The 144179-nt window shown below is 43.2% G+C and overlaps 1 protein-coding gene across 1 annotated transcript; it reads left to right on the top strand.

Moving 5' to 3' along the window:
* The first annotated feature begins 59021 nt into the window (after positions 1-59021).
* TRABD2A (TraB domain containing 2A) lies at positions 59022-140727 on the top strand. The gene is made up of 7 exons (XM_058044250.1): positions 59022-59153; positions 67009-67569; positions 114155-114301; positions 116459-116633; positions 129813-129903; positions 136814-137065; positions 140547-140727. Exons 1-7 carry the CDS (start codon positions 59022-59024, stop codon positions 140725-140727), a joined length of 1539 nt encoding a protein of 512 aa, XP_057900233.1.
* The last annotated feature ends 3452 nt before the right edge of the window (positions 140728-144179 follow it).

Here is a 144179-nt window from a genome sequence, read left to right as displayed (position 1 = left end):
AATGTGTAGGTTTCCTCTATTTGCTTTGGACAATCTCAGCTAAGATAATTTGGGAAGCAGTGAAATAATTACTCATCAGCTGAAGGACATTCACTTCTTGTTGGGTTACTCTGTAATGATTAGGTGAGCGCAGTGAGTGCAGTGATCCATGGAGGAGTCTCTGCCTTCAAGGCAGAGGCAAATGTATGGCAAATGTATGGCAGGTATTTGTTTCCTCTGTCTAGCACTGAGCTACTTTCACAGGGTGGATTGCTGTCCTCTCAGTACTTTGCTTTTATATATTCCTAATAGCAGCACTCTGACACAAAGGAGGACAAGTGTATGCACAATGAGATAACTTCTGGGGCTTAGGCAGGACTATAGACAGGCGTTTAAGAGTTACACCCAGAAAAAAAAACACAGCAGGCAAACGTTCTTAAAGTAGTAACAAGCTCCTTGGCTAGTAATATGAGATAGATTGTTGTGTGTAGTACAGAAGAGGCAGAATTGTCCTTTCTGCTCAGTTTTAGCTGGATTATAATTTCAAGGCTTGGCCTCTGTACATAGAATCTTAGAATGGTTTAGGTTGGAAGGGCCTTAAAGATCATCTCATTCCAACCTCCCTGCTATGGTCAGGGACACCTTCCACCAGACCAGGATTCTCAGAGGCCCCATCCACCACGGCTTTGAACACTTCCAGGAGCATCCACAGCTTCTCTGAGTAACCAGTTCCAGTGCCTTACCATCCTCACAGCAAAGAACTTTTACCTCATATATAATATAAAAATGTCCCTGTAAAAATTCCCCCTCTGGCTTTGCTGTAGGCTTCCTTCAGGTACTGAAAGGCCACAGCCTTCTCTTTTCTAGGCTGAACAAACCCAATTCTCTCAGCTGTTCTTTATATGAGAGATGTTCCATCCCTCTGATGATTTTGGCGTCCCTCCTCTGGACTCACTCCAGCAGTTCCATGTCCTCCCTGTGCTGGGAGCCCAGAGCTGGATGCAGGTTCCAGGTGGGCTCTCCCCAGAGCAGAGCAGAGGGGCAGAATCCCCTCCCTGCCCTGCTGCCCACGCTGCTCTGGATGCAGCCCAGGACACGTTTGGCTCTCTGGGCTGGGAGTGCCCATGGCTGGCTCATGTCCAGCCTCTCACCCACCAGCACCCCCAAGTCCTTCTCACAGGGCTGCTCTCCATCTGCTCATGCCCAGCCTGTGTTGCTTCTAGGTGTTGGCATAATGAAAGATAAATAACTGAGTCTACATAAAAGGTACCAGGGAGACAAGTGATGTATAAAACACAAGGGATTTGGGATTTTTTGTTTTGATGTGGGGCAAGTAAAATTTAAAAAAAAAGCATAAAGAAGGAAGATCAATATGCTGGACATTTCTAAAAGAGAGTTAGAAAAATACATGTCGAAGTTGAATTGATATTCCTAAGAAATAAATTACATTACCTCAAGAGGGATCTTCAAGCCTTTCCCTGAAAGAAAGCTCCATCCTTGAAGAGTTTGTGTGGGAGCAAGTTACCTGGGCCAACATTAAAATTCAACTCCCAAAACCAAACCAAGTCTGTACTGCCCCTGCACCAGCCTCTCCTTCTCATCACAGAAGGACAAGCACATAGAATGACAAAGCTAATCTTCACACTGACAACATCAAGGCTTTAATACTGCTTTTATGAAAGCAAAAGATAGATACTAGATTTTGCTCTCATCCAGATCTATCTCCTTCTCTGTATCCACTTTCCTGCAGACACAGTGCTGCAACTGGTAGCCCATCCAAACTCACTGTGCAGGCAGGACTTTGGCTCGAGTGAGTGAGGCCATCCATCACATCCCAAAGAGTCAGCACTGGGTCATTCATCCCCACCACAAGCATGTTACACCTGCCTCTGGGTACAGAGCAGAGATTCCTGTGTAGGGGATGTGTTTGTGGACAGGTAGTGAAGCAAGCCAAGTTTTCTCCTTGTGTTTTCTCTTCCAGGAAGGTGTTTAGGTGCTATTTTTCATTTGCCCAAGCATTTCTTCTGAAAGGTTTCCTGGAGAGGATGATGCATCAGGAAGGTCCTGGAGATGTCACTCTGAATCCTGGGATGACACAACGGGAAGGCAGTGCTTTATGATAAGCACACACCTTTCCCTTTGATCTTCATTGGGACTTCCATTTCAAAGACTCAAATCAAATAGATAAGTGAAATAGTAATTAAAAAGCAAGACCCAGTCCTTCTCACATTCACAGCTGTGCAAATCTGGTGGAATTCTGGCACAATTATTCCCATTTAATTGCTATGGCAATGAACTAAGAATTAAGTCTACTGTATCTATGCCTTTTTGCATTTGCAAAGAAGCAGTCTAACACTTTTAGAGGCTTTTATGGCTCTATGAAGTCTTTAACAAAACTACAGAATCACAGAAATTGGAGACTGTGATAGCCACAATAAAGTTTCAGAATCAGAGAACATTCCAACATCCAGTGATACAACTGTAGTTTTCAAATGGCTGATAGAGGTGCCAGTAATGTTTAAAATGGGAAGACCTGGAATCACTGCACATGCATTTTTATACACACACAATGCCTGTCCTAAGCAAGTTTTGAGGTGTAGGAAGGGGAAGTAATTTTTCATTTTTACATCAGATTTGTCCAAATTTCTAGGGTTTTAGCCGAACCATTTCTTGGGAGAAAATATTTTTTGCTTATTTGGCAATAACAGCAAATTTCTTCAATTCTTTTTTTTACTTTTCTCTCTGTACAGTGACACATACACACATTTCAAATTCTGCTCTTCTGTGCGAAGAAAGATACCCAGTTTCTACTATAAATAGACAATGACTGTATTTATCCCTTGTGCTGATGTGACACTTCATAAACACAGTGCTGTATTTGCACTGTGCGATAAGAGTGGACAAGCACTTAAAAATTAGCAATTTTGGAGGTTTTTTTCAATTCAGATTATATCAACTACTACTACATTTAATCATAAGCATGGATTAAAAAAAATAAAACACAGGGGAAATAGAATGCTTTTGAAATATTTTCATTGATATTTAAATTCTGTGCGCTTAAGCTAGAGTTCAGTATATTGAAAGGAAAATCCGACCAGCTTGTCTCCAAAGACGCATCAGTAACTGGGGACTGCAATGAGAGTGAGCAGCTGGGAAACAAGAAAAACAACATGAGTAAGGATGTTTAAAAAAATCAAATGTGTCATTGCCAACATCTCTGTGATTTTCTTCTAGAGTTTAATATAGGATCATGGCACTTAGGGACATGGTATAGTGGTGAACTTGGCAGTGTCAGGTTAATAGTTGAATTTGATGATCTAAAAGGTCTTCTCCAGCCTAAACAATTCCAAGATTTTATGATTTTATGATCATGTTGAAGTTACATCAGCCTTTCAGCCAGATTGCTTGTGTGTTGTATCCAAGAAAGAAAACAGCAAAGGTCTTCAGGAGAAACATCAGTGATTTAATTCAAGGAAAATCTACTTTGTGCATGACAGGCATAAGGAGGAGGTGAAGGACATCCCTTCTGTGGTTTCCTAACATTCAGTCATAGCAAGCTCTCAGCAGCTCTGGTACGTGTTGAAATTCAGACTGTGCTCCTGAAGTGCAGACAAAACACAGTTATCAAGAGGACTAGTGCAGAAGTCAACCAAGAGCTTCCAAAGGCTGAAAGAGTACCCCAAGGCTGGGATGAGCAAGGTTACTGTGCAACTATATGTGTTCACTTTGTTAACACTCACACATATTAAAGACAACATATTTTAATTTTCTAACAGAAATTCTGAATCTGATCAACAGTATAATTCTTCACTGAAAGGGAAAACTCTAATGTGAGCTAAATACTAGATGTTAATAAATGATGAAAATGAAATATTGTCATTTCAATCAACAGGCACAACAGGCACATCTCTATTTTCACAGCAATAATAGGTTTTCATGGCGATATAAGTGGTTTGCTTCAAAGAAGTGATTGTGCATTTTAAGAGTAGGTAGGTCAGACCTGCAGAGAGCAAGAGAATGGTAAGTAAGCCTGAGTCAGAAATGGCTTTTCTTGAGAAGAATGACTCTGATTTAAAGTCAAAGTAAAAGCTGAAGAGAATCAAAATAATTGTGGCAACTTGGCTTCTTCATCAGGAAAATCTTATTAAAAAAAAAATCCTGGAACTTGCTAGAGCAGATTGTACCTGTCTGGGAGGTATTTGCCATGGAACAGCTCCTACAAAAACAAGAGCTCTCCTGTCAGTGTGCATGCAGCAAAACCCATACCTATTAAGCAAATAACATATGTTTCTAACTATGTGTTGGTACTTGAAAGTAAAAACAAAGCTTACATATTTCTACAAGAGTTTCTTTTAAACTGAAAGATATATTGCAATTTATACTACATCTGCATTCAGATAGGCATAAGAAAAGTTGGTGAGCAGTGCAAGGACTTATAGGACTTGGCATTCTGGTCAAGTGACACATAGGAGTTATGTCCTTGGCTCCTGGAAAGATACAGTTTTGTTAAATTATTTTAGTTATTTCAAATGCCTCTCCAAATCTTTGGTCCCTGTTGTGCCCATTATATATTTATACTGCAAGCTGTTGAGAGATGTGATGAACATCATCTGCTAACCACAGGTTCTCCCTGCTGACTGGATGATCTTCAGTGGCAGGGAGTTCAGGAGGGAGCTTGGTGCTTTGCCTTGTTTTGTGTGTGCTTACTGCCTCTCAGTACACCCATGACTTAAGTTACATTATTCCAACTAGTTCAGCTAAGTGCACTGAATTGCCAATTCTAGTCAAAGCCTTTCCAGGAAATGCAAAGCACAGTTGCTAGTCCATTCAAATTCTTGATTTTGTAAAATGCTTTAAAGTGTGAGGATGGCAGCCAAAGTGGTGCTCCTGCTGTTAATAAGATAGCTCTTGCAGAAAGCAGTTGTTCTCATACTTTTTTGCTGGGAGAACTTTTGGGCAGTTCTTTACCTGATCTGAAAAAGCTAAACAGCTTTGATTAAGACAAAACTGGAGCAAAATACCTTCAGTAAGGTCTCATCCTAACTGAGAAATTTAAAAGGGAAAGATGGAGCCAGAGGCCCACAAACCCCTTGCAGCTGGGGGCAGAGCCTGCATTCACTGCCCAGGGCCTGCAACATAGCCTTCTGCTGAATAAACATAGTATACTTCACATGCATGGGAAGCATTCTTGGGTGGGTTCTGTCACATTTAGCAGAGGAGGGGACAGCTATTGCTCACTCTTCCTTATAAATAGTGTGCAGTGCAGACCTGCATGGTTTCAGGACACAGCACAAACCATCATTCCCTCCTTCTAAAAAAGGAAAGACACAAACATGCCCTGGTCCCTTGTATCCTGCCCCCACTCTCCCCAGAAGGGAGGAAGCACTCTACTTTTTTGGAAGAGCTAATTGGTAGCGAGGCAAGTTTCTGTCTGAGGGGGCAGAGGGGTAAATGCAGCAAAACTCTAGCCTTAAGATTGTGTGAAATGGTCCTGGCTAAGGGATGCAGCAAAAACAGTGAATGTCAACACTATCTGTGCCCAAACGGACCCTGTGTGTGAATAACATAATCCTACTGCCTTGAAACATCAACAGCCTTTTTTCCAAGGTCTCATTGTCAAAGGACTCCAGGAGGCTGGTGCAGCTCCTTGAAGGGCAGTGCTTTCCAAGGTATAATAAAACCTTTGCTCAAGGGGTAGGCAATCTGTCCAGAGATCAGAGAAAACAGCTGAGTGAAGCAGTGGGAACTGGATGTCAACCCACCATGCAGAGAGCAAAATATTTGGCTGGAGCCAACTTTTCTATAGTTGTACACCATTGGTGAACAGACATTCTTCCTTTTCTATTTCTGCAGTGTGGGCGCCTCTGAGGCTTCCTGGAAGGGCTTCAGGCCCCTCTGTGGACATGTGTCATCAGTTCTTGTGCTGCTGCCAGTATCCCAATGTAAGCAGGGAGGTGCCCAGGAGCCCCCCTAATACCAGGTGACAGAATTCAAGGGTGGTGACTGTCTGAAATTACATGAATTGCAATGTCTCTGCCTGGTCTTTGTTGCCATAAATGGCTGTTACTTCAGGGGTGTTCACCCAGTGTTTAAGTGATGTCCCAATGGACACTTCCCTGCGCCAGAGGGCAAGGACTAGATCCCAAATTTGCTCACAGCTCTTCTTTTATAGAGGCAGGTGAGTAAAATGAAAGAGGCAGTTTACTTTCTTCCATTTCTTTGTACTTGCAAATTCCCACAGTAAAGCAAAGATGCATTTTTCTGAGGTCAGCACATTAGTTTTGTGTGGAAACACACTCTCTCTGCCTTTGCTTTGCTGTTGTTAGCAGACTAATTTCAGGGAGCAGCAGGAGTATCTCTCCTTGAAGTGGGTCAGCTCTGGATGTTACATTGTACTCACTGCAAACAATTCCTTCTATGTCTCTTCAGCTTGTGAAATTCCTATGTAAGTAAGGGATAGACCAGCACTTTATCACATCATAATAACTGGCTTATCCCAAGAGGGAGACCAAAAAAAACATTTAGATTAATGTAAGGCATGATGGCAGGAGAATATGCAAGAATTATTTACCATCTCTTCCCCATACATACTTCAGCTTTAGAGGACTCATCCTAATTATTTCACATATTCATGAGTTTTTCTAAATGAATCTTTGGTATTATTTCTGAGTGATGCATGCTAAAACAATTCACTTGGACTGTGGGTACAAGAGGTCTACGAACTGTCTGTAAATATAGTAAACCAACTTGCTTATACTAGAAATAGTCCATTATGAGTGGGTATCTTTTTATATGCACAGCTGGAAAAAAAATTGGAAGTCTGATATTTTTAGAGGCAAAAGTTCAACAATCACATCTTTAAGCTGAGCTCAGCATATCATTTCAAACAAGGTAAAATGGTGAGGGGCAGGAATTAAGATCCCACACTGGATTCCATGCAATTCCTTAAACTTTGTGCCTTGTTTTTAGAAGGGAATCTAGTGAATGGTTTGAATGACAGAAGGGAAAAGGTTGGTCTCTCCAGAGGGCTACTTGGGTAAGCTGCCCACACGTGTTCTCCATGCAGACAAAAGGAGAAACCCAAAGGGACCCTTGATACCTTTTCCTGTCATGCCTGTGGACAGCAGGACATGCCCATCGTACCCACAGCTTACCTTTGTATATGATAATTCATTCTGTGGGGAGACTGAAGGTGACATGGTGCACTTACAGGGTGGGGAAAATTGTGTTCTTCTGCCATTTGCACACACACAGTGGCTCCAGAAATGCAGTTACACGCGCAGCAGATGTCTGCTTCCTCAGCACTTTGTGCTCAGCACTGAGGAGCAGTCATGCAAGACTGCTGTAGCTCTCTGTCAAGGATCTGGAAAGCAAAAATTTCCAAGCTTGCTGTCAACAGTCAGTCCAGCTTGCCTTGGATTTTCATGGCATCAGCTGTCCCTGCTGTAAGATGTGAAGAGTGTAGGGCTTTGCCCTGTGACATTCTTGGATAGTCTGCCTGGCACAGGCTCACCTTAACCACTTGTGGTGAGATGTTTAAGTATTAAAGCATGGCATTTAGTATCCCTCTGCTCACCATGGTCATTAGCTGCAACAACTACAGATGATAAAATTATACACAATTTACAATCTTTTTGCATGCTCAGCACCAGTAATGACATAATTATGCTGTTATTCATTCAAATATTTTGAAATGCACTATACATCACTGCTATATAGAAATTTATCATACAGAAATAAGTTTTTATGGTATGACTTTGTCTACATGTAGAGGAATGAATATATCTTCTTAAAATAGATGACAAATGATGTTAAGTACTTAAAAGTATTCTTTCTTCATATTTTCCTAATCTTTTATGATCTCAGATGTATAGCTCACTACAGTACCAATATCCTTGTGAGACTTTTTTGGGATCTGCACGACATTCAAGGTTCAGGGTGTGATACAAATCTTCCATCAATAGAAAACCGCATTCAATTTGAAGACTTATTTCTCATAGTGTTTGATATGTATTTCTGAACAGGCAAAATGAGTCTTAATTAGGAAGCTGCGTTGCTGCTTCGTGTTTGGTACTCACTAATCTAGAGCAATGGTGGAGGATATCTACTTCTAGTCTTCTAAAAGACAAAAAAAAAAAAAAAAAAGAAAAGAAAAAAGAAAAAAATCACATCCTCAGGAGCTGACTGTTAATCAGAAGCTGAGAAAGTTGGCTTGGAGATCTTCCTCTCTCTCTCTCCATGTCTCACATGACCTAATGTAATTGGAGCTGTCATTCACTGCATCATGTTTTTGAGCTATGATACATTTCTCTGTACCCAGTGGTGGCTTTAATGTTGATCCCAAAAAAATTGTCCATGTCTGAAAGCTTTAGACTTTGGATATCTGGTATGAGGAACATTAGGTCAAGAACACCTTTGGACAGCTATCTTTTCCTCTAGGGAGGAAAATTCAGAAGATATTTTATTCCTTAGTCACAAAAGATTTTTAAGTTACCAAAGACCAAATTCTGCACCTCTTTGAGGAACGTTGGGGCAGAATGTTAACTGTCCAGTTAACAATGTTACTGCATAGATAATACAGTAAAAGTGAAACAACCCTTGAGGGAATTGACATTGAATTTTTTAAAAACTTTTTTTCTTTTCTTTTTTTTTAAGAGTAGAAAGAACATCAAAAGCACCTTAAAAAACTCCTGAAGCATTTGACTTGTGGGATGGCTCCAAGGACAGGCTGCAACAGCAACAGTTGGCCATTACTACAGTGGCCAGAAATCAAAATAGACTTTGTAAAAAGCTTTCTTTCTACTCAGGAAAAAACTCAAAATAAGTAATTTACTTGCAACGAAGAAGACTGCCATGTGGTACAGGTAGCTCTGGTAAGTCCTGGGAAGTAATTTTTCTGTGTGGAAAGGCCTGTTGCCAATGACAGCCCAGACAAGGGAGTTTTTACAGCACTGAGAGTGTGACCACCAGTTAGTCTGTTGATGGTATATCCATAGGTCAGCCCCGTTGGCTGGTTAGCAGTGAAACAGGTAAGAAACACTGTCACAAAGGACACTTCAGTACAGCAACTAAAATCCTGCTGTCAGCTGAGAGGTCAGAAGAGGTCACAATGAACAGTGCATGCCAGTAGATTGCTGAAGCTGTTTGGACTGTAAAATCTATGAGTTCCAGAAAAGGGAACTATAGGATGGAGCCAAACTTTGTAAAAAGGCTTGGAAGGTCTGGCCTAGAGAAATCTCAGGTAGGAAATGGTTTCCAGCTCGTACAGAGGTGACCTTGCAAGAGGGGAAGTGAAATTGCTGTGACCAAGGAGTGAGGATGTAAATCACCAGCCATTAACCAGGGAAGAGAGAAACACTGTCCTTTTTTCCTAGCCCCCACCCTGTGAGGCTGAGGGAGGGAGAAGAAATGCAATTTGTCATGTCTGGAGACAGATGACAGAGGGTTGTCTGACAGGCCAAGTCTCCTGACTCTGATTTAAATGCAATTGTATGCTTTGTGCATGCTAAGCACAGCTCTCTTTCCTATAGCTTAAGCCTCTCCACCCCCGACAGACACCAAGCACAAGCAGCCACTGCTGGAGAGGATGCAAGCAGCAGCACAGATGAGGGATGGAGTCTGGATCCACATGAGAGGCTGGCATTTGCAAGCTGTCATTGAGCCCTGCTGTGAAACTGAAGTCTGCATCTCATTGATCAGGTATGGCTCTCAGTGTGCATTTCTGAGAGCACAGCTGAGATATCGTGCCAGCACAATGTTAGCAGCAGCAGCAGTAACAGGAGGATGCTCTGGGGTAACTGGAAGTGAGACTTAGAATATCACAGTATCTCACTGGACTGTCTCTCCTGTTATGTAGCAGATAGTTATGCTACTACTGTGTACCGCTTTGTTTTCTAATCCCGTTCTCTGGAGGTCTTTCTGTGACTCTATGCCTGAAACAAGAGCATGATAAAGATATCTGTCTCCTTCTTCCTAATCTGGCTTGCCCCTGCAAGCTGCATAAAGTGCTTAAAGTTTGGAAAACCCTGGTCTATAGCCATGATGAAAGAGGAAGCATTAAATATAGCAAGGTTCAGAAGCATTTATCTCAGGTGACTTAAAGGTTGCAAATCTACCCTAATTTAATCCCTTCAGTTTGCTACATTTAAGACCCACTCCCGTAAGGTTTTGTGGACATTGTCTATTTATTGGAAATTGCTGAAAACAGTAAGGTAGGGCTCCTGAGAAAGAACGGCTTCCTCTTGCTAAGAAGACAGTATAATAATGTTACACGGTGTTTTACATTCTTATACAGTGTCAAGATTTACTGCTTGAATGTCTCTTTCACTTCTGCTTAACCAACAGTGACATTCACTGAGAAACTCTAGAAATCCATGCTGAGTCCAAACTTCGAAAATTTTGGTCAGATTGATAACACACAACTTTGGTATGATCCCATGGTCTTCATGTGGAATTTGAGACCACATCGGCTTGAGTTCAGCTCCTAGTCAGCTCTCATAAGCTTGAATGTAGGTGAGATGTATTATTTTTGAAAATTTCCTGTCTGTCTGTTTACCCATATACAAATATGTGTTTATGTCCCCATATGAGTTACATTTTGGCAGAAGGAGTAAACTGTCTGACAAGGCTCTTTGTACTTCAAGGACTTTCCTTAAGGAGTAGGACATGCCCTCAGCTACTATAAATCAGTGCCCATCCCCTGCAGTCTGGCTGAGCAGCTCTGGAGAAGGCATGGGTCAAACCCTGCTTGAACCCAGTGCCAGGCCAGTGACGGTGGTGCTGGCTGAGGACTGGACACGACAGCTCTGCTGGAGAAGCTCTGTAACTTTACACCAGCTGGGCACACAGCCCAGGGCCCTGTCTCTTCCCAGTGCCCAGGGAAACACATCTCAATGTGGAGACATGCCAGAGACCAGGGGCCTTGTGACATGCAGAATACGCTCTCAACTTGAGAATGTATGTTCTCCCCTTATTTTTTTGAGGTAAAAAGCTGAGAGCTGAAAAGCTTTGTTACTTTGCTATGGGTTCAGCACTCTCCTCTACTCATCAGTATCCCACTGGGAGCAAGAGGAGTTTTCAAAAATGTTTCTGTCTCTGGGAACCACACAGAATTCACTAGATTTTTTTTCCTGCATTGTCCCTAATTGTGCTCACACTGAAGGTGTCTGGCAGACTGTCTTTGTTCACAGGAGCAGGCAGGGGTGCACCTGCTGAGGTGGTCCATCCACTGTATGCAGAGAGTGAGAGAGCAGCCTCACCATGCACCGCACACTGTTTTGGAGGTCAGAAAGTGGGTGTTGCTTGCAAGCTGGTGGCATGATTTATTCAAGGTCTCCATACTCTCACAACAGGATAGCAAACGTGTCTGGAGTTGAAAGAAGGAGTTCCTGGTCTAATCCAGTCCAGCAGAGCTCTTGTGGCCCTGGCCCTGAACCATGTAAGGCTGACAGACGATCTGACCTGCATCCCTTCTCTGTCTGAGAAACTGATTTTGAGCATCACATTGCAGGTGCAGGAAGATTTTAGCCATGTAGAAAATGTTCCCTCTTCACTTGATTTCTTTCTTCTGTGTCTTTGTTTCTCTTTTTAACACAAGATATGATCAATATTTAATTTTTCTCCTTATTATACTCTGCACTGCAGTTCTGGCTTTGCTGCAAGTGTTACTATCTGTTACTCTTGGCCAAAAGTTAAGGGATATTTTGCAAAGGGCATTTTTCAAAAGATGCTTTCCTGTTTTTCTTCCTCTCTTGAATGTTTTGAAAAGCTCCTGCTCTCCTGTCATAATCCTCTTGCCTGCACCTCAGTGAGCTGGGCTGTTTTTTCTCACAGCAAAGCCTAGACAATGAATACACAATGGTGAGAACTGACTGAACAAAAACATTGACTTCAGTTTATGTCAATTGCAGATAGAGTCTGATAAAGTGAAAGTGCTTCCCAGATGAGGGGACAGTGGGTAGAAACATGTTTGACATAAGCCAGGCAACCATCTGCATGTTGAGCTAATAATCTGGGTCGCTGTACGATGATCATTATTTATAAGAACAGCATAACACTGTGAAAAGAGAGTAGCCTGTCACAGTTTGTACATTTCCAGGTGGCCTGCTGAGTGTCAGTCTCTGCCTTCTGCTCTGGCAAAGCATCCTGCTGCCTAAAGATGGTCCTGACTTACTTTTTTTTCCTCCACTAAGTAACACAAGTGAGAGGTGAAGTCTTTTTTCTCCCACCCACTTTTGACCTCTTTGGCCCTTGCTATAGATAGTTTCTTCAGTTGAGCTCTGCAAGTACATATTCATAAACATGTGTGCTTATAAAAGTGTGTGCTTTCGCTCCATCATACACAGGTTATTTCCATACTGGGCTTTCAGGGACTTTCACCCACTAGGTGGAAAAACAAGTGTTTTTCCATAGCTTACTTCTGGATGAAATGAGCTATGGGGAGATAAATAGTTTATTTTGATATAGCTTAAAAGAGTTCCATTAATCTTCCTGTAGGGTTTTAAAAGCATTTTTGAATCATTGTAGTGATTTAACTATGCAGCTAATCCCCATGTAATTCTTTGTCAGTTCTGAAATGTATAAAATTTCTTTATTTAATACAGAAAAATTCATATTAGCAATATGGGATAATAGATAAGGTATTTTGGTCTGCAGGAGGTACAAATCAGAAGGCAGACTGATTTCCACCAGCTAAATTACTTGCTCCACTGACTGTCTTTTTCTAATAGGCTAAGCTGAAGGCTCAGAAGCACAAATTGACAAAACTCAGAAAATAACAAGAAAAGGGGAATGCAAAACCTGACCGAAGAGAAAAGGTTTAGGAAAAATGATTCTGGGACATTGAGAAAGATCTGGAGTCAAAAGAGTGTCACTACTTTCCAAGCAGCATTAATGGGGGTGGAGGCAATGATGATGATGATGATAACAGAATGCAGGGCTAGTGGAGAAAACTACCATCAAAGGACCTGCAGACCACACCAGAGCCCTGGTTCTAGCCAGAATAGGCCAGTAGCTGGGAGAAGGCATGGCTGGGGCATTGAGGTTATCTACACCACTTCACATCATTACTGGGGCAAAAGGAATCTTTTCTGGGGAGAGGCAGTTCTATCTGGTGGAGAAAAAGTGGTGACGGGAGCTGTCTGGCTTTGCCTATTATCAGGATTTTTTGTATCTTTCCTTATACATTTTGTTATTGATATTGTTGCTGTTGTTCTTATTGTCATTGCTATTGTCCTTATGTCATTGCTATTTTAAGTAAATAGTCTTATCTCAACATGTTCATTAGTGGTAATACTAAACTGGAGAATACCATTCCTGAAGTACAACCACCACTTGCCTTCAAAGTTTTGTCTCAGCTTTCTCAAGTTGCCAATGCAGACTTCACTTCTTAGTGCACAGCAAACAGAGGAAAGAAATGGGGGACAGGCCTTTCCTTCTCCCTTGCTCCAGGCAATATGGCCATGAAGAATGGGGAGAAAATTGTGAAATGTGTGATAGAAACATTTCAAAGGCATGCAACAATGTTGACACAAACTCCCTCATCACCTTTCTCAACAGTAAATCTCCTCTCAGCTTCTGTTCTCCATAGTCTTAACATAATTTTCTAGTTGTCTCCCTTCTTGCAAAGGTATCTCTTTTCATTTTTTTCAGGCTTTTCAAGCACCCATTTTATTTTATTTTGTTGGAGGACTCATTTGTCAGTTTACTCCTTGGTATGCATTAGCAGACATTTATTTCAGTTGGAATTAAATGTCAAAACCTTCTAAGTCACTTTTCTGTTTTTCCCTTTTGTTTCCCAAAGCTCTCACTTTCCAGTGAAAGTTAGCACTTTTTGAAATTTCATGTCTTTCAACCAACTTCAATCTCTTGATGATATAAATTCCCAGTAATTGTCCTGAATTTAAATGTTTGGTATTTTTGGATTTTGTTTGTCAAAAAAATGGCTGAGATTGCTTTTCTGAAATTCCCTGAGTTGCCTTACAGACAGTTTCAGTCACTGGTTGTCTTCAGGATCCGTAACAGGACTCTCCATTAGATAGAGAGGCTGAAAGTTAACATTCAGAGAAGCATGTTTGGATTATGAATTCAAGATTGAATCCCTCATCACTGGATCACTGAAACAATTGCTCAGCTGTCAGTTTGGAGCCAGAATTGTCATCTCCACTAATGGTTTCCATAGGTAGCCATTCCTGTTGCTTATTTCAGGAAAGTGCTTGTGAAGGTGACATTTGAGTTCTGACAGGCATCCCTTTATTTTTCTTGTTGCAAGCTTCAGGATCTGACAGCTCATTTTCAGCCATTAACTGGTCCTGGGCTTCCGCTGTGTCCAGATCTTTTATTACCCGAGAAACAAAGTTAGAGGGTGTTGAGGAAAGCCTCAGTTTCGACATGTTTGCTGGAAGCTGTTACGTTCATTCCAAACCATTAAGTAACGCATGGTAAACCTAGGGAAATAAAATAGTTCTGCACCTGCATTTCCAGGTGACACACAGCTTTTAGTGTCCGAGAAAACAGAACCAAGCTAAATCAAACCACCCTGCTCAAAAACATTGTGGTGGCAGTTGAGGAAAAAGGTAATTTGCCTGTTCCTCAGCAGGAATGAACTCACTTTGTTACTTCATTTTTAATTGTCAAACGAAAAAATATGTACATGTCTACACATGATGTGCTTTAATAAAGTTATTAATTTATGAAGCAATGTCTAAACAGTAAACCTTAATCATTTATGTGTGCAAGGAACACCAACACATTGAAGCCTTTTCTAACTCACTTTCTAATGAGCCTCCAAAGCTCTTTTCCCTGGTGTATTTTTCCCAGTTACACTAGCTGTGCAAATCCTGAACTCATTTGTATTACCTTCCTGAAGGAAGCAATGCATTGAATATATAATCATTTGAATACCTTCTACTATTTTTTCAATTCCAAAGCATGTGTTAGGTCAAGTTTTGTGACTATATTTCCTTTCAGTGTTACTCTTATTGTGATTCTCATTGCAGGAAGCAGAAAAATGTCAGCCGTTGATGGAGGTTTTGCAGCCTTAGTAATCCAGTTGATTATTCTGAAAGATGTGGGCTAGCATTCACAACGATAAATGAATGGATGACTGTCACGGTTTGACACTGACACAAAGCCAGTGCCCCCACGAGAATACCCTCTCCCTGGTGTCTGCTGTGAGATGTGACCAGGAATAAGCAAAGCGGGCTCCTGCTTAGAAATAAAGAAGAATTTATTAACTAAACTACAAGGGAAAGAAAAAAAAGAAACACACAAGGAAAATGAAAACTTCACAAATACATCTCCTCCTCCTCCCCACCAAATTCCCAATACAACACATTCCCCCAAATCACTGACTCTCAGTCCAGCACCACATTTCAAACAATCAATCCTCAGTTCAACAACAGGAGAAGGAGTCCTTTTTGTGCCAATGGTGACCTCTTCCTTCATGTCCAGTGCTCTCATCACCGTGCATGGACCAGAGCTGCTTCTAGGGCTGTCTTTTAAGGATGCCTTGTCTCATTCCAGAAAAGGGCACAGTCTCTCCTTTGGGACACCTGCCCCCCCCCCCCACACACACACATTTTTTGCACCCCCTGGGCCGAGGGGCACCCACACTGAGCCCTCCTGGTTCTGAGGTACTGCCTCCCCCTAAATGCAGTCTCTGTATCACAAGGAAACAGTCCACAGCTATACAAAAAAAGTCCAGAAAAATGCCACTCCATCTTCTCTATTCCTCCAACATCTCTCTCTCTCTGGGCCAGACCTTCATCACTTGCCCATTTCCTTCTTCATTCTCTACCCTTATCTCTCTTCTAAGAAGCTGGTATTTCTTTCTTCCACCCCTCCACCCTCAGGGCCAGGCCTACGTCTCCGGGCCGCATGGCTTTCCTCTCCCCCACCCAGCAGTGGAGAGCTGGGCAGGGGAGGTCTGACCTGCTTCCCTCGCTGGAAATCCAAAGGGGGCCTCCCACCGGGAGCCCTGCTTTTAACCCTGTGTTCTCACAGGCGGATCCAATGCCCCAGTGGCCAAACCAGGTGCCAATATTAAAATCTGAGCACCCATTGGCCCGACCACAGCATCCCAGAAGACCCATTTCCTGGCAAACCACGGCAATGACTTTCACAGTTGTTGTGATATACATATCAAACATCAAAAGTTTTGTCTTTGAAGCAAGAGTTATTTGATTTGGGATGGCAGGAAACATTGTCTGGTTTCACTGATTTGTTAGTTATGTCTTTCCAAAAAAACAGGATGAGATGACTGGTGATCGGGTCCCAGCGAACTGTTCTGCGTGCCACTCGAGTTGTGCCTTTGTGCTTTCCTTTGAGTCTGTGTACCGTGGCCCCAGGGGCATTCTTTTGACACACGCTTCTGCTAACTGGAAGTTCAAGTAATTTTCTGACCTATTTCGAGATTTCTAAACCACATAATCAACTAAACATGAAACCCCTTGCAGTTACAAGTTTTGGCATTGTGCTCCTGCTTTTAGAAATGCTTGCAATAGATTTTAAACACTAGGAACACAGGGAAGAAAAGTAATTTAAAGATTAATTTGTTTTGAGAAAGAGTGAATGTGACTGGGATTACTTTAGAAAATGAGGAGGCCAGCACAACAGCACTGCAGCAGTAATGTGGTATCAGCGTCCAGACTGTCACTGGTGGTGGCCGAAAAAGTCTTGGATGGCTTTGAATGTCCAAGTCTAATTGTTTCTGCACTTTTTACCTGCCAAGGCAGGGAAAATGCTGCTGTTAGACAAGGTGGAAAGACAGCCAAAGGAGGAGAAGAAGATGTAGATACCTTAATGATATTGGCTTTCACTAGCATTGCTACCATTTGACCACTTTTGCCTTCATGAGGAAGTAACTTTGAATAGCAGAGATATTCAGGAGTGTGAGGTGCCATGGGACTCTTTAGTGTCAGAGAGAACTTCTACTAAAATAGGTGTGAGGGATTCTATGTACTTAGAGCCGTAAACATATGAGACACAGGATCTCCTGTAGTTTGGGTTTTGTTACAAAGTTCAACTTCTGTTTTCTGCTGGTTTCCCACGTTCTTTTAAAGTCCCCTGTGTTCTATAGCCTACAGCAGAATAAAATGTGGGTGAAGAACATGTTAGGTAACTTGTGTCTTTACTGCTCTGTACCAGCAGAGGTGCACCCAGAGCAGCTTAGGCCCAGCCTTGGTGCTGTGGACCAGAAGTTTTCTGATGGGATGGCCACTCTGCACGGGCTTTTCTGTGAAGAGTGCTGACTGCCATGGTTCACCCAGTGTTGGTCTGAACTGACTATGGGTTTCAAAGGTCTGAATTCTTCTGCAATCAGTTCTTCTTTCAAGAGCTTTCCAAACATCCGAGCCTTCAGCTACAGTATGACAGTACTATTGACTGTCTCATGCTCCCGTCTCTGTGGCCCCTTCTCCATGTCATATGGCCAGGTTGTGCACATATTCACTGTTGTGCTTTGTGGAGGTTTTCAGGTACCTCTGACCTATTCAGTGACCTCGGCTTCTCCTTCTTCCTATCTTGGACTTCCTTCACAGGTCTGTATTTATCCACAGGCCTTTGCCTATCCAGCAGAGAACAGTGCAGCATTTCCATGTACATCATATTACCTAGCCAGCTGAGATACAAGTGCCTCTGTTTTAGCAAAGCTGGGGATGAAACTTGTGTTTCTGCTAAAAGCAGGGTGGTTTATGTTTCCAGACATCCACACAGTCCATTATGAAGGTTTCTACGTCTTTGCTTCTAGATTTTTCTTCATTATCTGATAGCACTGTCACCCTGAAAAGTTAGTTACCTTAGAACTGCAAATATGGTACAGATGTGTTTTAAATCTCACTACAGATACATGGGGTATTTGTCTTCCTGTATCTCTTCATGGCAAAATCTGATCTTCACTCTGTGGGAAACCCTCAGCAGAAACAACTATAATCAGCCATAGACAACTGGGAAGGACAGAGGAGAAACTCTGCTCTGACACATGCATGTTCCAGGTCTGGTTTGGACTGTATCCTCAGGGAAGCAGCCTGAGGATCCTTGCATTTCTAAAGCCTGTGCTGTTTCACTGCTAACGAATAAAGACTTTTATCCCTTGAGTCTGCATTTTTTTCCCTTGAGACTGTATCAGCAAGTGGAATTTCAAAAGCACAGGAAATTGCTTTACCCTTCTGCCACTGAAATCACTGAGTGTTTTACCCTTGGGATCAGTATAAGGAGAATTAGGCCCATACTGAGCTCTTCTGAAAATCCCATTCTTTAATAAAAAGAAAAATGGGATGGTGATGGCTGTGTTCTAAAACCTTTTCATGAAGATGGAATTTTAAAAGCATGGACGGGTGCTGCAATTGCCTGTGTGACCTGCTATTTCATCCCCAGATGATAGTTTTTCCTTTGTAAATGATACTTTTAATTGCTTGTGAGATACTATGCCTCAGCTAGCGAACATTAACGTGACAGAGCAGATTCTATGAAAGAACTGGTAATCTATAGTAACAGAATTTGGGTGTTCTGAAGTTGACTTTGTGTTGCAGCATGATAACAGAGAAAAAATAGGCCTATTTTTTGATTAGCACTGAGACAGACTAAATGCCCTTTTTTTTTTCTTTGTGAATACAGTGGTCAAGTGAACAGTCGTAGCTCCCATAACAACAGAAAACAATTTTGAAAGAGCATATGTTTTCTCTTAAAATATTCTCTGACAAAGCACACGTTATACATTAATTGAGAAAACATCTGTCTGAAACCATCTGTAGGTGAAAATGTTTGGCTTCATTTCTGCAGTAATATAAGCTAAGCAATTACACGAGTTGAAAAATTGATATCCTATTCTTCTGTTATGAAATGGAACAAAATGAATGGCATCCACCCTTTGAGAATCCAAGACAGTCAAGGACAACACAGCCCCCAAACCCAGAAGTTTTGCTGAGAGTATCTGCAGAGTGAAAGATACAAAGTCTCAAGTTTACAACAGTTCATAAATGTTTTGGGACCCTTCCTTCATGATGAGTTGGAATTTTGCTCTTTTCCCCCTTCCTCAGTGGACTTTTGCTCAGTAATGTGGCCACTTATAGTTTTGTTCAGACTGCCTCTCCCTTCTTCCCTCATCTTCTTTGTTCTCAGTACTGATCTGAGTGTCAGGGTTCTGTAATGCATTACTTAGGCAGCAAGGCTGCATCTAGCACATGTGCAACCCTTTCAGTGGTTGTTTGATCATCTTTTTTCATTTCCAGCTAAAAAGCAATGAGAAGGAAGTTCCATCTCAGTGAAGGTAACCAAGAACTTCCTGTTATCTACACTTTTGCATTCACTCCCAGTGGATAGAGGAAAGAGTTACGAAAATTCTGTGCCTGACTTCTGACTCTTTTTCAGACAGGTGAGCAGCTGACCTGGAGAAAGGTTCATTAATGCTGGTAACATTGAAACAAGACTCCAAGTCTTAAATACGCACCTTGGCCCATCTCTGCCTGATCCTTGACTCTATTTGGTAGAAGACAGCATGTGAATAATCTTTGCCATACATATGTGCTTTGAATGCATTATGGGTCAAGGCTAGCTCATTAATTTTTTCTGCATGTTCCATCTTACTCTTAGCCTGACCTGTCACATGTCCCTTTCTATTTGCTTGAAGACAACCAACTAAATCCCCACTGCACAATTACACAAATTCATGAAAGCTGTACAGTGCAGGTAAGACTCAGTCAGAAAACCAACCCAAACCAAACCAAACCAAACCAAACCAAACCAAACCAAACTAAACAAATGCCCCCCCCCCCAAAAAAAAACCAAAAAAAAAACCAAAAGAAACAACCAAAACCCAGAGAAACTTTGATAAACTATAACAATTTCTTCCTTTTTGTAATTTGTTACTCACTTAGGATGTCCCCATCTATGCCCTAGCTCACTGGGACATGCAGGGAGCAACAGGGGCTGACTATGAGTGGGTCACACAAGAAAAGGCTACACAGTCCATTACAAGTGCTCTGCTAATTTTTTTTTTTTTTTTTTTTTTTTGGCAATAGCATTTTTCCAATGAATTTCCTGCACTGTTCTTGGTTTGTACAACTTCGCTCTCTTAAACTCCGCTGTGCCATACTGTTCCAGCAAGCCAACATCAAAACAAAGAAACATTTTAACAAAGTTCTGTCAGGGTGGTCTCTGCTGACCTCAAGGTGACAGATAATCCACTTTATGCATAAACTCTGATGTACCAGCCACTGGGTAGCCCAAAGGCTTCTTCCTGGGCTGAGCAAAATAAATACAGGCAGGAAGTAAAGTCTGTGACCATTTGTTTCTACATACACGTAGTACTGCAAAAACTTTGACCTCTGGGAAGAGATCACTGTGGTGCCAAGTTTTGACGAACACAAGGTTAGCTTGTGAAGCCAAGGAGAGCCCTTCCCTTCCCTTCCCTTCCCTTCCCTTCCCTTCCCTTCCCTTCCCTTCCCTTCCCTTCCCTTCCCTTCCCTTCCCTTCCCTTCCCTTCCCTTCCCTTCCCTTCCCTTCCCTTCCCTTCCCTTCCCTTCCCTTCCCTTCCCTTCCCTTCCCTTCCCTTCCCTTCCCTTCCCTTCCCTTCCCTTCCCTTCCCTTCCCTTCCCTTCCCTTCCCTTCCCTTCCCTTCCCTTCCCTTCCCTTCCCTTCCCTTCCCTTCCCTTCCCTTCCCTTCCCTTCCCTTCCCTTCCCTTCCCTTCCCTTCCCTTCCCTTCCCTTCCCTTCCCTTCCCTTCCCTTCCCTTCCCTTCCCTTCCCTTCCCTTCCCTTCCCTTCCCTTCCCTTCCCTTCCCTTCCCTTCCCTTCCCTTCCCTTCCCTTCCCTTCCCTTCCCAGCCGCGCTGTGGTTTTTCCCTCCGGGCACTCGAGGGCGGTCTTGTTTCACTTTTGCAGCAGCCGCGCCGGTCCCTCTCGGTTCTGAGCCCGTCTCTCCGAATCGTCCCGGCAAGAGCCCGGCCTCCCCTAGCACGTGCAGTTTTTGGCCTTTTCCAGGTAAAGAAATCCCAGTGCGGTGCTGCTCTTCAGTCCAGCCTCTTGACACTTGTGGAGGTAAAAGTGGTGATTGCAAAAGGAGGAACAAAAGCTTCTGCACGTCTTCGAGGACTTTAAATGTTGGCAGGTTTGAAGCAGCTAGATTTGCATATAACAAAGGCTTTATTATGGAGATCACTGCTGCAGGAAAAACAGGGGATTTTGAAAATACAGAAGTTTGTGTTGAACAGAACAAACACTTAGGAGCAATTATTACACGTTTGGACAACTTAAATTAATTTAAACAATCTTACTACATTTCCCTGGCTACCATGTAATAAGGTAGACTATGTACATGAGAAAATGACAGCCTTGAAATCTTACAGGCCCTTGAAAAGACACTCAGGACCTATGGGCACCCTGGATGTCTTCAGGAGCACATTGTGTTTTGCCTTAAACTTACCTCAGCACCTTAACAAGGGGTAAATTGCTACAGACTCCCAACACCAGGAAGTGCTTGCTGCCCTCATTGCTTCTGGACGAGCCACGCTACAAACCTTCAGTCTGGCAAGAGACATGCATAGGTACAACTGGTCAGCGTTCTCCACTTAGTCTTGCATTATTTAGTGGGGTCTGAAGAAAAGCTGTGTTACCAAATCTGCTTCCACCTGTCAGAAGGATAATTGAGATGCTGAATAACACAGTTTTTTGGCTGAAATAGGAACAGAATCCACGCAGATGTGCACAATCTGATTTTCCCCTGATATCCACACTCTAGTCACTTTTTCTGTGCTTGGATATTTGCTTCTATTCATGCATAGATGCAGGTGGTGACTTTAGCACTAAGTGGCAAAACCCATTCTCTGTAACATTTGCTGGGCATCAGGACCACACAATTATTTCAGCCTTTTTTACTTTTCATGAGCCCTGGTTTGTGTTTGAAATCATCCATGTGGCTTTATGACATTACACCAGATTATCTAATTTTATTCACAGAGATGGAACAAAATATTTCTAACAGTCAAGGAGGCCATCAAAAAAAGGGGTAACTGGTGTATTTATTGATGACTTAGCACAGGAACCACAGGACCACACATATGCATCTCTGCTACAGCTAAACTAGGCTGAATAGACTAGAATAGATCACAGATCAGTCAGATGTTCATATGATGTTCAACATGCCAAAAAGATAGCACTATTGAAAGCACCTCACACTGTACTCCGTCCTAAAGCTGTTTTAAAAATAATAAAAACTCATACAGTTAAAATGGGATCAAAATAAAAATTATGAGGTTAAGTAGACCTGCTGTTTTGAGTCTTGAAGGCTGAATTTCCAGACTTCCTAAAAGCTTGGGAGTTTTCATCAGTAGGAAACAGTCAGACAGTATTCACTTTAAGTGCATGTAGAAGCTCTCATATTTTTCAGGCAATGACTAAACTTGTTGTTTTTTGTTTTTTGTTTTTTTTTTTAATAAATCAAATCCTTACTCTTGATAATTTCTAAAAGCAGATACGGACAATACCACCTATTGTTCATTAGGTATGGAAGTGTGTTACCCTAGTAGCACCAGCATGAATCCAAAAATCTAGCATTTTTTCACAACTCTTCAGAAGGAAACATAAGTATTTTGTTCTTCAAAAGAATTCAGGGCTCTACTGTTTTGAAGTTTTTAGAAGATGTTTGTTCAGACTTTGTGTATATTACAGGCAATAGACTCACTCCTCATGACTCCAAAAGGTAGGAACTGGATGATTTTGTTGCAAAGGCTTTTTGATTTGTCCACAGCTGCTGGAATTGTAATACAATTTGGACTTGCTGACACTTTTGAAGGAACAGGGACCTGAAGCTCCTTTGCCTGGTGCCTGGCTCAATGAATAAACCTTCCCCTGAATCACTTCATGCAGCTTACTCTCTGCAATGATATCATTCCTCCTTTGAAGCACAAAGACTTTTTGCACAAGTTCATCCAACTTTTACTGATGACATTGATTTTCAGACATTGGAATTTATTTTTACCATCACCAAGCTACTCCATGGGCTGAAATGAGTACCAGTCTCCACGAGTTCCGAATCTCACAGCACTCTGACTGTGTCCCTGCTGAGAGTCTTCCTCATCTTTTGGGAGCCTTGTCATGCATTCTCTGTCTTCCAGGGGTTTGGGAAGATGTGACAGATTCAATCCCACTGCAGTCAGATGTACCTGTGTGTAAGGGGTAGGGGCCTGGGGGTAGGGTTAGGGGAAGGAGCAGCCTGGGTGGCCTTCAGGGCTCTGGTCATGCTGCAGCACAGAAAAACTTGCCCAGCATCAGCCCTGAGGATGTAAAATCTGGGGGTTAAGGCCTCCTAGGAGACATGACTCAGTAGACTATGCCATAGAAACAGGAAATCTTATCAACTCTCACACTTTTGTGTCATGCATCTCACTACCCTCAATAATTCTGCTCAGTGTATCATCCACTAATAAAGTAACTTCCAGGCATCTTGAAGAAACACATATACTACTATACAAGTGACAGGTGAAGTATCATCCGTAAAGTACATCAAACTCAGCATTTGGAAAAGCTGACTTTTCCTGCTGCATTTTTTTGGAAGTATCTATCAAGGAATGCTTGGCTTGCCCTACCCAACAAGATGAAGTCTCAGAGAAAGCATGGGAAATATGCAGAGGAGAAAGTGCTGTTCAACCCAAACAACATACCACCAGTGAAAAAGGTGTATGCTATCCTAGGATATAAAAAGAGTGACAGAAGCATAGGCTTTTGGTCTTAGATGAAAGAACAGTGGCAGGTGGGAGGATGAGACATTTCTGCACTGCTAAGATGGGAATTGATCCTTCAAAAAGCAAGCATGCCACATGTTAGTCTGAAAAACAAGCTGCTGGAGTTCTATCCTAGATGTTCTGCTAATCTCCTTTCCTGTGTTGACCAAGTGATTTAGCGCATCCTTGCTGTGCGCAAGAACAGTGCCTGGAGCACTGAAAGCGGTGCAAACCTAAGGCTTGTCCAGTGTGAGTAGCTTGAAGACACTTCTGCAGTCCATACAGTTGTGCAAGTTTCCTGATGCAAGTGTTATTTCACACAAAAAAAAAAAAAAAAAAAAAAAAAAAAAAAAAAAAAAATCAGGCAGTGCACATTGTGAAGTGTTGGGGTGTTTTTGTGAAAATCATTTTGTTACAGTGAAAATTGGATGGCAATCCCGGAGCACTAATGAACTGTCAAATCTGTGGTGTCACCCAGCCTACTAGCTGGCAAAGACTGATAAAGATCACAGAATCGTACCAGGGTGCTCATCATACTGCTGCTCCAGCTGTGTCCTGCAGACATGCACCCCAGTCCTTCCCTCCGCCTCTGCTCATGTGACTTAGAGCAGCTGACTAGATGAGGGGCAGGCCTCTATCAAACACCACGAGTCACACCTCTGGAAGTCCATGTATATTGGATACATCACAAGATTCAGACACATCATAATTCAGGTCTTTTAGGCAAAATACAGTTTCATGCTCAAGGTTAAAGATGTATGTCCAACTAACCCTTAGTGACTGAAGTCTTCTCCTGTGCAATTCTGGAATTTCCACTTCGCCTGAGGATGTTTGGTCCATTTTGTCTTAATTTGTTAAGTCAATTTATCATGGCCTACTGAGATGCAAGATATGCCTGAGGAAGTCTATGGACTGCTTCCATGAAAACGTCAACATTCTTCATGTTAGTTGGTGTGATTTCATGCCTTTCTGCATGGTGGTGGCTGTATGTCACACTGCCCATAGTGACAATACTCTGGAAATGAGAAAGATGAAGAAGCCCAGAGCCATTTGTTTTTCTTCTTTTTCCCTACTGTTGATAGCAGGTGCATTACAAAAGCAACTCTAATACACCGCAGGATAAGATCTTTTGATAGGTCACCACAGCACTGCTGCAATCAGTTCATAAAAGCCTTTTTCTGAGTATCCATCTGTTTTAGGCAATTTGTCTCAAGTTGAACAGGGCTGGCCTGCAAGTTCATAAAACTGCAGAGAGTTCTTGGACTTCTGAAGATCTCCTTGGACATCTGCTTCCTCACATTCTGAATTCCTGCTGATAACACTGACTTGGGATACCTGCTCACCCTTTCATCTTAGATTTTGCCTCACATTTTATGTGAATGGTCTTCAACAGACCTGCCTGCTCTAGCTGAAAATTCTACTTCATCAGAACTAAGCAATTCTAACAAAGTTCATTGGGGAAAAAGAGAAGGCAAAAGAGATAAACATTTTTTTTAGTGTTGAAAATATGACCGAGCGAAATGCTTCAATGGAAATCCATATCCTCTAAAGTAACTTTTCAGGCATCAAGGTTCATTAGGTGTGTCAGTATAAGATTGGCTCTTCCAGAAAGTGGCATTAAAGAAACTAATTTCGCAGTTTAACTGAAAAACATAACCACTGGTACACTGTTACTTTCACCTGCCAGTAAACAAGCAGTTTAGAGCCGGCTCAAGGTAACACAGGGAAAAGTTAGCCTTGGTAGGAACTCCAGTGTTATTAGGGAACACTTGAAATGAAAAACAATGGTCAGAATACCAGCTTTACATCTCTAGTCTCATGGAAGAAAAAGAGCTGCAAATATATTTTGTCTGTGTTGAACAGTGAAAAAAGGTCGCTTGATTTTATTTGTCATACCAGGCCTTACCTGATTTCATTCCTGCCTGCAGTACCTTTGCTTAAACAATAGCACATGCTTTTCTGGGCCTTCCTAATGACTGTGATATCTGTTCTCTATTGAAACTGCATCACATTTCTGGTTCAAATTTATCTCAATTCAGCTTGCACTGCCCAAGGGACCTCTATGTCTATGCTGCTGCCAGCTCAGTGACCCTGCTGTGATCAAATTTCCCATGGATGAATTTTGAGTGTGTAGATCAATCTCTGCCTCCCTTTATGCCTCAGGAGCCTCTTATGTTAATGCTTCTAAATTTCTAATTGTTCTGAGATTTCTTATTTCTGAGAAATCTCTACAGCTAAATGTTGTTCTTCTGGAAACAGTGCTTCCTGAATTTGTTCCTGTGCTCTTTTCACTTGTACCCTTTTGCACTTAAGACAGATTACAGGCTCTTTTTGCACAAGACTGGAAGAGCAACATGAATATTGTAATTGTTTCGTTGGAGAAGACAGACTCTGGAAATCAAGATTTTTTTTTTTTTTTTTTTTTTTTTTTTTTTGCTATACTCTTAATATTTTTTTTTGATGGGAGAGGGGGTGGAGTGTGGGCAGGGATACCTTTGACAAGTCTTATTTTCTCTCTTCCTTTGTCAGACAGGAAATAATCTTCCTCTCACAGCAGAGATTATACTCCTTATACAAGTATTTATTTTGCACTTAATACCCCCTACAAATGCAGACAAAGTAATATTCCCTATGCTGCAACTTCACTACAACGCATCAGTCTTTGAGGATGGTTGAAAACATGTGACTAGTCTCCTGAGGAAAAGTCATGCCTGTAGCTGTAACTTCAATGGCAGTGCTTTCTTTTGGGACAGAAGCTGGAATAAATTCCAGAAGTCCACAACTCCTGCTCGTGGAATAACATTGGCTGAGTCTATGTGCCTCAAACTTCTAAGCACACTACTCAGCTTTGAGAGTAACATGGTTTCCTCATGCCAGTCTTTTCCAAGCATCAGGTAACTTTTCTAGAGCATCCATGAATTTTCAATTTTGTTGACATGAGTGATATTATTGAGAGCCACAGAGAAGTTGTGGATGTCCCATACCTGTCAGAATTCCCTGTCAGAGGCCAGATTGGATGGAGCTTTGAGTAATCTGGTCTAGAGGAGAGTGTCCCTGCCCATGGTGGGGCAGGTTGAAACAAGATGATCTTTAAGGTCCCTACCAAGCCAAGCCATTCTATGATTCTGTGAAAATTCACTCTCTGCACCACAAAGGTGGGGATTCTTCCAGTTAATTGGAGCACTATCCTTTCCTGCCTCAAGGCCATGCTTCCCATACCTGGCCCTTGCGACCAGCTGCCTTCACAGGTAAACCTTTTTGCCATCACTAGTTTAATGCACAGAATGGTTGTTTTGCAACTTCAGAGTCCTTGCATGTCTTGTACTTTTCCTCCTCTTGTCAGGCCCTCTCACTGCATTGCTGACACCAAGAGAAACATACACACAGCTGCTGTATTCAGCCACTTTGCTGTGGTGCCCAGTGACAGGACAAGAGACAGCCCTGAAACGTGGGAGGTTCCTTCTGAACCCCTTTCCACCGTGAGGGTGACTAAGCACTGCACAGGTTGCTCAGATAGATGGTGGAGTTTCCCTCATTGCAGGTATTCAAAAGCTGTCTAGACATTGTCCTGGGCAAGTGGGTCCTGATGGTCATGCTGGAGTAGATGCTCTCCAAGGGTCCCTTCCAGTTTCAGCCAGACTCTGATTCTGCATGACTCAGTGTCACTGAAATCACCATTTCTCTTCTGGAAATATTTACCTTTTGATAACTGTGTTACAATGATGTTAAGGAAAATTCTGCCTGAAAGGTTCAGACGCTGTATTATGAGCACACCACGCAAGTAATATATATATATATTGCTTTGAAGTACATGATGAAATTCATACCAAGTAGGGGACAGCAAAGAAACCACTCTTCATATTTCATGCTCTAAATATATTAATGAAGCAATGCTACTGTCCTGAAAATAGATAGAGAAGAACCCAGACATTGCCAATGTCTCTCAAAAGTTATCTTTAGCAAAAAGTTACAATTTTCTAATCTTAAATATGTATAGGCATATGGGAATACCAGTACTGCTCATCATCAAGATGCCTTTGAAATAGGTTATTTGAGATGGCAAATCTATATGACAGGACTCAGGAAAACAAAATAACTAAATGAGGTGAAGTCATTTAAAAGTGTAGAAAGAATTTACTGCAGCGTGTAATGGAGCTGTCAGGCAGACTAGATCCCTCACTTGTTGTTACTGTTGCTTCACTGCACTTTCATATGACAAGGCTCTGCTTTCTCTAAGGAGGCTGACTGCTGAGTTCGACTGTGTTGGATTCTGTAACACACATGCTTCCTCCAGTGCAAGAAACAGCTAGATGGTGGCAGGAATAGTCTGCATCTTGGTTAACTTGAGAGACCTGTCAGAAATGGATGCAACTGTTTAAATTATCCTTTCAATGTAAGTAGTCTCATCTAGTGCAGCAAGATGATGGAGCAGTCTCCTGGTGCAAACAGGAGGTTGGGCTCCTATTTCATAAACCTGTGTCTTCAGGTGAGATATTGAGCTTTTTTAGCTGTCTAGGACTGTTGAAATGGTTCAACCATGATGCACAGAACATGAGTTGTCAGTCACCAAATACCATCTAAATCACTATTTCTCCTTGTGGAGAGACTATTTGGGACTAACCTACAAAGACTCGAGGACCACAGGATGTAGGAGAAACAGAGATTCAGGCCAGACAGCAGCTGCTGTAAATGCAATCAGTAAACTGTTGGGCTAGTAACCAAATGAAAGCCACAGTAGGCAGCCATTCACAGTGCATAGACTTTACTAGTTTTGAATGACCTGATGAAGGTGCTGCTATCCCTTCCTGACATTCATCTATCAGGATTAAGTATTTGGAAGCAAAGCGTATTCCTGTAACAATGCCATTTTTCACTGTTGAGAGATCTTGTCACAGAATGGATTTTCTTGTACTGTAAAGCAGTTGGATACAATGGGGTTAAGCATAGTGTAAATGCCAAGAGAGATTACAGCAAAACCAGAAAATTTAGAATGGGCTGGACCTTGGCGAGGCACTGCATAGATGTGATAGGAAGCAGTGAGGGAAACCCATAGCTCCTGACTCTTTTCACACCCATCAGTGCCCCAGGGCAGGCTGCAGCCAGGGTGGACTTGCTGTGCTTTGCCTTTGCAGTGGTCTTCCACACCAGTGTACTGGCCCCCAGGGCAATGTTGCATGTAGCTGGGTTCCGCTCTTCCCACACAATTCAGCACGGAGCCAGGCATTCAGCTCTGTCTCTGCAGAATGCAGAGATGCAGAGAGCAAAGCAGCAGTCAAAATTTTCATTCCATTAAGAATTCACACTTTCTTCTCCTGTCTTGCTGTTGTTGTCTCTAAACATGACAGACAATAATCAGAAAACAAAAGCATTTACATTCTCTCCACTGGCAAAGCAGCACATTCACAGCAACATCAGAGGTGGGTTTAGTGATCATTCGTGCAATACTGCACTTCAACATGATCAAAGCAATCAGTGCCCAAACACAATAAAGAAGATGGAGCTCTGATTCAACTCTTCCATAAAAGGCAATGATGAAGTGATCTGGGGAGAAGGTGAAAGCACAGTAAGTATATGAAGGCATGCGGCTGAGATATTCTTTTACATCAAAACAATTTCTCATTCAATATCCAATTATAACTCTGAGCTGTTCAGACCAACATTTCTGTCATCTCTGGCTTTCAATTGACATTGAAAATTGAGGAATAAAAAAACTACAATAAAACATGTCTCAGTTGAAATTCCTTCTGAAGTGTGTAACTGCAGATGGGTAACTGTTTGAGAGCTGGGATACTTGTGCTGGCCTTACTGATGCTGTCAGCCACCTTCAATCAATCACATTCGGGTGAGGGACACTTTAGTTACCACCTAGTCAACAAAAAAGCCTTTTTGCTTTACTCTCTGAATCACAGAATGGTCTAGGTTGGATGGGACCTTAAAGATTGCCTGCTTCCAACACCTCTGCCATGGACAGCGACACCTTTCAATACACCGCATTGCTCAGAGCCTCATACAACCTGGTCTTACACACTTCCAGGGATGGGACATCCACAACTTCTCTGGGCAACCTGTTCCTGTGCCTCACTATTCTCACAGGAAAGAATTTCTTCCAAATATCTAATCTAAACCTACTATCTCTCAGGTTGAAAACATTCCCCTTTGTCCGCTCCATCTTTTTTGTAGGCTCCCTCCATGTACTGGAAGGCTGCAATTAGATCACCCCAAAGCCTTCTCTTTTCCAGGCTGAAAAAAACCTTTCTCTCAGCCTTTCCTCAGAGAAGAGGTGCTCCATCCCCCTAGTCAACGTGGTGGTCTCCCAATGTCCCTCCTGTGCTGGGAGCCCAGAGCTGGATGCAGGTTCCAGGTGGGCTCTCCCCAGAGCAGAGCAGAGGGGCAGAATCCCCTCCCTCCCCTGCTGCCCACGCTGCTCTGGATGCAGCCCAGGACACGTTTGGCTCTCTGGGCTGGGAGTGCCCATGGCTGGCTCATGTCCAGCCTCTCACCCACCAGCACCACCAAGTCCTTCTCACAGGGCTGCTCTCCATCTGCTCATGCCCAGCCTGTGCTGATAACAGGAGCTGCCTGCACCAAGGGAGAAGGTTCAAAGTGGAAAGCTCTAAGTGCAAAGACAGTGGACTTTGTGATGTTGGGTCTCCACAGCCAGAGTAACAAATGTCATTGAAGGCAAAAGTGTAGATATGACATTAATCAAGCCACTGTAATGGACTGATCTTTTTGTCTCTTGGACTTGTGCAGGTCACAAAAGTGCATCTTGGAAATCCCAGAGGAAGGCCTCATCTCCTGCCCGATTGGGTGCAAATTGAAATTCTGAACTCCAATTTTTCTTAAAATCATTGAAACAGTCTCTTCTATGTCAGAGAGGCATCATTTTAATGGCTTGGCACAGCAGTTATGAATTTTCCCTGAATCCATATTCAAAATTACCGCAGGGGGCTGGGAAAAGAGAGGCTGTGAGAACTTGTGGTTTGGAGTTTGGAGATGGGAGGGGCTTTGTAGGGGGCCGGTTGGATTAACAAGACCTCAGATCCAGGAGTCTGGTCCCTAAGTATGTTGCCTGTGACTGCAACTGAGTCACTCTGTCTTCTCTTGTGTAAGCTAAACCACAAGAGCTTCTTAAGCCTTTCTCTGGAAGACGGATTTTCCACACTCGGAATGGCTTGTAAAGAAGATGCTTTAAAGAGGCATCTCAGGGGAAGAATACAAACAAAAGACATAGGAAAAAGAAAGGCATTCAGCGATACTTAGCATGGCAGGGCAGTGGTTTGGAAGTGGCAAAGCATCAAGAAATATCGGCGTCTTGTGTTGATAGCAAATGAAGCCAGAAAGAAAGGGAAGCAACTGAGTGGTGTGTTCAAAGAAGGAGCCATGGCAAGCCAGAGAGGATACAGGGCAACTCAGTAAGAGAGCAGGGGTGTTCTGCAGGGGTAGAAGATTATTTTTTTTTTGAAGAATGAGACGAGTAATAAAGTTTGAGATAAAGAGGTGCTTAACTGTGTTGGCAGTGGGTGTGAAACTGGTGCTGTTGCACTCGCTCTCACAAAGTTTCATCAGTGAGCTCTTTGTTAGTATCAAGAAATGGCTTCAACTGGGTAGCATTCCCATTTTTGCTTTATAAATACTCACTGTCCTCTGGGTAACAGCAGCATAAGCATGACTTCTACCTAGTGGAACTTTTTAAAATTAGCTTACCTCCTCTTTCAGAAATAAAATAAATTTTCTTTACCAAAAACTTCAAGGTCACACAATGGAGGAGCATAATGATCTCTGGCTCTTCAGCACTGAGTCAAACACGTATGTAATTCTTGAAAAGAGCACAATATGCAGGTATGGAAGCTTTGAGGGCTGTCCCGCAGAACAGAGGGTGCGAACCAGCAAGCAGAGAGCACTGGGAGAATTACAGTCTGACCTGAAAGATACCTGGGCACTTTTTGCTTCTCTGGATTTCCACTGTGAGTGGGATTCTGACCAAGCACTGCCTTTGTCCATTAGTTACTGCTCAGTCCTATTCCTGCTCTTCCCATAAGGAGCTCATGTATTTGGTGTGCACTTGGGGGAGAGAAGTGAAGAATTTTGATCTATAAGGGTAAATAAAGGCATAGAATTGCTGTTTTAAGTTGTTCTAGTTCTTCATTTAATACAGAGTCTTCTTTCCAGACTTTCCTGTAGAAAAGTGACTCTCCCCTGGGCATGTTGCCTGCCAGTACTGGGGAAGCAGGCTGCAGCTCAGGTAATGTGTAGTTCCAGAAAATACTTTGCTCACATTGTTCATTAGGAATCATCTTCTTAATTCTGTTACCCTCTGCAGGAAATACTCAGTTAATAATTTTAAAATTATCACCTATGAGAGCCCCTCGGCATTTGTGGCATGGTGGGACTGTGCACAGGACTTGGCTTCTGTGCAAAACAGTAACATGTCCCCGCCCCGATCAGCCCCACCGTCTTTTATGCTCAGATCCCACATCCAGGCAAAGGCTATATAGGGAAGATTCCTGTCTCCTTGCTGCATGTGGGGAGGAAGAGATGGCACAGACAGAGGCACAGAGAGTGGCTTGGCTCCTCTTTGTCTTCCTGAATTGTCAGAGTAGCAGAGGCCAAGTGCATTGGATTTTTGCTGCAGAACAGTGAAGCAATACAACAGACAAGAAAGGACCAGCAATTACCCATTTTCCAAGAAGTCACTGCTTACCAGCTGCTGTATGTTTATAAATTTCCCTAAAGCTACCTTTAAATTCAGACTTTCTGTGTATAATCTGTTCTGTGCTCAGAAGAAATATAGAAAGTTTCCTTTTCTGCTGCTCATTTTTGTGAATCTAACTGCCATATGAAAAAAGGTGCAATAGCTATGGGACAGATCACCCTTGAAAAGTCTGTATATACAGAAGAAACATTTGGTATGGTCATGCAAATACAATAAAGGGCTCATATCTCAAGGCTTAGTTCACACATGATTCTAACTTTCTTATCTTGTTGTGATAACAAATTGGTCCTGCCCCTCAACAGCAAGGGAATTTGAATAGTACAGGCAGTTTTACACAGCAAGGGTGTGCAGAGCTTGTCTTCAGGCTTATATTGGTGTGATACCTGAGGTAGTGTGACTGCTATGGTCAGAGGTCTGAGATCTGTCTGGTGAAGCCTTGAGGGAACCCATTCCATCCTACACATTTTCCCAAGCAGATTTTCATGTTCTCTGTGAGCACCAGGTTATCTAAATATACTGTTCTTTATTTACATTGATAAACAGAGGTATAATGCACCCAAAACTATCTCACACAGGCTGAATCCCTGTCCTGAGGGCACCCTCATGAGCTGAGCTGACACTGTAACTCTGCTCTAAGTACACAGCTGTATACACTGAGGAAAAAAGGCAGCTCCCATGCCAGCTCTGGCTTTCCAGTTTGCCTTTCTGATCTCCCTCAGCTAGGGAGACTCCACTCTGCCAGGAAGGGTATCTGCCTGTCGTCTGACGGGCAGCTGGAGGGAGTGACCTGGCCTTTGCACGCAGGGTTGGAGTGAGGATGTGCTCAAGTGTCACCTCTGCACCATGGTGGGGAGAAGGCCACGTGGAGGTGTGTGTGGGTGGCACCCATAGCACACCCACGTGTGCCAAGCAACCCCACCACAAGGAGCAGATGTGCATAAGCAGCAGAGATTCTGCTGGAGAAGGAGAGTGCCCTCCCCACTGACGAAACAGGCACCAGCTGGGAGTTCCTGGGAGTCAGATGCACTGTGATGGAAGGGTGACACCACCAACAGAAATTGTACATTATCTTTCAGAGCAGTGGTTTATTTGAAACCTGTTTCCAAGTGACCTGACAAATTCATTTCCAAAGTAACAACAGATGGCAGCAGACAGATGGCTTAGTGATTTCAAAGCCTCTCCAGAGAAAGGAAGTGTCACTATAAGCCTGCACAATCTTAACATTAAGAAATAATGGGATCTTAACATCTGCATTAGCTGAAAATAGTGTGAGGACACAAGTTGTACTCTGGTGTTTTGCAGTTATTTTCATGGCTTCCATTTGCATAGCTTCACAATTCTCAAACCTTCTCTTTATCTCAAAACAGCATTTTGAACATTTAAACATTTAAATGATTTATTTTATGACCATAGATGTTTTCTCTGCATCATCTTGGTCCAATCACATAGTTCCTCAATGCTTCAGTTCCTTGTCTGCAAAACACAGATAAAAATCCCATATTGATCCTCAGCTTTTAGACAGCAGACTCCTTGACAGAGTATTTTTCCATATTTCCATATGTCCCTTCTTTTTCTTTTTTGTTGGTGCTGGACTCTCCTTTGCTGGAACCTTATTCCCTGCAAGAAACAATGCTAAGAGGGCTGTATTCCTTTGATGAGTAAGGGAGCCTCAATTTTGACTGATTTTTTTTTTTTCTTAATTTATGCTAAAGGTTTGCTTTTCTTTGTTGCAATTTTACTGCTGCCTGTCCCACCCCAAAACGGAACTCTTTTGATAGTTTTTATAATTTCATTTTCCCCTTCCCTTATATATTTTACTGCAGCAATTTTTGGAAAGAATTAAATTTGTCCTCCCTTCTGCATCCTCATCACATGACAGAAGGCCCATTAAATGCTAGAACTAATAATTAAAACATAAGGAGTGACCTCTTCTTTCGGAAGCCAAGTTCCATACAATCTCAGCTCTGACCTATCCTCCAGAGTACGTGTAACTTCCTCATCTTCTGAGAAGGTAATCAAACATAATCAAAAGGAATGAAAGAGATGACTCTGTCTTGTCATCTGGGGCATACCCATTAAGCAAAATCAGGAGACAGGAGGCTTGTGGCACAGCATAATTGATCTTTGGAGAGATGAAGTCATGGGCATGGATAAGACTCTTATTTCTCTCACTTGAGACAATTCATAGCTAAACCCAGTGGAATTATATACTTACAAAGTTTATGTAACTAAAAAGAAGCACCAGACCAGTTTTTCTTGTTCCAGGAAGCCCAGTCCTTCTCTACCACTGTGGTTGTACTTCTGCCCTTTGCTACCCTGAATTTTCCTTTCTCCTTTTCTAGTGAGAGCAGGCTTGGCCACTTAGACCTGCTGTAGTTGCAGAGGAGGTAAGGCTTTGCCTGGTGGTGATGGGGCTATAGCAAGCTCAAGCCCAGAACTCCATGAGGGTTTAAAAATTAGGAAGGGTAGAAGTGATAGCATGTGGGTACTGTGCAGTCAGAAGGAAAGATATAATAAGTGTATTGACTAAACAGACACGAAAAGATCCTCTCTGTCATCAAGTAGAAGATGACCATGGGGGCAGAAGGAGAAAGGAAGATGTAAATGAGGAGGAAAAGAACCAGTCCTTAGTATGAAGCCCATGAGAGTGACATAATCTTAGCAAAGCAAGGCATAAACTGAGGAGCAAGAAATGGCAATGTCTGCTGGAACTAGCATGCAACAAGCAAACTTCAGCAGCTGCCACAGGGCTGTCTGCTGTTCACTCTTTAGACAGCCCTTGTTAGGTGGTGTGATACAGATCACCTGTACAAAAGGACAGATCACCCCGAAATGGAGCATGGCTAGTGAAGGTTGGTCTGAAACAGCTGTGATACAAAGGGGCAGAGGTGCATTAGGATGGAAATTGTAGGCCACTCCCATAACAGGGAAGGGGTTAAATCTGCCTCTTGAAACACACAGGTCTGGGAAAACTCTGGTTCTGCTAGCTGCTGCAGAGATGATATACAAGCTTAGAAGACAGAAGATGCTGGGAACAATTTCATTCCCAGCTTTTACCAAAATGTTCTTACCATCCTCTTGCCTCTCATTTTTTCCTCATCAGAGCTGAGTCAGTAAAAGCTGTCCTGTTTACAGAATGTACCCTAAGATCAAATAGGATCTGGGGACTGACCATGTTCCTCTAGCAGAGATCTGGGCTCAGGCCTATCATTGTTCATCCAAGTCAAAATTTTGATGCTCAGTTGGTAGCTAGATGAGATGGGTGGATTTCCACTAGAGAGCAATGGTCTCCTACAAAAAGGGGTCTGCCTTGCCAGTTGAAGGAAGGATATTTAAAAAAGCATATGAGTAACCATGGGGATTGGCACCAGCTAATGTAAATGGAAAAGACACCAGTCCCTGAGCAGACATAAATACAAAACTAAAAGTACAAGGACTGAATTCACTGTTTCTGGACCAGGGGAAAGCAGGTGGAAAAGCACAGCAGTCTTACTTTCTGTGAAGCCAGCACTGCATAAATTGCCATCTCAGCTCCAGCAAACGTTCATCTGTCTCCACACAAGCTGTGAAAATAGAGAATTAACTGCTGGGTACATGAGAAGGATTCTGAGTACATCAGAGACATCTGCAAATATTCAATAAACCCAAATGTGGACTGTTGATACCAATATAGCTTCCACCTTTAGAAAGAAAGTGGGGGGAGCCCAATCACTGCTCCAATGACTTCAGCAAAAATGATGCAAATAAAGCCAGGTTATTTTTCAAAAATGTGTTTTTGACTTGTTTCCTGAAAATTACATTTCTGCCAGAAGTCTTTCCCCAGTCAGGATCCTTTCCTCAGCTGACAGGAAGCAGGCACTGGTCTCAGTGGCATCTGGCTGTGAGGGTAATTGAATAGTACAGCAGAGCAGGTTTGGGACTCATCAACTCTCATGGGCATTAAAATGAGATTACACGGTTCTTGAAATAAATCAGCTATATTCTAGCCTCTAAGAAAAATGCTGTTGCTGAATGAAACTCTTCTGGGTTTTTACAGCAATAAAATAGAACAATCATGTGTGTACATCTGCTGCCCAGTATGGTACTCACTAGTCTTGACCATGTGCTTGGAGGTCCTGTGATCACCACAGGTGAGAAAGGGAATTACTTCATGTCATGTTGTCCTGTTAGAGCTTCCTAAGAGAGGCTTTAAAGTTTCCAAGTTCGAGAGAGAAAGTCAGACAAGAGCTCGACTTGACAAGATACACTTCTGTACTTACAGAAATCAACAGTTGTTCTGCCACAGCAAAATTAAACACTAATTCTTTCCAGTCAATCAAGGTGACTTTTTAGTCATAAAACATGTATTTTGCATGTTTGTCCAGAACTTGCCATCAGTTTTGCTGCCTTTTATTTCTGGTAAGCCAGGATTGCAAAATTTATTGGAAAAGGAATTAGCATGGTAGATGATAGGGAATTTTTAAGGTATATTTTGAGGTAAATTAAACAGACATTTTTTTAAAGATAAAAGAAAAGCTTAATGAACAGTGCCCTGAGCAAAATCCTCCAGCAACAAAAAGTTCTGCATAGACTCTGAAAAGTTTAATCTCAAGTAAACTTTTTACATATGCTCGCAGCAGCACTGATCCCAAGAGCATGGGACATCTCAGCCCAGCTGTGAGTCTATTCCCCAGCCTTGTTCTGCTGTCCATGGGCATTCCCTGAGTTTGGGCTCCTCTTGGATCCCATTCTAGGATGGCTACAAGAAAGTGCTGAGGCTGTTGATTTTCTCATCGCTTTGTGAAGGGAAACTTCACAGCCTTCACAAAATCTGTCATTCCTGCTTCCAGTCAGATTAACACCTCCTTCCAGATGGGCCTCTTTCCCTCCATGCCACATCATACTTTGGTCACAAATTTTCACTACTAAGCAGTTACAATTAGGCTTTCCCCTTCACAGATCAAACTGGCTGATGAAGGGAGCTTTTTAGTCTCTTAAAAATTAATTTTGAGGAGCATTTTAAGTAGGGGGACAGAGATTCTGACTTGGATTTTGTGTCAAGAGAAGAGCCAATGTATAATTACTTTGCCCAGTTCTGTTAAGGAGATGGTCTCCAGCCATTCACAATTTTAGGCCTGCTTAAAGAAAAGGGAAGCTGAGGCCAGGCTGTTGGAACTGCTTGGGAGGCACCATACACAGCATATGGGAATCGGCTCATGCAGAGACAGGCTTTGGCATGCCATGTACCCCACTTCTGACCCCTGTGCTGTAAAATGGCTCTGACAGAAGTCTCAGAGAGGCTGTGTGCTTTGCCCAAGGTCACATGTGTGTCTGAGCAGAAAATGGTGCCCTAGTCCCCTGGGACACCACATCCCCACAGTACCAGCCTTCCTGCCATCCTTAACCTGGCTTTTCTCTGCTTTAACAGTAAGGCACGTTCCCATTCCCCTATAGTTAATTATCAAGGAATAATTTATTCTCTGAGAGAAAATTCATATTTCTCAGCCTGCTGTGTGTTTTGACAACTATAAATCTCTTGAATAAATTGCTGGAACAACTATGCTGAACTTCTAAATCCTTATGAAAAATAACCATTACAGTTTTTATGTGTTTTACATACTATTAACTCAACACCTCCTCAGGGAAGATGAGACGTGGCAGCTCTGAATGGGCACTGGAGTTCCAGAAGTGAGAAACAGGGCTGCAAGTGCCTTGCTGGCATCACTCATTTCTCCACCACCTTGCAGGAGAGATGATGTCTTGTGCTGCCTGGGGCTGTAATGTCATTCCCTCATAGGCAGGGGCGATCCAGCGCACGGTGCCCCCGGGCAAGGAACAGATGTGAAGGGAACGGGTTTGGAGGGCGCAGGACGGAGCCCTGCGCACGCCGCGATCCCCGCGGCGCACAGAGCACAGCAGCCGCCACTCGCTGTCATCTCCTTCATGGCTGTGCTGACTTCAAAGCTGCTGCAGCTTCATTCTTTCAGCGGTGGGGTGTCCCTGTGCTGACCACGGGTGGTTTGTGCTCTCACGCTGGTTTCTGGGATCACTGAACTCTCCCTCTGAAGGCTCAGAGTCTGTTGCACGAACCAGGAGAAAAACATCAGTGAAACGGATGGTGCCATCTACTGGGAATTGAGATTTTTACAGACAAGACCGTGGACTGATCTGATGCAATCAGTTAGACTCTCTCCAGGCTTATCTGATTCTTTTGCAGCATGATGTTTATGGACACCCCATTGGCACGGCTGAAACTCAGAATCCAAATCTGTCTGTTTAGAAATTTCTATGGGGCACTTCCCTCCCACAAAATACTAGTGTAAGAGCACATGGAAGGGCCAAGAAAACTGCTCCTGGCTTTTGCACCTGGGAGGAGAATATGTTCATGCTGTTGTGGTAAAGTGGAGATTAAATGTCCTGCAGCTGTGACAGACAGATATGGGTTGTCTGGGAGGTCTCATAGGAGAGGAAAGTATTGAGCTTTCAAAAGAGTCTTGGAGAGATTCTCTCTTCTGCTTTTGCCAAAGCTGTTTCCCAAAAATTTATATAGAACACCCTTGTAAAACAGGATATAAGTTTGTCACTAACCTTTGCCTCAGTACCTAAAGTATCCAAGAACCAGAGAACTCTGGGGCCTGGGAAGGGATGTTTTGCAGCCCCCTTTTCTAGACACTTGTATTACTGGATTTGGCCAGAGCTTTGATTACGAAATAGCATGGGGTTCAGACTGCTCAGCAACTCCTGTTTCATTTGGAGCAGCAGTTTCTCTTTGCTGCTCAGTAAAACACCTTCTTGTTCATAGCAGTCATAGCCAAACACTGAGTCAGGTTTTGCTGTGGCGTGGTGTCATTTTGTCACATCCCAAAGCAGAGCTAAACCATCAATAAGCATTTGCTGCTGGCCTAAGACTGTCCACATTTGATTCAGTGGGTGTTTCATCTCTGATTTCTATAGGGAAATTATCATTTCTGTCTCAGAAAAATCCCTTCTGAAGTGCAAATTTCTTTTTGTAACGTTTGAAGCCTCCCTCCTTGTCTCAATTTATTACTAATATATATTGTTTAACAAGCAAAAGCCAATTTAGTACTAATACTTTAAATGCTGTATCCAGCAGTTATTTTAGATGAGCTATTTAGTGTACTAGAGCTGCAGGCCCGTGTTTTGCTTTCTAAAATCATCAGAAATTCATTATGTTGGCCTAGGAACAGAAATTCATCAATGCTTTAATGCCCTGAGAAGCAGACCTGAGACATTTTCAGAGAAACAGGTTTACACATGGTTTGGATCCTGACTTGGACTGCAAGGCAGATGACTGCATGAAGGTTCACTCCAAATCCTAATCTAGCAAATCTCTCTTTAAATGAAACACACTTAGTGGAGGTACTTGAGAGCAGCCCTTTTCAACGTGCTCTGCTGTGAGCTAGGATGGGCAGGCTGCAAGAGAACAGGACTTTGAAGCTGGCTTTCCTCACTGATGGGCTCCTGTTTAGAGATGGATCATCCACCCTTCTCCTCTCTGTTTTGCAGGATTTGCTAGGCTTTTATTTTTTTTTTAATCCAACTACTCTATCCTTGGTGCTCTAATACGTGCCCAGAATAGAGGCTGTCTTGTATTTGGGTAGGAAAAAAAAAAAACAACCAAACCCCAAGAGATTTTAATTCTATCGGAGATATACCACAATAAAAACTGAGCAGCTCCCTGGTCTGTAAATCTTTCAGTGTTGTAACTTTTTAATGTGTAGGGGAGAGAAAAGCCCTTTCAAGAGCCCTAATCTCAAAATCCCAACCTGAAGTACTTGTATTCCTGGGAGAAGTCAAAAGAATGTGTAGGGAAATTGCCTTTGGATCTCTTGTGCTACTGTTTGATGTGAATGGCAATATTCTCCCAATTACTGTGCTGCAAGGGTGTTCTGAGAGCTTCAAGGGTTTTTATACCTCAGACTGGTTTTCCTCAAATCCTGAAAGGGAGACTTGTAGCCTATCTCTTGAAAGAAACCAAATGCACAGCTCCATGTGGACAAACACCTTAATGTTCTCCATTTCTTAATCCTTGTCTTTGAGAGGGTTTCAGTGTATCCTTAAAAGTAAGAGCTGGGAAAAATCTTTATTTGGGAGAGAAATATAATGCTAAAAGCCTTAGTAAGTGGAAATATAGTGCTCTTCTGAAAGTAATGTGTAAGAGAGAGAGGGAACAGGGGTGAGTGAAAGTTAACAGGCTGAGAAGGCTGGGGAGGGCAAGTGGGGACAGGGCACTTTAAATTATTTGCTGCTTAACCATGATGTTAATCTGTGTGTCACAAATCCTCTTCAGATAGAATTTTAAGTGAAAACATGTCTGAATAGTATGTGTGCTTCCTTTCAAGAGGAGAAGCAGTCTCAGAAAAAAAAAAAAAAAAGTTGTTGGGTTGTTGCCTGCTAGAAGAGGTTTATTTTCAAACTCTGAGGCCTGATGCCATTCTTGTTTACGCAGCTTTCACATGCTTTAATGTAAAAATGCTTTCACTGGCTCTAACAGCTTTGCTCCTGATTTGCACCCATGTCCAGCATTCCAGCCAAAGAACAGTAAAAAGATTTAGAGGGGAGGAGCAGGAGTAAACCCAGTGGTGAACAAAAATGTCTCCACAAACTTCAGAGCTGGAGCTTAAAGCAGTGTAAAGCATATGTCACATCCCTTGCCCTGTAAGCCAGTGACCTCAGAAACTCCAGTTTATACACCTTCACCCTTCATTTGCTAAAAGGAAAGGAAAAAGATTGTCATGGTGCATTAACATGAAGGCTATGCGTGCGAGAGGCTCAAGGGAGATTTATAACCTTGGAGCTTTCTTTACAAATAGTCCTTGAAATAGTGCTTTGGGAGGGGAAAGTCAAACTTTCCTCTAGCACCAGATGGAATAAGCAGCTTAGAGTTTTTTTTCTTCTTCTTGTGATCCAAGGAGAGTAGAGCAGGTCCTGTCTGAGCTGCCTCACAGAGGCAGTGGTAATATTGATATTGATTTGTTCCAATGCACCCCTGGAGTACTTGCTTGGGGCAAGGGGGAATGTTGTCTCCTTGGCCCCTGTGAGGAACAACTTTTACTAAAAATTGCCAGGCGGGAGTGGATCTGTTCTGAAAAACATGGTAGGGAATATTAGGAGCAAAGAAGAGACTCCTACTGCTTTGAAGTGCTTTTGGGACAAGCACATAATCCAGCCCAGTTCAGGCTGAATTGTGCACATGTGCTGAAGCCCTGCCAGCACAGCTGGCAACACCACTTTTCAGCAACAGCCTGGTTATCAGTATGTGCTAACAAAGACCTTGTGCTCTGACTCCAGTGAATGATTAACTCTGTTTCTCTGGTGGCCATGTGGACCATGTGCCTTCACAGGCTAGTGCTGCCTGCTCTGGGAGCACAGTATTCATTTCCCTTACCTCTCCTGACTCTGCCTGAGATGCGACTCATGTCCTTTCGAGAAGGATTTTGCTAAAGGTGGCATTGTTGAAGAGTGAGGTTTGCTCCAACATGCATGGGAGTCACCAAGAGGCACTGAGGCCTTCACACGTGGTGGACAAGTGTTATCAAGTGGAGACCTGTGAGTGAATGACCCTCTATTTCAACAATGTGCTTTGTCATGGCAAATGATGTCACAGGTTGCACACAATCCCTCCTGCTTATGACTCTGAGTGGTGCCTGTACCCCCTTTGACAGACAAGGCTTCTCTGGAACAGGCTTACTGCTGGCAAAACTCTGGGGAGCGTGTGATGCAGAGAGAGTACAACAGCAACAACAACAACATGACTGCTATATTTGAGTCACACAGAAAAGGACATGCAGGACTTGAGGGATCACAGGAGCAGTAACATAATACACTCCTCGGAAGTGATCTGCTTTCAGGGGGTGAGTAACTCTTCTGGATATGGCACAGCCTCGGGGTAGGGAGGCTGCTGACATATATCTGCTTTCCTTCTCCAGTAGGAAACACCTTAATGTTCTCCTTAATGTTTCCTGTAACCACCAAACACCATTCAGCAAGCCTATGTAAAGCTGTGTCAGACTAGCAACATTTTCATGTTGTACCTGAAAATTTTGCTTTGACTTCTAGTACCTTCGCACAGTAAATATTTGCATAATGTAAAGGAAAGTGGGGAGATCCCAGCCTAAAACCTTCCCTGCCCCTTCTTCTGCGCATGATACTTTTTGGTGTAGCCACACATAGTGGTGCCCACTCTCCAGATGGCCATGCTCAGGGTATTCTAGAGACCATGGAATGTGATTTCTGGTAGAAATCAATGAACTGAGACTGGAATTCAGGTTAGCAACATTGTAGGACACATTTGTGAATATTGTATTTAAGCGACAAACAAGCTGTGTTTTGAATGCAGTGGCTTATAGTCTCCTTCAGCTGTGAAGATGCCCAGCTATGAAACTGCCCCTTCACGTGAAGCCTCTCCTCTTCCACTGGGTGCTTGATCCTGGTCGTTCTCCCTATGCACCAATGTCTCTGCCACTTGTCCCATCTTCAGGCCAGCTGGTGGTCCACCAGTGTCACTGGGGCCTAGGGGGAGCTAGACGCAGCTGTAAGGATGAAGTAACTTCCTTTTGTAATTGCAAAATGGCTTCCAAGGGTCTTTCCCAGACTCTTTCTTTGGAAGTGAGAGTAGCCTGCCTGTCTCTGCACACCCAGCTGTGTGCTGCCAATGTGTTGATTGCGCTGTGAGGGGCCCAGGCCCTGACATGTTCCATGTCTCCTTCCTGCAGATATTAGCACCTACCAGCATCTGTATTTTCTGGGAAAGAGTTTCCCTGTGTGCACTGTGTCTTAAACATGGCAAAAGAGGTGCTTGCCCTTGTTCCCTTGCTCTCCCTATGGGGTTTAGAAGCCTAGGTTGGTTGAAGGAGTCCTGAGCAATCCAGAAATGTGAGACTGCAGTATCAGAGGGCTAGGCTTCCAGCTCCGCCTCAACAAAGCAATGGTGCCCATGTCTAGACTTTCTAGATGTCTAGATCTCTAGATTTTCAGCATGTGAGAACTCTTGTTAGCTACTCTGTATATTTAAGGACTGCAGGGAATGAGGGCAAGGCCAGATCAAGCCAAAAGGGTTATCTGTACTTTCCAGTGTGATGGATAGCATCCATTTCCCTTTCTGGGATGACAGTGTCATGCCTGTTAGATGCATTAATGCCACCAACTTTTTGCTACCAGGCACAACATCTTGGAAACAGGTCTATTTTAACACCTACTGTGGAGGTAACGTTCATCAGACAGTAAAACTTACTTTGTGACTTCTGTAGAGGTCTGCAGAAGTGGCATAAGACGGAAGGACCTGGAGGGGATAACACTGCAGGCATGCACTGTCATGAGTTTGTCAAGCTGAGAGCACCACACAGTGCATGCATGGCTCTGGTGTTTTCACCTCCTGCTCTGACACCCTAGGTGTGTATGGAAACCACTGGAACTATGAGATCTCTTCTTTAAGTCCCTGTCCACTCTGGCCCCAAGTGCCTTCACTTCCTCATTTTTGTGATCTTTATCTCTGTGGGTACATTGTCACAGCCAGGACTTGGGGAGCATGTCCAAGGGGCTTTGTAGTGGAGGTGCAGATACACTCAGGACTGAGACATATCATCAGCCTGGCAGCTGGGGCAGCTCTAAACACAAATCACTAAGCAGGAATTGCATGGAAGGGACCAGTGTTGGAGGCCTGGCTGCACAACACCATGCATTGATTGTGTTTTCTAAGGAAGGAATTTGAGTACTTTAGCTGATTGTCTGGAGCATCTTTATGATAAACATGTGGTTTCTGATGATCAGAAAGTGTTCAAATACTATGAAGAAGTCCAGGAAAAAGACATCAGATGACTTGGTCCTTGATGAAAGTTCTCTGCAATATTTAATTTCATGGTGGCATGAATGGTTGTACGGGGCAGACTAGTGTAACTTTGTCAGTGGTAACCTTTGGCTATGCCTGGTTGTGTCAGGGAGGGCAGGTTTGTCTTGGATATCTGTCTAAAATCTATATACTGCATGTTTCAAGGAGAAAGTGCAAGATAGATCACTTCTCTGAGTAACACACTGGCCATCACAGGGAGGACCTGTGCTGTCTGCTTTCAACCCTTACGAGTCAGGAAGGGCAAGAGTTGAATTTACATTGTCTGGTTCTGCTGTGGGATTGTTGTGGGTGTGGCGAAGGCCATCAGCCTAGCACTTGGATACTGCATGTGGTGTAGGACACTTGCTCTTTGGGGCTGCTGTAGCTAGTATCACAGTTGCCTGCCACAGATAAATAGTTTAGATTAAGTTTTTTCTGTCTTTGGAAGTTTTTTTGGTGCAGGATTTTTTAACTCCTGTGGAGGTAAATAAGTAACTGGTGAAAAGTCCAGAACTCTTGGTGACAACCAGTTTTCATAGAGCAGGCTCTGATAAGAGTTGTGATCATGAAGAAAAATGTGAAAACTTGATTCATCAAGTGCTAAAAAAACATAGAAAACAAATTCCACCTGTATTTATTTTCTATTTGATATTTTCAGGTCTACTTCATGATTTCTCAGGAACTAGATTGATGGCACAGATATTTTTGGTGCTGAGCTAAAGACTTCATCACTGCTGATGTTTGTCACACCTCAGCGACATCCCTGGCTGTAGCTGTACCAGGCCCACATAGCCCCACAGACATGCTCCTCAACAGGCTGGCTGAACCTCCCCACTGAAAGAACAAGCCAGTTAAGCAGCTGTGACTCTGATTTCAAACACAGCTCTCACTATTGGCTAATACTCGAAAGTGCCTTTTGAACAGCTATAACAGTTTCATGTGCTTAAGCATTGTCTTTAGAGATCTTCCTTTCATAGGAGCAACACCTACAATGCAGCCAACTGCAAAATCTCACCATCCTAGCTGAGAGTCCCACTTTAGTTTTCACAAGAAACTGCTGCACTGGCTGACCAAAAGCAAACTGCATAAATTATTACATTTATTTACAGCAGACATTTATTTACAGCAGACAGATGAGTTTCTGTCTTTTTTTTGCAACATCTGTGAATGATCAGGATTCTGTCTGATTGCTGGATAGCTAGCAAATCCAAGTTGAAACATCTGTGCATGAGATATGCATCATTGCTGATCCATCTGCAAAACACATCAGACATCAGTTGATTGATTTGAGCTTGATAGGGCTAGATAACCAAGCAGTAGGAAAAGAGAAACTACATGGCATGGTGAGAGTTGTTCCCCCTGCCCTTCCTTCTTTTCAACTCTATATAGTTCCACTGTTTATGTCTTTGCAGTTGTTTTTCTTACGAGGTGAAGTTATTGGGTTGAGATAAGGGAATGAAAGCCCACATCTCAAAAATGTGGGAACACATCTGTTCTTGGCAAAAATAACTTTATCTGTGACAGCCATCACCAAAACCATAAATTAATATCACGAAATCTTCCAGAAACTGCTTTGGGATCTCAGTGGGAATACGGAGGGTAGCATTCAGATTCTGTTACAGGGATTTTAACATTTTTGGGTGTCTTCTCTTTTAGTTTTTAAATCAGGTGTATTCAAATGCAGTTGTGACACTGGAGATTGTTATTTAAAGCTGAAGTCTTATTTCCTGTCTTCCTAATCCCTGATTGCTACCACCATTCCTCATTGCTTCATACTGCCTGCTTCCTATAGCACATGGACATGCAGTTCTTGCTCTTCTGTCTGCTTCTTTATTAACTTCTGGAACTGCAGACATGCATGGTGATGATTAAGAAGAGTTTCATTTTTAGTTTTTTAATGTGGTGTGCAGGGGGATGTGGCCTGGTTTATGACTGTTGCAGCAAATACAATATCCCTCAGGGCCGCAAACTCAGCCTAGACCTGGGGCTTGTACTCCCCTTCCAGCAATTAGTGAAGGATTCAGCAATTATCACTTGAGTAGCAGGGCTCTGAACAGTGCCTGAGAGGAGAAAATGAAACTCTGTCTCACTTAGCCCTACATTGCACCGTCATGGGAAGTGATAGCAGCATGAAGCTGCGAGGTTTGCAGGGAGATGTGACCACACAGACATGATACACGCAGCAGGTACAGAGTTAGAAAGTGACTCCTTTTTACAGACATCTTTCTGATTCTAACTGCTGTTGATGTGCCACATCTGGATAGCCAGCAACCAGATCCTGTGCTGAGATCATGTCATGCTCTAGTTTTTTTATGCTGCTCTCAGAGCAATGAGTGTAGAGTGTCTGTGTGCAGGCAGTACTGGTAAAACCCTATTTCTGAGACAGGCAGAGATGAAGGCGCGCTTTAGCAGCCTTGTGGGACTCTGTGACTATTATAGCTGACAGAGGGGATCTGCCACACCGTTTAAAATCACAGCCATCAGCCAGCCTGTTAAATGATCTTCCCTCTGCCATTCAAGGGTAGCTTGTTAGCACAGTAGTTCAAACTTCCCAGTTTGATGTGATGCCTGGGTAAGTGCTTTGCAGATGTATTTTATTCCTGGTAGGAGCAGAGCAGTCATTGAGCAGCTGACTGGCCTAGCAGAAAAATCCCCTCTTCTGTAGGCATCCCTGTGTGAGATTACAGATGTCTACACGAGAAAAGATATCTTCTCCTTGAAGACTGTGCCTTGGGTGTTCTTCATGAGCTGTTCTATTTGTACCATGCCATCTGGAGGAAAGGTCTTTCTGCATGAAAAGAAACAAGCAGAAAATCACAAATGGGGAGAAAAGCATGGATCTTATAAACGTGTAAATACCTGAAAAAGTTTGCAAACATGTTTCAGCTACTCTATTTTCAGTGATGCTGGACAATGGGACCAGAGGCAATGGGCACAAGAGGTTTTCTCTGAACACCAGGAAACATTTTTTTACTGTGAGGGTGACCAAGCAATGGTGCAGATTGACCAGAGACGTGGTAGATCTCTGTCCTTGAGATATTCAAAAGTCAACTGGACTCAGTCCTGAGCAACTGGCTCTAAGTGGCTTTGCTGGACTTTGGGAGTGATTCTGTGACAATGAGTCAGGGCATCTCTTCAGATTAGTCTAATGTGAGCATGGTCTTCACCCAGGTAGCGGGAGTCCACCAGCTCAGCGGCACATGGCAGTGAAATGCCTTAGCCATGGTCATCTGTTAGTAGCAGTGCTTCCTCTGGTGCAGCTTCTTTCTGTTGCAGACACAGAAGCACATTAACAAGGACCCACATTTCACAACCATTTCCCACATTTCAGGGAAAATGAGGCTCTGGAAAGTTGATATGGGGTTGTTTAAGTGTAAGACAGATCCAGAGGCCAATGCACTAGGCAACACCCGTTAGTGTGTGAGGTGGTTACACAATGTTGTCCTAGGGCATAAAAGAAGCAATGCATTCCAGCTTTTTCTCCTACAAAAACTCTGTGACATTTCCTTTTGCTTCTGTCCATTATGCTCAATGGGGGCAATTTAACTGGTAACTGACAAAAGTGAGTTTGCATCAAGTGTGCCCTGCTCAGATCTAATAAACCACATAAGAGTAGAAGAGGAACAGAACTGGAAGTGTCTCTGAATAATCAGCAGACGCAAAACATTTTACAATCTACTAAACTTGAAACACAGGCAAAGATTTGGTCAGTTTTGTTTCAGAACTAAGTAATTCTGTGGTATAAATTAAATAAAAGCCAGCAAGAACATTTCTCTTCCACTGTGTGGGGGAAATATGCTCCAGATGCTTGCAGTCCATTGGTAACAAGCAGCAGTGTCATGGACTCGATGGATTTTTAAATTATGCCTCTAACTGATCTTAAGAAAAAATAGTGACAAAATGTTCATAGACTGGCTAGGTGGAAATAATAAATGGAATGCTGTAACCCAGACCTCAGAGATGCCTCTTACTGTGCTTCTTTTGGGGCAATTTTCAGAGACAAGACCCAAAATCAGCCCTAATGTTGAGTGATGTATTCTCTGAAGGTACTGGTAGATATATTGAAAATTTTCCAGTGACTGCCTGGTTTAAGACCTAAACCATGGTTCTGAGCATGCAGCACTGGAAATGCAGAAGAGCAACATTACTGCTGAGATAGTTTGCTGTCTGTGGAAATCAGCCTTGACTCTGAGAATTTTTGGGATCTTTGCCACAGCAATAATCTTCTCTTGAGGAAGAACACAAGCACTGGAAAAAAACATAGTTAAGCATTTAAAACATGAAGCTTCTGAAGCTGATACAAAAGGTATTTTTGTCTCAGAGCACCAGCTATGTGAGATATCAATGCCATTTTGCAGGGGGCTTTGCCCTTCTGATATTATGGCAGAGTTAGTTTGGAATTCTGGTGCCAGGACCAACCTAGCCTGTGCGTAATCAGTGGCATAATAAGACACTGGGACCTATGTTCTTACTGGTTCTTACTTACAGAGTACCTTTAATATAACTGTGCTCAGAGTTAGCAGAGGTTTTATGGCTAGAAGACAAGCAAATGTGCTCATGGATTGGTGTGGTGACTTTGAAGAAAAGCCCTTTTACTGCTCAGCATACTACTGCAGCATGGATGTCCCATTTTCCAGTGGCTTCTGTGGCAATTGATATCTGCTGAACTCATCTGTGCTATTCACACTAGCAAAGGTGCAGCCACAGTTTTTTGTGAGACTGAAAACTTTTTCTTATTATAGATATCACATATAACTATATATTAGAGTTATAGAGTTATGGTTATCTAATCAGCCATTTTTTTTCTATTAAAAATGTATTTTCTAAACTCTTGGTTTTGCTTACATCAGCAGTAGATAATGACCATCACAGTGCTGGCTGCCACAGATGTATCAAGAGGTTTGACTACAATGCTTCCCTTTGGGACACTTTTCATCCTCACTCAGGATGCTCCAGGACCATGTCCACTACAACAGGTGCCTGGCCCCTGCATATTGCTGCCCTATAGAATTGTGCAACCCTACCAGCCATTGAACTAGCTTTGTTATCTCAGCACAACACTATGTGTTTATTTGACATTCATCCCACTGTCTATCAAGGAGCTTTGACCCCTATATAGTTCTAAGCAAACTTGAACACCTGGCTGTCAAACTGTATTCCTCAAATTTTCTGAAATACAAACTGTAAAAATATGAGCTTTTCTTTCACAGGGCGTCTTCTATTGGTTAGAGTGAGGTGACCAATCCCAAAAGTTAGACTCTTCTAGCACAGCAGAGAGACTCTTCTGACACAGCAGGCAGTTTGTAAATATGAATTCTCCCAGCATTTCCATATATGCAACAAGATCTGCCTATGGAGGTGTGTGAGAACAGACAGGCAGGAAAAGTTATTGCGAAAATGTTTTGGAGGCCAGACCCTGTTCTGGGGTGACAAACACTGCCTTAAAATTAGACAATAAGGGGCAAACGCACACTAGGTCTCCATCCCTCCATTGCAAATTTTCTTGAATGGAATCAGAGCAATCTCGTAGAAATCTGCTGGAGTCTGTCAATAAACTGACCTCTTGGTATGTGCTGGTGAGCAAAAAGGGTGCATTAAAGCCAAAAGGATTTGAATCCCAGGCAAGGAGTGACAAGTTTTCATTGTGTGTCCAGGAGTGATGGGGAGAATCCTAGGAAGTCAGGTGTAAATGATCTGGTTTCCTCCACTGGGGTCTAGACAAGAATTTAACACCTTTGTTTGCCTAGGAGAGGTCCTGCAGTGCTTTTAGTGTCTGTAAGGGCCCCCACACTGCTGCTGTCTCATGCAAATGTGCTGAAAGAGCACTTCTGAGCAAGTGTCATGAATCAACACTGGCCCAGGCTCTCCAGGAAAAAAATAGTCCATCCTTCAGTCTTTACTGGGAGTCTCTCTGTAATTTATGGATATCTGGAGGCATACTTTTTGAGGAAGTGCAATCTCCTCCTTCCGTTTAGGGTTACAGCCTGAAGGCCATTTTTAGAACTGACAGGGACATGTCCTGTGCCAGCACAGGAAGAAAGTGTCCTGGCACACTGCATCTCATCATGGTCTCCACTATAGGCATATTAGCTGGTCCTGATGAGCAACTGAAGTGTTCTTCCAGGATGACATTTGCACAGCCACAGAATTGTTACCACAGAGTTCTATTCTTTAAGTGATGATGATTTTTAAAGTGATTATCTCAGGTGGAAAGGCTGGTTTGATGTAAGCTTACTGTAAAGAAAATCCCTTTCATATTTCACCATATCATAACTGATGCTCTGGTATCCACTTCCATTCATTCAGCCATTTATTCATTTATCAGCAGCTAAGCCCTATCACGCCATAGTCACTTCAGGAGGCCCCATGCCTGGGACTAGTTATTTTGCCTGTGTCCAAGACACTGAGCCCAAAATCACAAGCCAAGTCTGAAGTGTTATTCTGGCAGCAGTGCCAAACAGAATGAAGGAGCAAGAGGTTGGGGAAAAGAAATCCCTACTAGCAGAGCACCTTGAGGATGTGCTAAGTGCAAAAAGGCAGAAAACTTCTCCTTTCCTTGGCAAGGCCAGGAAAGCAATCTTATGGGTGATGCAAAAGATAAAAAGGCAATGCAAAGACTGAATGAGCAGTAGATGCAGCAAGGCTGCTGAGCTGGTGTGCAGTGTTCTGGGGGTAAAACAGGTGGTGAACAAAGCCAAGCTCTGGCACCACAGGTTTTGTAACAAGAAGAAAAATTCTTGTGCCCTAATCCCAAAATACACAATGACAATGAAAATTTTGTTCTAGTAATAATAGTAATGAAAATTTTGTTCCATTTTAACAATTAATTCACTGTCAAACATTTTGAGAAACAACCCTGTATCTTCCTGCCTTAACTTCCACATCTATCCATTCTTCTGACCTGACAGTGACCAGGATATATCCTATAAGACTTTGTATTCATCTGACAAAGCTTTAATATGTTTTTAGACAGAAAATGCTATTGTCGTTGATATCACTTCTCCCCCAGATTTTCATATCTTTAGGACACAGTCTCTGGATTGTTGATGTTAAAACATTTTCTGTCCACTTCAGTTGTTTGACTGCCACTCCATCTCACTGCTGCATCTGTGCAAAGACAGACTGACACATCTAGACACTGATTTTTCTTAGTTTATTGTCCTACTGCTTGATAATAGAAAGAGGCACAATCAAGAAGACAGCAGAGGAAAGAAACATTCTAACATTCTTTAACTGGATTTAAAAATGTTAAATAGGAACAAGAAGATAGATTACAGAAAAAAATAGGACCTCCCTTATTTCTTGTAGTAGAACTAGTCAAAGTTGTTTCCTGTGCTGAACCTAGATGATTTTATTCGAGCATATGGTCCTCTTGACTTCTATGCAGAGTTGTGAGTGCTGGTTTGCAATGGCACTGGATGCTTGGCAGCATCCAGTCTGCACTCTCTGTGTGGAGTCTAGACATTGCCCTGCCCTTGGGCTGTGATGTTGGCAGCTGTTGAGCAGAAGGACCCAAAGGCAGATGGTTCATAATGTCTAACAGGTATTGAGGCCTGAAGCCTTCCACAGTGAAGAGAATCTCTAGAAGATGGGTAAGGGGAAAGAGAGCATCCTAGGAAATGTACTGTGCTACGCTTTAGGATGAATCCATAGAAATCATAATGCCATCTTATGGTCAGAATGTCTTCGTGAACCAGAAGAAGAGGAGAAAAAAACAACAATACATCCCAAATCCCTTCATCTGCAGAGAAAAAAGATTGCAGTCAATGATGAGTGCTGCTCAAAACCCTGTCTGCACAGTATCTGGTGCAGATCCTATCTGTGAATGGGTGTGCACTTGGGCTGCAATCCTGTGCAGTCTGGGCTGGGAAAGCAGCCCTGGTCCTTTGTGTGCAGATTCAAAAAAGCAGCTGAGATGAGCCTATGAGCTTCTGTTACTGATAAAAGTTAACCCCATGGCCTCAGGAGAACATACCAAGCAGCTGGCTTGACTGCTTCTCAGGTGTGGAGATGAAGTGACCTGAGAGATTCACACAAGTCCTGTTTTGGATCTTGCATTTTCACTAGAAAATCCAAGATCCAAAGCAGGACTTCTAGTGAAAATTCAGGCTTAGGTGCCACTGTCTGTCTGAAGAAAGGCTACAGGCCTCATGAGATGTCAAAGCTAATTCTAGCAAATGCCTCTAAAGCTTAAAAAATGAGACTTTGGTTTAAAATAGTTGCAGATAGTCACAGTAAGTAGGAGCGTTGTCCACTACCAGACTGTGCATGTGCCTGAATCAGGGAAGAATGGGTTGTCTTGCTAATGGTTTGGCACATATGGCTCAGTACTAGCTCTTTAATCTTCACATGGTGAGGAGATATCCTTAGGAGAGAACTGCCCTCCTAAATGTTTTTACAAGTATTCATTACTAAACACACAGACCAGTGGAGGGTTGCATTTCTTTGATTGTTCTGCTTTGGGTTTGTTTTCTGCACAACAGAGCATTTGACCAGATTTCAGTCTCAAGTGGAGATCCAGTTCAGCTGTGGTATTGTCCATCTGCATCAAGTTAAGCGTGCTTCCAAGAACCCTCCTGGTTTGGATGAACATGGTCCTGCTGCTTTCATGTCCCTAGCAACTCACTCACTTGAAAGACACCATAATGATGAAAATAATTTGCTTTAAGTCATCATAGTGGGCGCAGAGGAGGTAATTTAGCCTGTTTGTGTAGCACATCTTTAACTCAGGATTTAGGGAGTAATCCTGTGGTCACTGAAATCCTGGACAGAGCTGTCAGTGGAGAGAGTGAAAATCAGATCCAGACTGGCTAAAAAAGTTACACAGCATTTCCAGTAGAAATGTTCATCGTGCCTGATAAAAGTTTGGACAATGTTTCAGCTCTTCAAGATCACCTGCTTGGCAAAGTGAGATGCAACAGCTGCGGCTAAAGGCAGACATTAGTCCCCTCCCCATCCAAAAATGCTGTTTCAGCAAATAAATTCAGCATTTAGAATGGTCAGGCTGGAGTTGTGCCATTTCTTGGAATAAGTAGAAAGCACATTTATTGGCTCTTTTAAATTTATCTTCTTTAATCCTGAGGAAGAAGTGAAGGCATTTTCTTCAGTATTTAGTGAGGAGAAAGAAAATTCCCAACTGACAGAAAGCAAAGCAAGTGCTGACTAAAAGAAAATTACCCATTAAAGTAGACCTAGAATAAAAACTTAATTTCAGCTCTGCTACACTTGATGGGCTGACAAGAAACAAGAATCTTTACAGTCAAGTAAAGGATAATCACTGACAGGCTCATATCCAGCTATGTGGTCTTATGAAAGAGCTCAAGGCTAATCCAGAATTCCATGAAACTTTCTCAGTATGCTGTTTCTTTAATTTTCCTGGGACATTTTGCAGTCAGTGAAGCAAACTGTCTATGTAACTCTTCACAAGACCTGAGCTTTAAATGCTTTGAGGTAGGGATGGCCATTAGCTGTGCAAGCCTGCATAGCAAATAACCCAGCAGGATAAGCAGTGGCTCGCTGCCGAGCAAGGACACATTCAAGTGCTTCTCAGAAGGCAGGTCTGAAAGGGTTGGAAAACACATGGCAACTCTTTGGTGCCACAAATGACTGATCTGACCTTCACCACCCCAAAGAAAAATTCCACCCCACTGATGTCAGTATCCTGAAAAACGCCAAAACTGTTTTCCCTTGTGCTGGAGCTGCACTCCCATTATGCACTCTGTGGCTCTCTCACTGCCTCAGTAAATGCAAGCAGTATTCACAGTGTATTTATATGATTAAAAAAAAAAAAGGCACCTTATATACTGTTAAGATAACGTTTTGTAACAAGTTACTGTTGCTTACATATTGTCTTCAACTCTGACATGCTTGCTCATATTTTTAGAGCAAGTTACAAAAACAGAGAGAAAATAAGTTTATCTCTTGGAAAACCTCTCTCTGCTTTGTAGAAAACCCTTAATTACAGTTGCTAAAATATGAGGATGTATTTTCTCCCCAAAAGACGTCCTGAAAAAATAAAAAGCTAATTTCATGGATAAACTGAATTCGACGATATCTAAGTGGTTTAAATTTCCTTCAGTTGTTCCAAAGCAAAGCTGTCCTGATATTTTCTAGATGACATCACAAATATACCTATGTGAACTAAAGATTTTACAAATTTTGGAGCCTTCTGGAGGGTCCCAGTCTTTCCAGCTGCTTCTCAGATGGATGCTTATGTGGACAGCACTAGGGTTTGCTGGAGTTTTCAGGACTGATTTCTCTTGTATCTTCCCCAGCTCAGTGAAGGGCTCGAGAAGGGAGTGCAAAGAGAAGAGGGGCTGCTGCACCCCTCCTTTCCAAGGTCTAAGCAGCTGTTTTTCTGCCAGGAGGGCTGAGGGCTATATATGGGCTAGCAGTGGGGCTACAGTTCCCACAAAGAGAGAGGGACTAAAGCCCTATTTATGGAATTTAATAAAATCATGCATTAATCACATTCATTTTTTCCAATACTTTGCATTTTTCCTTCCAACATTATGAAATACTAACTGACTTACACTACTTTTTACTATTTTGTTAGAACTTTATTCTCACATTTAAATAGTTTGGGTTTTATTGTACTCTTATAAAAATACTTTCAGATTGGGAAAGCAGTTTGTAAACTGTCATTTAACATCTTCCAGCCTGGCTTCAAATGATCCTCTCCTTAATTTCAAGATTGCCTGGGTCTAGCACAATTCAGAGCTCCCTGTTATGGTCATGTACTTTCTCTTCGCCTCCTTTTAATGTCGAAGAGATTTATTTTTGTTTAGTTTTCTATCTCCATTCAAATTGAGATTACTATTATTAAGATGCATGTGGAGAGCAGAATTCTGCTCTCTTACTCTTTCCTGTTTATTTTTGGCTTTTAGCTAACTATGCCTGATAATTACATGTAACCACTTCACTTTGTAATATATTCCCCATACTTCCCTTCCAGCTGACCTAACACTTTCATACAGTAACATACTACAAAGTTCACTAACCTTTTTTTATCTGGAGGCATAATTGGGATTCTGTGTTCATGAATCTCTGAAGTCCACATCAATCCTTCTAAGCAAACTTCCTTTCAAATGCAGATAGAGTGCTTTTTCTCAACTCGATGAAAAAAGCTCCTTTGCTCCTTTTATATGTGCTTTATGATATGTTTCATAATTTTAAATGGTGAGAAATACTCATGCTTAAATTTCATGGTCTTTAAAATCAGTTTTGCATTCATGTTCAACAGTGGGTGAATCAGAGCTGACCTGCCTGTTAAAGGACTGTGAATATAATTCTGTCCTGAACTCTGTGCAAACCTCTTTTGTGGCAGCTTCTTTCACTCAAGGTCTACTGTGTTTGGCTGTACGGGGTGGCTTTCTTTCCCTCTGCAGGTTAATGTTAGGTAACAAAGGCACATGCATAATTGAGAGTTCTCCCGAGCATGTGTGTCACATGTACACATGGATGCACGCCATCCCAGTTAGCAAGTGCAGGAGTTTTGGACTGTGATGCTCTGCAGATCTGTCACCAGTAACACCCACTTGAGGAGACTTGTGCCTCTGACAGCCTGTCAGGCATTTCCACATAAATGCTCTTATGGCCTGCGAAACTAACTGAAGTAAGGCAACTGAGGTAAGCTGAGGTACACAAAAAAAAAAAAAAAAAAAAAAAAAAAAGAGAAAGACACAGTTTGTTTTTGCACACAGCCCAGGTGATCTCCTGGCCCCACCTAGCAGGCATACCTAAAGTGCTTTTGCATGCCAGCTGCTTCAATTAGCTGCTCAAACTGTGCTGCTGTAGCAGACACAGCTCCTCCAATTACCTTGAATTAAGAACCATCTAGTGACAACTCAGGGCACAGACACTCTGTGGTCTAAGGCCCTGATCCAGAAAAGCATTTAAGTGTGTGCTTGTTTACCTTTTCTGTACAATGTTCATAAGCATATGCTTAGATGTAAGGACATTTTGAAGGCCTATTGAAATAATTTTGCAGGCGACTGGGATAAACAAATCCAATTTCTCCAGAGAGAAATTTGTTAAATAAAAATGTTGTGTTTATCTCTATGATTTCTGATAATAGAGCTAGGGTGTGGCTTTCTACTGAAATGTCACAGTGCAAGTAAAAATTACTTTGGAAGTCTTTTTAAGACACGGCCTTTGTCTTTCCTCATTCCCTATTTTTCATTAGCAATTCACCACAAATAATGCATTTCCCAATAATGTGAAAAAAAGGCCAAGCAGCATGTTAATCTGCATAGCCTGCAATTGCCATGTGCTGTATTTCAGAAAGCACTGTTACATATTTGGCTACTTTAAAACAAAAAGCAAACCAAATGGTCACACAGAAGATACCTAATTGGTCTGCCAGCACATGTCTCTGCCATGAAAAAATTATTCTCTCTAGATTGATCAGGGTATTGTATGAATGGTTGACTATCTGTGACTGGTGGGAAAACTCACTATTTGATGCTCCAGTGTTGAATCACGGCTCCTTTTTGGAGGGCAGATAAAGAAAGAGGTACCACCTGCACTTCTTGCTCTGATGGTTACAGGAGTACCTGAATGGCTGGCAAAATGCTAGTTGTATTTTTCCCTGCTGAAAGAAAAACAAAAAGTAATAATTAAAATATCCTTGGTCATATAATGCTCTTTGCTCTGAATGGTTGGTATGACCTAACAAAAGAAGATGCATTTCATATATTACTCCAGAAAAATTTGCATCATCAAAATCCACAAGATTCAGATATATAGCAATGCACAGAACAGAAGGAAAAACAATTAAGGGTTTTGGCTCTGCCTACTTTCTTCTGGCAGCAGTTAATTTGCACCAAAAAAACCAGACAAAAGTAAAGAATGGTACCTTTTCTTTCTTTGAGCTGATGGGAAATTTGTCATCAACTCTAAACCAGAATTTTACTTTGGGACAGATATCTGGATCTTGGGGGTAGAAAAAGATGTGCTTAGAAGTAAAAACACAGGAAAGCTAAAGAGACAGTGACTATCTGAGTCCACAAACAGCCAGAAATGCTTTCTTGTGTTGCTTTGTGCATTGCTTTTTCACATACACAGCTTTGGAAGGAAGGGCCCACATTAATAAAGAAATTATAGTGGTCTTTTAAGACCATCTTTATTTACTCTGTGTACTAAGCCCAAGGGTAGGTCAGGACCACCAGCAATTAAAAAAAACTGAAAAAACCAAATCAGAAGAAAGCCCCTCAGGACAGTGAGCATAGTGGTCACTACTAAGGTAGAAATTGTAAAAATTACTGGATAGTATATATGACTAATATATTAATATTATATATATTGCAAATATAATAGCATATATTAGTAATATAATTAGTATTATATTACTAATAAAACTATACTATAATATATATTACAATTTTATATAATTAATATAATTATATATAATTATGCTGACAAAATATACAAAAATTCATCATAGAGAATGAGCTGCATAAAAGTAATACCTTATTCTTCTACTTAAACAAAAATATACTACTTCATAGACTGACATGCCTTTTACCTTTCATTTGTCCTCTATTGTCTTGTTATTTAAGGCTTCAATAGATTTTGGCTTTGTTGCTGGGAAGTATTTAATTAAACAAGTAAGAACGAGCAAGAAGGATTGCTCCATACAATAATGCCACACACCTTAGTGAGCCACAGATTGTTAGGATTTTAACTTTAAAGGTTTACCCAGTTTAAGCCTTAAAAGTGGTAACAGTTTTGCTATATATTAATTATTTACACATGCTGGAATAAAATTATCAGGAGACTACTGAATATTTTGAGCGCTACGAAAACTCATTCTTTTAATTTGCACTGGATTAAAATCTGGTGCATTTCTGGCTTTTCTCAATATTTTTAAGACTGTATTAGCAGCAAAGTGTGCTTTTTGAAGATTTAAACACTAGCCTCCTTGGCTGGGACAGCTGAATTTCACTATTCGAGACTGATAAATTCTTCAGCGCATTTTTGATCATGTAAGGATCACACTTGGAGCACGGTACTAATAATACCAAGGTCACAGGCTTGATCCCTGTATGAGCCATTCACGGAAAAATTGGAATGTTCTGAATATTACATATATATATATATATATTCAGAATATTCTGGTGATGCTGTGAACAATGCTTATGCAGAGCACACCGGACGCACAACTTTGGAATGGCCGCCCATGAAACAAGAATGAGTCAAAATAATTCAAGCCAAGGGGCAATACAGAAGCTTGTGAAGAATCACAATATTGCATTTTACATTCTCCTAAGGAGCGCGGTGGGAAGGGCAGGGACACGGGCGGGCCGGCCCAGGGCGGACAGAGCCGCGGGGCTGCGTTCGTTCCCCGCGCTCGCCGCGGGCTGCGGGACGGGGCCCGCCGAGGGCCCGGCGTGGCCCGGCCCGGCCGGAGGCTGCGGGACGCCCCCGCTGCCGCCCCCCCGCCCCCTCCGCTGCCACGGGCCCCGCGCCCTCCCCTTCCTCCCCCCGCCCCGCAGGGACCTTTTAAGAGGAGGGGGCAGAGGCTGGAGGGCTTGGCCGGGGGACGGGGCTGCTCCTGCGAGAGCTCTGGGATTGAATCGGACGAATTCAAAAACCGAAAACTATCAGGGAGGAGGAAGAAAAAAAAAAAGGGGGGGGGGGGAAACAAAAGACGTCCGAAAAGAAAAAAAAAGAAAAGAAAGAAAGAAAAGAAATAAATAAAACAGGAGGTGTGGAAGCACGGAAAGGTGGGGGGACAAAACAGGAACGGCAGGGGGACTCGGTCCGCAGGCTGCGCGCAGCGCGGGGATGGTGCGCCCCGGCGGGCTGTGCCGCCCGCTGCTGCTGCTGCTGCTGCGGCTGCTGCTGCTGCAGGGCTCCCTCCTCCTGCTGGCCACAGCCCCGCACGGCCGCGCCGCCGCCTGCCCGCTCCGCAGAAAGGTAAGCGCCGCCCGCGGTGCCCTCCTGCCCTGGGATGCCCTCCTGCCCGGCGGCGCTGCCGTCCGCCCGGCCCCGGCCCCGAACTCGGCCCCGAACCCGGCCCCGGCCCGCCCCGGCAGCGCGGGGGACGCGGGTCTGCTCCCCTCGGGCTGCGGGCTGCAGTGACGGGACGGGGCGGCGTGCGGGGCCCCCGGCCGCGGCTGAGCCCCCTCTGCCAGGCGGGCGCGCTGCGCCCAGCTCGGGCGGCAGGCGCTCGGCAGCGGCTCCGCGGCTTGGCGGGACTGCGGGACAGGGGGCTGGGAGCGAGCATGGGGGAGGAGGAGCCGGGGGTGAGCCCCAGCAGGATCTTTAGCCTGCAGCGAGTAGGGCGAGCTGCGCTGCTCGCCAGAAGACAGCCTGGCCGAGAGTGACTTGCTAACACCATCCCGCGCAGGGTTACCGCCTAGTCCCGCTTCAGAACGCCGAGCGTGCTGGAACAGGTTCGGACCAGCAAATGGCCATTTGGCGTGAAAACGCGGTCACACGTTATGTTAGGTTTTGCTTGTCTCCTAAAGTTAGCAGCTTGACTGCAGTAGCCAGGAGCAGCATGTGCTGATTTAGCTCCAGTGGGTAGTTAGCACAGCAGAGGATCTCTGCTGCAAGTTAGGGCTGATGTTACAGCTGCTCTGAAGCTGGTGCAGGCGATGTCTGTCATTTCCATGAAAGATCATTCTTCTTGAAGCTTGAAGCTTCTGATACAAAATTACCAAAAATCTTGTAGGAAAAGCCTTCTTGAATTTACTTTGTGTTAACAGGCCATCTGTGCTGTCTGTTGGCATCTCCTTGGACCTGATGTGATTGTGGGATATGTGTACGGCCACTTCACCTTCCCTCCCAGGCAGCTGTTAAGGAAACTGGAAGCCCTTAGAAGTAGGTGCAGACCTGCTGCTGTGCTGGGGAGGTGCCAAGGCCACAGCAGGCTCACTGCAGGGTAGGCGTGAGAAAATCTGCAACTGGAGAAGGTCTGCTCTGTGATTTTACTCCCCTCTATCACCTAGTCCTGCACCTACATGTAGTCCTTGTTCTTGGGGGCCTTCCTGCCTCTGTGGGCATGCTGGTTCCCCAGAATGTCTTCTTCTGGGATTTAGGGCATTATGGAATCAGCCATATGCCAAGCTACATGTGCTTCGCTGGAGGTGTCTGCCTGAGCTTGAATTAAACCGAGCCTGGCCCTACCTTGTGGGATGGTGTCTTTACAATTTGCTTGGAACCAGTCTGTCAACTGGATTTGTAGGTGGCTGGCTGTGACACTGCCACAAAGCCAGGTCAACCCTTTGGAGTGGTACCCCCTTCTCCTTGAGGGCATGAGGTGTAAAAGATGTGGGCCGGTATGAAACTACTGCAAGGAGCTAGTGAGAGCAAGTACAAAGAGGACAGCTCCTGAGCAGAAGTCATACTTATGGAAATGGATAACTTCACAGATTGGTGGGACATGCAGGAAGTTTTTTTCAGAAACAATTGACTGGACTTCTGCCAGTTGCTAGCAAGACTGGAGGTGAAATGTGTTAATGGTAGGTAATTATCTGCTGATTACTCTGTCATTAAAATGTGAGACCACCTGTAGTTCTAGAATCGGCAGGCCGTTTCCGAGGGTCATTTAGGACAGTGGTAATAACCACACTGTCTAGGAACGGCAGCGTCTACCTTATTTACAAAACTGTTGAGTTTATCCTTATGAATATTTACATGAACTCCTTAGGGAAAATATACTGTCTTGTTCCTGCATCACCACGGATGGGTTTTTAATTTACTTTAGCTCTTTATAGGATTCCTTTTCTCACCTCTTTTAGACAGGTCTAACTTTGTTCTTTTTGTTAGGTTGCCTCAGTCTCTGCCATAAGAGGAGTATGTGTTGTTGCCTGAATAACTTCTATTTTAAGGAACGAACCTGCAGTATTTCAGAAGGCTTTCTCATCATTACTCAAAATTACAGTTAGAGCTACAAACCTAATTATCCTACCCCCCTCAAAAAAAATATGAAAGAAAGACATTGAAAACAATTAATTTAAAATAAAGTATGCAGGAATCATTTTGGGTTGTATCCAAATACTAAGTAATGTGGTCTGGTACTGCTTTATTTTTGCTTAGCATTAGAGTGTATTGGAAAAATCAAAGCCAGAAATCAGAGATTAATTGTGGAATACTTGTAGTTGTAGTTGGTTAGCATTTTATGATGTGTTGTTCCTGACAGAGGGCCAATTAATTTATATGGCTGCTTTTCCCCATACATGCCCTTCAGCAGAGCAAGTCATATGTCTATTCTTAACCTGTGGCTTTTTAGTTAAAAACTTTATTTTTCATTCCTGGGACTTTGGATGTGTTCTATTAGTAGCTGTACCCACTGCAGTGTTTATTCCTCAAGTGAGCTCTACTTTCAGTCTTAAGCTGAGTTTGAGAGTGTCAGGAATGCAGGTGGGCAAAAGCTCAATATGAGTACTATTAAAAATGCGCTAATATTTTTGTGTGCATTACCATAGTTGCATAGGCATGTAATGTGGTGAGTAAAATCTTTGCCCCAATTAGGGATGAAGGAACATGACAAGATAGGATGCCAGGATAGATAAGAGAGAGGGAGAAAGCCATAATAGGTAGGGTTATAGGGCTGCCTGCCTGGGTGAAGTATTGCATGCCATGTGCTTTGGCTTCTGAAGCTAGCACGAGAACATTGTGGATTGAGAAACAGGCCAGTTCTAGGCTGAGGTTTGGAAGGTGTGGTTGTGAAGTCATGTGGTGAATATTAGGGGTCCTGAAAGACAGTGAAGCCACAGAGGGCACCAACCTGCACAGAGAGGTATACACTTTGTTCTTTGAAATGCATCGTCTACATAGATGAGATAGAAGATGGAAGGAAGCAGTTCATGTAGAAGGAAGCAGACCAAGTGTAGGTTGTCCACGTCTGCAGTTCTCATCCAATTCTTCAGTCTCTAGACTGTTTTCCTTTCCCTCTGAGTCTTCATTCCTTGCATAGACAGCCTTCTGTCTATGCTTTTCTGTTTAGTTTTTTATACTCTCATGCTTTTCTAGATGTTTGGAGGGCTGTCACTAGATAAATTCTTTGTTCCTCCTGATGTTTTTTTGGATTGTTTTCTGGATATTTGCCATTTTTACTCTTGTTAGTATATAATTCAGCCCAATTTGAGATAGTTTCTGTGAGGGTAGAAAAAAAAAGACACTTTCTCTGATTTTCTTTGGCGTTTCTCTTCCAGGAGAATCATTGCTGCCTTGCTTGAAGTGATGTGTGGTATCTGACAAATGCAGTAGTATTTGTGTATTTGAAGACTACAGGTTGCATCCTATAATGGCTCTCTAAATAGTGATGGAAAAGCAAGCTGTTGGTGCTAGTTAAAATGAATAAAATCTGAGGCTTGGGGTTTTTTAATCAAGAAGAAGGAACCTCAGCTCCCAAGGAACTACCCATGCATTTGCAGAATTTTTGTAGTGACTGACACTGTTGTCCTGTCATGTTGGGGAAGTGTTGTCTGTCCCTGTGTGTCCCCATTGCACCTCAGTGGACAGTGGAGTTCGTCCCCTGTGCAGCCTTGGTTGGGAAGGAGGCTTTCCAAGTCTTGTGGTAGGGAGTGGATCCCACAAGTCCCAGTGCGTTCTCTGTGACTATGTAAGCTTTTTGACCTGGGGAAGTAAGGCAGAGGAGAAGGCACCATGCTGTAGTGCTGAACATTCAGAAATACCTTGATCTGATGATTCCTTGGACCTTTGTGAGGCAGCAAGTTGGGAGACCTGTGTTCTCTTGTGAGACTGCCGCTCTTTCCCCTTGCTCAGGGTTTTTCCTGTGACAAGTAATGCGTTGACTACCACCTGTAAATTGTATAGTGGAGACAGAATTATGTATCTAAGCATCTTGAGCTACTCAAGAACCTTTTTGTTGTTACGCTGCTGAAACTGAAATTCCTCAAGCTGCACAGCCCAGCCGCCATAAGCCTTCAGGACATCACTTTGACTGTAATTTGTTTGTTTTAAAGCAACTTTTTTTGTTGCTTTAAACAGCTGTGTTAAAGGATCTTACTGCAAATGAAAATTGGGCTGTAGCACTTTTGTCTCCTGCATGCTCTCAGGGAGGCGAGGTGCTGCGGTGATGGTGTATGGTGTGATGCTGAGCAAGCCTGGGCACTGCTCCTGTGCTATTTCATGGCTACCTAGAGCACTGTTCAACAGCTGCCCTTTTGTGGTGCTGGGGTGAGATTATATCCTTGCTTTTCCCTCTCTGAAGGTGCATTGAGACATGCAAGAGCTCCATGAGGTCTGCAGGGAGGTGGGAGTGCCTGAAGGTACAGCAGGGGAAGAAGACAGGTCTGCTCAGGCACACCGAGGGCTTTGCCCCTTGCCCACTCGCACAGAGCAGTAACAGGGGGCTGTTTGCAGGGGTCTGGCACAGAGGCAGAGCACTCCTGGGATCCCAGTCTCCACTTTGGAAGGAAAAGGAGATGCCAAAGGAGTGTGAGGCACTAGCATGTCTGGAGCAGCTGCAGTGCCACCTTTGAGAGGGAGAGTGAGCTTTGGGAGCTCACTGTGTACCATCACTTGGTGATGACAACAACTGCTGGTGCCCAGAAACTGATCCTGCAGGGTCCAGGGAGCTTCCTATCAGTGGTGGGACACTGAGGTTTTCTGTCCTCTCATGCTGGCTCCAGGCTTTCTGTGGAGATCTGAGTGGTGCTTAGGGTGATGTCTCAAGTTCATGACTACTCGTTTTGACATGCAAGTGCCAGCAAGAGTGCTCAGCTGCTTTGCTTTGTAATGTCAGGGTCTCGAGAACTGTGTGAAAATTTTTGCTGTGTCTCAACCTGCTCTCCTTCTGCCAGTGCTACAGGCTCTTTAAGGGAAGACTTCATGTACTCTGTGCCTGATGGTCTGTTTTTCTTCAGAGGTACGACTGGTACCAGGCAGTATTACCCTGCTTTCAGTATCCGATTATGAAAGTTGTGGGGATAAGCAAAGAAAAAAAAAAAAAAAACGGAGTATAATGCCAAAAGCCTTTCTAGCTGGTCTGTGTGCAGTAGTCCAGAGCAGTGCTAATGATCGTGTTAAAGTCTGGTTCCAGTTATCTGGGCTTGAGCCTTCTTGCTGGATTTATTGAGGAGCTGAAAAGCTGGCTGGTGACTGCTTGTTCTGTACGATTCCTTGCAGTTGTGGCTGGTTTTGTGCACTCCCACCTACACGATCAGGCCTGTGTGAACAGAAGAAGTACTGACCTCCTAACCTCATCCCTGTCCCAGGTGCCTCCTCTGTCTTTATACTTTCAGTAGATGGAAAGCAGCACTTCTGGTCCTTCCTCCTTGCTGCCTGACCACTACTTCCAGTTCATTTCTCACCAGTGGCATGCCCTTTCATTTTCCCCTTCTGACAGCACTGGGGGAGAATCCCCTCTCATTTCCCCTTTTGTTTTAATTTGCATATTCATTCTTCTGTATTCTTCCCTGGTCTATGTTAGATTTTTATTTACCCGTTGTGCTGTATCTTTGGTACCCCCTGGGGCTGTTCCTATTTCTTAACCCTTCTTCCTATGGTCTTGAGGAGAGTTTTTGTGCTCTGTAATTCAGGTGTGCATTCCAGGACTGTAGGATTTGGAGTTGTAGTATGGGGTTGCCAGGTTCTGAGGTATCTTTCAGACTCTTGATATGCTGCAGAACAGTCTGAAAAGCCCTTTGGAATATATTTGATTTGTACAGTGTTCTTGGGCACATGGTGCAGTTCTTGCGGCTCTCCCATGCAGCTCCAGGAGTTGGACTTCAATGATCCCTGTGTGTCCCTTTCAGCTCAGGATATTCTGTATTCCATAGTCCATGCAGGTGAAGAGGACTGGTGGTACCACTTTGCTGAAGTGCTGCTGGATCTGTGGCCCAGTTCTGATGTATGCAGCTTCTGGAGAAGGTTGTCTGGGATGAGCCATTGCAAAGCAGTCTTTAAGATTAACCTTTCTGACCCTGAGTCTTTAGTGTCAGAAGTTTATAGGCAGTGTGCTTCCAGTAAATTCCTGCAAGCAGCCTGTTCTGCTTTTGGCAGTCAGGCAGGCTTCTTAGGTCAGGACACATGCACAGTTAGCCCCAGTGCTGAGGTTAGAGTTATCTGCTGGCTCAGGACTGACCAGATGTTTGAGTGCATCTGGAAGCCTGTTCTCTTACTTAGACATGCAAAGGCTACCTCTTCCTGTCTGTGCAGACAGACACCACTTGTATCCATTGTTCCAGTGAGTACTGTGGCACCAGTGATGAAGGGTGTGCCTGCTGCTGGTGTAAAGCGCATTGAAAGGATTCAAATTCAAGCAGGATCCTTGTCCCATCTGCTCTTCTGTTCCGTGGGAACACCACAACCCTGTATTGAGGTATCTCAGATGATGCTGTGAGGTGTATTTTCAAACAGCACAAATTTAAATCTGATTCTGACTTCTGGATGGCTGTGAGTTTTAAAAGGTTTTAAAAGCTAATTTTAAAAAAGATGGGTTTTTTTTATCCCTCTGTGTTTACAAGTGGGAAATCATGGGCCGAGTTTGGCCTGCAGAATTTTTTTTCATTTATTTTCCAAGGTATTTCATGCTCTTCTCTGCTACTCAAGAAAGACTACTGGGCCATGAGGGGTCTTTACTGGGTGTCTATCTGCCATAAGCAAAATTTTATTTCTGCCTGTTCCAGCAGGTTTGCCTGCCAGCTGTGTTTTGTGTTACTCATTTTCTTGGTGTCTTGCTGTTGTGTTATAATCCCAGCTGTCAACCAAGCACCACACTCATTAAATTCCCATTCCATGCAAGAGAGGTTGCGGGAGAGTGCTGGAAGGGTGAATTGTTTGGTTCAGATAATGACAACTTAATAGCTAAAGCAAAAGTCATGCACACAAGCAAAGCAAAACAAGACATTCATGCACCACTTCCCCGGGCAGGCAGGTGTTCAGCCATCCCCAGGAAAGCAGGCTCCATCACACATAGCAGTGACTTGAGAAGACAAACCCCATCATTCTGAATGTCCTCTGTCCTCTTCCCCCACCTCCCTGGCTTTTTGTGCTGAGTGTGATGCCATATGGTATGGAATATTGCTTTGGTCAGTTAGGGTCAGCTGTCCTGGCTATATCCCCTCCCAATATCTTGTGCACTCTCAGCATGCATGCTCACAGTTATAAGACAGGGAGAAAAGGCCTTGGCTCTGTGCAAGCACTGCTCAGCACTAACAAAAACATCTCTATAATATCAGCACTGTTTTCAGCACAAATCCAAAACTCAGCCACTGTGAAGAAAATGAACTCCACCCCAACCAAAACCAGCACAGTCAAAAGGGAAGTTCACCCATGATGGTGCACCACCTTCTGACTAAGCATCACAGCAGTTTGTTTGATGAAATGTGCCTTGCTGTGCTGAAGTGAAAGGTGAAAGTGATAGAAATCCTGCTATCCTGCTTTGCTACAGCAAGTGGTGCTAATTTTTGACTTGATGAAAGGCACAAGTTGGATAAGTGTTGTGCCTGAATCATGGTGTGCTTGGGCTGTGCTCTGCTGCTGCTTTTGGTAGATACCCAGATGATGTATCAGGTGATCCTACTGTTGAGAAGACGCAGTGTTACCCTTCAGGAAGAGAAAGCCCAGGCCAATATGTTTTTATTTCATGAAAATGGAATTTTTACCTCAGGACCTGAGAAAAACAATGGTCAAAGAGGACTTTATGTGAGCAAAGTCACTTTAGGAAAAGTCCATGCTGGCCAGCTGCTGAGCCAGGTGACCTGCTGGCTTGGCACCATGTTTTCCTTAAGCCCTATGCTGCAGTGGCCTGGCGTAAACCTGTGTACTTACTCAGCTGTGTCTCCCTCTCTCCCAGCAAAATGAGCTGAACTCCTTCCTGTGGACAATCAAGAGAGATCCCCCATCTTATTTCTTTGGCACCATCCATGTCCCATACACACGTGTCTGGGATTTTATCCCAGAGAACTCCAAGAATGCCTTCCAGCAGAGCCACATTGTGTACTTTGAGCTGGATCTCACTGACCCCTACACCATCTCAGCTCTCACCAGCTGCCAACTCCTGCCACAGGGGAAGAACCTCCAAGATGTGCTGCCCCGAGACCTCTACCACCGGCTGAAGCGGCACCTGGAGTATGTCAAGCTCATGATGCCGTCCTGGATGACCCCAGACCAAAGGGGCAAAGGGCTCTATGCAGACTACCTCTTCAATGCCATTGCTGGCAACTGGGAGCAGAAGAGACCAGTGTGGGTGATGCTGATGGTGAACTCCCTGACAGAGGTAGACATCAAGTCACGAGGCGTGCCTGTCCTTGATCTGTTCCTGGCCCAGGAAGCGGAGCGGCTGAGGAAGCAAACGGGCGCTGTGGAGAAAGTAGAAGAGCAGTGCCACCCACTCAATGGGCTGAACTTCTCCCAGGTGAGGTGGAGTGGTGTGCAGGGTGCCAGGCTAGCTCCTGAGCTGGATATCGCAGCAGAAACAGCATGGGCTGGGGTGCGGGGCAAGTGCTTTTTACCCAGAGACTTGTGTCTGCTCCCTGCAGCCGTGCCTTTGCCTGCGTCCTCAGGAGGATCAGGCCAGAGCTGAATTCATCCAGGCCTGGCCTACTCTCTTCCTTGGGCAACCTGCTCTCTTCTTTGGCCATGTTCTACCCTCAGAGACACCAGACCTTTGGATGTGTGCTCTCTAACTCTGACTGGGCCGACCTGCAGGAGCTCAGGACAGGCTGGGGCTCAATCTCCAAACTTGTTTTTGTAATAGCAAGTTTAAAAGAAAGAAGTGATTACTTGGGGAAAGCAGGGGTGTGCTGTGAGTAGTGCTGAGAAGTAATTGCTGGTTGGAAAGCATCACAGTGAATATTTTGATGCCCTCAGAAACAGGGGCCAATTATTTGCAATGAGAAAAGTATTTTTTGTTTTTTGGGGTTTTTTTCCTTTCCTTTGTTACCAGGTGAGGGTCAGCACAGCACAGACTAGTATAGGCCCTGGTGCAAATGCCTTTGTGTTTGCAAACCTTTTGGAGTTCAGCACTGCTGTTCATGCAGGAGAATGACCTCTGTGTTGTCGATGTGTTGGATGAAGTGCTCCTCTCTGAACCAAATACACCAAGCAGTGGTGTCTGTTGTTGTCTCTGCCCAATGAGATCACAGGCATAACACTGCTCTCTGACGTGGGGTACCTTTGCTGCAGGGTGGTGCTCGTTTGGGGAGTTGAGTGGCATTTGCTTAGGAATAATCAAGACTTGCATTTTGCAATATGCCCTAGTAGCACAAGATGGGAGGACCTTTAGGGCTGGGGAGTTTGATGCCTGACCTTCCTCCCCTGCATCCTGAAGCCTGTGCTGTCACTGATGCACGGTTTGGAAGGGAAAGAGCAGAAGGCGAGTGCAGCACAGCAAGGGCAGGGGCAGCAGCCCAGGACAAATGTCTGAAGAGCTGCTACCTCAGACAGCATTGGTGTGGGGACCATGGTGCACAACAGCCCAGGCTGTTGACTTGAGCAGTCCTTAACTGCGGGAAGGCCTTCTGCACTTCTCTTTTCCATTGTCTGGAGCTGGGCAACCTCATTTGCATCTCGTCTTTTGCTTAACACAGTGCTTTGAATCCTTATGCTGTTGCTGTTTCCTTCCAGCTAACCTGGAAATAGGCTGGGAAGTCCCTCCTTTTCCAGCTCTTATCTGGCTGAGGATTTATAAGCATTATTGCCCATGTTTTTCTTTTGCTGGCATTGCCTCTATAGTTTATCATGATAGAAGTTGAGGCGAGGGCATTTTTATCCACTGCCTTGTAAGAAAGTAGTAGGGAGACTGAGATATATTGACTGCAAATGATATCCCTGCTAAACTCATGTAAATATTGACTCTTAGGCCTTCACAGCTTTCTTCAAAGAGCAGGTGGTTTTGTGTTGTTTAGCAGATAGGATAAATACCAAGTGATCCAAGAAGCTGCATGGGCAAGGGACACAACAACATCCAGAATTGCCCAGTCTTCTGAGAAGGCCAGAGAGACAAAATTTGCAGGAGAATCTAGCCTCTAGTTGGGAAAATCATACCCCTTGGTTGCCCCATGGTGAGTGGAGGTGTGCATTTGCATCATGAAGGCTGCACCTCCTTCCCTCCCTGCTCACTTCCCAGGGAAGGAGCACACTATCCCTTGAGGGAGCAGGTCTGGAGCAGCTACTGCACTGCAAATTCATACCTCCACTGCTGCCTACTACTAGATTTCCAATACAGGCAGCTCAAGGAAAAGGAAAACCAGATTGTTGAAATTGCTTCTCAGCCAATTTCATGGCTGTTTCAGAAACTGACTTGTGAACTTTCATGGTTGGCAACTGTGTAAATCTTTGATTTCAGAGCTTTTTTGTCAGTTTGTTCAGACAGTAGAGTTAATTACGTGTTTAATAGAAACCAAACAAAGGGTTCGAAGTAGGCTCTTTGGAAAATACTTTCTTTAGTGTGCTGCTGTTTGGAAAACCCCAGTATTGGGCCACTTCTGTGCAAACACACAGACGTAACTTAGAAATTTCTGTTGGGGAAAGTGGAACAAAACCCACAAGGAATAGTCTAACACTGTACAAGAAATATAGAATCACAGAATGGCCTGACTTGGAAGGGACCTCAAAGATCACTTAGTTCTGTCCCCTCCACCATGGGCAGGGACATCCTTCACTAAGACCAGGTTGCTCAGAGCCCCATCCAACTTGGTCTCAAACACTTCCAGGGATGGGGCATCCCCGGCTTCTCTGGGCAATCTGTGCCAGTGCCTTACCACTCTCACAGTAAAGAATTTCTTCCTAATATCTAATCTGAACCCACTCTCTTTCACTCTGAAGCCATTCCCTCTTGTCCCTTGTAAAAAAATCTTTCTTGTAGGCTTTCTTTCCATACTGGAAGGTGCATTATAGGTCACTCCAAAGCCTTCCCTTTTCCAGGCTGAACAATTCCAATTGTCTCAGCCTTTTCCTATAGGAGAGGTGCTCCTTTCTTCTAATCCATCTTGGTGGCCTGCTCTGGACCTACTCCAACACATCTATGGTGCTGGGAGCCCAGAGCTGGATGCAGGTTCCAGGTGGGCTCTCCCCAGAGCAGAGCAGAGGGGCAGAATCCCCTCCCTGCCCTGCTGCCCACGCTGCTCTGGATGCAGCCCAGGACACGTTTGGCTCTCTGGGCTGGGAGTGCCCATGGCTGGGTCATGTGCAGCCTCTCACCCACCAGCACCCCCAAGTCCTTCTCACAGGGCTGCTCTCCATCTGCTCATGCCCAGCCTGTGCTGATTCTGGGGATGGTCCTGGCCCAGATCCAGCACCATGCACTTAGTCTTGTTAAACTGCATAGATTCCCATGGACCCACTTGTCAAATTTGTCCAGGTCTCTCTGGATGTCATCTAGGGAGATGCTTTTTTTCTTACAGCTGAATGACAGAGAAATTATTTACTTAGCAGAAAAGCAAGTTCAGTGTTTTCAGTTTGTTTCTGCATAGGGTTTGCTTTTTCTTTCACATCCAAAATTATTCTTCTGGTGGTAAGGCAGACTCCCAAGCCACTTCCAAACTATATATTGTTACTAGTTAGGTCCCTGTTTTGATTCATTCTATTGAGTAAGAATAGAACATACACCGTGATGGTGTATGTTATTGCAGGTGAAGGTCTGGAACAGTTTATTCTTGTCTCCCTGGGCACAATGCTCAGTAACTGCAAAGTACAGACAAACCCAAATTAACAACTCTCTTCTCCTTGTGAAGAGAAAACAGTAAAAATGAAAAAAAAACCCAAACAAAACCCACATACAACAGCCAAGAGTGCCTGTCAAGAGGCTCTTTTTCTTTGGGCTTTTGTTCCAAAGACTCTTGGTTTATGACTCTCTTATTTTACCTGCCAAATCTCTCTGTTCATGCTCAGCCCAGGCTGCCTGCCCATATTGCCAAATCATAAAAGTATCATTTTTGTTCAGTACGCAATGATGTGTACACAATCTGTGAAATACTTTACTGCCTTCTCAATCTCTCTCTCTTGTTCCAAGTTCTGTGCAAGTTCAGGAGTATGGAAAGATTAGTTTGTCTCCATGCCAGGGCCATGGCGTTTATTTTTCCTCTTTCATGCTGTTCCCATCCTAGTTTGTCTTACAGACTTGTTGTCCCACTCCACCATCTTTGCTGGGTAGTGCCTCTTTTGTTGCAATGCCCTGCATGGGTCTCATTCCTAGCTGTGTCTGGGCTTTGTAGCTATGTGTGATCTGCCACTGCTGACTTTCAGCATGGAGTCAGTCCCTCTCAACTCTTCCTTTACAGTTATGCATGTGCTTACATGTTTGCTATTTTGCAGGCATTAGTGCTCCAGCCCAAAACAGCTTTGCTGTTGGCTTCAGTAGTGTCACAAACACCAGCTTAGTACTGGCTCACAAGAGGAGCAAGTGTTGGCCCTTGTACTGTGCCAGGCACTTGCTTTGGTACACTAAGGTGGTGTCCAGGCTGTATTCCTCACAAATTCCTTGTCCCTGCTTGAACACAAGGAGGTTGGCCTTATGTCTGCTCTTTGTGTGGACCCATGGTTAAGAGTATAAACACTGTCCAGCCGTCACTAGTTCCTAGCCATGACCCTGGCCAGTTTGGCTTTTTCAATACTGGGACCCTTGGTAGAAGATTCTTGTACCTGATCTTAATTTGAGAATTGTTTCCCCACGTGACTTTGCTGTGGTTATACCTTGTCACAGCATTCTTCCTATCTGAGCACTTGAGCATCTGATTACATTGCTGCATATTCAGACACAGTCTTCAGAGCTACTTGGGATGCAGTAGGAAGCCGGGAGCCTCTAAGGGCTGACTGATCCTGAAATTCTGGCTCCTGCTGACCCTGTTCTGGCCGTGGCATGACAATTAACCCTTTACGTTGCCTGTGTGTGGGGACACCAACTATTGTCAGCAATGAAAGAGGCAGGAACGACTGAGGGTTGATTAGAAGCTCATTTATTAGAGCATCAGACATAATTGCATTTAGGAAGGGCAACCACACAAGACAAGATAATGCAGAAGACATGCTAATATATACCCTTGACTATAGTTCTTCTGTGTCCTATCCAACTAATCAACAATTTTACAACCTTATATGGAAGCATAGCTTACCAATCACTAACAATGTTACCTTATATGAAACTATAACATAGTCTTCATTAACATAACAATCCCACAATCCTCTATGCAAATCCCCTTAACAAGCTACTTAAATAACACACTTTACCTTAGCTTATTCATCTGTATATTTAATCAACCTATAATATTATGTCATGCCTAAACTGGCAGGCTCTTTAGCTCAACAACAGTATCGATCTTGATGGTACCCACACAACTTTCCATACTGTGTCTAGACATTCTCTCTCTTCAGCACTTTGCATCCCATGGTTTTTAGGTTGATACCTTCTGCATAGTCAGCCTAAGCAAATTCACGGTCCGTCCCTGCCAGTCCAACTTCCACATCTCCCCCTTTCTGTTGGGAATTTAATAAAAATTTCTTACAAAGATTTTTGCAAAATCTTCTGTAAACGACTCACTAAATGTGGTAATAACATCAACACAACAACTATTGCAAGAACTAACAATTGTGTCTTAACCAGGGATAACAACCAACCTGATAAGCCACAACCTTTAAACAGTCTGTTTAACCAGTTTATAACATTTTCCACTTGTAGTTTCTTGACTCCTTCCTTTAATGGATGTTCCAGTGTATCAACTCACTATGGTCAGACAGATTCATGCAGCATAGTCCTTCAAAGTCTTGGCAACCATGCCCTTCTGCCAGCAGCAGAAAGTCCCCTTTTATAGTAGAAAGCAACCCTGTTAAATAGAGTGGCATGCCTAACACTACTGATATCTGTTAACAGACCACTTAGTGCAAGAGATGTAGCATTGGTTTGCTTACTCAGCCAACACCCCGAACTATCCAATTGTTTTAGTGCTTTTGCTGCATTAACCCAAGATGCCAATATGGATGCTGTAACTCTTTTTTTTTTCTTTGTTCCAATAAATAACCTCATCTTTACATTCTGATTCAAATTATGGATGAATCTTTTTTCTTGAGTTTCTCTATTGTGATTTAGTGTGGTGTTGGGTGTTAGTAGAGTAAGTCCACCCAGGCTACATGGTCCACCTTTAATGTGCGACAGAAGGGCAGGCCAGGCCCTATCCCCACAAATGAAAAACATTCCTAATATTCCTAGTGGCAACTGCAGGGGTCTGTTGCTGGATCATGAAGGTGTGGGTGATGCATTATTGCATCACAGGTTTTCATTATTATAGACAGGGTGGTAAGGGGAAACATCTCACAGAGCTGACTGATCTTTTGTTAAACTCCAGCTTGAATAATTAAACTTTACACAATACTCCATTCTAACTGAACCAAGGAGCTCTAGCTCCTAAGGTTCCAAGGTTGCTGGTAGCTCTGAGATAAGGTACTGAAGCTCTGGGCTGCTGGGCCTCTGGTGGTTGTGGGCATAGGCAGCTGGGGCATTTTTGTCATTGCACGGGCTGCCCTGTGCTCCCCTTGAGGTTTCCTGGTGGTGGCTCGCTATCAACAACATATTTTGACTAGCATTGGCTAGGGTGATGACTACTTCTCTTACATCTGGAGCATATATTAAGAGCTTTAGATTTATAACAGTCTGTTTTAATGTGTCCTTGCTTGCCACACCCATGACATGGGCCAGGACCTTGTGCTGCAGCCCTTTTGGAATGGCTCGGATTGCTGTTAAAGCTTCAGCAAGCCCTTGGCCTACAGCTTGTACATGAAGAGCTACAGAGTGCTCTGATGTCCCAAGGCGATTACAACCCTTGACCATTTGCATTGTTCAGGCTCTGGTGAAAGGGCACGTGATACTTTTTTACACTGAATTTGCATTAGATACAGCCAATTTCTTTACCAATTAATCTCTTGCCCTTTTGTGTGTAACTTGTCTCTCTAGGGCTTGCCTTTGGTGATCAATGTAGGGCTCATTAGGCCCTTGCTTTATTTCTGCAAAGTCTAGTGTAGGCATATTGCCATTGGGCACTTGCATAAGTGCCTTTCTTGCTGCATTTTTAATGTCATCTAAGGCTTGCCTCAGGAGGTTTGCTGGCTGATCCTCAGGTTGTTTGTGTACTCCTTCACTGGCAAGATGATCTGTAGTCAGTGCTGCCAAAGCTTGATTACCCAGGGAGTCCACCAACAATTGATTTAATAGCCTTTTCAGTCCTCACTCCCATAAGGTATACTGTGTTGGTGATACCAGCATTGTCATTAAATACTTGATATCACAAGGGGTTAAACATCAGCTGTGACGGTTGCATGAAATAAGTTATTAAAAAATGGTGATTCCCTCCCATAGTCCTTAGATGCTTTCTGTAGTTCCTTTTTTTTCCACTTAAGTCAGTGGCTCCCATTGTGGATTTGCTTCATACTGTCCCAGTGCCACAATAAACTTTGCTGCCACTTCTACATTCCTTTCTTTAATCACAGCTTTTTGTATCTTTTCCCAATGGTGGGAAAAGAACCTGGGGGATGTGGTGGAAGTTCCTCAGATCCAAGAGGGTCCAGGTCTTCTTCCAAGGAAGAATAACTTAAAATAAAAGTAGCTTTATTCTTAGAAAGGCTATGGCAGTGATGTTTAGCTGTAGTGGAGGAGAGTGGTAGGCCGTGTGACAAGATGGTGGCTTCCAGAGCCAAGGTTCCAGTTCTGGTTTCTGATTCCACAGAGGGGGTGTGGCCCATGGAGAGGGCAGAGTAATGGCAGGGGCCCTGGGGCAAGATGGTGGCTTGGGGGATGCAGGAAAATGGTGGCTGGAAGAAGAGGAGGAGAGAGGAAGAGGTGGAGCAGCGGGAAGGGGAGGGTCCAAGATGTTTTGGCCACCATCATCTTGGGCTGGAGGAGGAGGAGACAAGGATGGCATCTCATCCACACCTCTTGGCGGGTTCCATCTTGTAACCTACTCACAGGGGCCAAAGGGCAAGGAGCAGAGAGAACTGCGCTGCCTTGGTGGGATTGGGGTAACAGAAGTACCACAGCCATTAAACTTAACTAAAGGTTTCCAAAATAAGGTGAAACTCAGGCAGCATACGGGGTGCTTCAGGGTCTCTCCTAGTAGCTAGATTATAAAGTTTAATGCTCACAGAATCCCAAAAATCAACAGCAATGGTCACTGAAGTCATACCATCGGGAAAACTATGGAAGATCCACTTCATTATCCTCTTCCCTCTTTGGCAATTGTTTGCCATGCTCAATTGAAAGTGCCTTAAAACAGCCATATATGCCCCCCTGTTCCACAAACATTCCTTGTCCTATGGTAATTCCCCACAGGCTCACCTGCACTCTCGCTGCAGATGAGTAGTTGGATCTGGATGCTTTTTTTTCCAGCCGTTCCAAGTGCCTGCTTCTTGCAGCACTCCAGAATTCCCAGGGGCCTTGCCGACCGAATCAGCTAAGCGCTGCCACCTGATAGCTGATTTCCCAAACAGCCGGATCTTCTATGAAACTGGAGAGGTCCCTGTTCAGGCGCCACTTGTCGCGTCGCTCTGTCCACGCCCGCAAGGACAGAAAATGGTTGTGACAGGTCGGTGCGGAAGAAAAGCAGGTCACGGGTCTTAGGTGGAAAAATCTGAGAGTCCTTTATTCTTCTGCCGCAGTAACAGGAGCACTCTGGAACACAGCCAAACACTAAGACCAGAAGCAAGGGGGGAGCCCAACTTATGTACACTAACATAGAACATTCTAGCAACATTTTGACCAATAACAATTGGCACAAAACCCATATTAACAAAGTAATTCTCATGATCCTCTTTGAACAAACTTTAACTCTCCCTAATTTGAAACTGTGTCCCTGAACTTAGGATGTTGCTTCCCATGGCCTAGGTTTGATCCCAGCTAAGGCTGGCTCACTGGCCAGGCTGGGCCTTGGGAGCTCCTCAGGCTCCAACTCTGGCATTGAGGGCTTAAAAGTCCTGTCATTTCCATCTTCCAGCCAGTCTCTCATATAGCTCATTGCAGATAGAAAAGGAAGCAAAATTTTCTACTTTGATCATTTTGTATAATTAGGACATTATTTTTTTATGTTTCTACTCAAAAAAACAGCCTTTGCAAGCAACAGAGTGCTGAGAGATTCTTGCTTTTCCTGGCATTTCCAGGTTCTGGATTACTAACATGACTGTGAGAACTGTAGACTGCTGCTTAGAGAATACAGCCCTTCTGACATGACAGCAACATCATTTTTGCTGTTTAATCTGTGTACCCACTTGGGTCAAAGGGCCATCCTTGATAACCCATTGTATTAAGTTATTATGTAGGAAAAGCCTGTATTTATGGGGAAAGTAGGAAGTAAAGACACCATTGCTTTGTTAACAGGCGTTACATGATTTGTTGGTTGGATTTTTTTCCTGTTCTTAGGGAGTTAGAAGTGATGCCTTGAAGTTAGCCACAAAGTATACAATATTAAATTGGTGAGATTTGTGCTAGTCTTCTCATTTTGAATAAAGGGGATACTTGCTGTACTTGATTGGCCAGTTATAATAGCTGTCTTTAATTTCCAGAATGATGAGGCCAGATTTGGCAGTGTTTCCATTCACAAAACCTTGGTTCAGCTCATCTTTGGCAAGAACAGTGATGGAGAATCTCAAAGAAAGAAAAAATCAAGGAAGGGCACACAGTACAAAATCTGCAAAGAATAAATTAGATTCTGTGGTTTAGGTCGCGATTTGGAGCAGAGCAAGGCAAAGAGCAGTTTCTTGATGAAGGAGCAGACAGAGGAGCAGAGCATTTTATTGCTAAACCTGTTGGATGGGACACTGCTTGCAGTAACCTGGTTGCATCTGCTGCCCCACAGGTGTAACTTCAAGATTTATTTGTTAGGATCAGCCTTCTTTCCTCAGGTGATGGGAACATCAGGATTTTGTGCACATGAATTGGAGCTAGAACAAATGAATTGATCCTGTGTGCATCTTTAGCTTCTGGAGTCTGTGACCTAGATTTTTGTTTTCAGTTTGTGTGTAAACAAACCTGCAGACTCCATGTCTAGACATCAGGGATGGGGAATGGGCTGGCTGGTGGGAACCAAAATAACTAACGCTTTGCCTATGTATTGAAATAATTACAGTTTAATTGAGATCTTTTTAACTGTCTGGGGATTTTAGGGCTCATCCCCCAGTGAAAGCGGTGTTCAGTGGTGATATGCTGCCTCTGCATTCAAAAGGGTGGGGAGTTTGTTTCAAACAGCTGGGACTCTATGGTAGGCCTTTGAAATCCCAGACTGGAAACTTTGCTCCTTGCACTTGCACTCCATATGCCTATCAGCTAGCTGGATTTTCCCATTAAAAATGCCCTTAGCTCAGCATATTACACAGCAGAAACAGAAGATGTCAGGTGGCAAACATGACTTCTTCTTATCTTGCCCTTGCTGCTCCCAAGGAGGTTCCTTGTGAGTGTCTGGCTGGCAGTTTTACAGTGTGAGCATGCCAGTGCACTTTCCTTTTCACTCAGTGAGCAAGGGCAGGGCAATGAAATCTGTGCACTGCTCTGAGAGCTCTTGTGACTGGGTTATCATGCTAACTACTGACAAGTGCACTAGGCTGGTTATCCTGCTGTCCTCTGACAAGTAGTGCTAACCTGATGGGCTGGTTGGCTGGTGCACTGTGTGTCACTGGAGATCCTCCAGCTTTGGGTGAGGACACTGTTGCTGCAGAGGAGCACAGCCCTGTCAGCAGGCTGAGGGCTGCCAGGCATCATGGCCACTCAAGCTAGCACACAGAGCAGAATGCTTTTTGGCTCAGCTCAGGCAAAACTGAGGAGTGTGGAGCAGGGCAGAGATATGGCCTTGGCTTAGTCAGCTGTTCAGGAGTTGAGTGCCCCTGCATGAAGCTTTGTTCTGCATGTTCTCAAGTTCTGATGGAATTACGGTGGTCTGATGCTATGGCTCTGTCAGATGTCTGATCCCGAGAGCTCACTAATTGCCATTAGAGAACCCAAAGCATGGGACTGGCTGCCAGTTTTCCCTTGCACAAAAGGGTTATAACTGGTCTGGACACCTTAAAGGCACATGCCTGTGGAAGTTGTGGAAGACAGCTTCCTTTCACACCTGAGATCTGGACTGCACTCCTATCCAGTGCTAACCCTCCTGTCCAGTACTGCTGAGATGGTACTTCTGGTACCACTGGACACACTCCAGCACCTCAATATCCTAATACCAAATATCAAGGTTGGTATTTGGAATTAAGGATATTGAGGTGCTGGAATGTGTCCAGTGCAGGGCAATAAGGCTTGTGAAGGGCCTAGGAAACTTGCCTTATGAGGAGTTGCTGAGGTAGCTGGGTTTTTTTAGTCATGTGGGGGCCCAGGGGAAACCTTGCCCAGACTGGATTGCAAGATCCATGGGGATCCGTGTCAATTTCTGCATCCCAGCTGACATGACTCATGGCGGTGGTTTAATTTTCATCAACAAATTCAGATGAAAAATAAAGCCCAGCTTTAGTTTTCATCTGTTTGATTTTGTAAGGGTTTGTGTTCCACTGAAGAGCCTCTTCTGTACTTGTGTGAGCATTTCAGCTGTAACCAGTTTGTCCTTTAATGTCCTATTTGTTGAGCCTGTTCCAGAAGAGCATATTTTCTATTTGTTAACTGTTGACTCAGCTACTCCCAGGCCTAGCAGCATCTGTCTTATGACATGGCAGTCATTTGTGTGCTGGGTGCAGTGGTATTGTCACTGTCCCCATCTTTCCTTGTTTATGCATCTGTGTTTGGCTGTGGTTCTTTCAGGCACAGCAGTTTTCTGAGCGCTCATGCTTGGGACTGTCAAAGTCCTTTTTACTCACACTGCTTCCCAGGGAAGAAAAAGTGTTACTGTTGTTGGTCCAGTCCCTGTCTGCTCCCTTGTCAAGGTGAGTGTGCAAGCCAACTTATATATTCTTTCTCATCTGTATTTTTAGGTCTTCTAAGTACTGTTTCTGTTCCCCATGTCTTCAGTATTTGAAGTGTTTTGTATTTCTCTAAATTCCTACTGCCATACAGTCTCTTGAGAAAACTATTCATTGATTCTGTTGTCTTACTGCAGAAAACTTGCAAAACACTATCAAGGTTTTTGGAAAGGGTATGGTTTCCATTATACTTATTGACTTAAAGTGTTTATATCCTATAATTATTTGCAATAATCTTCATGAAGGCTTTTATTAGATAATTTGAAAGATTGATTGTAAGAGGATGAGGCTGAAAATAAGATAAGTTTTAAGATAACTGTTTCTTTTTCTGACCTAAGGCATAAAGGAAAGAGTAGGAACAATTCTTCAGTTTTTGTTGATGATAGAGAAAATATTGGATTCTTCAATAAAATTCTTATAATCCAGCAAGCTTAGCAGCTATATGCACACCGGACATCATCCATTTACAGCATGCCTGAATGAGAGATGCTCAGATACTGAGATGTGTGAGCAATTTCAAAGAGATTAGACCGATGGGTGAAGGGTAGTCACACCAGGGAAACTCATTCATGTCCCGAGTGCCGTCTCTGGCTCAAGACATCTCTCAGCTCCTGAAAGCTTGAATTGGGGGCAGGTGTGAGTGGAGGAGTTGTCCTGGAGGTTGTGGGCTTCTGCACTCCTGCGCAGATGTGGACAGTTTGTTCCCAATATGGAACTGAGACGGGCTTGGAAGCTGATATGGAATGGATCAGCTGCAGTAAGTTTGGCAGTGTCCCTGCTGGAGCATTCAGATGCCCACATGTTCTCCCTTTTCACAGAACTTACCTCTCTTGAGCATGCAGAGGTCACATGTGAACAGTTGAGTATGTGGGGAGCAGTTCACTGAATTCTGAAGCCAGGGAGAGGTTTCGGAAGGTTTATCCATGGATCTTGAAAACAGTCCTGTCAATTAAGACCAAATGTGTAACAGTGTTTAGTCTGCAATTAACTATGATGTCAATCCTGTTCTATTACTGTTTGAGGGAAGATTTAGGCAAGTGGCCTTGTGCATTTCTAAATCTCTTTGTTCCTAACAAGATTAGCAGGATTGCTAGCTTCAGCTGGAACTCAGATTAATTTTTGACAAAAATAGATACACTCACTTGACTTCCACAAAGTCCGGTCTGGTAAATGCATTACAAGACTGCTGTAGCAAATAAAATTTCAATTTTTTAATGGCAGATTTTATGTGTTTTTGTGTGACCCGTTCTGCTTTTTGAGTGTGTTCATTAGTAACACATAGTGTTAGAGACTGATTTGCATCTTATGCAGTCAAACCTTCATTTCTATATGGACCATCAGTGTATCCCACTCCCTCCATATTACCCAGATAACACCATATGTGAAAAATATTTATGCATATTTTAGGACCATCAGGTTGTCGAACCTCAAATTAACTGGGTTTGCAACGTGCATCAAATCTGGCTGAATTCAATCCAAAAAAATTAGTTCTTCCAGGTGCTACTTGATGCAGAGAGCAAGCATTATCTTATTCTCTCCAAAATAAAAGCTGAGATTCTGGCTGCCTTTGCTGGGTATGTCTGGTGGACAGGTATGGTCACAGTGGCCCCTTCTAATAGCTGTAGGGAGAGACCCCACTGAGACATGGTTTGTGGGGAGAATATAATGCCTTGTTGCTGTCTTGAGAGTGCCCCGTGTAGTGTTAGCCCCTCTGCCTTTCAGCGGGCTCATTGGGATGTCACACAGGCTGAGCCATCCTGCTGCCACCAAGGACATGAGTTTCATGGTGTGCTTCACTTGGCTGAGTAGGGAGCCTGCACAAGCCTTTTTTTCACTTCTGCTTGAGAGAAGTCAGCCCAGGATGGGATCATGCAGTTGCTTGGCTTTGCTCTTCCATCATCTTTTGGCATTTCGAAGAGCTTCCTCCAAGCTCAGGGGAAGTGTTTGTGTTTCTCATGGGAACATATTGTATAAATAATGTCAGATGCTCTACACTAGCAGGAGAGCTGCAGCCCTGCTCTGGTGTGCTGCTGGAGGTATCCCAGCACAAAGTGCTCTTGCAGACTCTAGTACTGACACTGCAGTGTGCCTGATTCAGGAGTGTAGGCCAAATTTTCAGTTCTCTCAGGTAAAAGCTTTACCTTTGTTTTGGATGCTGGATTAACTTCTTAAAGATCCTAACCACTGAGAAAATTTCATCTAGACATTGTCCTAAACATCTTCCAGCCTCTCCAACTGCAAATCTTTGAGTCCTGGCTCCTGCATACATCTAAAGAACATGGGTAAAAAGCAGGTATTGATTTGGACTTGCTTTGCAGAAGGGAGCCGGCTAAATCACTCAAATGCTCAAAATCCACTTGTTTCTTCCCAGATTTTTACCTCTCTGTCTTCTGAAAGATAGGTTAGTTATGTCAGAATCCATCGGTAAAGAAAACCAAAGCAGCTTAGCTTTCCATGGTTGCACAGGATCAACACAAAGCTAACTTTCCCAGGTCTTTCCCTAGACATCTCAATCAAGACTCTGGCAACTCTGTGATTGCTAGCCAAGACCAGAGCTGTCTCAGCAGGAAAGACGTGCCCTTGGCCCCTGCTAGGCAGACAGATTTGCTACTATTCTGAGCTCAGTTTTCAAGCTCCTGCCTTATCCTGGCCATAACAGCCCATTCTGCTGGGAATGTGCAGCAGTTTGATCACCTGATCACAGAACCACAATTTCCAGATTACAGAATATTCAGAGTATCAAGTCCAGCTTTTAAGTGAATGGTCCATGCAGGGTTGAACCACAGCCTTGGTGTTATTTGTACCATGCTCTAACCAAATGAGCTAACCGTAGGGCCACCTGTGATAGCCAATGCCTATAACCTTGTAAGAACTCTCCCAGCTTCCATGTATGCCTGAGAGAATTCCTGCCCCTGGAGTTTCAGAGTATCCCCCAAAGTGCAAACATACCAAACTCCTCAGTAGTTCTTTGAGAGAGGAACTAAACTGTCACTGTTGATATATTTGGCAAAATGATCTCTGGAAGTTTTTAAGGCTCAAATGTCTGTACTCAAGTACTTGCGGATATCCTGAGATGAGGTGTATCCTTACTCTCCTTGACACCAGAGTGACTAATATAGATAGGTAATGTGCCTTTCACGCTTGTGTTGGCCACTTCATTTCCAGTTTCACAGCAGCCTGTATATATGGCTTGACTCCGTAAAATGCAGGCATGTCAGGAGTGGTTGGAAGCTTCTGATGAAATAAATCACACTGTGCAGCCTAAGTCTGAGCTCCTGTACAGTCTCTGTTGCTCAGCCAGTGTACAGTAACTTGTTATGCTAGGGCAATTTGATCACAAGTTTAACACCTGTGTGAATTTATAAGGCCTGTTTATAAAGATAAATGAGCTATTGTCACAGCTAGAGTCCCATGAGATAAGCTGCGTTTTTGTAATGTTCACAAACAAAGTAGCTAGACATGTTTTCTAGGAAGGATGAAATGGAGAAGGAAAAGAAGGTAACACTGAATATGTTTTTATTTGCTTTGAAGCTGTTGGTAAGTCAAAAGAAGAAGACATGGAAAGCTCAAGGTTTTAGTTGATCAGCAGTAATGCAGGGGATGGAAGTACTTGTTACCAGTATTTCACAGTTCCTGGGTGAGCATCTCCTTGAAACTCCACCAGAGAAGAACAAGAGAAAAATTATACTCCCATTTAGGTACTTCAGCACTCCAAGAAAGCTATTTACCTAAAGCGCGTGTGTGAATAACAATGTCTAGGAAGTATTGGTGCTGTCTTGGAGTAATGCAATTTCAGACCTCGTCCAGGTTAATAAAAAATGAAATAATCACTGAACTGAAAAGGATCCTTCCTTAGGTACAAATAATAATGACTGAACTTTATTTTTATGTGGAAAGAGAATATATAGTCCCAACCAATAATATGTATGATTGGTGCTCTAAGGGGGGTTCATATTTTTGAAACAGGAAAGAATTATAGGCCAAATAAAGTAGAAGGAAGAATTTAGGCATAAAAATAGGAGAGATAATTGGGAGTTGTTCAAGAATCCTAATTAGGTCCCCAATAAACCACTCTTCTGCATTTGCAAAGACAAAATTTTTGGTTTTGAAGAAAGCTGGTTTGGTTAACAAAGGAGATTAAAGCATTAAAAAAACCTCAAAATACAATGAATAAAGAAAATAGAGCAAGCAACACAAACAAGTAATCTGCAAGCAAGGACAGACAATTGATGGGGAAACTGAAGGGTACCAGCCAAGAGCTTTTGGGCAGCAGATTTGAACAATAAATTCTTTAAATGTATCAGGGATTCCTGAAATGCTAGCAGTGCTCTAGGCTCCATACTAACCAGGAGTGAAAAAGCATACTAAAAAACCAGTGGTGGAAATAATCACTATTTATTTTGTGATGTTTGGAAAAGAGAAGGCTGTATTCCTAGCTTGGTCATAAGAGAATGTTTTCTGCTCTGCTGACAAATTGCTTCCAGTAATTGGCAAAAATGTTAAATGTCATTGTTTTTAATGTTCAAAACAATGGTTAATTTACAGTCCATAATTTATAGAGACTAAGCCAAGGAGTTCTTTGAATCTTTAACTGCACTTGAAAAAATTCAGGGGAGTGGAAAAAAAAACCTACTGTAAGAGCATTATTCTGGGACAATGAGGGACTAGCCTGCCAGACTACCCAAAGTTCAGTTTGGTCAGAGCACAGAAAGTCTGATAAGCTCTGCAGCTGGTGGAGAATTGAGAAAAGACAGTATGGTACTAGCCAATTTCCCCTGAATGGGAAACTGGCTTTGTCAGACAACTTCTTCATATGAGTATGATTTTTGGAATAATTGGTGGAGTAATTACACATAGCTTTGGAAGCTTTTGACCTTATTCCTGGTAATACTCTGATATGGGAGTACACACCAGACAAAATCAAAGTGGCTTATTGTAAATAGCCGAGAATATTAATGCATTCTTATGAAACTGCTGCAGATGGGGAGTCTCCTCCACCCGCGAGTAGGGAAGCTAAAAAAATAATGTAAAGAAGTACTGAAGGTGTCTGTTCCTGGTCCTGTGTTACCCAGCGGCTCTGCCAGTGATACAAATGCTGCGTAAGCGTTGGCACAAGTGCGGGAATGCTGCGACTGGAGGGGATGCACACAACAGGTCAGCTGTGCTGTGTACCTCTAGAGCAAGGCACAGATGTCAGGCTAGCAAGACTGGAGGCCTTGTCTGGAATATCCTGGTGGTGCAACAGGCTTGGAAGATATCAGTTAACTACTCCCAAGCTTGGTAGTTCAGCTTCGAGGGAACTTGCAGTCCTCATGTGAGTGACAGAAGGAGGGGAGAGATGTTCTGAGGATCCTAGTGCAGGAATGCTGCCTAGTCCTGGTGTCAGCACTTCAGAGAGCATTGAAGAGCTAGGTAGTGGCCAGGAGAGAGCTACACAATTATTATGGGAACTGAAGACCATGCTTTTATAACAGGAAAGTTAAAAAACCCCAAAAAACTGGACTTGATCCGACAAGTTGTGTCCAGAGAAACAGACAAATTATTCCTTAAATTTGCTTGGGAATTTGAGGCAGCAAGATAATATAAGAAATGTTATATGTCTAGTGGCCTAGATGTTGTTGAGGATACACACTATCAGATTCAATGTAGTTGGTTTCTACTGAAGGCAATAAGCCAGTTAAACAAATTTCCTTAGGACCTAGTGGAGCTGCCATTATTTAGACTTCAAGTTGCCACTAGATATTTCTCTGAAACAGAAACTGTTTCTAGGTATCTCCTGATTTGTGCAAGGTATCAATGCACATTTTGATCTATCTGGCCAGGGACTATCTTTATGCTAATGTGAAACCAGACGTTTTTCTTACAATGAGTCATAGGACAATAAGGTTTTCTAAAGCAGAAGTACTGTGACTTAAGCAGGCAAGAATGGAGTGGCATCTGCAGGTCTAAGCTGTGTGCTCTTTGCTGCACATCCTCTGCAAATGGGGTGATCTTTTAGAAACATTTATATGAAAGTTGATAGGAGGGGGTCTTGAGGTACTGGAGGCCTTGCTGCCTTGTTAGAAATGCCCTCAGGCATCAGCTCTGTGTGTGTGTGTGTGACAGGAACCAAAAGACTTGTGGGTCTGCATGCAGTGCTGCAGTGCCTGCAGAGAAAGGTCCCTAGGGAGCAGGTATCATCTCTTCTGGACTCTGTTTAGCTGCTTAGCAAGGAATGAAGTGGGACCTTAGAGCCATAATGCTGCCTGGAAGCCACGTTCCTGCTCAGGTTAGTCAGGAATGATCCACTGGAATTCAACAGGGCCTTCATCTCACTAAGGCCCTGCCTTAACCTTAATGGTTTCCCTCTGTTCCAGGACACTGTAAAGGGCCTGTTTCTGTCTGGCACAGAGTGTGACAGGTGCAGGGATGCATGGCAGGTGGGCAGTGTCCCCTGTGAGCATGTGGTCTGACACTAGTCCCCTCATATCCACAAAAGCCCTTCCCATACCTGGTGCTGTTAAGTGGGGGACTGGGATTTTGGTAAGTGATAACAGCCCCAGCTTGTCATTGATGTGTGGCACTGAGTATAGGGAGCACCAGACAGATCAGGAATGATTTAAAAAGCATCTGTATTTCCAGGTCTCCTTAATTCAAGGCTGTCCAGACACTTTCCTGTGTGCTGTTGTTAAGATGCTTGAGTTGGTCCCCAGAGTAGTGCTTTGTGAAGGTTACTGGGACAGCAGCAGTGTCAGGGTGGTGCATTGAGGTGGGAAATTGTGGCAGCAGTGGTGATGGTAGGTACCTGAATTCATTCACTCTGCTTGTTCATACTCTCAGTATTTCCTCCCCAGCTGAGGTTCTTACTGTCTGAGGAAGTTGCAGCATGTATACACAGTGGTACTGTAATGAATTCCCTGGGAGTAATCTGCTTTTGGCCAAAATCTGATTGCTATTTTAGGCTTGTCCAGTTTAACAGTAAAAGTTAACATTTCCAGCTTACCAAAAGAATAGTTGGAGCTCATTGCCACGATTCCAAATCTGCTTCCAAAATGTCATTATGTTGTCACTGTTAGAGATAGCATTGTAGGTAGGTGGGGGTATCTCTTCTGTCCTCCTCATGCTCAGTGAGTGTTGGAAACCTGGCCGAAGACATTGCCTTGCTCAGGTAATTTTCTAACAGGTAGCATTTCAAGGCTATTATCGTGTTTTGAAGACCTGTCATGAGTGAATCTGCTCCCTGTTGTGGTGGATTAGGGAAGATGTGTTGCCTCTGTTGTTGCAGCATAATGTTCTTGTAACCTCCAGAGATCACGGGCTTGCAGGGGGAAATCCGTGGCACTGCTTTCATGTTCCATTTACCATGTATGATGCACATGCAGCTAAGCAGACATTTAAAATTTAGAGGAATTATGTCCTTAGCTCAGGAACCTAAATGAGTTAGAGTCCGGTTTAGTTGATAAGGTGATGTTAGGTCATAGGTTGGACTTGATGATCTCAAAGGTCTTTTCCAACCTAGTTAATTCTGTGATTCTGTGTGACTGAGACAGGAGAAACAGGTGTTTCCACATACCATTGTCTTTAGGAGATGTATGTTCATCCATAATTGTTGTTTCTATGTATCCTCCTACCTGTGGGATACCTCTCTGGAAGGAGCCACCCTCTGGGCTCTTTGCTGAACTCAGAGCTGGTGGCTGTGGCTTGTCAGGGAGTGCAGGACTGCATGCTGGCATCAAGCAAGTTCTCAGGCAGTGCAGTGGAGTAATGGAGTGACTCAGTAGTATCTCCCTAGTGTACACACTTGTGGTCCCATGTGCTGTACGCTTTTCTGTTCTTGCTCCTAATATAGATACTGGAGATCTCTTGAGAGCCTGTTGGTTCAAGCAGGTCAGTAGAATTGCTGCATGGTGCTAGACCTCACCAAGTCGGGGCATTTGCCATGCAGTATGGAAACAGAGCTGTCAAGAGCTTTGGACACAGTGTTAATAGAAACACTCAGGTTCAGTTCTACTTTCCCTTCAGCTGGGTTTTCCTCTTCTCTCCCTATCTTAACAGCAGTGAGGTTTAGGGCAGATGTTGCAGAAGTTAAAGGAAATGTTACTTGGTGCTCACATGGTTGTATTCACAGCAATGACAAACCCTGAGGTGTGTTTGTCTAGCTGAAGAAAGGGAGAGGTAAAAGCATAGGGATTTGAGTTACTCCCATTTTCTGCTTCACATGGTCATTCTTCCTTTTGTCCCACATCCAAGGCCTAGTTTTATAGCAACTATCAAGTCAGATCTGGTTTGCCTGGTACTATGATGCTCCATATAATCCTGCTGCTGTAATTTTCTTTGCTGCCTCTGAACCCCACAGGCATCAGAAATTCAGTTCTGTTCCTCTTCAGGATGAGCAGAATTCTTTTTTCCTTCCCCTTGCCAAATTCTGGGCTCCTGCACTTTTCTAGAATAAGCACAAAGGGACAGATCTAGAACTGAGTTTTAACTTTCTTGCCTGGCTCCTTTTTACAGTTTAAAATCAACCTTTGGCCAGAGTTTTGTTGGTTTGGTTTTTTCCTTTCAAGTATTTTTCCTGGAATACACACTGTTATTCACAGTTGGATAGGTCTGATGCAAGCTAGTGGAGTGAGTGGCTGAGCTCTGACTGTAATCAAGCAAGCACTTTTACTTCATGGTTGAAGACAAAGGCAACCATTAAGCAAACTTTCCTGGCTCTTGGGTGACAGGCATCAGCCCTGCAAAAGCATTGCTGTTTGAACTCTCTGTTGTAGTGACAGCGAGCCTCCTGGAAGCTGGTGTCTGCTGAATGTTTGTTCCTTCAGCATTGCAGGCAGTATGTGTGATGTCCTGGCAGATGGGTGCAGGGCTCAGGGCAGCAGGTCTCCCCACTGTGCTCCTGGACTCAGTGTGCATGCACCAGCTGGTGCCAGGAGATGGCCAAGAAGGAAGCCCAGATTCCTGCCAGTCTGACTGCCAAGACTTTGCTACACACTGCTTGAAAATAGCCTCAGGCAGGACTGCATTCCTGGCTGGATTTGCACATCTGCATGCTCTGCAGGTTGCACAGCCAGATGTGCAGGGAGGGGTGGGATAAGGCTTAGGTTTCCACTCACTGACAGCCCCTTGTGAAGTAAAAAGGAATGCCCTTCCTTCCCTCCAGCAGGGAAGGGGAGGCCAGAGCATGTGCTAATGCTGTGGGTTTCCCAGAGCACATAGTGCCATTCCACTGAAGGTTAATGAGCTTCCCGGGGTCTGGTGGTGAGAGCTGTGCAGACATTTGTCATCTTCTGCCTGGCAGAGGGAGCAAAAACGTGACTTGTTTCAAGGCTGGCAAGAAGCCATTCGCTCTAGAGCTGCTGCATTTTCTCAGTTATTTTCTCCCTAGCTGAGGTTCCTGGTTTTATATGCTCACCTGCCTTTCTCAAGGACTTTCAGTGAACCAGAGGTTCTTCATGTTGCCACACTGTCCCAGAGCACAGTGCAGTGCTTCTGTTCAGGGCCTTTTTCTTTCCCCTCTTTGTCCCCTCATTTTTTTCCCAGTCACCCATGCCATGCAGAGGTGCAGTACTGCTGAATTAGGGGGAACATCTGCTTTGAAGCTGGGATCTCATACCAAATTGACCATGATCTTCTTCAGTCCCAGGATCTCTGCTTGCAAATGCCCGCCTCTACAGTGTCAGAGCTCAAGTGTTTGCATTGGCACTGCTGGTTTGTTTGAAGTCTTCTCTGCTCTCTGCTCTCACTATGTTTTAATCCAGCCTGGTAATCCTAGAAACTAGTCAATTTATCATCCAAGGTCTAGCTGTATGTCATAGAATGGAAACCTGGAGATTCACCAATGTATGAGTATTCACATTAGGTATTGTAAGTATTACAATAGGTTTTCTCACATCCTGTAGATAACTTACTCAGGTTTTAATAACATTTGCCCAGGACAAGATGTTATTCCATCCCCTTCAGTCCCTAGAGGTGAGTGATTGCAGATTAGTTAGCTGATAGCAAGAATTTTATCCTGGCCACAGACAGTTCCAGCAGAGGATTTTATTGATGGGCTTTCATAGCTAAGAGTTAATACAGCTGGGAAAGCACTTTTCTGAAAGCTGTACTGCATTTAATTTTAATGAAGGCAGAAACTGTACAGTGATTTGAGTAGGAGCAGTCATCCCTTATCTCTGCTATGACCTCTAATATGAGTGGCAGGAGAAAATTAAGGCACTATCTTGTTGCTAAGACTCACAGGAATGAAAATCTGGTGAAGTGTCTAGGTCTCAGAGAATGCTGACTGAAGCCAATCCATTTCTCAGCCTCAGCTCCTACCAGGAAGATGATTTTATTATCAGTCACATGCCATCTTATTTTAGAGTGGCAGAACCATGGTAGGAAACAGCTCTGTCCCAGCATGAGTCAAACAGCAAAGGGATTGCTAGTTTAGCCTTCAAAACTGCCCAGCATGAGCAGCTGTGGGAAAATGGGTTTTGAAATGGTTGGTACAGGAGTGAAGAGGGCTGAAGTGAAATTTCTCAAGGACAGAGACTATAAGTCTGAGATACTGCAGTCATTGAGTAAGTGACAGCGCATGATAAGTGGCACAATGGAACAGCTCCTAGTGTTGGCATCACTGCTTTCCCCTCTGCTTCTCCAAGCTATGTCAGTGGCAGGTACTTTGCATGTCCTGTAGATGTCTGGTGGCTCTTGAGTGTTTACATTTCATGCATATCTGCTCCTACTCTGTTTTTCTGATGTTCAAGCAACGTGTAGCCTTGCAGAATTTGGCTCTAAGGTTTTTCAAGGTGGTTATTCTTACACCAGGCTCTGCCCCTGAGATGTAGGGGTGAGTCACTCGTTGTGCATCACTTCAGGTGGCAAATGGAGTAGCAGCTACATAAAGCAATGCTTAACTGCAGAATTAAAGACATGGGGTACAGCTCATGAGAGAGTTGCTTGATATTCTCTATCACTTTTCATATATCACTTCAGGTTTTAGATGTCCAGGTCATTTGAGGACCTGTGGAGAGTCTCACAATTTGTCCTGGTGAAACAGTGAGGACTCCACATGGCTTTGCCAGCCATGAATCCCTGTGCTGATTAATGGCTAGGCAAGGGCTAGGCAAGGGCTTTGTAGACTCACAAGAAAGGCTTGTGTTGGGAAGAGCAGACAGGTTGGAGTGTGGAAAACCAGGTATGGAGCCCATTGGATTGTAGCCCATTATGGTTTCTGTTTGACTGCAAACTTATAATGCTGTAATGCAAGTTGTCTGCAGAAATGTACCAAAGATTGCCTAGTACTGCATCAGTAATTATTAGTGGTAATTATTAGTGCTATCTGTGATAGCAGAGAGCCCTCTTCCTGTGTGGTTGACAAAAGTATTTCTAACCTTTTCATCTTTTGATTTGTGCTGACATGACTAGTGAATCTGCCCCTGATGTGCAGCCTGCTACATAGAAGGCTCTACTGAATTTAATTTGCATTTCTGTGCTCCATCTAATCAGACATTACAAGGACTCCAGTTATGCTTTGTAGATCAGTTATCCTCTCCTGAGCTAGAGTTTACAACTGAAAATTGCACAAGAAGACATCTTTTATTCACTTGCATTCTTTCCGGTGAGCAGTGAAACGTGAAAATCCTGGACAGAGATTGAACATAGCAGTTCCCACCACCGCAGCACAGCCTGACTCATTAATGTCAATTTTGCATTCACTGCTTATCTGTAAAAACTAGGAGTTATGATTCTAGCTTGTCATTACAAAATCTAGATATTGGATTATTCAGAAAACATAGAAGACATATACTTAATGGCTTGCAGACCAGAGAAGGGTCCAGTGATGACTGGACACAGCACAGGATGGTGGAAAATACATGCAGAAAATTGCGTTTAGAAGCAAGGAAATTAGAGAGGATGAGAGGAGGAACCAGATATTCTCTTAGCAATGGTATACTGTAGAAAAAAATTATTGTATCTTCTACAGGAGAATGAGACACATTAACAGATTTATTTATCTGTTGTCTCCACTGATCTTTCAAAGTGGAAGTAGATAACTTCCCTAGAAATGGGAAGGGAGCACAGGAAAAGGAACTAGTTTGGAACTGGATCTACAAGAGAAGTTTCCATTCAACTATCTACCTTGTAATGTGATTTGTGTGTCTGCTGATTTGGACCTTCTGATAAACGGTCTTACTTGTTCCTGTGTTGGTGTTTTTTTCATGAACAGGATGGGACTGCTTGGATATGTTCCTTGAGCTTTCATTGAAGCATCATCCTCATTACATAGTTGAAGCAATAGAAAGATGGCAATAGCTCGCATCTTGCCAGCAGCAGCCAAAGATTTCTTTGTTAAAGAGCATTTTAAAAGCTTTCTAGCCAATAGCATATTGCTAAAGCTTACAGACAACTGTTCCAGCCAATCACTAAAAGCACATATACACTTGCTTCGCACAGTGCTTGCTTGTCTGCTCCCTATTAACAATACACAATACTTCACTATTAAGCTTAAAACCTTCTACTATCTTGCTAGGCATATTTTTCTGCAGTCTTAAGGTCTATCTTAGCCAAGACTAAAACTCAAGCTATTGCTTCATGTCCTTGCTTGCTTTACTATTGTAACTTTTTCTACTTTCAGATTTTGCAGCTGCAACTAATTTTAAGTTTTCTGTTCTTTCTGTTTCTAAGGCCTGCTTTTACAGCTTTCTGGAAATATTTTTACTTTACTATTTCCCACAGTTCCAACAGGTCAAAGAATGTTAATCAGGACAGCTGAATTAGTAAGTGTTGGCCTTAAATGTTTTCCAGGTTTTTTATCCTCTGAGGTCATGGTTTCCTTGCTTTTACGCTGCATCCCTCCAAGGCCTGGCTAGCTTCTTATCCAGCTGTAGCCAGGAGGGAGAGCTGAACAAGATGTGGTTCCATAAAGGAGTGGATCAGATTGCAACAAATGCTATTGCATAATTAGCTCACTGTAATAGATTCAGAGGAACAGTGTGCTGAAATATCCATGTTAATTGTTCACACAACATAAGCTAGGCTGGCCTGGACCCTGCATTGCAGTGTAGCATGTTTTGCAAGTCCCCTACTTATGCACAACGAATCTCCTCTTGAAGAGATGAGCATAGAACACTGATGATGCTGTAGGACTGGGGTATGTAAAGTGGGAGGTCAGGGATCAGAAGCTCCAAACGTGCTCTTGGTGTCAGAACACCTGGCTGCATGATCACTTCTCTCTTACCTTACCTCTGCTCCATCGTGCTCTGCAGTGATCAGCTCTGACACATACCAGAGACTTGGCATTCAGTGAAAAGGAAAGAAGTCTGAGCCCAAAGGATGTGTTCAAGAATGCCAGGCAAAGCCTGCAAGACAAGGTGTAGAGTAGGAGCAGGCTTTGATGTTCAGGAGGAGGAGAAGGAGAGTCTTACTTGCAAGAGGTGGCTGGAGGCAAGTTTCTGCAAACAGGTGCTGTGTGCTACAGGGGAAGTGTGTGCTGTTGCTGTTGTGTTCCTGCAAGCTCCCGTGTATCTTGACCAGGGTGATCAGGTGATGTGGTGCCCTCCATGTCTCACCTATGCTCTGTGTCCTCGGCCAGCTCTGTGGCAGCCCTGCAATTCCTGATTGCCAGTTCTGCAGTGGGCTTTGACTAGAGATGCTCTGAGGATCTGGGGGAAACTCTTTTCTACCAAAAGTTTTGTGAAAAAGCCAGAGAGGCCTAAGTTTGAAAAAAAACCATGAACCTGTTAATGTAATCTTGATGGTAGTTTGAAAAAGGCTGTACTGTGATTATTATTGAGATAATATGGGATGGAAAAAGAGCCTGGTGTTTCCCGGCTGAGAAATTATAATAGGAAGACCTGGCTTTAATTCTGACACCTGCCCTTGCATTTCTGCCTGTACTGTGCCTTCTGTTCCTTGTATAATACCAGGATTAACAGTGCTGTGTGGAGCTGTCAGGGAGATGTTGCAGTGAATACTGCTGTGCTACTGGAAATAGCAGTAGCAAAAGAGTGCACAGGAACAGAGGATGGTAGCGTGCTGCTTCTGCTGTTGACTTTCCTAAACAAATATAGCCTGGCCACATGCTTTCACACTCTAGGTTCATTTTTTTGGTTCCTTTCCTAGCCTGAGAATCTAGCTCCCTTATTAGTAACAAGCCATTTCAGTAGCCTTTTAGGGAGGTAGAACACGGTTGTTACTGCAAAGCAAGCTGAGGTGACATGGGAAGTAGTCTGTCTGCTTTGAATGAAGGTGGATTTAGTTCCCCGAGAAGTCTAGGTTTTTCACATGCTGTGAAGATATGGTAATAAATTAGATTTCAAATATTTTATTTCAAGAGCTAAGAATGTATTTTTGGTAAAAAAGTAGAAAGAATGCATCAAGATTACAATACATACAGTTTCCTGGATGGGTACAAAATCTGTCCTGTAAGCAACAGACAAATAATTACATAGAACAAAAGCAAATACCAGAATGGGGTTATTTTGCTTACTTTCTCCACTGATCTGTCAATACGTCTTTTAATCTCAGGTGATGCTGCTTTTCTTTATGACGTTTCCTATTAAAGGATTTAGTGAATGTGGATTTGTTTATTTATGTTGGTTTAATTTTACCATGAATTTTATTAAGATTGACAGTGGCCCAGTATGGCAAAGACCCAGCAGTAGCTGGGTGTTTTGTGTTTTTCCTCTTAATAGACCTCAGTTTCTCTAGCAGGAATTATATTTTCATGTTTGGAAAGATTATATTCTAAAACACAAGTGCTTCAGAGGGTAGTGTTGCACCAGTGACTTTACATACTTTTGTGGAGGGGAGGATAGCTGTTGTTTCCTGATTTCCCTATTTTCAGGGCTCTGGTGATTGTAAATGAATTATTTTGGAGACTGGAACAGCATTTCACATTTCTGTCACCAATGGGCCTGTTAAGAAAACAGCAGGAGGGTAAGTGGCTTTCAGCTGGGGAAGAGGGTGTGTTGGCAGATGCTATTTTGCAGCCTGAAGATAATGTTCTTGAGAGTTTTGTCTCTTGAGTGCTTTTTCTTCTCATGGTTAAATGAGTTAAGCTGTGTCGTGGCAAGTTTTAGTTCAAGCCTACGTGTCATCTTAAGGGGGTTGTGTTTAGTGCAGGGGGTGATGTACAGTTTCCTGTAGGCTTCTTGCAGTGTGAAGAGCATCCCTTTGCTCCTGGATGTGATGTTTGCCAGCAAATTGCAAGATAAGTAAATATGTATTGGCCGAAGCAGATTTTGAAAAGAGTCAGGTGGTAACAAGAACAAGTCTTTGTAGTCTCAGTATTATTTGAACTCTTATATTCCAGTCTGCCTCTAAAAATCTTTCCTGGGATAAACCAAAGTCGGCATAGTTCTGGATTTTTGAAAGCTATTTAAAGAGTCCTATTTCTTTTCAGTGAGACTGTTTGTTAAAAGATGTTAGGTCTGAATCTCCTCACTATTACTTTGCCTGTGTTGTGACAGTCCCATCATCAACATCAGTGCAGAAGGACTGTGAACAAGTGATTTTCCAGCTGTTAGTGCAATGTAACAGCTCAGATTGCTGGAGGTGAGAAGATGGTTTCTTGCTGGTTTGGCCATGCTCTCAACTGTGTTGCTATGTAACAGAGATGCTTAGGGAAAGCACCAGCACACTTTCTGGCCTAGAGCAGAGTGGAGGTTGTGGCTAACTTTCCTTTGCTGAGTATCTTTTCCATGGATTATGCTTACAGCAAAGATGGCAGGATAGACAAAGACAGGTACAAAGAATCATCTTTCAGTGATCTCAGGTGGTGACGTTTTTGGAAACGTGTTATAACTCAGGTCAAAGGAGATTTGAACCTTTTACACATACAACTCACACTTTTTATTAGCATTGATACAGCACTGTTATCACAGGGAATAAATCAGGAGGAAGACTGACTTGGGGAATACAAGCCATGTCCTTTGAGTTCTGTAGCTTAAAGGGTCTTTCAGCACAACCCTGGTAGCTGATGCTTGTTCTCCCTCCCCACTGGATTGTTCATAGCCAGAAGGCAAGGAATCATATTTTCTAGGTCTGGCTTTCAAAGGTGCAAGTAAAAGTGTGTGGGAAAGGGTTTGTTTTTCCACTACAATTTTCTAGGTTTCGGTAAGATCTCCTTGTTTTGAATTGCAGTGTGACTTTAATTTTGTGACAACAGGAAACATGGAAGGACTCTGAAATTTTTGTATTTCTAAATTTTTAAACTTTAATTCTCATTATATTTGCATGTAAAAGTTAAATTTTATTTAGTCCTACTGACTGCCGGTGATTTTGAATTGGGCTGAAAGAGTCACAGGACTTTTGAAATGCAACATCTTATACACAGGAACTCAATCATAGGTTAATTCTCTTTGGACAGCCCATTTTGAAAAACATCACTCTGATTTTCAGAAAGCTGGATGGATATGCATTGTGCTGACTTCTTGTGCATGTTCTGAAATTCTGATAGCTTTGATTTCCTTCTGCCCAGCATTTCCAAGAGTGCCTGTTTTCTTGCTATCTTGGCAGCCTTTAAAAGATCCAGCTGTTCTATGCAGATTTCTCATGGGCTTTCAAGTTTCTGGCAGTGTAAGGCAGTAGGGAAAGACTAGAACTCTCTACCTGTGAATCCTGTTAGGTTGGAATCAGGAGAAGTTTTCCTCTCAGGAAGGCTGGACAGACATTGGAGCACGCTGCCCAGGGAGCTGCCTGGTGGAGTCACTATCCCTGGAGCTGTTTAAGAAAAGACTAGATGTGGCGCTTGGTGCTGTGGCCTGTTTGACAAGGTGGTGTTTGGTCATAGATTGGATTTATGATCTCAAATGTATTTTCCAGCCTAGATGACTCTGTGATTTCTGTGATTCTGTGACACACATTCCTGTTCAAGTGTGTGTGTGTGTGTGTGTGTGTGTGCGCATATGAGCGTGTTAAGCTGAAGCAGCAGTGTGATGGGAGGTGACACATGTGAAGGGGATCTGAGAAAGACATAGAGTTGCGAGACAGGGTTTGTCAAGAAGGATTGGAGTATGGGGAAATCAGAATTCTCTTTGTGAGACTTATTATTTCAGTGGGATTTTTGGGGTTTTTTTGCCTTCTGGCATAAAGACTTGTAGAAGGGAGTCATCTGTGGCAGAGATTACTGCAGTCTCTTGGCTGTAGTCTCACTTTCAGCAACCTTTTCTGGTTACTAGAAATATCTTGAGATATTTCTGTCTGTGCTGTAAGAATGAGTTGAGTGGCTTCTGAGCGCTGTGGGTATCCATGAATAATTTCTGCTCAGTAACTAAATTAACAGCTAATTCAACAATGACACTTGGTATATTAAGTAGGTTTATAAGATAAACTGACAGGTTTAATTTAATAAAATTGAAATTGAAGGACCTGCAGTTGGCAGTTATTAAAGTTCCTGACTAAGCTGTTTTGCAGACAGCTCATACTGAGCTCATATGATGTAGATGAATTTTTTATCACCAGGTCTCATGATTCCGAGATAGGTATAACCACCACTATGTAAATAATCTCTAAGATGACTTGTTTTGTCATGTAACAAACAGAAATATTTCATATCTTGTGCATTTGTGGAGTTTAACAAAACTGCCAGGGAGCATATGCTTTTTATAGTCTGTCTTCTCAGATATTAATTTTTGGGAAGACTAACGTATTATTTTGATCGCTGACTTTCTCTCTGCATACATTTCTTTTCACTGCTCTAGATGGTTCTTAATTATTGTGTGTACAATATTTGGTACACAGTTTCAGGTTTGTAGTTGTTGTGGTTTAATCCCAGCCAGCAACCCAGCAACCAAGCCCCAGGCAGCAGCTTGGTTATTCCCACATGAATGGGATCAGGGAGAGAAGTGGAACGGTAAGAGGTAGAAAACTCATAGTCAACCCAGATAAAGACACTTTAAAAGGAAAAGCAAAAGCCATACCCATTCCCTGCTTCCCATGGGCGGGCAAGTGTTTGGCATCTCCAGGACAGCAGGGCCCCCTCACGCCTCACAGTGGCTTGGGAGTACAAATTCCATCACTCCAAATGTTCCCCATTCCTCCTTCTTCTCCTCATCCTGAAACACTGAGCAAGAAGTGTCATGGTCTGGAATATCCCTTTGGTCAGTTTGGGTCACCTTTACTGGCTGTGTCCCCTCCCATGCTTCCAGCCATCCCCCAACTTCCTCACCAGCCTGGCAGTACAAAAAGCAGGAAAGGCATTGGCTCTATGTAAGCTCTGCTCAGAAATAACAAAAACATCTCTATGTTATTAACCATGTGTGCAGCACTAACCCAAAACACAGGCCCATACTTGACACTGTGAAGAAAGTTAACTCTACTCCATCCAAGCACAGTGTTACAGCAGCAGCTGAAACCTTTTTAATAGGGAGGAACAAATTTGCAAAAAAGACAAGAGGCTGGAGCAACCTATCAGTCAATAGAGCTTTTGGTTTCGTTTCAGCAATCACTTTTTCAGGGCTGGTAAGATCTGGTATTTTGGTATCATGTGAAACGGGAAAGTTCTGGGCAAAGTAGCCTGACCTAGAAAATGAGGAATGTTTCAGAGATAACTGGGAAAATAAGGCAACAAACCTTTTAGAAAGCAAAAATCCCCAAGTATTACGTCACTTCAAAATGGAGATGGACCTGGGCAATTCAATTGATACTGCTGTTGTAGGAAATGACAATTGGAGACGCCTTTCTTGGTTTTGTCCATGAATTCTAGCATGGCTTGTAAAAACAGAACTTTTTTCCTTTTTGCCTTTTTTTTTTGTCTGAATGCAGGTAATATACAGTATTCTACTTACTCTACTTTCTGAAATGAGCCCTTTTTTTGAGCTTACTTTCCTTAAGAGGACAGCTTCACAAGAGTAGTAAGCACATGATGAATTAGGTGTCAAAGACTGAAGAACTATCACAGAGATGTTGCAACGCAGCCTTTCCTAACAGTTTATTTGCCTAGAGTTGCTGTCTTCATGCCTGAGGAAGCATATACTTTATAGCATGAGAGCATTTGATTATGACCGTTAAAAAGACTTCCTGAATTAAATTTATTTTCTTGTCCCAAGGTAAAAGTAAAGAAAAATGATGCATGGAAATGAAGCTAATGGTATCTTAAGTGCAGTGCTGGAAACTGTACAGTGACCCAGGGAAATGCATTCCTCTTCTTTCCTTCCCATATTAGCTTCACCTCGTACCCAACACATTTGTTGTTGCAAGCTGATGTCTTCTTCTTGTGGACTATAATTTGCTGACTTTTTCTTCCGGTAGGCAGGATGAACAGTGGTGATGCCTGTCTCTTTCCTCTGGCTTCTTTTGTCCTGAATTGGTTAAGTCAGTATCTTCATCCTTTCCAGTAGCTTATGTTTGCAAACCTCTGAACAGTCTTCCTTTTCTCCTCTGGACTCTGAACTTGTTTCTTTCTCAGTAGTGTACAAAACAGAATGTAAGAGACTGGCAGAGGCCTTGACAGGACTGGATAGGACAGCTTAATTACCTCCCAGTTGTTATGTATTACACTACTGGAAACTGCTTTGGCAAAAACATCATGTTGTTGATTCACAAATTTTCTAATGCCTTGCCACCCACAGATCCTGTGATGGTATGACTACCTTCTCAATAATTCCTCATGTTTATTTTTGTATTGATCCTGATTTTTGCTTCCCACATTTTGATTTGATCCACCTGAGATTATCCTTACATTTTACCATAACTGTTGTGAAATACTGTGCTATCTCCAAAGAGGAAGTTCTAGTGACCTTTTTGACCTTGGAATTAAAACAACCTGACCAAAAATGAAAAAACCAAACCAAAACAAACCAAAACCCCACCAAAATTTGTTGTAATAAATCTTCACGTACTGAGACAGAGACCCAGGAGTTCACAATCAATTTTGTTATTTTTAGCTCCTTAGCCTATTACAGAAAGGCTCATTCAGTTTGCAGTGAGAGCCCCTGTCCTGGGAAGACCTCATAAATTAGCTTGCCTAAATGTACTGCCTGTTTCTAAGTCTAAAAAGTTCTTTGATTTCTGTGCCCATTTGATTTGGAAGCTCAAGAGATATGACAAGCTGGAAACCCAAATTTGTCAGAAATGTTACAAATTAATTGTAATTGTACATTTATTTCATTAATGTAGTAAATCCCATAAGCATTTATTTGATATCAAATACTTATTAAATAATGTCAGAACATACGAAGAATAAAATGAAATGTGGAAAGATTATGGTGTTTTAGTTCATTCAGCCATGTCAGTTTGTGCAGCGATCCTGAGTGCAGTGTGTTTTGCAGTGCTGCACGAGTCCCAAGCCATGTGTGCCTGCAGACTCCTAAGCTGTGGTACAGCTGTGCCCAGTAGCACAGGGCACTGTGTGTGCTCTAGCTAAAGTCCATGTTTGGTATGCATTGCTTGGAAAGAGAGGCAGCAGATGTTTTGGGAGCTTTAGCAGTGTGTCTGAGGTTGTGATATTTCACATCTGCAGAGCAGGACTTCTGCAGTTGGAAGCTTTAGTGCCAGCAGTGAGCCCGTGCTCCAAGTTTCTGGTAGTTTCCTGGTGAGCTGTTTCAACAGGCTTGGTGCAACCATCTGGTCACCCTATGAAAAGGGAACCTGGTGGTAGCACTTGGACTGTTTGTTAACTGTTGGGCTTTTTTCCCCTCCAGAGTGTGTGCTTTCTGCAAGGCTTTTGTATGTTAGCTGTAATTCTTGCCAACACCTTTGAAAGACACCCCATCCTTTGTTTTTGAAAAGAATAGGGGTGAGGATTAAGAACCTTATGACAAAAGCAGACATATTTTCTTGTGTGAGCAGTTAAGAATTTGAAAGACTGTAAAAAAACTTTCTATAGAAAGCGACCACAGGACTCCCTTTCTACAACCACTCCCGCCCCCTCTAGTAACCTGTCAATGTGTAGCTGCCCTTCAAAAGTAGGATAAAAGTTTCAGAGTACTGTCTGGGTTTAGCCAAAACAGTTACTTATGCAGCTGATGCTTTGTTATTTAGGTTCCCTTCCAGATAAGGGAAATTGACTTACAGGTTGTTGGTCATTTAATATTTTTCTTTGACTTGTTAAATTAGGAATTTTCTTATAGGGTAGATAAAGCTGTGAAGTCTAATGAGTGTGATAAAAAATTGAATGGACATAAGCAAGTAATGTACAAAATATTTTTTCTGGTGGCCAGTTTTTTTTAGCACTGTCTACCAGCAGGTCTGCTCTTGTTGTGCCCAAATATTCATTGCACCATTTTGCAGCAGGGGAGCAGAAGCTGTGGAGGTAGGAGAGGAAGATGAGAGGAGAGGAGAGGAGAGGAGAGGAGAGGAGAGGAGAGGAGAGGAGAGGAGAGGAGAGGAGAGGAGAGGAGAGGAGAGGAGAGGAGAGGAGAGGAGAGGAGAGGAGAGGAGAGGAGAGGAGAGGAGAGGAGAGGAGAGGAGAGGAGAGGAGAGGAGAGGAGAGGAGAGGAGAGGAGAGGAGAGGAGAGGAGAGGAGAGGAGAGGAGAGGAGAGGAGAGGAGAGGAGAGGAGAGGAGAGGAGAGGAGAGGAGAGGAGAGGAGAGGAGAGGAGAGGAGAGGAGAGGAGAGGAGAGGAGAGGAGAGGAGAGGAGAGGAGAGGAGAGAAGGACTTGAAAGAACAGCCTTGGACTACCTGAGCATGGCAGAAAGGCTGAAGTAAGCAAATATTTTTGTTTAAAAAAAGTGCTATTATGGACCATCAGGAAAAGAATAGAACTGATACTGGTTTCATCAGAAACTTACTGATGAGGGGAGGGTGAGAAGATACTTGGTAAAAGTAACTATTTAAAAACCCGCAGAAGTGGGCACATGCAGCCAAGGCTTCTAAAGGAACTAGCACAGGGTACTACAAACTGCTAGGCAGCCTGTTTGAACTTTCATGGAAAACAAATGAGATCCAAGGAAACTAAGCTAGGCAAATGTAGTAACAGTCTTTAACAAGACAAAAGCCCTGTCCCTGGAAATTGTTAAGCAGAAAGTTGAATTAAAACAATTTTCAAATGTTTCAAATGAAGGTCAAACATGTCAGCACTTCTATCAAAAACAGTTTTTCAGCTATTTTTGATTTGAAATTGAATTAAGCCTTTCTGCTGGTAGAAGATTGCAGACCATTCTGTGTAGTGCTGTTGCAACAATTCCATTAGTACAGAAAAAACTATGAAAGGCTTAAAGTATGTATTATTTTTATTTCATAATTGCTTAGGTTTGGTTTTTGATGAAGTTTTTCAAAATGTGCAGTCATTTCATGTATAATCGCCGGGTGTCCCTGGATGACTCCTCTGTCTGACCAAAATTTAAATCATCGCTATGCTGCACCAAACACATCTTTGACATAATGTACTGAGGGTTGGCCCAGTTGCTTTTGAGCTGCATGGATTAATTTAAGATAAAAGGTTGTCCTGACAAAATTTTGAGGGCCTCTGGAGCAGAGTTGTGTGATTGCTGAGTAAACTGAAAACATGGGCCTGGATTAATTGAAATGTGAGTAAAATTGTCTCTATGTTCCATCCTGGATAAAAAATAAATGTGCTAAAATATTTTCCGAGGGCCTCTGCAGAGGAGTGATATATTCCCAGCAGAGGCTGTAGATCTCTAGCAGACAGGCTGGGAACACATTCATGATTTGGATTGACATTTAGCTGACCATCCTTCTTGCAAAAAGAGGACTTCAGAGAAATGCCACATTCCGTTGCTGGAATAGATTGTTTCCCTAGCCAAGGATAGAGAATAAAGTAGTTACTTGCCAGGGTGTACAGGCTTTAAGTTTTGTTTTGCTTGATTTGATACTGTTCAGGAATGTGTATGCAGTTGGACATGCTGAGATCCTGCTGTATGACTCAGGTTTGCACTTTTTGAGTAGTAGTGCTGCTGTTTTGTGTTTGTGAGCTTGCACTGTTCTGATGTGAACAAAACAAGCAGGACTGTTCTCAGGTGGCAGTTCTGTCCACTTCATCTGAAAGGTCTCCTGGATGGAATTGTACTGGAGGGATTGCAGTAGAGGCTGCAGAGGATTGGGATTCTGGGTTTGGCACTAAGCTTTGATGATGAGCAGAGGACATACCAAGGGAGTGAGTTATTTCCCTGTGGTCTCATTCTCACCATTTATGGGTGCATGTGGAAGCACTTCCTTCCACAGTGCTTCTTGTCATCAGGCAGAGAATCAATACTGCTGTGTCAGGAGAATCTGATACATCACCTTGCAGCTCGAATGTCATACTGAAATATTGACACCCTTTGCTGCTGCATCCAGGAGGTATGGAGAGCCTCATAAAAAGCAAATGTGACAGCACTTAACATGTGACCATCGGGAGCAGACCCTACCCTTCTTCCCTCCTTTAGAGCTGCAGAAAACTGGGAGCACTGAATTGAGTGAGCTCTGACTGGACTTGTCAGGTCCCCACCCCACCAATGGCACTTTCATTGGCTGAGTGGCCTATTTGCATAGTCACGCAGTCAAAGTGGATGCCAGCAGGTCACAAGTAAGCCTGGAAGAGGGGGCTTGGAATGGAAAAGGAAGAGAATTTATATAGAGCTCTGGTTTGTGCAGCAAGAAGAAGGGCTTCAGCCCATGTATCACAACCAGCTCAAAGCGCTCATAGAGTGTGAAATCCTTTTTTGAATGCAAGAAGGTGAGTAGAAGCAATGAAGTGAGACACTAGCAAGTGTTACACCTAATTTTCAGCACTGTTCAGCTCTGGAAGCATGTAGCTGGTTAGAGCTGGATTTTTGGAAAGTGATGTGCATGCACATGACAAAAGGCTTTAATGTTCTCTGTGCTTGAAATTCGCATGTGCATTCACTGCATTTTGGACTCACAGAGATCACAGTGATGCGCAAGGTATCCAGTGGCTTCTGAAATCTCTTCAAAAACTTACATTTCCCTTTTACATTAATTCCAAACCTCTCAGCAGATTCTGGAAGTGTGATCATGTTTCTGAACTTTCTGGGATTTATGTAAGAGTTTGAAATGCAGTTTTGTCACAAACATCTGTTTGTGACAGCTCAAACATGTGACAGCATGTTTGAGCTGTCACAAACAGATGTTATTCTATATAAGGTTTGCTGGATCTATACAAGATGTTTGATGTGAATTTAATTTTCAGAACCAAGTGCATTGAACAACACAATAAATATGGCATGTTCTGAACAGGAACCTCTGTTGTCCTGTAAGGTTTCTGTTTAGTTTTATTAAATCTTGAATGGTGCAGAGCCTGACAAACTGGTGTGGCTGGGAGAAACACAAGTCTGGTTTTGGTGGAGGGATGGTTTTGGATAAGTGTTCTTAGGGCAATGTCTAGGAAGATTCCTACACTAGCAGGGCTCTTGTGGACTCTTCTTCTCTGATGAAATACTGCTGTGTCTGAAAAAATTAGGCAAGAAGTAATACGGACATTTCTCTGTCGTCAGTGAATCCCTGTCCTGCTCGTGTGTAAGGAGGCAAAACCACTCCCAAGAGTAGAAAGCAAGCTAGTGCATCTCAGAAAAAAACAGCTGCTAGAAAGGAAGGGGAGGTTTGGAGCTAGGGCTGCTTTGGAGGGCAAACAAGCACGGCTTTGGAAACAGACTCGTGACAGAATGCAATGTAAGAGCTGCAGCGTTAGGGTGCACTGTGTGTTGGGGCATGCTGTGTGTGTAGTGCTGGGAAGGGCTCCCTGTGAGCCGCGGTACCACCCAGTCCGTCGGGGCCCTCACAGTTAATGCCTCCGGTAAGAGATTCTGGGGAATACCTGGGAGTGACGCCTCACTGGCTCTCAGACACCACATGTCCAGTTCTTAGGAGGCAACTTTGTGTCAGAAATTGTTAGTTAGAAAGTTTACAGATGAGTCAAAAATACCAACAGGGCAGAATTTTTCCTATGCTCAAATGAAGAATTTGTAGAAGTTCATGTTTATGAGAGTTTCTTTCTTCTGTGTGATGGATTTTGACACAAGTTTTTCAATTCCAGCTTTATTTTCCTTGCATATGAGTTTGTGATAAGTGTTTTAATCCTTTGATGTGTATCAATATTTTAAAAAACTCCATAGAAGCTATATGATGTGGGATATGTAGAATATTGCAAGGGCTGATTATGTGCTTTATATTCTGTGTCACAATTCATAGCATCAGTGATTGATACCAGAGTAATCTCTGGACTCTTTTATCCTTAATCCAGTGTCACAACACTGCATAGACACAAGGCTTGTGGGCCTGCATCTCAGATTTTGACTGAAGAGACAGAAGCATAAGGAGCTCCAGTAGGTGTTGCCCGACGCTAAGAAGGTGCATGCTACTAAAAATGTAATGATGCACGAGGGAGGCGTACTTCAGCAGATCTTTGGGGTGGATAACAGTAGTGAAATTTAACCCAGGACTTTGTACACATTGTGTTCTCATTCAGATCCAAATTTTAAGGGTAGACTTTTTGTAGTACAAGTCTTGTGCTTATGCTGTACAGGCCTTCTTGAGGGTTTTTTTGTTCAAAAAATGGAGTTGAGTCTCTTGATGTTTTTGAATCCTTTACAATCTTTTGCACCAGAGATTTTGCTTTGGTGCTGAATATTACAGGCCATAAGTCAATATATTCTTGCATTTTTTCATACAGAGAGTTGCTGGTTGAGTTGATACCAGTTACACTGTGGCTTTTTCACGTAATTTCTGAGAAGCATTGCCCTGCCTAGCCCAGGAAAACTACCCAGTAATTCACTTTGAGGCCAAAGTGTAACATGCCCATAGATAAATCCTGACATCCTTTGTTCTTGTTTCTGTTCATTTCATCACACCTCAGAGCCTGCCTGCTTATCTTGGACCATTTTAATCTTGCCAGTCAGACTTACATAATCACGGTGACTTAGCAAAACTTTGAGCTTTTGGCAGAGAGCTCTGCTTTTCTCAGGGATCTTTGAGCAAATGTTTATCCAGAACACTTACCCTGACAGTAAGTGTGTGTGACCATTTGCTGGAACTGCTGTGGGGAACGTGACCTGCCCTGGCCTTTAAAAAGATGATTTGAATATCTAGGGCTCAAAAGTGCTAAAGAAGACAGGGTTAGCAGTTGGAAAAGTTGTCTACCTTGTTTACTGAAATGTTTAAGACATTTCTGTTCAGTTGGTCTAAAAGGTTTAAGTTCAAAGATATTCTCATGACTTTTTGCCCCACAAAATCTTGTAGTACCTTTTTTTTTGACCATTTCAAGTGGTAGTGATGGAGGAGACCTTTAATAAAGCTTCTACTCTCCAATTTGAGCTAGCATCCTTCTGCTTTCTTATCTTATGGACTGCAGTTACATTTTGATGATATAACACTTTTATTTTCAAATGTAGGCAGCAGAGGAATTTGAATAATAAAGGCATGTAGTACAGTGAGCAAGGACTGCTCAGGGCTAGCACAGGAAAATAAGACTCTTTTCTTCTGGCTTGGATGCATTGAAACTGGCTCAGAAGACCACAGGTTAAAATCTTCCATATTTTGCCAGTAACAGTTTATCTTATAGGAGATGTGTTGCAAATCAGTTGAATTTAGACAGCCATTTAAAATTCCTGAGGGATCCTTGTTGGCATGAAACAATTCTTTCCAAGAGTGAAGCAAAAATGTAACAAAACCACCCAGATACTTTCTAGCCTTTTGCTCCAAAGTGCCAAACAGCAGCTTCCTCATGGCATTGGCAGCAGATGGATTTTCCTGGGTCTGAAAATCTAAATATTTTAGATTGGTGTATTGGCTGAACTGGGACAACTGGTCGTGTCCTAACTTTGGGCAGCCGGGGAGGTGAGTGGAGGTGCCGTCTGGCAGTGGATCCATGTGACTCATTCCAAGGGTATCACCTTAGGAGGTTCTTACTGCACAGCTGGTGGCTTGCAAATTCCCATCCTACCTTGGGACATGCTGGTTTTGTTGTGTGGCTGAGCTCACAGGTACTATGAAGAACACGGATTTAGGCCTGTGTCTCACTGTTTGAAAATCTTGTCAGTCATTCCTCTTGGAAAACTTTTGCATTGAGAACTTCCAGCCTTTGATCCTCTTGAAACCAGCTAGGGACCATTCCAGCAGTTCTTGTTTGAAGTTTTTTGTTGCAAGTGTAACATTATATAACAACATAGAAATATAATGTAAATTCTTCCTTTCACCCCTGTACCGATGGAAAGGTCATCTCAGCTCTGCTGTGCTCCTTTGGGAAGCCAGAACCTTCTCTTAATAGTTGCCTACAACATAAAGAGCAGTTCAAAACTGTTGTTCTGTGTGGAACAGCAGCCAAAGTCCTGCCCTAATTGTTCTATTGAGTGGAAAAATGTTTTATCAGTGCTGAATGTTTTGTACAGAACATGCTTTCCTAGCTGGCAGAACTTAAAGAAAACCCAAAGATCTTGTTGCATGGTTACCAGAAGACATATGATAACTGTCTGGGCCTGTTTGTGGCATTGCAAGGTTAGGTTATTTACTCCAGCAACCTTGCAGTCTTGATTTGTTCACACATAGAGGAATTGTGCAAGTAATGTACATCAGTTTTGCAGAAAGATGGGGAAGCATTCCAGTCAATTAAAAATATGTGTTCTGAATTTTTCATTCCACCAAAAAAAAAGGTGTACAAATATTGGTGAGAATATGTTCAGTATTCTAAATTTCTAAGGAAGCAATCTTTGTTGTTTAGTCCTAAGCTATACATGGCCTGTGGTAGAGAGGACAAATTTAAAAAATACTGAAGGTAAGCAGGCAAGTAAGAATTTTTCTTTCATCTAGCAGCATTCCAAAGAGCATCTGTGAGCACTGAGTGAAAAAAACATGGCAGCTAAACCCCATGTCATTAATACCAAGTTTGTTTAGTGTCTGCATTTGTGGATCAGGAAGATAGAAAGTGCTTCTAAATGTTGTCCTTAAGCTGTGAAAGAAAGGCAGTCTTCAGCAATTTTACTAGTTTACTCCTTATAGTCAAAAACACAGTGAAGTGTCATAATTTCTACATTTTAAATGCTTTCTACAGTTGGAAAGCCATTTTTTTTCCTTTCTAAGATAATTTTCCTGTGTGGATGTTAAAAAGTGTAAAAAAAATCTGTTAACCTCAGGATTTTTATTTTGTTTCAACTGCATTTAAGACTATCCGGTGAAAAGGAAAGCAGAGGAAGTGGATCAAAGCAACTATTTTAGCAGAAGATTATTCAAAACAAACAAACAAAATGCCAACTAAAACATCAGTTGCAGATGTTGAATTTTAAAAGTATATCTAGTCTCAGCCCAGGAAACCCTAGTTTCAGGTTTTTTGCCTTGCAACTTGCGTATTTTTTTAATACAATCTTGAGATGGTTCTGTTAAGTGCCTTGTGAAGTAAGTATTGCACAAAAGAAAGAAATGATTGCTACTAGTGTACTGGTTAGACAGGTCTGTAAATTGACAGGTGAGTATATTCTAAGAGAAATAAAGATAGCTAGTAATTTCTTTTCATTTTGGTCATTGTTCCAAATTATTTTGAAGCTGGACATTGCTAACTGAAGAAATGCTGAGTAGGAGACAGGTAGGAATTCTAAGTGTAGTAGGTTGAAAATAAAGGGGATTTTTTTTGCCTTCAACTTTGCTTCAGGACTGTAGAAACGTGAAATTAGACAAAGGGCTAGTCTATTTCTTGAAGTAAAAATGTATCTGATGGAGATTTGATATGTGAAGGTTTTAGAAACAAACTTTGGTAATATTTACAAAATCTTTAACAAAGATGGAATTAAAAAAAAAGATTAATCTTTCTCCAATAATGTGTAAATATGGATCACCAGTTCAAGGATTTTCTACACTGTACTAAGAATGCACTTCCTATGCACTATAGAATGAAAGCTTGGGAGATTCCTGCAGAACAGGGAGGAATCCCAATAAGCTTAGATGGAGATTTCTCAGGAGGAGTGCAGCTGCAGGTTCATAGTCACATAATTACCCCATAGAAAATGGGAGCGAGTTCCTGTGAGGTCTTGGAGGTGTCCAGTGGTAAATTACAAGCCATCCTGAGAAATGGGAACAATCTACTCTACTGCTGGTCTTACCCCACATTCAGCACATTGTGGGGCATTTATTTCTGCTGCAGTCCATGGAAACACAAAAATTACATTTTACACTGTAAATCACTGTAAATTACTCAGACAAAAGGCTATGTATTAGTGCAGTCTGTTAAAGTAAATGCGTTGCAGTTCTTCCAGCAGTGCTGTAAGTAGTGTTCCTTTGATTCAACATTATCAACCATCCTTCTGCAATAAGAAGAGAAGGAAAAATTCATTAATTGCTTCTAAAGATTTGTTTTTTATAGCTCCTCATGTCATCTAAGTGACTTGGATGACGCTGCTACAGAAAAGGTGCTTCCTCTATTTGCAATGCTGGCGTTGAGAAAAAAACCCAAATATGAATAATACAAAGCCCATAAAAATGCGTAACTCATAAGTATCCTAAAGTAGTTTCCATTTCCTTTTATTTCATTGACTTCTACTGTTTGTCTCTTGTCTGCTGGACAGGTCCCTCATACCACCTCTCTCTGCTAATGGCTTTAATCCAATCTTTCTCACAGAAGTGATTCAAGTTTGAGAATTTGCCTCATTTTTCTCTCTTCGTTACTGAAGCAACAGTTCTGAAAGTGACTTAGATGTCTCTGAAGGCTGTAGATGGTGGGTTAAACCTCCTTTTGCCATTTTCAGCCCATGCCAAAATCGGGCTTCTCCCGCCTGTGTGTGCAGGAGCTCCTCAGGGTAGGTGGGTTCAGGCTTCAGGCACTGGCATTGCCAGTCCCAACTTTGTGTTGAAAGCTCACCAGACTTCTAAAGAGTTGCATCACACTGGAGCAAGAAATCCTGCTTTCTTCTCAACACTTGGTCTCCTGGATCATTACCATGACAAAGGAGGATTATTGACTTTTTAGTCATGATGCTTTTGATTTAAGGCCTGGTTTGATTTGGGGCAATAGTGTTCATTGGCCCAGAGAAGCAATGGTCTCCTCCAGGTGAAGAGCAAGCAGAGAAATGTGCTTTTGAGAAGGAGGAGAAAAAGGGAAAGAATTGGCTGAAGAGGCTGAATGGAAGCTGTAATGGATGCAGTTTGTCTCTGGGAAGGACCCAAAAGCAGCCCATGATTCCTTAAGACAATTAAAAGCAAATTGTCCGGCTGAGTGATCCCAGAGCAAGGAAGATGCTCCCCAGACTATAATTCAAGGGGTTGAATGGCCCTCAAAAACTGAGAGCAGAAAGAAAAAAAACCCCGAAGATGAGGCAAATGATGGAACAGATGTGAGTGCTTTTGTTGGGAAGACTTGGAGGCTAGCGGGATGGCGATAGGCTAATTTGAGGCGAATAATGCCAGGTTCCTTTCATATGCAGAGTAGCACTTTGATCCAATGTGGATGAAAGTACTGAAAAGTGGAGAGGATGGCAGGGGGTCTTTTGTCTTTGACAAAAAAGGCATCTGCCAGGCTCTAACTCCCCTTTCCCCACCCCCTTAGCCTAGCAGGCCACTCCAACAATGCTAGCAAAGGGGACAAGTGTCTCCTGACAGCTGAAGAAATCTCCAGGAGGAGAATGAGGTTTGCAGCAATATGTATACTGGAGAGCTTAATCGATTTTTTCCACAGTACAAAAAGAGAGAGGGTTGGGGGAAAACAGGGATCACAGTGAAAATGGGAGGTGGGAGATAAAAAAAATCCCTTTCTAATAAACTTGTTACTTTTGTTCTCCAAATGCATCTTTTCAGAAGATGCTTTGATGCTAGTATGAATACACTTAATGGAGCAGAGTAGGATGGAGTTGCTCGAGAGGGTGTGTGAAATGAGGAAGAATAGTCTTGCAAGGAGGATGAATGTAGAGTGATTTCTGTGCATTCCAATACAGGAAAGATCTTGAAAATAGTAAAATAGTGTAATGCAAGAGATATCTGCAAAACAGAAGAAAACTTTTTGTACCACCTACTGGAGGAGCTCAGATCTACCCAAATTCTTAGGTTTAATTTCTAAGAAAAAACAAAAATTTCATTTTAACCTTTCCATATTTGCTGTTTTCTTAACTGCTTGGAATTACTAGCAATAAAAGGACTGCAGGATTGGATGGGGATTTTAGAAGGTAAGCAATATTTGTGCCTAGCAAATATAGCAATTTCAGACCAGCTGCTGATGTGGTACCTGCTTCTGCTCTGTTGACTTTCTTCAGTTTTTCACACCTTGTAAACAAGACTGATGTCCAGTTTGCAGAGTTTGATGGCTGTGGTCTTCTTTAAGCATCACTTTGCACCCAGTCTAATGTTTTCTTTGAGAAGTAATGACAGATAATGAGCTATCAACTTCTGAGCAAGACCCATCTCAGAAAATTAAATCCTTCAAGGACAGTAGGTTCAGGAATCTTGACCTTTTTTTTTTTGAGACCCTGACAAAGTTTATCCATTACTGTTTACTGGAGATAATCTTCTCACTAGGGCAGAGCTTTAAGCAACCTCTGATATCGCAAACAGATCCTGCCCCTTTACCCCTCTCTTTCTGCTGAGGACTTTCAATTCCCCCAAGAAGGTAGGAGTGATAGAGGAATTGAGAGGAACTATCTAATTGCTTTGAGAGGCTGTACCCTTACACTGATGGCAAATTGTAATCCTGTGTAGCTGTTCAGTAGGTGTGCCATCATCCCCCCTCCAGCAGATGCCACCGTTCTGTTCAGACCAGCTGATGTGGAGAGTATTTTTGACAACAGAATTTCCTGTACTCCAGCTGTGCAAAGCCTGATGCATTAATTTCTGTAACTCATTAGGGAGGGCTGATTGTCAAGGACATTGATGCTCTCTTGATTTCTGCCTCTTTGTTGTGTCTTGATTTTCTTGCTTCTGGTGCAGAAAGACATGAGCTGCTGCTGCTGTACTCAAAGGAGCAGAGACAACCCCTGTCCCTCACAGCACCAAGGTGGAGGTCCACTCTCTATGTGGGGGACTTCAGGTGGTTCTTGTGTGAACCTCCCCTCATGTACTATGTACAGTGATAGGATGCAGGTGGTCTAAGTGGGGAAATATGTTGTTTGTGGGGAAGTCTGAGCTGTCAGGGAACAGCTGTAATCCTCCATGACAAAAGAAGAAAAGCAGCTGATGCACTGCTGCTCAAACCACCAATATGGCCATGGAGTCCCAGGCAGTTGTGGTTAGGGTGGCATGTTGGAGTCTTGAGCAGTGCGCTGGGACACTTTGTTCTTTGAGATGAAACATGAACAATCTCATTGTAAAAGGTCCTTTGTGCTTTCCTATTTGGGCAGGCAAGCCCTTCAGCTGCTGCCGTCCTGAAATTTCTTCATATGTCCAGTATCAACTCTCACACCCCCAGCCAGAAAGGTGGACTCTTAGCAAAGGCCATAGAGCTGCCAGAGCTGCCTCACTGGGGCAGTTGTTCGTCATGTCAGCGGTAGCATTAGAGATATGGAGGACGAGGGGGTGAGTTGCCTCTGTTCTTGTGACTGTTTGTGCAGTCATCCTCATAACTGTAGGTCATCATTGAAATTTATGCTGTGTTTTTGGGCAGATTTATGTTGCTCTTTGCAGCCTACTGTGTGCTCACAGGAAGGAAGATGTCTGTATGGCTTGGTCTGGCTGCTGCAGTGCAGGCCAAGTCTGTGTGGAGGCAAGACAATCTATTTCACCTGAAGCACATTGCAAGGGAGAAGGGAAGAGGTCTGTTTGGACCTGAGGGTAGCGTGCAGAGCAAGTGACAGCAGGAGTACAGGCTGCAGGGGTACAACAGAGAGAGCAAGATTGTCCTTTTTCTCATGTCTCACCCAGCAGGCTGGTGTTTTCTCCCCAGAAGCAAGTTACCCTCTACTGATTTGTGTTTGGATGAAAATCAAAGAGTAAAGATTGCAAAGCCTCTTTGATGTGCTTAGTCTACATTGAGACAGTGCTACCTGACCAGCTCAGGAGGCTGCTGCATTTCCTGACTGCTGTCTGGACAGGGACTGTCTGGTCATTGTTTTGAAGTCTGAAAAAGGGCATACTGCTTTAATGGTAAATAATCAAGCAGGTGGTATCCAATTGCTTAAAAATAGGCCATTCTCATGGCCTATTTTTGTCCAGCTTTTGGCTGGACTGATTGTACATGTGACATTTTCCTGGCATTACCTAGCAGTCATGGCTGTAGAAGTCCCATATTTTCAGGATGGGTTTGGCTTGTCTCTCAGTCAATGTTGTCTGGTCATCAGCATCCACCAAGAGTTCTCTGAAGCCAAACAAATGGAAAATAATGACTTTGGAGTCTGATAAACTCTAGCCTGCATGCAAACCTTTGTTCAAATGTAAAGCGGTTTCAATTTGGTTTTGTTCAATTTACTTTAAAATATAACAGAGGTCCTTTGCAAGATAGGCACTGCTTAGTTATATGTAACTTACCCAAGCATCTACATGGAGTTATTATTTTAGTTGAGTGCAGTTTGTACCAATAAAGTGAATTCTTTCCCTTTTTACACAAATGAGATGTGAGTGAATGTTGCTATTCACCCTCCCAGAATTAATGCTCCGTTTTGTGCTTTCATATTGGGTTACATACACAGTGGTTTGGATCCAAAGAGGTAAGTCTAGCTGTAGTGGGGACAGCATGATTTCAAGTCTGATGGAATTTGCACCTTTCTGTAGAAGACAGATGATTGTGGTGGGGAAGTTGCACCTGTTTGTTTCTACATCTGCTCTGTAATCCAAAATTTGGTTCACATAGTCTCAGTACAGTGAGTACGCTTACTCATGTGTGAGTTTCATAGTGTTGGCAAATACATTCAGTTCTAGAGTGCCTTTGATGGTGTTTGAGGCAAATGTCCAGGAGGAGTTAATTACACAGAGAGCTTACAGAGCTTACAAAATAACACTCTCATGGGTAATTTTTGAAAAAATTCAAAGCAGTATATCTGAGTTTACTTCCTTTAAACATAAAAATAACAGAGCAGTAGGTAGTCAGAAAGCTTGTTACAGTTGTCCAGTTTTGGTGTGAAAACCAGTGGTAGCCTGGTGTAAGCATGAAGAGATGTGCTCGCAAGAGATGGTAGTGTTTTACTTGCCAGGTGGTGACAGAGGCCTGGTCCCTGCACAGGAGAGTATGCAGCTCCATGCCTCAGCAAAGGTGCCCACAGGCATCCCATGTTCAGCCTGGGGAGCTCCACCCCAAGTCTTTCCTTGGCTTCCTGCCTCTCTGGAGCTTGGTGGATGCTGTCTGCAGTGGCTGAAGGTACAGAGATTTTGCATCTGTTTGGCTTCAGAGACCCCTGTTGGTCCAAAGTGCTCTCTTGTCCCCTTTTAGTGGCTGCCACCCTCATGGGCTCTGCAGTGCCCACGGCAGGAGACACTTGGATCAGCCGCCAGTGTCTGGGTCAGGCCCTGAGGCCACCACCTTGGGAGAGCCCTGCTGTGCTGGAGGTGGGGAGGCAGCCACATCTGGAGAGCGATCTTGTCTGATCTTCTCTCTTTATGGGCAACAGAGAGGTCCCTGGGCAGCCAGATAGTTTTCCTTGAGGCCAAGGGGATGGGAATGTTTGCATTCCCAGGAGAAGGCTGAGGAGGAGGGAATGCTGTCAGCACCCTGCCTGGGGAGGCAGTCAGCTGGGAGAGACTGAGTGCTGAGCAGCTGCAGGGAGAGCAACTTCCTGTGTGCCCCAGCAGCCACCACTCTTCCCTGGCCTGCTCCAGAGAGCCATTCCTGCCTGAAATAGGTGTGGTGTCTGAGAGGAGACACAAAGCAGGAAACAACAGCCTGTGACTGTTCTTGCAAATGAGGAAGGAAGGGCAAACAAGGAGAAGCCATGCTTTGTTTAGGAAGGTGGCTGAGGAGATATGAGGATAGGAGCCTGTCAGGCCCTGGGGCTCTGTGGTGGTCAGGCAAGCTGTCATCTAAGGGAGCAAGGTTGCCCCTGCTTCTCCCTGCCCATTTGTAGCATTTGTATTCATCAAGTCACAGGCAAAACCCCATTGAGTTAAACGTGGCGAGTCCATTTTCCCTGAGCAGCCAGGATCCAAGGTGTGAGTAGCTGTGGCGCTGTAGGAGGCATGGATTGGTGATGTCTAGACTGGCAGGCTCAGAGCAGGAGCAGCTTCAGAGAGCCTTCAGCCAGTGGCTGTGTGTCTGTGACCTTCTCATGGGATGAAAAGAGAACTTACCAGGAACTCTGTCTTTTCCTCCCTTCTCCCCCTCCCTCAGGTGGTCTTTGCTTTGAATCAGACTCTCTTGCAGCAGGAGAGCCTCCGAGCAGGCAGTTTCCAGATCCCCTATACGACAGAAGACCTTATCAAGCATTACAACTGTGGGGACCTCAGCTCCATCATCTTCAACCATGACACTTCTCAAGTGAGTCTTGCCGCTGCAGCCCTTGTGCTACACACATCTCCCTGTAGTGCTAACCCCTGTAACACGTGTGCTCGTCTCTCACTCCTTTCTGGGTGAGGGCCAGGGGCATGTTTCTGGCTCCCTGGCATATCTGCTTTCCTGAGCCTTCTGTTCCAGGAGTTTGCACCACCTCAACCCCTCTCCTGCACCCAAGCAGCAAAGGTGCACCTGGCTTTCCCTTTTGGATGAGTGCCGTGTTCGCTTTAGCATCAAAGCTCTGTGAGTTAATAATTTACTTTCTTAAGGATCCTGTGGTATTAAGCTAGTTTAGGTATGAGCAAACCTAATGCCAACAGAAAGCAGCAGCAGGCTCTCTTGTGTGAATAAGAACAGAGAAATGCACTCGTGGCTTGGACACTTTTGTAAGGCTGGGCGAGTTACAAGCTTTTTAATGTTCCCTTATTAGTATGATTGTGTGCTGTGGACAAGGCCCAAAGGAGAGAAATGGAGTGAAACAAAGAAAAGATAGATTTAGACTGAATGTGAAGGAAAAGAGACCTTCTGAGACCTCACAGACTTGGGTTTATGGAGATGGTTTCCTAAGCAGCACAATGGAATGTAACACTGATCTTTAAACCATGAGAAAATGCCCAACAGGGACTAATTTGGCCTATTTGGGCTGTTAGATTAACTAACCTCAGGCTGAGACATCGGGCCTCTCTGTTCTTGTTTGTGAGATATTGCCTGGCAATTCATGCACATCAGTGAAAACACAGGCTCTGTCCTTCGGGTGCTGAATAGGTGTTGGTACCTGAGCTTTCTGTGCTGAATAACCATTTTGCTGTGGCATGCAGTGCAGAACTGCAGAGCTGCAGAGCCATACTAACTCCTGCTTCTCTGGTGCCGAGCTTTGTGTGTGTGCTGCTGCCTCCCCATCCTGCACACCCACCCTCCTGCAGGTGCAGGCATCCTGGTCTTCAATGCTGCCTAGCTTTTACACCGTGCACTCCATGCACAGGTTTCAAAGCATTTCTCAGAGTAGACCAGCATTTTCAGAGGATGCAGATGCTGCACCACTATCCTGTTTAGATGTTACAGACTGCAGACATTGCCCCTAGGTCCTTGGAGAGAGCAGTTCTGAGACCAGCATGTTGCCAAGGGAAAAACTGTCCTTTATTTAATGTGAGGGGCTCCACCTCAGGGCACTCTCCTTGGCAGCAGAGCTGAATACTGATAGTGCGCCACACTGACAGTTTATGTTTGAAGTAGAACTTCTCCATAAGTTGTATTTGACTCCATGTTGCCCAGTAGATGACTACATCTGGGCTAACTACCCTTTGGAAAGATTCTGTAATAGTTTCTGGAGGAATCCAAAGTCTCTGCATCTGCTGAAGCCTTGCATGGGAAAGCACCTGGCTTATTAGTGGGTCTGCTCTCCAGAAATCACTGCTTGCAGGCCGTTTAGTTAACCATCCCCATAACTGAATGCCTAAAGCTACTTGTCAAGAAGCCAGGATTGCTGCAACAATAGCAGACCCACATTTTTGCTCCACTGGCAAGAGGTCAGGGTAGTGTGCAGCCACAGCTGTCCTTGGGGGCCCCAGGGGAGGAAGCCAGCATTTTAAAAGATACCGTCAGGACAGGGCAAGTGGAGGTGGTAACGCGTTCCTTCTTGACAAAATCTGACCCTCTTAAAGTTTAGAGATTTTTTTTAGCTACTTCAAATTGCACAGTTATTCTTTGGCAGCCTGAGGGCTCTGATTCTCTTAGTCAAATTCTCTTAGAAGAGCATAATTATTGTTATAGTTATGTCATACCTGTGGCAATTTAAGAAAGAGGTATGTAGCTAAAGGCAGTTAGGGGCAAATACTTGCTTTCTTCAACTGAACAATCAGGGTTTAGGGTCTTCAATGTGGCAAAATGATAGTATTTGTTGACTTTCAATTAAAAAAATCCATCTGGCTAGCTCATGAAATGATGCATTGAGAGAAATAAAGCACCATGCGTCATTAGAAGTTTATTAAGTATTTTTTTAGCTTGCTTTGGGTTTTGTCCTACTGGCTGTGCCTTGGGGGATGAGGCAGTTGCTACACTCTGTGTGGAACAAAAATGCCTGTGCATAATGGCTGCCTCTGAAGTAAATTCCTGTTTCATGAAGACTTTTTTTTTCTACCTTAGGTCCCAAATTTCATTAATGCTACACTTCCAGCCCATGAACGCATTACTGCCCAAGAAATAGACAGCTACTTCCGGCAGGAGCTCATCTACAAACGAAATGAGCGAATGGGCAGGAGGGTGAAGGACCTGCTGGAAGAGCACCCAGACAAGAGTTTCTTCTTTGCATTTGGAGCTGGTATGTGACTGTGGTGCCAGTTAACCTGAACTCATCCTTCCCATGTCATTCAGAAGCATTTTGCAAATGCTTGCCTCAGAGAGGTCAGTATTTTTGCTGTGGCGGACACAGAACTCAGCTTTTCCCCAATGGTTGTACCCTAGTCGGAAAACCTTTTCAGTGTAGGAGACTGTTTTTCTTCAGTGTGCAAAGAGCTCACAGTGCATGTGCTTACTGCAATATCTCTTAATTACAGACATACTTGTTGTATGAGGAGGCAAAGATACTGAATCAACTGCAGTGCATGCCCAGGAGATCATCAAAATACACGTGTGTTTATTGTCTGGGCAGGCAATGCAAGAGGATGGGAGCAATAGGGAGCTGAGATGAAAGGCTGCATACCTGAGGCTGCACCAGTGCTTGAATTAACCTTTCAGGACATGTTCAAAAGACGAATATGCCAAATTGTGTGAATCTAAGGGACTCAATAAATGCAAGGGAATAAGCAAGGCACAATTTTGCCTTTCTCTTCTTCCTGCGCCTCCTTACCTCTTTCACTGTGCTTCCACAAGGCAGTTGTGTCTGCTACTATTTTGGAGCAGCACAGTAGGCTCAGCTGGGGTAAACCTACTCCATTTTATGCCTCTTAGCAGTCAGCAGGACTCTACAGGCACATCCAGCAGCACATCCAACTCAATAAGGCTGGCATTCACGCTTCAGACTAGGGCTGGGTAGAGGGTGTGAACTACACGATTGTTTTGCCATGACTCCCATCTTTTACTCTAGCTCCATGGAAAGGAAGATGTTAGGATCAGCGTTAAAAAAGGTAGCTGCTAATTCCCAGAGAAGTATCACATCCCCTCCACCATGAGCCATATGGCCTTTGGGAAAGGGGGAAAACTGAGACTGGTGTCAGCATCCATGTGTGGTTTTCTAGTCTCAGTGCATATTGCTTTGGTGAGGATGAAAGATCTAGACAAGGCAAGGAGAATACTTACTTAAACATTAAAGGCATTTGTAATCAGAGTCTGTGAGAATTTCTGTGTTGGCAACAGGGAGTTGTGGTTACAAATTTTCCCTAACAAGGGCCAAATGTGTGAGAGCTGAGATGTCAGGAAGGGTGGCTGACCATGTTTGTTCAGATGTGTGTGAAGATTGTAACTTGCAGTCTTCCTGCAGTATCACTGCTCTGTGCAACTTGCTGTGACAAGGAGCAATGAAGCAGGCCCTGGTTGTGTATATTCTGTAGGCTAAGACCAGGGCATTGCTGCACTCCATTGCTGAAGTTCTGACCACATTTGCACCTGCTGCACTGATGTTTCTGACAAAAGCATGCACCAGCCCCAGGTCCAAGTTGCATCTGTTGCAGGTGCCTGCTCTTCTGCCAGGAGGCCAGTTGATGATATTTGGGCTTTGGTTAGTGCATCACAGCTTGAGTGATGAGCAGCCCACGTAAGCAGACATATGTGTTGCTCTGACATGTCCCAAGAGCAAGATCCTTTGATAGGAGAGAGCTTCTTCTCCTCCTTGCAGACTCTCTAAATCGCAGCAGCTGCAAATCACGTCTTTAGATGGTTTTGTGTCATTTGTTTCCCCTTCCATCAATTTCTTTCTGTTCCTGCCCCTCTGCCCAGACTGTCTTCAATGTCACAGGTATGCACAGCACTGCCTCAGAGCCCAGAAGCACTGCAGGAGCAGGACAGATCCCTGTCCTTCTTAATTTCTCAGCTTTCTTGTTCTCAGCATTCATGCAGTACTAAAATCCTTTCCCAGGCTTGCTGGAATCTTGCTTTTCTTTTTCCTGGTTTTTTCCCAGTTCCCTTTTCTGTGTCCTGATTGCCAATATTTCTATACTGCAGCACTCTTAGGAGCCTTGTGCCTAAATGAACACCCTTGATCTCTGGCTATGTGTACATGGCTTGATCTCCAAGAACCCGGTGTGCTCTTCTCATGCTTTTCCATCATACTTTTGAACCCAGACAGCTTCCCTGTCTTCTCTGGGGACTTTGGACTGATTTTGAAATTGTCTCTAATTACTCTCTGGCTTTGATACCAGTCTGTACACTGTTCTCATCTGCTCTTCCAAATAGTTCTGTTCAAAGGATAGTGCCAGCCTCCCACATTTAGCAGCACAATTCTTGATTACACCCTTGTTTGACTGCATGAGGTTTTTTGGTGGGTTTTTGTTCATTTGTTTATTTGTTTCATTTGTTTCTTATTAAGCATCTAAACGAGAATTAGCATCACAGGATATATTGCAGAAAACAGATCAATTTTTACAGATTTCTGAGGTTTCCTGAGTGCATATTGCAATTATGAATGCAGTCTTTCATTGTTTTCCAGCAAGCTAATTCAGCCGTTTGCTTATGCAGATTGCTGTATGTGATAGATAATTATGTGGAAGAGTTATTTTTATGCCAGCAAGCAGTGAAGATGAACAAATATCTTGTGATCAGTTTTAAGCATTGTTTGGAATTGTACTGCTGTTAATTACTGTGAAAAGGTTCCAGGAAAGTCCTCATACAAGGCAGGTTAGAATGAGTAGTAGGAAAAGAGAAGCAGAAAAAAAGGCTATAGGAATGGAAATAAATCATGATGGCGTGGTGGCTTGCCCTCTTCTGACCACCAATGAAGAAAGTATCTCCTAGCAGTAGCTTATAACCTGCAGGACAAGGTTGTATTAAAATGGTAGTAGGATATTTAAGGGTCTCCCAGTCAGTAGAGAAGACTTTCAGTTGTTTTCTTTACAGATTTTTTTTCACCCTGTGAAAAAAGCAGCTAGGCTTTTTGTAAGGAAAGTTCAGTCTTTTAATTAACAAAACACCATTGAAAAAACAACTTTTATCATCAATTATATGCAAGCAAGATCATGGTTTGTGGGTGACTGTGGTATTACATATACCTTTTCTTGTTATTTAAAGTACTCTTGATATTTTTATTTTAAACAGAGGAAAATCAGAAAATACTGATTTATTTTATATGCTCACTGGATTGATAGGATTTAGAGAGGTGTAACACATTGTGCAAAAGAAGTCTTCTCCCTTTTCAGGTCTTGATATAGCTGCATGACTATATATGTTATATTATTGAATTATGTGTGGTAATTTGGGCCATAATCAATTTGATCATTAGATTCATTACATTTTATGCCTTTTTAAAAAACAATGAGGCAGACTCTCCCTATGTTTGGTCAAAAATACTTCACAGTCAGAGCTCATTTCTGGAACTATTTTTGTTTGGAAGTAATTTGCACCAAAGTGGAGAACTGAAAACCAGCAGATTTTGCTGAAAAGATCCAAAACACTTTGCTTCTGGCCCGAGTGCAAACAAGGAAAGTTTCAAGCCAAAGTAAGTCTCTTTGAGGGAATTAGAAGAAAGCATGGGAAGAGAGAGCTGGCAATGCCAGCAGCATTCCACTATGTTCAGTAAAAATTTGTCTTAATTGTGGACAGGCCTTTATGTATGGCAGCACCAGGGTTACGAGCCAGGCCTACTCCCTTTTGCCAGTGGTAGAAATTGTGAAGCAAATTCTTCAAGCAAGCCAGCTATAATCTTTCACCTGCAGTCTTCCTTCCCAATGCATTTCTAATTTCACTGCATTCTGGAGCGGCATGTTCAGGCTCTGGATGCTAAGCGAATGTGAGTGATGGCACATGTGATTCCATGTAATGCCAGCCAGGTAATGCCGCAGGTTTCTGGTTTATCTAGGAAGGGAATACTGACAAAGTGAGAACTGCATTGTCCTGCTGTACTGTGGAGAGTTTTACCACTTGTCCAAGTTTTACAAGGGTGCTGCATGCTGGCTAAACCTTCCCAGAGTCAAGGGATAGTTGATACTGGCAGAGAGCTCTGGAAATTGTCTGATTCATCCCTGTGCTCAGAGCAGGATCATATAGAGCATACAGTTTTCCTAGGACTGGAGTATGGGCAAGGATGAACATTCCAGAATCTCTCTGAGTAATCTCTTCTAGTGTTTAAGCACTGAAGATGCTTTTTCTTATGTGTAAGTCGGACTTCCTGTATATCACTTTTTGTCCATTGCCTCTTGTCCTTTCATGGAACACTACTACTGGGAAAAGTTCTGCTCTGTTTTGCAACCTCCTATGAGGTATTTATGCATAAGTTATGGACCCCCAGCCTTCTCTTGTCCAGACAGAATAGTCTCAGTCTCTCCTAGAATTACACACAATTATGTTCTAATTGTTTCATTATCTTTGTGGCCCTTAGCAGCACTCTCTCCAGTATGTCCTCATCGCTTTTGTACTGGGAAGCATCCATCTAGACACTGGATGGACCCAGCTGTGTGTTACCAGGGCTGAGGAGCAGGAAAGGATCACCCTCCTCAATCTGCTGGCAGCACTTCCCCTCACACAGCCCAGGGGGCCATTGGCTGCCTTTGCCACAAGGACACCTTGCTGTCTTAAGTCCTGCTTGATGACCACCAAGACACCACATCCTTTTCTGCCAAACTAGTCTTCAGCCAGCTGGTGCTCAGCCTGTCATGGTGCCTGAAGCTATTCCTGCCCAGGTGCAGAACTTGATTTGCTGAACTTTATGAACTGAGTTTTCTCTCATCATAAATCCATACTGACCCCTCCCAACCATGTGCTTATTGCTGACACATTTGGAAATAATTTGCAGGCTGATCTGCCCCACCACCTCCTGCAGGCGCAGAGGTGTTGCTGAGCAGTTTTTAATTCCCCAGATCCTTCTTCCTGTGCTTCTTGAAGACAAGAGTTACCCTTGCTTTCTTTGAGTCCTCAGGGACCTTCCCCACTTGCCATGACCTTTTGAAGGTAATTGAGAGTGGCCTCTCAATTGAGGCCATTACATTACATTGAGCCAGCTAACAGAGTTTCTCTGGATGTATCCTACAGGGACTTGTATCCTATAGGGGCTGGTCCATTTGAATATTCCATAATCTGATCCTTCTCCACCCCTAGTGAACCGTCTTTGCTCTAGACTTTCACCCCAGTCATGGGAACCTGAAATTCCTGAAGGTACGTTTGACCACTAAATAAAGTAACAGAGACATTTAGTACTTGGCCTTTTCCACATTCTTTGTCATCAGGTCTTCTGCCCCTTCGGTGCTTAGATTATATTTATCTAGTCTACAGTTTACTGCTGACGTGCCAGTAGAGGCATTCCATGTTCCCCTTGATGTTTCTAACCAGATTCAAATCTAGATGGATTTTTCTTCAGCATGGTAATTTTATTCCATTTTATTCATTTAGCTTACTTATGGTTTCTCTTGGAGGAGCTGAAGAATAAGACAGAAAAAAAAAAGTGTTGGGGTTTTTATTTTGTAGGAGGAAGCATACTTAATGGCTTGAGATCTTGACTTTATTTTGACAGACAAGACCTCTGCTGAAGCCAGGCTTCTAGGAGCCAATTTTAAATTCCCTCTAGTCTCTCCTGCCTCTTTGAATGGTTGAGAAACTCCAAAGTGTCTGTTCATGAATAAGAAGTACAGAGGGATCTAAGATTCCTTATATCCCTATGGAAGAAATTACTGACTTCAGTGAGAGAAGCTGGCTGATTTAACAACCACAGAAGCTGGTCTTCTTAATCTTGAGAACACTGGAAAATTCCTTTTTCTCTTAGAGCTATTTTTCCTTGCTCCTGAAAAAAACATCATTCTGAGGCTTTAAAGTATATTGGATGTTGGTAAGCCACCATTAACACAAATAAAAAAAGGATATTGATATCTTCAGCTACCATTTCTTCTAATTACTAAAGGAAATAACAAATGTGTTTATTTGGCATTAGTCACTGTATGGAGTCAAATCTCCAGGGACTGACTGGTTTTTTTCCCAGACAGAATGTGTTACCACCAACGGTTATCCCAGTCTGCTGTAGTCCACCAAATGGCTTCCTTCAGCTTCTCCAGGTTTTGAGGCAATCCTTGTGATGGGAGAGGTCAGTTTTATGTCAGCCTTAGGTGCCACATAGGAATGTCTAAACCCTTTTCCATCAATCCTTATGTCATAAAAAGAAAAAACAAAAAACAAACAAAGAAACAAAAACAATAACAACAACAAGAAAAAAGAACAAAAACAAACAAAAAAACCCCAACAAAACAAAACGCAAAAAAAAACCACAAAAAAACCCCCCACAACAGCAACAAAAAAACCAAAACAAAACAAAAATTCCAGGGGCAAGTGTGCTGAATCTGAGTGATGTGTTAGGTGGTGCTGTTTCTGTGTAGAGCTGTTCAGTCTTACTTCTTGACATTTTCTGTTCCATCTGGAATCTTTAGATGTGAAATTATGCAGGAAGACCAAGATTTTTTGCCTCTGGGTAAAAAAAGATGGGAGAAAGGATCTGTCAGCAGTGAGTGTAAAAAGCAGTCAATGATGTAAAAGTCCAGGATGTGTCTGTCCAACTTCTATGGGTGTTTATACACATAAAACAAAACCAAACAAAAACTTCCTATGGGAATACCACATTGCTCAGGGAAATGAGATATCACTTTGAAATTTGGTGGAAATTCAGAATCCACCATGGAAAATTTGAAGCTGCCATCAGTATATTTGGAATTGGAGAAATGGGCTCCACAGGGAATGTAGATTTACCTATGCCTTATGTTAAAGATTTGAAATGTTTAATGAGTAAGTTCATGAAAAGTCTGTGAGAGGGTGAATATTTGTGGAACCTGGAAGAGGTAAAAAAAAGCTGGTGGGAGGAGCAGGAAGACAATGAAATGATAAAATAGATTTAAAAAACAGATTAAATGAGTCCTGTGGGGCCACCTCACTTCTGCCGGGGCTCAAAGGGCTTGCTGATTGCCTGCATGCTTCTGTCTCTGGAATGCAGCAGCATTTTAACTTCCTTGGATGGGAGGAAAGGCTGAGTGCCTGAAGGTGTGCCTGTACCTCTGTAATCTGAGAATGCCAGATACAACCCAGCAGCTTTGAGACTGTTTTCCTTAGCAGGCTCTTTGAGTCTTCAGAATGCTAATGACAGGGTTTATTAGAACAACAACCCCTGAAGGGGAAAGATAATGTTGTGTGGAGGCAGGACCCACATCCAGCGCCGCAGGGTTCACATGAAGGGCACTACGCCTGACATCTCTGACACCGAAATGAAGAAAGCTTTGCATTTCTCCATTAGAGGCAGTAACCTCTGTTCTAATATATTAGAACAGCTGTCAAAATCAGCCTGGCCAAAATACTGTGCTGTTTCTGCTCAGATACTGACAGTCTTCTTATCAGTGCTGGATTTGCCCATTGCTGCCTTTACTGGGCAACTAAGGGGGGAAAACTTTCATCATGTAATGTGTGTTTTGAGCTAGGGGAATTTCAAGTCCTTGATAACTTTTTTGCAGGAAAGGAAGGAGCGGTGTGTAATGGGAGCAGGTTCAGTGGCAGAGGTGCATGTGACTAGTGTAGCTCAGGTATTACACTGGTAATTCCTTCTCTCACTGGTAACATAGTGCTGGCTGCTAGCATAGCACCTCTGTAAGGGTCTTCTTGTCTCATAACCTAAGGAAAACTCTCAGTAAATGGATACCCACTAGCTAAGGCTGCCTGCATATAAACTGTTTCTCTTGAATAATTTTTTTAAAAAACAAGCAATATGGGCATGTAAACTTTTCTTCTCTGTTAATTTAGCCAAAAATTCAGTCTCATAATCGGTGAAAAAGCTTTTTTTCACTATTTTTTGGGGATTGTTAGGGTGTTTGACTTGCCTAAGGGTAAAAATGGGAATCCCTGAGGTAAAAAATACTCATGTCTTACATTTAAGAGGCCTAATTTTCAACAGAAACAGGTAGATTAATATCTTCTTACCTTTCTCAAGAAAAATGCCTTCATTCTGGCTCATTCAAATTGTAACTCCACATGCTTCTTTTCCATGGTATTTGCCATGTTGTACAATGCCACTTGCACAACATCTACTACTTTGAGAAGTTACGTAGGTGAGTTGATTAGCAAACCACATCACTTTTGATGAAATGGAAGATTATATTTTTTCCTCCTGAGTGAATTTGAGGCACTTGATTTGAGCCCTTCCATGTCTAGGGAATGGACTTTCTTGAGCCCAGAGACACCACTGTTCCGCAATTGTACCCACCAGATTTTCCTGTTTCGTTCAAGAGTAGTGAAGTATGGTCCACTAAGACTTTGTATGAAATAAAAGATTTCCACAAAATCATGGTTTTGTGGACAAACACTTATCATGACCTTAATAGGATAAAACCTTGGTTTGAAGTTTATGGAGTAGTATTTCATTAATATTTCATCTTGTAGGTAATCAAAGTAAGGATTTTGTTTGGAGATGTGCAGTCTGAAAAACACTGGAAGCCATTGGAGGGCTGTTTGTATGAGATTTGACCTGCAAGCCTGCAGAAGTGTTTTAATGCAACATCCTTATACTGCTACACCTAATGTGTGTGAATTCAGGGATTCTTTAAGTTGACTTACAGCATCACTGGTGCCACCTCATCCCTTTCAATCTTTGTCATTTCCTTCTCCCTCCTGCAGTATTTGTGAGAATACCAAGCTCTTTGTCCTTTGGTTTCTGTTCTGGTACCTGGGCTTTTCGGGACTTGGAAATACTGTGAGAAGAAAGAATTTACTGGATTTAGTATTACATGTTTTGCATTTGGTACATTAAATGACAGATTTGGAATTCCAGCCACTTATCTGGTAGCTCTGTTTTCCATATGTTGCTTGGATTATCTAATGCAACTGTGCAAAATTTCCTCCTCCTGATTCTGGGAGAAGTGATAAGTGCAAGCTTGCTACACCTGGGTGTATCATACTCATGCTTGAAAACAGCGTCTTCCTCTTGAAAAGTGTGTGCAGAAAGCATATGTATGAAGGAAACTGATTTGTAATTTAATTGATCACATCACCTGATTTCCTTCCTTTGCTTTGGATCATAAAAAATACTTTGTATAGCTTTTTTCTTCCATAATTGTACTAGCTGGGTTGATATTACTCCCAAGTTATGCATCCCAATGTGTACTTAAGAAGTCTGTGTTTATGTTAAAGGCAAAGTTATGAAGAATGAATGCAAATGATAATTACCGTAAGCATTTCCAGGAAGTTTCTAAATAATTGGAAGATCCATACCTCTGAAACTTTGTTGAAAGTATTTGTTTCAGTGATGCATAGAGTCTCTGGCCCCAAAAGTCCATTCGAGTGCTTGTAGTCAAAATAAACGTCCAGCTTTATGATGTCCCCAGTGGCTGGACTAATTTGTGCTGTTTTGTGATTGCAGTGCTATAATTCTGTGCTTTAGTTGTTCCCACAACGTCTTGGAAGTCAGCTGTCAAGATCAGGTTTCCTAACAAACAGTTTGGTGTCTTTACATCTATGTCCAGTGATTCATTGTCTTGGGATGTTTGTAAATGGTGAGGTCTTGACATGCTTTTGGGGCGGATGGGAAGTGCCATCTTTCTACTAAAAAAAACACAGAATTATGTATACGTGGGGTTTTCCTTTTACACAACTCTAAGAGGTCAAAGAACTTTATTTGCCTGCTTGGAATAGTCAATTTTATTGAAATTCAGAGAGTAGTATAGTTTTCATTAGTCTTACAGGCTTAGTTTTGTTGAAAAATTAAAATTTATTAACAGAAACAGAAACTTTGTCTTGCAGTATTTCCTAACTCCTTTTGCTAGACACAGAAATATTACAGACTCACAATGGCTCAAATTTGGGTTCAACAATCTCTGCTGAAACCCAGTCATCTAGATAAAACTTACCCAAACTGTCACGGTTACAGAAGCAGCTCTGCAAGCGCTGACAGTAAAAGCTGCAAGCAGGAGACACAGGTTTCAGGGCAGGAGGAGCCTGTGTTCTGCAGGATTGGGTATGGCTGTTGAGGAAGGTCAGAAGCACACAATGCCTGGTCAAGTCTGCAAGTGCACATTGGTCCAACTGCATTGTTCTTTGAGCATATTGCCTGTTGGGGTCCCTGCATGCCACCTCCTTTAAGTGCAGATTAAAGGCCTGGGTCTTATTTACTCTCCAGTAGAGCGCATGGCTGAGCTGGTCCACACAACAGCTTCTTAGTTTCTCTTTGAGCTTGAACACCGAAGAATAAAGATTCATGACTCCCCACCCCCTGCTGGAGTAGATTGACCTCTTGGAGGCATCTCTTCACCTAGTGGTGTGAGGATAATGCAGGGCTACGTACAGAAAGAAAAGAGCAAGCTTTCTGATAGGACAGAGCCCAGGGCCTTTCTTTTGGGGAGCATTCAAGTGTGTTAGGCTAAAATAGAAAACAGGTGAAAGAGGCCTGCACCCTGTCACATGACTTACATCTAAGTCTCCCTTGCAGCAATAGCTGCTTCATCTTAAACCTTGGGGAGTGACTCTTTCTTGTGTTTCTTACTGCTGTTTTTGACAATCTGATCTCTCATACGCCACTGAGTGCTTTTTGTGATGGTCCCCAGTAATGAGTCAAAAGTTCTGACCCTAGAGAGGCTCCTGATAGAGTCCTGTACCTCAAACCCTCACCCTTCTGCTGCTTTTCAAATCTTGCATCTCACTCAGTTGAACCTGTAGATCCTCTGGGCCACAAACAAGCTCTGTCTCATGAAAAGTGAGTGGCCCACCTTTTGGATAGTGAATACTGCATCACCCAACCCTTTATGTTCCTATCCTAAGTGGCTCCTGATTGATCATGTCTTGTGAAAAATCTAATATCCCATGCCTGTTTGTATTTGTGTGCATCTCTTTCACACATATTTATTCAACTGGTCTGTTCTCTTTTGCACAATATTAGCTCATCATTTTTCTCTCACATGCAGACACAATTCATTGCCTTGGCAACAGTGAGTAAAGGCACTCCGTGGAAGTATGTACAGATAACTATGATAAAAAATACATTATTATCACTGCATTAAATTAAATTTAAAATAAAGAGCCCAGCTACAGAAAATCACTCAAGCAAGTCGACTTATTGAAATGGGATTCATCCATGTGCTACAGTGATTTCCTACATTCCAGTCTAAATCACTGCTCTGAGCAAGGATGACTGAAGATTGATGGAGGAGTAGAATGTTTAATGGTGTGGCATGAGCAGCTATTCATAGCTCACTCACACATGAAATCCATGTAACTGTAAGCTCTTAAACTGCCTCAAGGAAAATTATTTTAAGACCATACATTGCACCATAGATTGCTTATCTTTATGTCTTGTCCCTTTTCTTCTGAAAGATTTGGATTAGGAAAATATGAGTTCAGAGACTTGGCCCTGCTTTTCACTTCTGAAGATGAGATTTGGCTCATGCATTGTTGCCTGCATGAGGTGAATGCCTCATCTGAACTTGGAATATACACTGCCCCTATCCTTATCAGTTGAGGGGCACTTCTCTACAAGTCCAAGTTGACCAACCTGCCTGTCATTTGAAAGGAATGCATCACCCTTTGGAAGCAACCCTTCATCTGCTATGTAGAGGTAGGGAAGGAGGAGTGAATCCCTCTCCCCTTGCCTTTGCACATATCTATCCTCTGTGTTGAAGGTGAGAGACAGAAGCTAGGTCTGGCATCTTATATACCTAATGTTTGTTTTACAGTAGCTAATTTTACTCAATTACAATATTTCATTGCAGTCATTCCTGTTCCCTGCTGCACCTGGTCTTTTTTGCTGACATGGTGGAATTCTTGCTTTGCTGTACCTGGAGCTGAGCCATCCTGAAGCAACAGATACCATCAGTACTAGGTTAGGTCAACATAATAGTACATAAGCTTTGCTCCTTCTGAAGACAAAATTTAATCTGAGGAGGTGGGGCAAAATCCATTTACTGTGTGAGAAAATATGGTACCCAATGGGTGTGCATTGCAGTGTTCAGTTAAAAGGTTTCATTTGAGCTAGATTGGTTTATGCTTTTAGGCTCTGGGGGAAATCTCATCTTGTGCTCAAATGGTACCATCCAACTCATGCCTTCAGCTGGTGCATTAAAACCAGTTTGCTGTTGCGGCATGACAAACTGGTATTTTAGTACTCCAGTTCATTCAACCCCTTTTGGAATGAAAAGTCATTAATTCCTTATGTTTAGTAACCTGATAGTCTCAGCTCTATTAGAATTCTCTTTATAACTTCTTGCTTTCCCTGGCTACTAGAATAATTCTGTTGGTTCTATTGCCATGAATTTATGAACAGTATTATCAGAAAACAGTTGTTCTAGAGTTACCTACCAGTTTTAGCACTGTGTACATCTACAGAAGCAAGGAATCACTCCAATTAGTAATTTGCTAAAGGCCAATTTTAATTTATGTAGGCTGTTAAATGAAGAAATGTTTTATGAAATCTGGATCTATGAGGGCATGTGCAAGGCCTTTGTTCTGTCTTTGTTCTATCTTTGTTCTCTCTTTCTTCTGCTTCTCAGCAGCCTGGCCTGATGACAGATTAGAGTGATGGTGGAAGCTATTCTGTGAGCAGAGCATACAGTCAGGAAAGCTCCTGCAGTCTTTGAGTAGTCATTTATTCATTATGATGCCAAAATACAATCTTACCAGCCACGACAGCTGTCTGAAAATGGAGTAGAGATGTAAATCACAGAATGAGGGCAGAACTATCTAAGTCCTTCTAAAACTGAGTCCTTTCATCAGCATGGCTGAGGTCAAGTTTCTGGCCCCAGTGGCATATAAGGAAGAAGTTGGTCCATTTGATGGTCTAAGTCATTGGCTTTCAGAGTGGAGAGTGTTGGCAGGATTCTGACCTTCTTTGCATCACCACCAGTAGTAGACTCACTGCTGCTCTTGAACAGGGGTGTCCAAACCTCATCTCTTATTCCCTCAAGTAATCCACAATGGCCTGATAATCACAGAGTCAGTTAGGTTGAAAAAGACGTCTGAGATGATAAAATCCAACCTTTGACCAACCACCACCATGCCAACTAGACCATGGCTCTAAGTGACGCATTCACTCTTTCCTTAAACACTTCAGGGATGGAGACTCCACCACCTCCCTGGGCAGCCCATTATGCAACAACCTGTGGGACCAGAGTAATTGCAATCACATCTGCATTTTGGAAAGGCAGAATGTAGTAATTGGAGTGACCTTGGGAAAGTTCAGCAATCACTAATTAGAGATCCTCTGTTTCTGGTGCATGTTGATGGGGAGTGATAAAGCCCTGCCTGCCTTGAGTGTGGCACACCTCCTGTGATGAGGAAGGACTTTGTCGTTTTCTCCCTCATTCCATGTGGTTGGTGAGTTCTGATGTCATTTTTCTTTTAACTACAGGTCATTTCATGGGCAACAACACAGTGATTGATGTTTTGAGGAGAGAAGGGTATGAAGTAGAACACACTCCAGCTGGACAAGCCATCAACAAGTAATGCATGCTTTTACCTAGCTGAGCAGCCAGTGGTGGGAGTTTGTAAACAATTATGAAGTAGGAATGGTAGCTGGAATTATAACTAAGAGGGGGCTAGGCTTTTTCTCTCCTTCCAAGCAGTTTGCTTTTCTCTTCCATGAGCTAGTTTGGAAAGGGGATTTTATTTGGTTTTGTTTTGGTGAGGCTGTTTTGTTTGTTTATTTTGTTTGGTTTTGGGGTTTTGTTGTTGGGGTTGGTGCTCTTTGGTTTGTTGGTTTGTTGTTGTTAGTTTTGTGGTGGGTTTTTTGTGGGTTTGGGGTTTTTTTGTGGGGTTTTTTTTGGGGGGGGTGTTTGTATTTTTTTTGTTTGTTTTTTATTGTTCTTGTTAATAAAATTTCTACCCTTGTAAGTTTTTAAATCTTAAATGAACAGCCACAGAGTATGCATGCTTGGTTCATCAGATCTGGATGCTGTCTTGTATCATACAGACTCCCAGGTTTCTCTTTCCTCTCTTTTATATGTTTGACTCCCCTGCCTTTTAATAATGCCCTTCTTTTATACTGCTATTTTTTTATTATTTCTGTTTACTCTCTCCCAGTCTGGAATCTGATTGCCCAGAGTCTTTGCAAGCTGTCTCTATGACTGATTGCTCTCATGTCCCCTCTTTTCTTCAGCATTTTTAAGCTAAGGTACTTGTTGTTCTGGTTCATCCTGCAGCTGTCCTTTGGGATATACCCTTCCTGCTTCTTTTTATCTCGCACTGGATGCTTTTATCCACCTCCATGGTTTCAGTAACTAGAGAATGCCAGATAATCTCCTCCTCCACTCTCTACTGAGAATTACTTGTGCTTTGACTCACCTCTTCCTGTAATTCTTGCCACTAGCTTAGGGTCTGCAATCTTTGCTTTGCCCTTCTCCACACTCTTACCAAACATGTAGCTGTCAGACATACTCGCTCTTCACTGCTAAAAACCACAAAGGAGAAAATTGGAAATTGGTCCCAATTACAGTACTGTTTTCTATTTGTCCTCTGTGCTGGCCATAGTGTCCCTGTTTGCATCTCTGTCCCTCCTTCCCCACATTTCTGATGTGGGGCTCTCAGGCAGGACTACTGCCTTTTGATAGGATTTGTGCAGAGGGCACAGTGTTGGGTCTTGGTCTGTGCCAAGGACTCTACAGGTGTGGTGCAAGTTAGTAACAGCTGTTTTTCTCATACTCTGATTGCTTCATTTTCCTCTTTATACCGCCTTTGCTGTTGTCTGAAAACATGATATTGAAATTCTGGCAGGTCATGTTTCTGCAATGATTCTTAATATGGACATACATCATTAACTCTACATGCACTGAAAAAAACTGATTCAAGACTTAGCTCATGATTATATGAATGCCAGTCCCTAACCCTGTTTCTGCCATTGGGCATGTGGTCTGACAAGGAGAAGCACCTGTCCTTAAGCACAAGACTTAATGATTCTGTGACACTGGAGTTGTGCTAGAAAATCAGTGTTTGTAAGGATGATTAAAAGCTAACAAACAAACAAAGAAAAACCCAAAACAGCCTGCACTGATATTTTCATGTTGCTTTTGTCATTTTTAGCTTAGGTATTCCTAAAAACAGCTACAGCAGCTTCTTAAAGCTTAAAGAAAGATAGCTTAATAGGTACCTGAGGATAAACAAGATCTGATACTGCTCTGTAAAGATGTAAGGGCAGACAACTGAATAAAGGAGGGGTTTTCACTTATCAGGAGGGCTGGTATCAAGGTTACTTGGAATAGCTGGGCACCCAGTTCCATAACCACATAGTGGGAGTTCATTTTTCAGCCTCTTGTGCCTTTGAAAGCCCTCAGTTTGGCATCAGTTGCATCTTAAACCTCTTATTAGGACTATTGGACAGATCATCTTCCCTGGAGACTTGATACTAAACCTGAGTAACAAGATGGCACTTCACTGTTAGCATTTCTGGATGACTTGGAAACAGATGTAAAAATATTAAATGCATTTTAAGAAAAATGTGGGTTCAAAGGAAAAGAGCATTTAAGATGAGGGAAAGGACCTGTTGCAAGAGTTTGTCGGAGTCCTAGGGCTTGGAAGGAAGATTTCACTTAATTGCTATCCAGGGCTTGTTCTAGGGGCAAATAGCAGAGTAGCCTAGACAGTAAACCCAGTGCTGCTCACGTAAATGTAAAGCTGTATCCACCTGTTGTCCTGTGTAGTGCGGCACGCAGTCCAGTCAGTACCTGTGGACTATTTCACTCTTCATGACTGAGACAGGGTAAAAAGGCAAGTGGTTGAACTGAGACAGAGAGTTTAAATGACTGCTCTGGTGTCAGACTCAGTAGGTGTATTAGTTGAGATATCCTCAAATACAAGGAGGGGGAAGGCTGCAGTCATCTGCTTTCCCTGCAACATGATGTTTCGCTGTGCTCTGGCTAAACAAAAAGTTCCTTGTGAAATATGTTGTAGATATCTGTGTGTAGGAACCAATAAGGATGCAGGATAGTCATGCTCATTTTCCTGTAGTAGGCAGGACTGCCTGAGGTGTACTTTCCATCTACAGAGCAAATGGGGTGGATGTCCCTAGATGGAGACAGAAAAGTTCCTTCTCCCTGGTCTCTCCCAGGTAGGGAAGGCAAAAGAGGTGCCCCAAGCAGGCAGTATTGCAAAGAACAGTTTCTAAATAGTACCACAAGTTTAGTCAAGCTCCTTCTGACTCACTTTGGTCTTTAACTCTTGTTCCTGATTTTAGAATATAATAATATATTGTAAAATATTCAGCACAGTCACAGCCATAATTAAGGTGCTTGCTGACTCTCCCTTAGCTGCTGTGATGGGAAATTGGCCTGGGGGGAAGAAGGATGGGCTTTTGAATCTGTTCCTTTTCCAGTGGTCTCTAGAAGAATTGCCTGCAGGAAGTGTTGGAAAGGAGGTTTGGAATATGGACGTGTCTGAGGTTGCATCTATCAGAATAAATGTCTGGCCATGCAGTATGCAGGTCATCTTCTACTTGTAGCAGTGCTGAGCTACAGCATGGTGTGGCCATGGGCTCAGAAGGGAAGGCTGCAGGCAGCATGGCACTCTAATCCACAGGGGTGGGGTCCTACCCACTCTATGACTTAGTTAAGGAACAAAACAGTGAAGAGAAATGGTGGAAAAGGGACTCGTGGGCAGAAGATCTTGAAACAGATTAAATCAGGTTGCTGGAGAGAGCTAATGAGAGTTCATCACTCTGCAAGGTGGATGAACTCTCATTAGCTCTCTCTAGCAATCTGATTTAATCTGTTTAAAGAATGGATGATGTGAAGCAGCTAAGGAGGAGAGCTGAAGGGTGATGACAGTCCAGAGGCAGTGACAATGTGTGACACTGCAATGATTTTGAATGAGATTGATAGCTAGGGTCCATTCTGCGGCAGACTCTCTCAAAAAACATGTGATCACTCTGATTTTCCTTGCAGCAAATAGGACAAATTATCTTTGTTTTCCATCTACTCTCTCAATGTTCTAGTCCACAACTTTATTTCCCCTTCTCCAGGAGCTACCCTGTATTTGCTGTCAAATAAGTGTGCATACAGTGATGGGCTAGCTTTAAAAGTGTACCCATGCTGAAATATGCCTCCTTCCAGACCACCTCCTTTTCATGTCATTGGAAGCTGAAAAAGGAACACAGTTCTAGGGAAGTTTCATTGATTAAAGGCAGGTTTCTGCTCGGTGGTCTGTGGTTTCCTGTTACTTTCCTGAATTTCAACCCAAGCCAGTCTGCACTTTTGTTACAAAAGACTATTGCATTTCTTCTCTTTATGAAGTAGCCATGAAGATCAGTCAGATATTCCTGTTAGGTTCTGTGTACCCACAGAGTGGTTTGAGTTTGTGGTTTTGTCCAAGATGCTCATAAACAAGTAACGAGGGAAATTTGTTCCAAACAATGAGAAATGTGGCCCAGCAAAGCCATGAATGAATAGGATACTGCAGACTGCCTGCCTTAGAGTATAGATGAGATGTTGCTTTTTTGCTCTAAAAATAAAGAAACAGCTTCAGTAATCATAGTGAAGCTGATTGTTGCTTTTTCAATTTATCATCTTTGCAGGAAGCTGAGTAGTCATAGCCCTGAGAGCTTTTTCTGGGAGCTCTACTTGGGGTTTCCAAGATTTGTCTTGTATAGAACAGTTTGTACATGCCCAAAGTCTCAGTACATATCTCACTGGAGCTCCTTTGAAATTCCCAATAATGCTACCAGCCTAATGCAGGATCTGGGCAGCTGGGACGTTAAGGTCTGACTCCCACTCCGTCATTACGTCCCATAAATGTGTGCAAAGCTCAGCTCTGTTTATGAGAGAGATGCAATTTCTCAGTTTCCTCCCCTTCATGTAGACCTCCATACTTGTCCATAAAACCCACTAAGACCACCATTTCATGCTCCTTGGTGTGCTTTATCTGAGTGGCAGAACAGCATTACACCCTTTTGCATTCAACCCTAGAAGCCAGTATCACAACTGTGTGCTGAGCTCTGGTCTCTTATGTGTCAGACATGTTCTCTGATGTGATTTTTTGTAAAGGCTGTGAATCCACTGCTTTGTACTATCTGCCTTCATCAAAAAGAAAATGAGAAGAGAGTGAACTTGGTGATGCCAAAATTAATCTGCTTTCAGTTGATGCAGACTAGATGGCCCAAAGGATTCCTTAATCATAGAATCATAGAATGTTAAGGGATTGGAAAGGACTTCAAAGATCATCTAGCCCTAATCCCCCTGCCATGGGCAGGGACACTTCCCACTAGACCAGCTTGCAAAGTCTTACACAATCTGGCTTTGGAAAATGCCAGGGTTGGGACACCACAAGCTCCCTGGGCAACCTCTTCCTGTATTTCACCACCCTCACAGTAAAGAATTTCTTCCCAATACCTGTCCTAAATGCATCCCTTCTTCAGTAACAGACAGGAGTGTCTGTTACTCCTGTTACTACAATTCCTGACAGAGTCCCTCTCCTGCTTCCCAGTAGGACCCTTCAAGATACTGGGAAATTGCAAGGAGGTCTCCATACAGCCTTCTCTTCTCCAGGATGAACAGGCCCAACTTCTTCAGTCTGTCTTCACAGGGAGGTGCTCCAGTCCTCTTATCAATGTTGTGGCCTCCTCTGGACTTGATCCAGCAGTTCCATGTCCTTCTTATGCTGAGGACCCCAGAGCTGGATGCAGGGTTCTGAGTGGGCTCTCCCCAGAGCAGAGCAGAGGGGCAGAATCCCCTCCCTCCCCTGCTGCCCACGCTGCTCTGGATGCAGCCCAGGGTCCCATTGCCTTCCTGGGCTGTGAGTGCTCATGGCTGGGTCATGTTAAAATTTTCTTCAATCATCACCCCCAAGTTCTCCTCAGTGCTGCTGTCAATCTCCACTCAACATGTGGCTGTGTCTGGGATTGCCACAAACCAGGGACAGGACCCTGCACTTTGCCTTGTTGGACTTCATGGGGTTTGCACAGACACACCTCTCCAGCCTGTCCAGGCCCCTCTGGATGGCATTGCTGCCTGCCAAGTGTGTTAGCTGCTCCATAGATCTTGGTGCTGATGCCAAACTTGCTGAGGGTGCCCTTGATCCCACTGTCCATGCTGCTGATCTTGAACAGCAGTGGTGTCAGGACTGACCCCGGAGGGAGACCCCTCATCACTGGTTTCCATGTGGACAAGGAGCTGTTGACCACAATTGTTTGTGTGCGGCCTTCTGGCCAGTTCTTTATCCACCAAGCAATCCGTCCATCAAATCTGTGTCTATCTAGTTTGGAGACAAGGATATCATGTCAGACAGTGTCAAACACTTTGCCTATGTCCAGGCAGACAATGGCAGTTGCTCTGCCATGTCCATCAGTGCTGCTGCCCCATCAGAGAAGATAATCGAACCTAACAGGCATTGTTTGCCCTTGGTAAAGCCATGTTGGCTGCTTCCAATCACCTCTTTGTTTTCCATGTTTGTTTTAGTCTTCAGGAGAATCTGCTCCATGATCTTGCCTCACACAAGAGGTGAGACTTCTACTTTCTCCTTTTCAAAAATGAGGGTTATTTTTCCCTTTTCCTAGGTGTTGGGAATTTTACCTGAGTGCCACAAGTTTTCAGAAATTATTTAGTAGTAGCTTAGGAACTTATCTGCCAGCTTCCTTAGAACCCACAGATGAATCTATCAGGCCCCGCTCACTTGTGCACATTCAGGCTCTTTAGATGGTCTCAAACCTGATTCTCTCCTACATTGTGCTTAGGGCCTTCATTTGCCTTTCCTGACTTGGGCAGCTTGGCTGGAACACTTGCCATTGAGCACTGACACATAGTGGTCATTGAGAACCTCAGCCTTCTCTGGGTCCAGCATGCAGCCATGTTACTGTTAATGGTATGCTTAGCCTTTGCCTTCAAAGGTGGTAATTTTCAAGATGTGTTTCTGTCGCCATGGTCATGGTCTGTGAGCTAGCTTGTTTCTTACCTTCTCCACCAGTGAGAGGTACTGATCCAGACCTGGTTTCATCAGCTGGTGTGCTTTAGTTGTGTTGTTTGCCCTTCCCTTTGTCCCCCAAGTTAGTTTGTTCTGGGCAGGAATGTTGAAAGAAATAATCTGGTCTGTGTTCTGCAGCAAACCAGATTAGAGGAGTGTGGTTTGACTCTGACTTAAAAGGGATTTGTCTCTAGATGTGCAAGCTTATTACCAAGAGTTACTCCGCCCTTATCCAGACTGCATTCTTTCCTCTGACACAGACTGCCTCTTTTCCAAAGGTTTTTTTTTTTGCTATAGAGTACTATTTTGATGATAAAATCAATATTGGCTTAAGGAAGAGAGAGCAGGAATACACAGCAGAGACATGAGCATCCAGGCAGAAACATCTATTTTATATGTATGTGCCTTGATACAGGATTTTGCCTCAAAGTCCTTTTAAATGCTATCTGTGTTCTCTCTTTCTTCCAGCCAAAAATCTCCCAAAACCTTGTTAGCCTTTTCATCATCACACAGTCCCTATGTCATGTCCCATGAGCTCCCACTACACCCCCAGAAGGAGGAGGAAGAGGAGGAGGGAGAGTTCCTGCCTCACCTGCTCTTCCCTGACAGAATTGATGTGCTCATGAAAGCAGACAGGAAGTACAAAAAGAAGAAGAAAAAGCAGGAGAAGAAGCAGAAACTGCGACAATTTAACGACCTCTGGGTTCGCCTTGAAGAAAGGTATCTAATGGCTGGGGAGGGGGAGGATGGCTTGTCAAACTGGACTTTACCTTGGATGGTTTCATACAGACCCTCAAACTTCTGCAGGGGTAGATATGTCCTGTGGACAGGATCTGACCTTCTCCACTGCTGTGATTCTTTCTGAAGCATTTGCATGAGGTTTCTTGTGCGTTTAGTGGCAAAAAAAAAAAAAAAAGCTTTCTTTTTTTTTTCTTTGCATAGCTAGATTTGTGTAAAACTAGGCATAAAACAAGTGGAAGTCTTGTCTAGATCATTCTCCATTTGGGCTTGAGGGATTGAGAGCAAACGGCAGTCCTCTCTTTCATGGAAGGCTGGGTCCGGTGGTAGATGGTACAGATCAAAGCCTTGGACCATTAAACAAAAGCTGCTGCATATGAGGAAACTATCATTCCTGACATATGTTCTCCTTGTACTTGGGCAATATTCATGCAGTATTTTCAGTTTCTGTATTATTTCAGTCTGAAAAAGCATGACAGCCTAATGGATGGTGGAATTTATATAAAAAATGAGTGTGTTGTGGGGCAGATGTTCACACATATCCCTTACTTTTCATCCAGAAAAGCTTACTTACCAGAACTACAGCAATCCACAGAAAAACAAAAAAGGCCAATTTCTCTCATTACCTGTAATAAGGCCTGTGACTGAATGTATACCTTAACGTTTCCCTCCTGTTACATAACACACATGCCCAAATATGCTTTCTTTTGTACTTTATGTGTTTGTATCTCTGCCATACTCAGCTTGATGGCATTAAATTTTTGTGATACCCTAAACAACCAGACAGGTGGGGTTAATGGAAAAAATCTGACAGTTCTTGAAATGAAGCCTGTACATTATTTGGGTTTTTTCCCCTCTGAAGAATACTTCTTCCTGCTCCCCACATTATTCAGTATAGCAGAGTTCTCCTTTCCATGCTTTTCCTTTCATGTCTCTGTATCCTAATTGTACCACTGCTATGAGTGATACATGGCTCAGGCTGGCCACAAGTGGCTGCAGCAGCTGTTCTCTTTGAGGCATTCAGCCATTGTCAGATCTTTTAGACCACATTCCCTTCTTTGCTCCTTCCTTCAGCCTTAATATTAGCTATTTGGGAGACAAATGCTCATGTAACATGTCCTCTGACAGACCTACACACAGTCCAAGATTCACCAATATAACAAATCCTATACTGATCACACTTGATTTTGTCTCTTAGTCTACTATTTACTTTCTGTTAATGTAGTTTATACTAGCTGATTGTGAATGGATTTTTGGAGTTTATGTTGATAGTCTGTTTAGTCAAAATGCTAACAAATGTCTGTCTTAATCTCCCACTGTGCCTCCACCGTGCCATGTTCAGTGTTTCACATGCAGTTGCTCCCACAAAGCTCAGGAAGTCAGAGGGCAGTGACTCTAAGACGCCTGTGCCCTTGCAGTATCAAGCCTTTAGAAGAAGAGGGAAAATTACATGTGCTACTGTGACCAAATTGAAGGCATGTTAGGGCTGCATAGATTTGAAGTACTGCCAGGCAGTAGGGAGGCAAAAGCAAATGATGGCAGTCTAGGAAACTTTTGCATAAGTATGGGAGCAGGAAAAGCTGCTTTTCTTTTCTTCTTTTTATGTTTCCTTTCTTCCTCTACTATTTAAGATGTCCTCTGTGCTAGAAGCTTACCCTGGTGCTAGATGACAAACGCCTTGTAGGGGCGACTCCTTAGCAGCAGAGAGGAGCTTAAACATCTGGAGGTGGAGATGTTGCATGGTAATGCTGGGAAAGACGAAGGATGCCTGGGAGATTGCTGTGCCCATGTGCTGAGGGAGGGAGGCAGCTGTCCCTCAGGCAGGAGCCCCACCCGTGCACTGGGCTCCTGTAAAGCCCTGGCTGTCTGCTGGGCTCTGCCACAGCGCCCGTGCCGCTGCCAGGCTGGGCTGAGCATCCCTTCCCAGGGAAATCCAGCACCTCTGGGCTCCAGGGCCTGTCTGCCTGGGAGTCTCAGCCCTCGCTCCAAACATTGCTCAGGGTGTGCAGACACCAGTAAAGTTGTTGGGTTTCTTACGAATGGGCCGTTCACAGCTTTCAGGTTTACAGATGGGCTTGATGACCTTAAAGGTTATTTCCAACCTACATAATTCTATGATTCCTCCTGTGAGCCTGAAAATGTGAAAGGTGCAGCTCAAGTGATTTAGTAGTGTTGTAGTGCGCTTGTCAGAATGGCCTTGGTTCGTGCCCCTGTATGCATCAGCTGCTGGCTGTATTTCCTTGATGTGCTGCCAGCTGGCTTCTCTCTGGCCATTGTTCAGATCTTTGAGTAAGGAAGAGTAGAGTGTTTTTAAAAAGGATAGTAATTGCCTTTAATTTCCCAAAGCATTTTTGCTTAGTGGACTGAAATAAGAATGGTGCACAGCACCTGGGGATTGGCTGCAGAAGAAATTACTTGGGTTTGTATTTGCCAGGTGGACTTGCTTTTAGTTTTGTCCAGATTTGTCTTCAGGTTCTACACAGCACCCTGCAGTCCTGGGGGGTATGTGAGTCGCACAGCTGTGGTGTCAAGCATTGCTTTCAGTCCATTGCCAAAGAGAACTACAACCTGTGTAGTGTCTGACCCTTCTGACTCCTGGCCTGCTGTGGTGTGTGATCTCCGCCCAGATCAGGTTCAGTTGGCCTTAGCAGCCTGGAGCATACAAATTTCTCTCCTCCATCATGTATTACCACTATGGGAGTTCAGCTTATGTATGCTCTAATTCAGTTCTTGTTCATCATGATGTCAGAGTACTCTCTAGCACTGTGAGATACTCTGAAATGTGGTGATCTAGGATGTGTTTCTGGAAGCCATCCTTCTCTGCTTGAAGTATGTCATGTAAATCTTTTTGTAATTCCTGTACTGTATGATCTCTCTCTGCGGAAGTGATCATACAGTACAGGAACAAGGTGGGCCCCTGTGAAGTGTGGTGCATGGAGCATGGCTGAGGAAGATGTACTCAGAAAACAGGTGCCTCACTCCAGCTGTGCTCAACAAGTGCCCCAGCAGTGACACTCCTCTGCAACAACGCTTATTTTGTTCTTATCTATTTTCTGCTTAGCTGACAGAGGTTAGGAATATGGTCATCTTACCCACCTGACTGACTGTATGGGACCGATGAGCAGGCTGGGTAGACTTGAGACAGGGCCAGTATTTTGGTGCTGTCATCACCCTCCTCAGTCTCTTCACTGTTCCCCCTCATGTCTACCTCACAGTTTGGCTGGGTAGCACCTCATCCTTGTGGGCTGGTGTGGGAGCTGTCCACATGTGTGAGGAAGGGACAAAACAGCACTCTGCCATTTAGGAAGCACAGACTTTTGGTCAGTGTGTAACTTGTACAAGAGACCATTCGGATGGACCCAGAAAACTGACAGGGGGTCACAGAGGCTGACCACCTCCTGCTCTGTGGCTGTTGGGCAGCTGTGGGCTGGGTCAGGACTGATGTTCTTCTCTTGCCTTGCAGTGCTACTGATCCTCCTCCGCGGATCCGCATCATCAATGGCTACATCACGGTCGAGCCCCAGCCCCGGGGCCGGGGGCGGCCCAGCCGCGCTCACGCAGACGCCAGCAGCGCTCACCAGATTCCCCATTCCCTCTGCCTTCCACTGCTGACTTTGACTTTGTGTAAGATAATGCTTCATTGAGACACAGGAGGATCCAAGCTGCAAGACTCTTGCCTTAAAAATCAAAAAAAGAAGTTTATGCAAAAAAGAAATAGAAGACTATGAGAGGGACACCTATTCTTTGGGGTGTTCTTAAACTGCCTCCTTTTCTTGAGTCCAGATCATTAACTCTGTTAACTGGTTTGACCTTCCCAATAGAGGAGAAGATATTTTAATGAAAGTGTTATTTATCCTTCTCTTGCAGAAGAATTATTTCATGTTATCCCATAATACTTTGGGGAGATTATAACGCCGCTATAACATAGCTGTTGTTTAGCTGTTTGAGCCCAACTAAAGTACATATTTTTCACCTTCAGTGCCTTGTAAAAAGATTTACACACCACTGACTAGTTTATTAGAACAGAATATTTTGATCATATGAGCACAGCTGGGAAAGAGAGTTGGTATTTTATGTCTCTACTGGTAATGCTTTTAATTCTTGATTGTTAGGGCTCCAGATTACATATAAAGGTTCATGGCAACACCTACAGTAGAATAAAACAGTGAACACTTCTGAACAGAACGTGTCTGCTGTCTGTTTGGTGCTATTTAAGATGGGTCCCCTGAACCCCTAGTGGCTGGACAAGTCTCATAAGTGCAAACTAATGTACATTTAAGAAAAAAACAATTCTGTGGGAACTTCCCAAATCATAATGTTGGAGTCTCCCAAAATAGGTTCTCAAGAGGTGATTTGCACAATTAAGACTTAATTCTAGAAAATCCTTTCAAGTTTTCTACTAAGTTCATTACTTTCCAAATTAAGTCCTTTGCTGTCTATGTGAAATAGATGTGTTGTTGACTGTTGAATGTAAAGAAGCTTGGAAGTGGTGATGAATTTTCTGAATTTGTACAGGACATTCTCTTGTGATCACACTTAATTTGTGAGCAATATTTCACCCCTATCTCTTAGCAGGGTTTCATTGCCTGGGAAGATCTCTGAAGTTTCACCCATGGGTGAACTTAGAGCCACTGTGTGGGGCTTAGTAACTGGAAAAGATAGTAATCATCTGTCCCAGTAAGACAAAAACCTTCAGGTTTCCTTTCCCTATGCCTTTATACCTACTTCACTGCTTTTTCCATTGATTGGAAAAAGTAGATCTTTTTCATAGCTTTCTATAGAACATCAGAGGAGGAACAACAAAGGTTCCAGCTTTCCTAACAGGCTTTTCATCTCTTGATCTCAAAATTTCAGTCCATTTCCAGAAGGGCTGAGCCTGAACACAGCTTCTGTTTGCTGAGGAAAACAGAAAGGCGAGGCTAAGTGTCACAGTGAGCAACAGCATTGTGGGGAATTAAATGTGTCTGGGCTAGAGTAGAAGACAGCGCCACATCATTGTGAATTCCTTCTCACACGTAATACTGCAAGACTTTGAGCACCTGAATGCATTCTGTCTTCCTTGGCTTTCATAGCAGCCAGGCTCCCCTCTCTCTCCCTCTGGTTGATCTTTCACTGGTCATACGCCTGGACAGGCCTGGAGCTTGTTTTCCTTGACCTGAATGTGATCTGAAAGGAGCAGATTGTATGAAGTGTAGGTTACTTACAAAAATGCACTGCAGGCCTGACAAACTGGGCACATGGGATCATAGAATGGTTTGGTTTGGGTGGTTTGGTTTGCTTTGGTTTGATTTGGAAAGGATCTTAGGAGTTCATCTCATTCCTGTGGCACAGGTTGAAAGAGCACTGCAAGCACTGGGAGAAAGTGGTTGAAGCAGAGTTTTCATTTCTTTTTTCCATTACAAGGCTGCTGTGTAAAACAGCCCCAGGCTGCCTTTCCCTTTGTTTTCTCCTCCAGGTTGGCTCCTGAGCTTCATCTCTGTGGGGGTAACTGGGTTGAGTGAAACAGCCATCAATGTTTTTCTTAGGTTGGCATGAGGAAAGATGGTTTGAAAATACTTTGAAATAACAGAGACCCGCAGTAACACTGGATAATTCAGTTCTGGTGGTGTAACTCATTTTGTAGCCTGTTTCCAAGTGCCTGACTGTCAGAGAAATAGAAATGTACTTAAAGTGTGATGGATAGTGTGCCTACAGACGCTGCATCCTGGGAGTCTTTCTGCAAAGTAATCAAATAAAGATGTTTTTGAGGGTCTTATGGACTTGGATGGATATCTGTGAACTGAACTAGTGGTCCCAGTCCCTACTTTTCCTTCCAGACCAGTCCTCTGGTTGTCCTCTCTGCCTCCCCCCACCCCAGTTGCAGCTGGGTAGTACCAGCAGGAGGTCAGAGTCCAGCTTTCCACACATGGACACCCAGTGGAGGAACTGCTTCTGGAGTCCCAAGAAAAAATGGAGCAGAACCTTTTTGCTCTAAGGTAGCTCTGAGACTAAAATGTTGGTGAAGACATGTTTTCAGCTCCCTGCTAGAGGAGATTTGGAGCCAGAGCTCCTCCTGGTGGCCTCTTACCTGCTGCTGAAAAGTTGGTTAAGAGGACATCCTCTGTATGGAGGTGGCCTTTTCTAAAGAAATTATAATAATCTGATATTTGGATTATGTTCAGATTAGAAGTAAAATAAATATGACACTGTCTTTTCATGTTGCATTGCAGCAGATATGCAGCTGCATGTAGTGACACATTATATTATTGTGATTTTCCACCTGGCTATTTGGTACCTGATTTCAGGTGTCTGGTTTTAACATAGTGGAATGTTGTATAAACTCACTTGGCCCTTCCCCGAGCTTGGTAGCAAGCAGAACTGTTCTCTGATACCTTCCAATGGTGGGTTTGGGTGTCAGTTACATGTGGAAGGCACGTGAAGTTTTGTGCTGGACTTTTGCAGCAAACTGGAAAATTATTTGCCAGTATAGCTTCAAGGATATAAACTCACATTTAAGTAGATAAAATGGACAAAGGCCATTAAAAATGCTGGAGAAGAAATGCTATAAGCAACAACAATCCTGAATATCAGTCTCCTGCCCTGGAATGGAAGGCAAAAATATGTGCAACACAAGTACAGCATCCCTCTCTCTGCCTGGGGGACTTAATGTTTCCAAGCACTTTGCTGCTGTGCAAACACCCCAGCCATGCTGGGGAAGTTCATCACTACACAGACATCCCACGCCCCGGCTCCTGTGCACATACACAGTCTGCTTTCCCCTCAACACGAGTGGCAGCTCCTTAAATGCCACACAGTGCTACTGGGGTTTTTGCAGTGTTGTTAGGCTGCACTGCTACTCGTGGAACTAGACCATAGTAATCAAAGTACTACTTGGCAAAGGAACTTATTCTCTAAATGTGACCTGGGGCCACTGTCACTCTAGTGAAGTTTGTTCATATTAACAGAGATAAAAGAAAATACATAGTCTTTGCAATAGAAATCACCAAACATTGCCTAGGTTGCAGTCGTATTTTGCCAAAGGATCTTGGGCTGACAGAAGAGCCTCTTCAAATTTGTTCAAGCTTTTTCAAGCTTGATGCCTAAATTGTCTGGATGT

This window comes from Melospiza georgiana, chromosome Z (genome assembly GCF_028018845.1).
Source record: "Melospiza georgiana isolate bMelGeo1 chromosome Z, bMelGeo1.pri, whole genome shotgun sequence".
Lineage (NCBI taxonomy): Eukaryota > Metazoa > Chordata > Aves > Passeriformes > Passerellidae > Melospiza > Melospiza georgiana.
The sequence above is the reverse complement of the archived record's forward strand: the minus strand, read 5'-3'. Positions and strand labels throughout refer to the sequence as shown.

Coding starts and splice junctions, on each gene's coding strand:
- TRABD2A (XM_058044250.1), top strand. CDS start 59,022: ATGGTGCGCCCCGGCGGGCTGTGCCGCCCGCTGCTGCTGCTGCTGCTG. Junction 59,154..67,008: donor CCTGCCCGCTCCGCAGAAAG/GTAAGCGCCGCC, acceptor CCTCTCTCCCAG/CAAAATGAGCTGAACTCCTT. Junction 137,066..140,546: donor TGGGTTCGCCTTGAAGAAAG/GTATCTAATGGC, acceptor CTTGCCTTGCAG/TGCTACTGATCCTCCTCCGC.